Genomic DNA, 144,179 nt, shown 5'->3' with positions numbered 1-144,179 from the left:
TCTGCATTTCGGACTTTTACCTTGCCCTTTATCTTGTTGGTTGCTGACCGGATTGATCTTTTTATAGTGGATTAGCCCTAATCATTATTATTGCATTCAGCTTCTTGGACTGATGCGTCTTATTTTTCGAGATTCTTTCCTGATTATTGTCAATATATTAATGTTTCCTTTCCAGTAGATGGGGATGTTTTTGTGGAGTACAGTTGTCGGGGGGGGGGGGGGGGTGTTAGAGCTGTAATGGCGGTCATACTGCGAATATCCAGCTTTTCCTCCACCAGATAAAGCGGATGAAAATGTCGATAACTTAATAAAAGAGGACGAGGACTGATATTTATAGGAATTCTTGGTTTTGGGAGTTAATCGCTCTGTTATCCGGCTGATTAGATATCGCACAAGACCAAGGTCTCCGCTGCTGGAAACTTCGCCTGTGAATTATTATTTTTTTTCAATATAAACAAAAAAGGGTTTTTATTGTTTTTTTTTTTTTACGCTGAAGAATAAAATAAATCCCAATGCAGATATCACTGAACGCTGCAGTCTGTGGACACCGACGATTGTTACGTGATGGATCTCCAATTATCGCGTTCATTTGCAGATACCGATCATGTTTTTTTTCCGCAGATGATCAGAGTCCATGGAGGAATGAGCTGGACACTGGGAAAGGAGCTGCACAGAGTATTAATGGCGTTACACAATTCCCCATATATCAGCGAAGGGTTAATCAAAGGTTAAAGTTCCAAAATTCTAAAAATAAAATTCCAGTTCCGTGTGTAAATTACATCTAATTTCCATCAGCAAAATTCTTAAAACCGTTTTTCTAGGTGTTGGTATTGATGGTTATCCCTAGGACGGGTAATCAAGATTAGATTTGCAAGGGTCCGACAAGACCACCATCAGCCGTGCAGGAAACCGCTGCTGTCTCCTTTCTAAAATTCAGACTGTTTAATCAGGGGGGACTCGGGGGGCCATCATTACTGGAGGAGGGCACTCTGGGGGCCATCATTACTGGAAGGGGGCACTCTGGGGGCCATCATTACTGGAAGGGGGCACTCTGGGGGCCATCATTACTGGAAGGGGGCACTCTGGGGGCCATCGTTACTGGAAGGGGGCACTCTGGGGGCCATCGTTACTGGAAGGGGGCACTCTGGGGGCCATCGTTACTGGAAGGGGGCACTCTGGGGGCCATCATTACTGGAAGGGGGCACTCTGGGGGCCATCATTACTGGAAGGGGGCACTCTGGGGGGCCATCATTACTGGAAGGGGGCACTCTGGGGGGCCATCATTACTGGAAGGGGGCACTCTGGGGGGCCATCATTACTGGAAGGGGGCACTCTGGGGGGGCCATTCTTACTGGACTGGAAATTATGGGACTACTATTTATTACTGGAGTAGAGCACGCTGGTGCCACTGTTACTGGAGGGGGACATTCTTGGGGGCATTATTACTGGAGGTGGCACTGGCAGCATTATTACTGTAGGCACTCTAGGGGCCACTGTCGCCGTAGGGGGGCACTCTGGGAGTTATTGTTACTGGAGGGGGGCACTTTTGGGGACATTGTTACTGGAGGGGGGCACTCTGGGAGTCATTGTTACTGGAGGGGGGCACTTTTGGGGACATTGTTACTGGAGGGGGGCACTCTGGGAGTCAGTTACTGGAGGGGAGCACTCTGGGAGTCATAGTTACTGGAGGGGGGCACTCTGGGAGTCATAGTTACTGGAGGGGGGCACTCTTGGGGCCAGTTTTTTTTTACTAAAAAATGTTTGTGCCATTAGGAGTTATAATGATGGGTCTAGCAGGGTCCACTGTACCCCGAACAATAGGTGCAGGACTTGCCTGGACCCTGCAGAACATCTTAGTCTTTATAGAAGGGGTGGACTGGTGTCTAGCAGCTCTGTTCCTTCTATGGTGGAGGGGGATATGGAATATCTTACACATGGGATGGGCAGTAGACGTCACGGATCCTCCTGGGTGATGTAGTGTAACCACAGACCTTTGCCTCAATATGTCACAATGTCTATATTTAGCGGTGACCCCGGCTCCGTTCTCTAGGGGGGCCGTGTTGAGTGTTGCAGCCTCGGCTGTCATCGGTCACGTCTGTCCTGATTTCCTCATTTCTTTGTTCATATATTGAATGCTCAGTTTTATGCCAAAATGTCTACCAGACAGCGATCCCTTCCACGGCGGGGCAGTGCCAGCGTGGTGACGGACGGTTCAGCCCGAGGACAGCGCCCGGCCATGATACCGGGACGGCCATCACCACGTCTGACCCTGGTGACTGTCGGCACAACCTGCAGCGTCACCCCAGATCACAGGTCTGAAAATGATGTAGCAGAGCCGACTGACCGTATTCCTGGTACAAGACTGAATGGTAACTCCAGACTACTCATGTGTGTATAAAACAGATGAGTGCAATGCGATAATGAAATATAATATTATTACTGTGATTGGCCGACTGCATCACATGATCGGGTCTTATATGAGACGGAGGGGGGGGCGCAACGCTCGGCACACTGTCCTCTGAAAGCAGGATATAGGAGGGAGAGCTTAGATTATAGCAGGGTTTGCACACTTGCGCCCTTAGTGCCTTTCATGTGACACTAAAGGGTGTCTTTAGCCTGGATTAACCTAAAAAATAACTGTAAAAACCGCCCTATTTTCGATACCCAGAAAAGGTAAAGCAGACAGCTGGGGGCTGGTATAATCAGCTTGGGGAAGTTCCATGTGTATTTGGCCCCTCCCACCTAAAAATAGTAGCCCACAGCCGCCCCAGAAGTGGTACATCTCATTAGATGCTTCAATTCTGTTGCTTTGCCCGACTCTTTCCGATTGATGTTGCAAGTGTTGGCAATATTTTTGGGGTTGATGTCAGCAGTGTAATGTCAGCTGGCATCAAGCCCAGGGGATTAGTACTGGAGAGGAATCTATCAGATACCCCCATTACTTACCTTGTAAAACTATTTTTTCATTTTTGTTTTATTATTACTGGGTTAGTAATGGGGGTGTCTGATAGATGCCTGTCCTTTATTAACCCCTCAGGTCAACGCGGCCTAACACTGCACAGTTTACATCAACCCCCAAAATATTACCCAGATTGCCACCGCGCCGAGCCTGGCAAAGCGCCAGAATTGGAGTATCTAATGGATGCACCACTTCTGGGGCAGCTGCGGGCTGTTATTTTTAGGCTAAGAAGGGCAAAATAACCATAGACATTCCCACCTTGACAATACCAGCCTCCAGCTGTCTGCTTTACATTGGTTAGTTATCAAAAATAGGGGGACTCCACATTGTTTGTTTTAAATTATTTAGTTCCCAGCAGAGATGTGGCCAGACATCTTCCCCATGCTGTTCCTATTCCATTTGAGCGGTGTTTATCCATTTCAGTGATTTTCCTGCCCCTGAGACCTCTTTGGGAGCTGGTTCCCAAAAACTGCCCAAGTTTCCCCGTTGACTGCTCAATTTCAGTAATGATCATTACAGTAATTTTACAGTAATTTTGACCACCCCTTACCAAACCTTTGCATGCCACTGTATGTTCTAGCATCAAAGCGTAGCTCACCCAGAGACTCTCTGCCCCCGGCCAGATGTTTGGGGCATGTGCACTGGCCAGATCTTTTACATTAGCAGCGCCCCTGCTTAGGGTTATTTATCATTTTTTAAAGTTTTGCACCTTTAAGAATCTTACACCCCTGGGAAATCGCCCCTGTGCCCACCGCACCACCACGGCTTCAAGTGTTTTAAATCTTAACCTACATACAAACTTACAAAGGTCGATAGAAGACCTGGGTCCATCTAGTTCAACCTTCCCCGACCAATTATATATTTTGTATTTACCTTTACCTTTGAGTACATTTTTGTACTCGGTGCAGAGGAGAATGGACAGCGAGAGAACTTTTGAGCCCTTCCTTGGTGGAGATGGCCGCTGGTACGTGTTATGTTCCATAGGTGGGAGGACTGGGTCGCCTAGTTGGCCATGGAAGCCAAAGAGCGGGTGACCTGGGGGTCTACAGATGAGAGGTCCTTCGAGGACTGGGACCGATGGCAGTACCTGGCGGCTGCAGTGGACCTGGCCATACCAGCCAAGGCAACGGCTGTGGTGGCTCCTAAACCCCCCTGCAGCTGAAGGGAACGTCTCCGGCAACTACAGGAGTCGTGGGCGGCCAAAGAACCCAAAGCCCAAGAAACAGCACCAGTCCCAGATCTACCCCTGGAAGCGCGGTCAGCACCGGCCATGGCGACACTGAGTAGACCACCAGCGAAGAAACTCCAGCCCTGGATCCCACCGAAGCCTGGATGATCCAAGGGACAAACAAGCGGGAGGCTTGAGCCCGCACCCATTTAGTGCTCCTGGCAGTCGGCACCCACGTTACCTATGGGGAGATCCGCCACCTAGACCAAGAGCAAAGCTACGGTTTTATCCAGGAGGAGGGGACCGGCGCCAAGGTCTATGTTAATCCCAAATTGGTGTGCGAAGGCTGACCTGGTGAGATCGTGTCCTTCGTAAAGGAGAATGAGGGGGCCTTCTGGGAGGTGATGCGGCCTAAGGAAGGATGGCCGGCCGAGCAATGGCCTTCCGGTGTCGCTAACCCTGTGCACTCGCCATCCCAGTGGTGAGATAGAGGCCAGCTTCCCAGGAGCTACATTGGATCCCTGAACCGGGATAGCAGAGGCGTTCAGGTATCTGTAAAGGTGGCTGAATCGAAGACCACCTGCGTCTGAGGACACCCCACACCACACAAAGTCATACACACATACTGACGCAAAGGAGTGCAGAGCCCGAATGACACCGGTGTCCATACCATCCTTCACAGGTGTCGGCACGGACCACTCTTCATGTCCCTGCACTGACCCCCCTCCAAATCCCTGCACTGATTCCCCCCGTCCAGGTGCCGCCACACTGACCCCCACCATCCAGGTGCCGCCACACTGACCCCCACCATCCAGGTGCCGCCACACTGACCCCCACCATCCAGGTGCCGCCACACTGACCCCCACCATCCAGGTGCCGCCACACTGACCCCCACCATCCAGGTGCCGCCACACTGACCCCCACCATCCAGGTGCCGCCACACTGACCCCCACCATCCAGGTGCCGCCACACTGACCCCCCCCCATCCAGGTGCCGCCACACTGACCCCCCCACCATCCAGGTGCCGACACACTGACCCCCACCATCCAGGAGCCAGCACTGCAACCCCCCATTCAGGTGCCAGCACTGAAACCCCCCCATCCAGGTACCAGCACTGCGACCCCCCCCATGCAGGTGCCGCCACACTGACCCCCCCCCCCATCCAGGTGCCGCCACACTGACCCCCCCACCATCCAGGTGCCGCCACACTGACCACCCCACCATCCAGGTGCCGCCACACTGACCCCCCCACCATCCAGGTGCCGCCACACTGACCTCCCACCATCCAGGTGCCGCCACACTGACCTCCCACCATCCAGGTGCCGCCACACTGACCCCCCCCCCATCCAGGTGCCGCCACACTGACCCCCACCATCCAGGAGCCAGCACTGCAACCCCCCATTCAGGTGCCAGCACTGAAACCCCCCCATCCAGGTGCCAGCACTGAAACCCCCCCATCCAGGTGCCAGCACTGAAACCCCCCCATCCAGGTGCCAGCACACTAACCCACCCCACCCAGGTGCCGCCACAGTGACCCCCCCCATCCAGGAGCCAGCACTGCAACCCCCCCATTCAGGTGCCAGCACTGAAACCCCCCCATCCAGGTACCAGCACTGTGACCCCCCCCATGCAGGTGCCAGCACACTGACCCACCCCATCCAGTGCCGCCACAGTGACCCACCCCATCCAGATGCCGACACTGTGACCCCACCCCATCCAGGTGCCAGCACTGCGACCCACCCCCATCCAGGTGCCGCCACACTGACCCACCCCCATCCAGGTGCCGGCACACTGACCCACCCCCATCCAGGTGCCGCCACACTGACCCACCCCCATCCAGGTGCCGGCACTGCGACCCCCCATCCAGGTGCCGGCACTGCGACCCCCCCCATCCAGGTGCCGGCACTGTGACCCCACCCCCTCCCATCCAGGTGCAGGCACTGTGAGCCCCCCCCCATCCAGGTGCCAACACACTGACCCACCCCATCCATGTGCCAGCACACTGACCCACCCCATCCAGGTGCCAGCACACTGACCCACCCCATCCAGGTGCCAGCACACTGACCCACCCCATCCAGGTGCCGACACAGTGACCCATCCCCATCCAGGTGCCGGCACTGCGACCCCCCCCATCCAGGTGCCGGTACACTGACCCACCCCCATACAGGTGCCGGCACTGTGACCCCACCCCCTCCCATCCAGGTGCCAGCACACTGACCCACCCCTATACAGGTGCCGGCACTGTGACCCCACCCCCTCCCGTCCAGGTGCAGGCATTGTGAGCCCCCCCCATCCAGGTGCCAGCACACTGACTCTCCCATCCAGGTGCACTGACCCACTGCATCCAGGTGCAGGCACTGTGACCCCCCCAATCCAGGTGCCGGCACACTTACCCCCTCCCCACCAGGCACTGGCACTGCTCTCTCCCCGGCTGCCGGCACTATGACCCCCTTTTCCTCCCCTCTCACTCCCCTCTCCAGGTGCCGCTTCAGCCGCTGGCACCTCTGCAGCCATCACTCCTCCCCCCGGAGCCGCCGCTTGGTTGCGTCCTCCCCGCTCTATATATAGCTGCGCAGCGCCCGGCCGCCAGTACCGTGCAGAGTCCGGGGGTGTGAGGACCGCAGACTGCGCCATGAAGACGATCATCGCTGCGTACTCCGGGCTGCTGCGGGGTGAGGAGGCTGCCGGCCCTTTCTTTCTATGCTGCCGGCCCTTTCTTTCTATGCTGCCGGCCCTTTCTTTCTATGCTGCCGGCCCTTTCTTTCTATGCTGCCGGCCCTTTCTTTCTATGCTGCCGGCCCTTTCTTTCTATGCTGCCGGCCCTTTCTTTCTATGCTGCCGGCCCTTTCTTTCTATGCTGCCGGCCCTTTCTTTCTATGCTGCCGGCCCTTTCTTTCTATGCTGCCGGCCCTTTCTTGCTATGCTGCCGGCCCTTTCTTTCTATGCTGCCGGCCCTTTCTTTCTATGCTGCCGGCCCTTTCTTTCTATGCTGCCGGCCCTTTCTTTCTATGCTGCCGGCCCTTTCTTTCTATGCTGCCGGCCCTTTCTTTCTATGCTGCCGGCCCTTTCTTTCTATGCTGCCGGCCCTTTCTTTCTATGCTGCCGGCCCTTTCTTGCTATGCTGCCGGCCCTTTCTTGCTATGCTGCCGGCCCTTTCTTGCTATGCTGCCGGCCCTTTCTTGCTATGCTGCCGGCCCTTTCTTTCTATGCTGCCGGCCCTTTCTTTCTATGCTGCCGGCCCTTTCTTTCTATGCTGCCGGCCCTTTCTTTCTATGCTGCCGGCCCTTTCTTTCTATGCTGCCGGCCCTTTCTTTCTATGCTGCCGGCCCTTTCTTTCTATGCTGCCGGCCCTTTCTTTCTATGCTGCCGGCCCTTTCTTGCTATGCTGCCGGCCCTTTCTTTCTATGCTGCCGGCCCTTTCTTTCTATGCTGCCGGCCCTTTCTTTCTATGCTGCCGGCCCTTTCTTTCTATGCTGCCGGCCCTTTCTTTCTATGCTGCCGGCCCTTTCTTTCTATGCTGCCGGCCCTTTCTTGCTATGCTGCCGGCCCTTTCTTGCTATGCTGCCGGCCCTTTCTTGCTATGCTGCCGGCCCTTTCTTGCTATGCTGCCGGCCCTTTCTTTCTATGCTGCCGGCCCTTTCTTTCTATGCTGCCGGCCCTTTCTTTCTATGCTGCCGGCCCTTTCTTTCTATGCTGCCGGCCCTTTCTTTCTATGCTGCCGGCCCTTTCTTGCAATTCTATTTGTTGGTTAAGTCATTGAGCTGCTGATTAGTGATTTGGGGGAGGTTATATAATGATTATCACATACAGACAGATCTCTAGTATTGCCCGATGCCTGGAGAATAGGCCTGATGGCACAACCTGGGCTTCAGAGCTTGCACTCTAATGTGGGTGCAGGTGTCTATGGGACAGATGTAGCAGAGCTGGATGTCCTGGTATTGATGCATTTTTGCTGCATTCTGGTAGTATTGACAATAATGCAGAAACTTGCAGTCCTATGTAATTCTACATATAGGTAATTATTGACAAACTCGGCTCTGCTACATCAGTCTGCAACCTGTGGCTCTCTGCTTGGGGTTGATCTACAATGCCCAGATAGACCTCACCTGAAGGATGTAGATGAGGAGGTAATTAGGAGATAAGCTATTTACTCTACAATGCACAAAGGTAGCAGAGCTGGATTTGTCATGTCAAGGATGCATTTGCCTTCTGCAGACAATGTATGCAGGACATGACAAATCCAGCTCTGCTACATCTGCCTAGATTGCACAGAGCAGTAGTTTATTAGATCAATTGCTAAATGCCTCCATGGTCTACACATGGATCAGACAATCGCTGAGGCCAATACAGGAATGTAGCAGAGCTGAGTTAGTCAATAGGCTACAGAATTGCTTATGTCGTATTACACAGGACTACAGGCATCTGAATTACCAGTGCTCATTCATCAGACCCCTGCAGTCCTGTGTAAGTGTTTATATATAATTATTGAGCACAATGACTGGCTCAGCTCTGCTACATATAATAAAATGTGTCAGTCTGCAACCTATGACTGTCTATTAGCACTACAACCCTCAGCATGCTGCTGTCCCTGCTGGGAGTTGTAGTGTCACCAGCTGGAGGGTCACAGGTTTGGTCTGTGGCTATGGCTCATTATGCCAGGCTCTGCGGACCCCCGTGCCATAGAGGACGGGCAGAGGAGGGAGCCTTCCTTGGAGAGGAAGGAAGATAAACTTTTCTGCAATAGTGGGAACATTCCTGTAAAAATGTATCGAGGTTCTAGATCCACAGATTTATATTCATGGTGTAGAGTTTAGGCTGATACATTGTAACGAGACAAGCAGGAGGAGTGTGCGGACTGGATGCATAGTAACAAACCCTCAGCTGTGCATTCACCAGGTTATCAGCCTCAGGATTAACACTAGAATGGAACAAGGCAAGAAAATGTCAGAATTGGTGATAAAGAATTCACAAGGTTCTGAAGACAATCGGCGCTGATCCGGGTCCACAGGAGAAATCTGTGCCAAAATCAATGAGATGGTGAGCCCCCATCTGAATGTCCTCTACTCATGAGCAGGGGTGCACTTAAAGCAACCCCCAGAGAGGTACAATTAATGCAGGATCCCTGCCCCTAGTAATATACGTACAGCCATCGCCATCTTCTTCTTCTGTTCACCTTCTTTAGTTTGTGACCTAACGGATCACTCCGGTGTTTACTGAACAAGCTGGCGGTAACTTCTCAATATAAGTCTATATGAGGCTTGACAAAGGCTCTCATAGACTTGCATTGAGTGCTCTCATAGACTTGCACTGAGAGCTTGGCTGTGACTTCCGGTCGGCCAGAACAAAGCTGGAGGTCGCTTCTCAATGTAAGTCTATGTGAGGATTGAGCGAGGCTCTCATAGACTTACCTTAAGAGCTTAGCTAGGACTTCCGTCACTAGATGGCAGAACAGGTCTGGAGCGGCACTGGGAAGAGCAGAAGACGGCGGCTGGTAAATATTACTAGGGGGAGGGAATATATATTGGTGATACCACTCCAGAGGGGCTAATAAAACAAAAACATAATGCCTGAGTGGTATTTTGCCACTTTTGTGGCTTTAATCACAGTTTTGGACATCGCTCGTCCACCCCTCATAGAAGTTTCATCCATTTTTACAAGCGGCTGGTGGCGTTACCATAAGAATACAAGCTGCAGAATGTGAACACCGTTATAAGTGGTGCAATTAGGATCCATACAGGATCAGTAATGTAATGTGTATATACACAGTGACTGCACCAGCAGAATAGTGAGTGCAGCTCTGGAGTATAATACAGGAGGTAACTCAGGATCCGTAATGTAATGTGTATATACACAGTGACTGCACCAGCAGAATAGTGAGTGCAGCTCTGGAGTATAATACAGGAGGTAATTCAGGATCAGTAATGTAATGTATGTACACAGTGACTGCACCAGCAGAATAGTGAGTGCAGCTCTGGAGTATAATACAGGAGGTAACTCAGGATCAGTAATGTAATGTAATGTATGTACACAGTGACTGCACCAGCAGAATAGTGAGTGCAGCTCTGGAGTATAATACAGGAGGTAATTCAGGATCAGTAATGTAATGTATGTACACAGTGACTGCACCAGCAGAATAGTGAGTGCAGCTCTGGAGTATAATACAGGAGGTAACTCAGGATCAGTAATGTAATGTAATGTATGTACACAGTGACTGCACCAGCAGAATAGTGAGTGCAGCTCTGGGGTATAATACAGGAGGTAACTCAGGATCAGTAATGTAATGTATGTACACAGTGACTGCACCAGCAGAATAGTGAGTGCAGCTCTGGAGTATAATACAGGAGGTAACTCAGGATCAGTAATGTAATGTGTGTACACAGTGACTGCACCAGCAGAATAGTGAGTGCAGCTCTGGAGTATAATACAGGAGGTAACTAAGGATCAGTAATGTAATGTATGTACACAGTGACTGCACCAGCAGAATAGTGAGTGCAGCTCTGGAGTATAATACAGGAGGTAACTCAGGATCAGTAATGTAATGTGTGTACACAGTGACTGCACCAGCAGAATAGTGAGTGCAGCTCTGGAGTATAATACAGGAGGTAACTCAGGATCAGTAATGTAATGTATGTACACAGTGACTGCACCAGCAGAATAGTGAGTGCAGCTCTGGAGTATAATACAGGAGGTAACTCAGGATCAGTAATGTAATGTGTGTACACAGTGACTGCACCAGCAGAATAGTGAGTGCAGCTCTGGAGTATAATACAGGAGGTAACTCAGGATCAGTAATGTAATGTATGTACACAGTGACTGCACCAGCAGAATAGTGAGTGCAGCTCTGGAGTATAATACAGGAGGTAACTCAGGATCAGTAATGTAATGTATGTACACAGTGACTGCACCAGCAGAATAGTGAGTGCAGCTCTGGAGTATAATACAGGAGGTAACTCAGGATCAGTAATGTAATGTATGTACACAGTGACTGCACCAGCAGAATAGTGAGTGCAGCTCTGGAGTATAATACAGGAGGTAATTTAGGATCAGTTCAGGATCAGTGATGTAAAATATGCATTGGTTGGTTGTTTTATCTGGGAGACATGCCCTTGAACAATCTTACATTTCTGTATCTTGGGATTGTTACCCCCTCTGTTTCTCCTGCACCTGATCTCGTCTTTAGAACCTGACACTATAAATATTTACACTCTGTTCCGTCCTCATGAAATAACCAGTGACTTCTCGGTTACGTTTCGGCCCAGTGATCGGCTGTGAGGTCTGACTGTAGGATTTCATGGGCATTTACTATTTATAAGTGTCATGGACCAGATCCTATTGTTGGGCAGGTGGGAAGGCAGAGGTGTGTGTGTGTGTGTGTGTGTGTGTGTGTGTGTGTGTGTGTGTGTGTGTGTGTGTGTGTGTGTGTGTGTGTGTGTGTGTGTGTGTGTGTGTGTGTGTGTGTGTGTGTGTGTGTGTGTGTGTGTGTGTGTGTGTGTGTGTGTGTGTGTGTGTGTGTGTTATTTCATCCTATATTTTTCTATATTCAGTAAATCTTCTTTAATCTAGAGTGCAATGATTTACCCAATCCAGTGCCTCAATCTTCTGCAATGCATCTAATTGAAATTATTGCTTTTCTTTTCTTTAAAGCTGTTTGATCTCAAAATTAAATTTTTGGGTGGTTTTTTACTGACTAATCCAAAGAAATGTGTCTGCTGACCTCTAAGGGTACTTAGTCACTATATACTGTACATCTGTATATTCATCCTGCAGAGCTCCCTCTAGTGGTGGCTGCTGGTAGCTAGAACTTTCTATTTGTGGAGTTTTGAATTCTGTATCCAAATACTGAACTCTGAAATGACAGAAATAATTCCTTTATAAATGTATCAAGCTGTGTAAGTTAAGTAGATCCTTGATCTATTGACTTCTATGGGCACAGGGAGGTTTATATTTGGCAAATCCTAGTACACATCGTGGACATGCTGGGCGTTGTAGTCCCTCAGGTCTTCTTAAAAGTAAGACTTTAATATAATCTATATATTAGTTTCTTCTAATACATTAATTTCCGGTGCTGGTGTTTTGCATGATAAACGTTTGGCGCAGCTCCGTGCACCTCCGGCAGTGAAATGGTCCTGGTAAAATATGCAGCGGATAAGCTGATCATGAAGATTTGTGGAGGCAGAGTCCAATGTGTCGGGTCTGGAGCTGTGACCCATTGGTTTATGAGCCGTGTCCGGAGTTAACTCTTCCGGGCACAGCAGGGGAGATCAAGGAATTGGGCATATCGCAGTGCATTCATATTGGGAGCTGCACTCCAGATCTGTTCTGTTTTCCAAATTGACACATTTACTATAAAATTCAGATCTTCTCTAGTTACATCCAAAGCTGCATTCAAAAATCTGGTTCTCAGTGGAGCTCCAGCGTCTGTACATAGAGGATGGCAAAACTTGTAAAAATTTAGCATTTTAGTGCATTATAGATTATATAATGCTCCAGTCACATCCAGAGCTGCAATCCTATTTCGTCTTTTTCTTCTTGGAATCTGCAGATTCACTGGAGTTTTCTCCATACAGAACCTGGGATTCTGACTGCAGCTCTGGCTGTGACTAGAGCATAATGTAAATTCTATTATATTCATGATGGCGCAGAAATAAAAACCTTGTCCTGAAAATGTGCCCCAGTCTTGCAGGTGGTGACTGAATCTTGTTTATTGGCTACTGGTAATATTAATTTGCAATGGGGGGGGAGAGGAAAATAAACTGAGGGGTCTGTATCTCTTTAGGGACTGGATCCAGCATCCTCTCCACCGTCCATGATCTGCCCTCCATCCCCTGGTTCTCCAAGTCTCGAGTGGAAAGACATCTGCAGATTATCTCGGTCTTACAATGGGTGCTCAGCTTCCTTGCTTTGGGTAAGAACGTAGGCACCCTCCATTTACGGCAGGTGCTGCAAAGCTGCCAGGCTTCAATGTGTTCAAAATCTGTCTATACAAAGTAATATATAATGTCTTTGTGCATCACAGGGGTGGCCTGCACCATCATCCTCCTCTACATCTTCTGCACGGACTGCTGGCTCATCGCTGCTTTATATCTAGCCTGGCTGGTGTTTGACTGGAATACCCCCAACAAAGGTAAGATTACGCACACGCACTGTCACATGGCATCAATCAACAGTAAAAGGGAATATGAGCAGCTTTGTAATAATCTGATCAGAGATGTCTGCTTCTTTCTGCACTTATGAGCCCCTTCCTGCCTTCCTTTTTTTCTTTCCCTGTCTTCCTTTTCTTTTCTTTACCTGCCTTCCCCTTTTCTTTTCTTTCCCTGCCTTCCCCTTTTTTTTTCTTTCCCTGTCTTCCTTTTCTTTTCTTTCCCTGCCTTCCCCTTTTCTTTTCTTTCCCTGCCTTCCCCTTTTCTTTTCTTTCCCTGCCTTCCCCTTTTCTTTTCTTTCCCTGCCTTCCCCTTTTCTTTTCTTTCCCTGCCTTCCCCTTTTCTTTTCTTTCCCTGCCTTCCCCTTTTCTTTTCTTTCCCTGCCTTCCTTTTTTCTTTTCTTTCCCTGCCTTCCTTTTTTCTTTTCTTTCCCTGCCTTCCTTTTTTCTTTTCTTTCCCTGCCTTCCTTTTTTCTTTTCTTTCCCTGCCTTCCTTTTTTCTTTTCTTTCCCTGCCTTCCTTTTTTCTTTTCTTTCCCTGCCTTCCTTTTTTCTTTTCTTTCCCTGCCTTCCTTTTTTCTTTTCTTTCCCTGCCTTCCTTTTTTCTTTTCTTTCCCTGCCTTCCTTTTTTCTTTTCTTTCCCTGCCTTCCTTTTTTCTTTTCTTTCCCTGCCTTCCTTTTTTCTTTTCTTTCCCTGCCTTCCTTTTTTCTTTTCTTTCCCTGCCTTCCTTTTTTCTTTTCTTTCCCTGCCTTCCTTTTTTCTTTTCTTTCCCTGCCTTCCTTTTTCCTTTTCTTTCCCTGCCTTCCTTTTTCCTTTTCTTTCCCTGCCTTCTCCCTATGAATGTTCACCTCTTTGAGGGATCAGATATCAGCTACCTATTGAAGTCTATGGAGTAGGGAGAGTCAGACACACAGATGGTACTGCTGCTCTCTAGTGTTTCTTGCCCCAGGGCTGGATTCACAGTTAGGCTATGTGCCCACAGGACTCTGTAATCGCGGAATTTGCCGCGGAAAACCTGCGGATTTTCTGGATATATCCGCAGGTTTTAGCATGTACAGACACTCCCCATGTTATCCTATGGGACATGGGGAGTGCTGTGTCCACGCTGCGGAATGTGCAGCTGCAGAATATGCTGCGGATGTCCCGCAGCCGCACATAACTGCATGTCAATTATTTCTGCGGAAATCCCACCCCTCCACTATGGAGATAGAGGCTGGGACTTCCGCAGGTTTACCGCAGATGTTTTGCTGGAATTCCGCAGCAATGGATAGCTGCGGATTCCGGGGAGCTGCTGCGGGAAACCTGCAGGTACATGGCCTAACACTGCTCAGTACTGTTGTATAATGTCCGCGCTGCTGCTTCTGATCGTGTGCTCATAGATTGGCGAGATCTGTGCATTCAGCAGTTTCTGTAGAATGTATCTCTTTAGATTTGTTGCACAAGCTTCTATATAAATGGATCTGTTAGTAATCATTGAAGCAATGTACTTTATAATATTTACAACCAGATCACCGTCTTCTGTAAGACTTGAACTGAGCGAATCTTCTTGAATGTTAATTTGCCAGTCCGGGTTCATGCCCCCCTCGGCTGATGCCGGCTTGTCTTTTGGTGATGGACATCTTTATAGAAGCGCAAAGTGTTCAAATTTAGTCTAAATAAAAAACAATATGGCTCAATTATAATTCACATCAAATCAAATCGCTGATCTCCAGTAACGACAGTTCCATGCGCTGATAATTCAGCAACACTTGTTACAATCTGTGCAAACCTACCACTGATTGACCACTGAAAACAAAACCTGTTCATTATTGGATTGTCTGTGGCGCTAAAATTACTGTTTCCAGCACATCACCCATGTAAATGGAGAATGTGCTCGCTACAGCATGCTCAATGTATTTAGATACAATGGTGCAGTCACTGTGTACATGCATTTATATTACTGATCCTGAGTTACCTCCTGTATTATACTCCAGAGCTGCACTCACTATTCTGCTGGTGCAGTCACTGTGCACATACATTACATTGCTGATCCTGAGTTACCTCTTGTATTCTACTCCAGAGCTGCACTCACTATTCTGCTGGTGCAGTCACTGTGTACATACATTACATTGCTGATCCTGAGTTACCTCTTGTATTCTACTCCAGAGCTGCACTCACTATTCTGCTGGTGCAGTCACTGTGCACATACATTACATTACTGATCCTGAGTTACCTCCTGTATTATACTCCAGAGCTGCACTCACTATTCTGCTGGTGCAGTCACTGTGTACATACATTACATTGCTGATCCTGAGTTACCTCTTGTATTCTACTCCAGGAGCTGCACTCACTATTCTGCTGGTGCAGTCACTGTGTACATACATTACATTACTGATCCTGTACTGATCCTGAGTTACCTCCTGTATTATATTCCAGAGCTGCACTCACTATTCTGCTGGTGCAGTCACTGTGTACATACATTACATTACTGATCCTGAGTTACCTCCTATATTATACCCCAGAGCTGCACTCACTATTCTGCTGGTGCAGTCACTGTGTACATACATTACTGATCCTGAGTTACCTCCTGTATTATACTCCAGAGCTGCACTCACTATTCTGCTGGTGCAGTCACTGTGTACATACATTACTGATCCTGAGTTACCTCCTGTATTATACTCCAGAGCTGCACTCACTATTCTGCTGGTGCAGTCACTGTGTACATACATTACTGATCCTGAGTTACCTCCTGTATTATACTCCAGAGCTGCACTCACTATTCTGCTGGTGCAGTCACTGTGTACATACATTACATTACTGATCCTGAGTTACCTCCTGTATTATACTCCAGAGCTGCACTCACTATTCTGCTGGTGCAGTCACTGTGTACATACATTACATTACTGATCCTGAGTTACCTCCTGTATTATACCCCAGATGCTGCACTCACTATTCTGCTGGTGCAGTCACTGTGTACATACATTACTGATCCTGAGTTACCTCCTGTATTATACTCCAGAGCTGCACTCACTATTCTGCTGGTGTAGTCAGTGTACACACATTACTTATCTTTTACTGATTAGTTTTTGAGCATGGTGCTTTACATATATACAAATTTATATTATGACTACTAATGTGGGGTACAGAGGGGAGAGGGTCCTGCCCTTGCGGCTCACACTCTACAGGATAATATGGAGGTGACAGTAGGTCGGGGGGCTTCGCGGCAGCTCCGGTGGTGGTGCGGAGGCAGTGTGGTCATTGCAGGCTGTAGCTTTTTCTGCAGGAGATGAGTTTTCAGGTTCGGTCTACCGGTTCCGAATGTTGGAGACAATTGGACGTGTAGACCCCATCATTTCTGAGGAGTGGGGGGACGCTTGTAGATTCATGGAGGCGATTAGGTGAGGATGGTAGAGAGTGGAGGCGGAGGTCTTGTGAGGACCAAAAGATTACGTGTCGGAAGATATCGGAAGATTAGTTCGGAGATAGATGGAGGGGCAGATTATGGACGGCCTTGTAGGTCATTAATAGTTTAAACTGGATTCGTTGGAAGTCAATGAAGAGATTTGCAGAGTGGAGGGGAGGAGACGTCGCGAGGAGAGAGGTGGAGGGATCGGGCAGGAATGGTCCGACATGAACATCTCTGAAATTCTAAATCTTCAATGTCCTAATTGAATATACTTTAGGAAGTCCTCATCCTTCCCCCCCCCCCCTCCCCCATTACATGAGCTGCTTTATTTTCCTGCTTCTTGAGTGATGATGATTTCTTGGAGAATCCCAGTACATGTTGAGATACTCAACTGAGCCGATCTCAAGGGGCAGAGGCCACAGCCTCTACCCACTGCCCGGAATTGAGGTGATGAGTGACCTCTGTTTTAGAGGCTGCGCTTGTCCCTGCCCTTCTACGCATGCGTCAGTTGTCACTTCCGATGTACACTTGGTAGGAGGTCACTGTGCCATTCTTCTCTGTGCACACTGACAGTGCACTCCATCACCATCTGAGAAGTAACGAGCAGGCAAGAGTTGCACTGTCAGTGTGCAATTGAAAGAGACCATGACCAGTGGGAGGACAGCCCTACCCCTGATGTCATTTATTATGATGGATAGATCGGGTAGTGAAGTTAGGGGGAGATGGAGGAAACATTAGGAGTTTGGCTTTCTCCAGATTAAGCTTTAGGAAACGAGAGGAGGATATGTCTGATAGACTCTGGACAGCAGAGAAGTGACGTCTAGTCCAGAGAGGTAGATCTGAGGCTCAGCCGCCTATAGGTGGGACTTTGAGTTGTACCAGGCCAAAGATGTAGATGGAGAATAGTAAGGGTCCTAGGACAGAGCCTTGAGGGCTCTGATCAAGAGAGGGTGGGATGAGGAGGTAGTATTTGGGAGGGGGATTTATTGAGGTATGAGGAGATCCAGGAGAGAGCAAGGTCTCTGACATTAAGGGACTAGAGGATCTATAGTAGGAAGGAGAGGTCAGCCATGCCAAAGGCAGAGGACAGGTCTAGGAGGAGCACAGAGTAATGTAGAAGGCAGAGGACAGGTCCAGGAGGAGGAGCGCAGGGTAATGTAGAAGGCAGAGGACAGGTCCAGGAGGAGAAGCACAGGGTAATGTAGAAGGCAGAGGACAGGTCCAGGAGGAGGAGCACAGGGTAATGTAGAAGGCAGAGGACAGGTCCAGGAGGAGGAGCACAGGGTAATGTAGAAGGCAGAGGACAGGTCTAGGAGGAGGAGTGCAGGGTAATGTAGAAGGCAGAGGACAGGTCCAGGAGGAGGAGCGCAGGGTAATGTAGAAGGCAGAGGACAGGTCCAGGAGGAGGAGCGCAGGGTAATGTAGAAGTTCCGATCCTGTATTATGCTCCAGAGCTGCACTCACTATTCTGCTGGTGCAGTCACTGTGTACATACATTACTGATCCTGAGTTACCTCCTGTATTATACTCCAGAGCTGCACTCACTATTCTGCTGGTGCAGTCACTGTGTACATACATTACATTACTGATCCTGAGTTACCTCCTGTATTATACTCCAGAGCTGCACTCACTATTCTGCTGGTGCAGTCACTGTGTACATACATTACATTACATTACTGATCCTGAGGTACCTCCTGTATTATATTCTAGAGCTGCATTCGTTATTCTGCTGGTGGAGTCACTGTATTATTGGGTATCTGTACCATATTCTACATGTACATGACGCTGTCCTCATCCATCGTCTCCTTCACAGGTGGCAGACGCTCCTCATGGGTGCGGAACTGGGCCATGTGGCGCTACTTCAGGGACTACTTCCCTGTACGGGTGAGTGTGTGTGGACTGTGTGGCTACTGTGGTCACTGGTTTTCCAGCGTCCGTGAGGTTTTTCCACCTTTTTTATATAGTTGTGTGGTTGTGGACTCCCTCCCAATTGCCAAAATAATGGATCAGAACCCCTTAGTGTTAGAGATGGCTACAGACCAGTTACTGGAGAGTCTGTCCTCTCGGTCTGGTGTTCGGGGGGGGGGGGGGGGTGGGGGGCTCCTCCACTTGGACCTCCTCAGTCCAAACTTATGGTCTACAAGTTTATTGAAGTTCTGTGACTTTTCGGCTCTGGTTGAGGTGGCTCTCCCCCATCCTCCTGGGGTTGAGGTGGCTCTCCCCCATCCTCCTGGGGTTGAGGTGGCTCTCCCCCCATCCTCCTGGGGTTGAGGTGGCTCTCCCCCCATCCTCCTGGGGTTGAGGTGGCTCTCCCCCCATCCTCCTGGGGTTGAGGTGGCTCTCCCCCCATCCTCCTGGGGTTGAGGTGGCTCTCCCCCCATCCTCCTGGGGTTGAGGTGGCTCTCCCCCCATCCTCCTGGGGTTGAGGTGGCTCTCCCCCCATCCTCCTGGGGTTGAGGTGGCTCTCCCCCCATCCTCCTGGGGTTGAGGTGGCTCTCCCCCCATCCTCCTGGGGTTGAGGTGGCTCTCCCCCCATCCTCCTGGGGTTGAGGTGGCTCTCCCCCCATCCTCCTGGGGTTGAGGTGGCTCTCCCCCCCATCCTCCTGGGGTTGAGGTGGCTCTCCCCCCCCATCCTCCTGGGGTTGAGGTGGCTCTCCCCCCCCATCCTCCTGGGGTTGAGGTGGCTCTCCCCCCCCATCCTCCTGGGGTTGAGGTGGCTCTCCCCCCCCATCCTCCTGGGGTTGAGGTGGCTCTCCCCCCCATCCTCCTGGGGTTGAGGTGGCTCTCCCCCCCCATCCTCCTGGGGTTGAGGTGGCTCTCCCCCCATCCTCCTGGGGTTGAGGTGGCTCTCCCCCCATCCTCCCTATTTCCCATATGACCCTTTCCCTACTCCCCTACTGACCCTTCGTTGACTCATTGGGGGCCGGCTGTGACTTTGTTTATTAGGACTTTGACTGTGGGGAACTTCCCAGGCTGAGGAGTCACTTTCTTATCTTTTTATATTCCGGCGTTGACCTTTGTCACTGATAATACTCCACAAGTGCAGAATGCCGGGAGCCGGCTGATGGTGGCCTCACGTGCCACCTTGTGGATCAGTAGGCCCCGGGTGGGAGATGCCCGCCGTTGCTGAGGGTGCGGACTTCGATCTGTTGAGTAATGGTGGCTCCTGACCGAGTGTTTTCTTATCTTCCAGCTGGTGAAGACTCACAACCTGCTCCCCAGCCGCAACTACATCTTCGGCTACCACCCGCACGGGATCATGTGCCTGGGGGCCTTCTGCAACTTTGGCACCGAAGCCACCGGCTTCTCCAAAAAGTTCCCTGGTATTAAGCCTTACCTTGCCACGCTGGCGGGGAACTTCAGGATGCCAGTGCTGAGGGACTACTTAATGTCTGGAGGTAAGTCCTGACCCCCACGGTAAATCCAACCTTTGTGCCATGTCTTCTAGGCACGGGGAATTGTACTTTAAGCAATTGTCCGGCATCAGATTTCCAATCCTTATGCATGCTGATGGTTCTTATTATCCGTCTTTGGGGTAACTACTTGCCCACTTTTTCCCCTAGGGCACAGGCAGTGGACAGAGGGTGTTTCTGGCTCAGACCTCACACTAACATTAGATGCCTTTTTATAGGAACAGGATCCCCCTTTTTTGATCCCCCTTTTTTGATCCCCCTTTTTTGATCCCCCTTTTTTGATCCCCCTTTTTTGATCCCCCTTTTTTGATCCCCCTTTTTTGATCCCCCTTTTTTGATCCCCCTTTTTTGATCCCCCTTTTTTGATCCCCCTTTTTTGATCCCCCTTTTTTGATCCCCCTTTTTTGATCCCCCTTTTTTGATCCCCCTTTTTTGATCCCCCTTTTTTGATCCCCCTTTTTTGATCCCCCTTTTTTGATCCCCCTTTTTTGATCCCCCTTTTTTGATCCCCCTTTTTTGATCCCCCTTTTTTGATCCCCCTTTTTTGATCCCCCTTTTTTGATCCCCCTTTTTTGATCCCCCTTTTTTGATCCCCCTTTTTTGATCCCCCTTTTTTGATCCCCCTTTTTTGATCCCCCTTTTTTGATCCCCCTTTTTTGATCCCCCTTTTTTGATCCCCCTTTTTTGATCCCCCTTTTTTGATCCCCCTTTTTTGATCCCCCTTTTTTGATCCCCCTTTTTTGATCCCCCTTTTTTGATCCCCCTTTTTTGATCCCCCTTTTTTGATCCCCCTTTTTTGATCCCCCTTTTTTGATCCCCCTTTTTTGATCCCCCTTTTTTGATCCCCCTTTTTTGATCCCCCTTTTTTGATCCCCCTTTTTTGATCCCCCTTTTTTGATCCCCCTTTTTTGATCCCCCTTTTTTGATCCCCCTTTTTTGATCCCCCTTTTTTGATCCCCCTTTTTTGATCCCCCTTTTTTTTTTTGATCCCCCTTTTTTTTGGAATTCCAAGCCACCAGTCGCATAGCCTAAATGATCCACCCCCCCCACCAAAAAAAAATAGAAAAATGGCTACAAAGATAATCTGTTAATCAGTAGAACCCAAAACATTCAAGTATTTAGACAAGTGGCCAGCCCAGTCCAATGAGAACTGTGTAATGCCGATCTTCGCCTGCAGATGGCGCTGCAGAGGAGTTGAGCACCTGCTGGTACAGCTGATTGCTGCCGATTTCAGCTAAAGGAAACCTATTTTAACTCAAAGGATCATCCAAAAATATCGGATTCCCATACAGGGAATGTCCTCAGAGAATCCGCTATGGTTGAAATCCTGTTCTTGTGTTTTGTAGAAGGGGAAAAAAATATCCATCTCACAATTTTTGATAAAAACATAAGACCTCTTGCAATTCTCACACCAGCCACTAGGGTTATTTTGTACTTTAACTTCCTGCTTCAATAAATGCGCATGCACATTAGCAGCAATGAACAGACTGACTCTATCTACGATATTGACACTAATGAGCGTGTGCAAAGGTGATCTGAAAATTGTCAATTGTGAATGGGGAGTCCTGTGTATACAGGTGTTATCAGTTATTGTACAGGAGGGGAAGGCAGTGAGCTGTGATATATATTGTGAATGGTGGATCCTGTTATCCACTGTATATAGAGCTGTTTCAGTCATTGTACAGGAGGAGGAGGTGAGCTGTGATATATATATTGTGAATGGTGGATCCTGTTATCCACTGTATATAGAGGTGTCCAGTCATTGTACAGGAGGAGGAGGTGAGCTGTACAATCACCTTCTGTGAAAGGTGGATGCTATGTTATCAGTCACTGTAAGCCTGCCTTTGCTGATAAGGGCACTGCTGAAAAGTTTTCCTGAAAAGACAGGATTTAAAAGTGCAAAACAGTCCCAGTGAATTTATTTATTTTATTTATTTTTTTAATAGAAACTGTGATATGAAGAAAACCTTACCCCCCAAAAAATGCAAAAAATACACTTCACTTAAAAACCTGATATAAATAGGTATTTTTGCTATTTTTTCTAACGCATCCGTTTTCAAGGGTCTTGTCGATGGTTGAAAAAACAAAAAAAAAAAATGACCACTTTCTTAGAGCACCTCACCCCCCTATCCACTGCTCGCTTCCTTTCACTTGAATCGCACTACGTTGCAATACTATGAGCGGCCACTGGTCGGGTGCGGCGCTGTTTTTGGAAAAGAATATAGCCACACACCCCCCCCCCCCCCCCCCGCCCAAAATTTGGAATAATTACTTTTCTCCCATCCTAATATATTGGTCGCAGGACAACTACACCCTCCCCCCCCACCTTGTAGGTGACCTCGATCTCCTGCGTGCTCTGTTCTGATCATGAAAATGAAGCATTTGTCATAGGTGACTAAAATAGCCGCTGGGTAACTCTCCGGCCGTGGCTTTATTCCAAAGTGGCGGCTTCTTGCCAGATTTTGTAGCGTTGACGACAATCTGACTCAAGGTCAGGGAGAGAACGGTCGCGATCTACAGAACAGAGCGATGATTGACCGCAGCGCACAGGCCGCACATTCAGCGCGGGGAATGTTGTATTGTATTCTGCTTGTTTATCTGGAATTTTTGGGGAGGGGAGAATATGGCAGTGTGTGTGCGAGTTTTTACGGGGGAAACGACTGTATCCATAAGTTATACCAATGTAACCCGCTAGTGGCTTTGAATTCTCAGCAATTCCATTAATCTACAAATGGAGAGAGAATTATCGCCCTCTGCTGGCAAAAATAAAGAATGCAAAAAAAATAAATTGCCATTCATAGAAGTGGAATTACATATGTACCCAATGGATTCTTTATTTTCACAGGAATCTGTCCAGTAAACCGAGACACTATAGATTATATACTGTCCAAAAACGGCACTGGGAACGCTGTGGTGATCGTGGTGGGAGGCGCAGCAGAATCTCTGCTCTCCAGACCGGGAAAGAACGCGGTGACCCTGAAAGCGAGGAAAGGATTTGTGAAGATTGCACTACAGCATGGGTAAGAGGGATCACTGGTAGTAATATCTTGTCATTCTTATACATAGGGGCAGTATTATAGTAGTTATATTCTTGTACATAGGGGCAGTATTATAGTAATTATATTCTTGTACATAAAGGGCAGTATTATAGTAGTTATATTCTTGTACATAGGGGGCAGTATTATAGTAGTTTATATTCTTGTACATAGGGGGCAGTATTATAGTAGTTATATTCTTGTACATAGGGGCAGTATTATAGTAGTTATATTCTTGTACATAGGGGGCAGTATTATAGTAGTTATATTCTTGTGCATAGGGGCAGTATTATAGTAGTTATATTCTTGTACATAGGGGGCAGTATTATAGTAGTTATATTCTTGTACATAGGGGGCAGTATTATAGTAGTTATATTCTTGTACATAAGGGGCAGTATTATAGCAGTTATATTCTTGTATATAGGGAGCAGTATTATAGTAGTTATATTCTTGTACATAGGGGGCAGTATTATAGTAGTTATATTCTTGTATATAGGGGACAGTATTATAGTAGTTATATTCTAGTACATAGGGGTCAGTATTATAGTAGTTATATTCTTGTACATAGGGGGCAGTATTATAGTAGTTATATTCTTGTACATAAGGGGCAGTATTATAGCAGTTATATTCTTGTATATAGGGAGCAGTACTATAGTAGTTATATTCTTGTACATAGGGGGCAGTATTATAGTAGTTATATTCTTGTATATAGGGGACAGTATTATAGTAGTTATATTCTTGTATATAGGGGACAGTATTATAGTAGTTATATTCTAGTACATAGGGGTCAGTATTATAGTAGTTATATTCTTGTACATAGGGGGCAGTATTATAGTAGTTATATTCTTGTACATAAGGGGCAGTATTATAGCAGTTATATTCTTGTATATAGGGAGCAGTACTATAGTAGTTATATTCTTGTACATAGGGGGCAGTATTATAGTAGTTATATTCTAGTACATAGGGGTCAGTATTATAGTAGTTATATTCTTGTACATAGGGGGCAGTATTATAGTAGTTATATTCTTGTACATAGGGGGCAGTATTATAGCAGTTATATTCTTGTATATAGGGAGCAGTATTATAGTAGTTGTACATAGAGGGCAGCATTATAGTAGTTATATTCTTGCTGGAGAACATGTTGGTGACTCTTCCCTTCTAGCAGCCCATAGACTTATTTCTATATATTTTTCCTACAGAGCTGATCTTGTCCCGGTCTATTCCTTTGGGGAGAATGAGGCCTACAAGCAGGTGGTGTTTGAAGAAGGTTCTTGGGGTCGGTGGATACAGAGAAAATTCCAGAAATATGTGGGTTTCGCCCCCTGTGTCTTCCATGGCTGCGGGTTCTTCTCTGCGGAGAGCTGGGGTTTGGTGCCCTACGCCCATCCGATCAACACTGTGGGTGAGTAGAGATACTTTGCCCCGACTAGACCATAAATACCTTACATACAAAGTTATTGATGGTAGAATGTTTCTTTTTTTCCTGCCCCATCAGAGAAATGGTGGCAAGTGGGCAAAATGTGATGTGAAAAGCAATTTTTAGGGGTAACGTTCTGTCTACCAATTGGCGCCCAACAAGCAGATCATGGCTTCTTGGCCACCTCCTAATGTAGACACAATGGCTCCGGTAACACATAAGTCTACTGTCGGAGTGTAGGAAGGAGAATTCGGGCAAAAAGCCTTTAAGTTTCCAACCATGATAGTGATTGTACAATTTTATTTTTACTCCAGTTGGAGAACCCATCACTGTCCCCAAGATGGAGCAGCCGAGCCAGAAGGACATTGACCTCTTCCATGGCATGTACCTGACCTCCCTGCAGAAGCTCTTCGACAAATACAAAACCAAGTTTGGATTGTTGGAGTCCGACATGTTGGAAATCAACTGAATCCGCTGCGGACAGAGCAAATGCCGTATCTGAAGGAGCTTATCTTGAATCCAAGGACACACATTTGTGACGCATCTGGAGGAGCTTTGTCAGCGCTCGAGCTCTCTCGTTCTTATTTTAGATCTGATAAAACGATTTCTTGATTCCTGGTAATGACTGAATCTGCTCCAGTGATTTGTCTCTGCACTTAATGTTGGTTCCTGAATGTGAGATTGAACAATCTATATCTAAGGACCTTCTGGCCTTCATGATGCCACAATCTGTTGTAGTCCCCAGTGACGGACTCTGCTGGTGACCTGGACATTGGGCACCATCTGGTAACCTCCTCGTTAGGAAGCGAGATGTCCATACCCTTAAGACTATTCCAAGCTCTAGTTTTGGTTTCTGTTGGAGAAGGTCCATCATGGAAGAACCAGGAAGCTGGTTGACCTGTGGACATCTAGCTACATGTGACCAATTTAAACTGCGCGCGAATGGTATTACCTGAGAGTAGTAGAAGATGCATCCGTTAGATTGTAGCCATTATTACATTCAGTATTGTGTTTAGTATGTGCCCAACTCTTGTATCTTCGTGTCTGACCCAATCCAGATATTGATGCCCAATGGTAGGTTCTCTGCGAAGGAGATGTTGGCCAGAATGACTGGTTTCGGCAAGGCTAGATGCTTAAGTTGTGATATCTCCTTATGTATGGTGATGTCACGAGTACTTGGCCCAATCTATCCTCTGACTTGGAGACCACACTAGGCATGGAGAAGCGTCCATTGTACTGACGCTCTTTGCACTAAAAAAGATTTTGGGTTCTTGTTAAACCTTTACAGTATGGCTGCCGGTAGCATCCATATCCTGGTGGGGCTGTGGTCTTGGAACTTCTTTGCCTCCCTTGAGAGAGAAAATTATGACTAGAACCAATGGCTCATTCCCTCCCAAATTCGGCACTAACGCTAACCCATTCAATGCCAATGAAACCTTGATGTGGGGACCTAACCCAATGTCTACAATCCCGTGAAACCCGCATGTCATTGGGTTACAACAGCTGGTTGGAATCAGTTGACAGCTCATGGCAAAATAAAAGGGTAAGGTCATCCATCGTTGGCACAAAAGCTAAATTGTCTGCCCAATGTCAGTCAGTTGCTTTACGTAGAACAGCCCAAAGAAAGTCTACAGCAGGTCTACTTGCTTGAAGACATTACATTTCCTACACGATGGAAGTGGCCACTTGAGGCCTTCTTCATCCTGCTGGTCCCTGGTTATTACTTTTATGGGTTTTGTGTGTGTGGTTTTTTTTTTTTTTTTTTTTTTTTTTATTCATGGTGAACTCTAAAGTCCGCGCTCTTCTCATCGTAATAAACCCTTCCTATGACTGGCACCAATATTTTTCTGTAACCCTCGGTGTGAGTTGGCACGTTCTAAACCTCGTCTCTCCGCACAAGGAGTTTTCTTGACTCCCTCCTTTCTCATGGCACAAGCAATGCAAGTTGGTAGTGACCCCTATTTTCTGAGGGTAAAAACCAAAAATATTTTTTTTTTTTTTAATTTTTTACGGTATAAATGGCGTTGGGTTCCTACCGGGCCAAAATGAATTTGCACTGTTAGGTCATTGGAATGGCCTGATGATAACCGGGCGGTGGTCTCTAATCAGTGACCACCCGGCTGTTGCAAAAATGGAACTTTACGCATCTTTTTTGTATGACTGGACTCGTTGCTTTTCCCATTCTCCTCAGTGTTGCGCCATTTTAATACCCTAAACAGTGGGTGCCATTTTTGGCACCGGTGTGGACCATGCCATACCCATTTCCTGCCCACCATTCAGCTCTACGAATGTCTTTTATAATCTGTTCGAGGACACAAATTGGAAAGTACTTTTTTTTTTTTTTTTTTTTTTTAATGAACGATTGACGGCTAATTATCGCGTTCCCCGTTGAAAGCGTTTCCACAACATTTTCTTCCCGGGGCGTATTGTGTGGACATCGGACGCGTCTGTAAATAATTACCGTGCCTTGATCTGTTCTGTGGTACTTTTTATGACGTGTTTACTCATCGGTCTGCTGTAATATATATGCATTATTTTTGTACAAGTAGATACTAATAAATATATGATCTGATCTTACAAATTCTAGAACTTTCTTGGCTTATTTGTATATTTTACTGCATTATCGAAGACTTAACAAGCTGTCTCATGATATTGAGATGACTCTGCTCATTCTGTCTTAGTCTACACTGAAAAGCAAAGTGGCGGGGAATACTGGAAACATCAAACTAGTATCTGCTCGAAATAGAATCTTCATTAATCCTAAGCAGGTATTACACATATCTAAGACTTAACGAGAGGTCCCATGATATTTACAGGACTCTGCTTTGCAGTGTAGACTAAGACAGAATGAGCAGAGTCCTGTAAATATCATGTGACCGCTCGTTAAATCTTAAGTATAACATCTGCTTAGGATTAATGAAGATTCCATTTCAAGAAGATACTAGTCTGACGTTTTCAGTTATTCGCGACACTTTGCTTTGCAGTGTAGACTAAGACAGAATGAGCAAAGTGTTGAGAATAACTGAAAACGTCAGACTAGTATCTTCTTGAAATAGAATCTTCATTAATCCTAAGCAGGTATTACACATATCTAAGACTTAACGAGCGGTCCCATGATATTTACAGGACTCTGCTCATTCTGTCTTAGTCTACATTGCAAAGCAAAGTGGCGAGAATAACTGGAAACATCAGACTAGTATCTGCTCGAAATGGAATCTTCATTAATCCTAAGCAGATGTTATACTTAAGACTTAACGAGCGGTCCCATGATATTAATATGACTCTGCTTTGCAGTGTAGACTAAGACAGAATGAGCAAAGTGGCCGAAAACTGGAAGCATCAGACTTGTGTCTGGTCTAAAGAGATTATTCACTAATCATAAGCTGATATTGCACTTGGCAATTCTCTAGTCACATCCACACCACACAATTACAATTCCCCCCCCCCCCCATGGACACCATTATCTAAACCACCCAATTCAATAACTTGATCAATGTGCTGTCAGATTTTTATGGAACAGTACACGTCCATATAATGGACTACTCTGAACAAGCCTTAAAACTCTGACACCAGAACCCTTTGTGCACGGTCTTATTTTGGATGAATTCCTCCAGAAAAAGTCCTGCAAAATTGGTCTAAAACAATGCACTGCAATATTAAAACCAGACTGCTGTGCACAGGTTTGTTCTTGTCACAATCTGTAACAATGAAATATTTAAAAAGAAAAGATCGTCTTGTTTGTCCAGAGGCTTAGCTAAAATTAGCGTAAAAACATTTTGCATTGGAGCAGCAGCAAGAACGGCAGCAGTACCGCCTGCATAGATGCTAAAGGACTATCAGCAACTACTAGCACAAATCCTTAAGGCCTGACGTGTAAAAAAAAAAACAAACCAAAACTTATGTCCCTCCATGTGCCGTGATTCATGGCACACGTGGGTTGTCCATGTGCAATCCATTATCTGTGATTGCACATGGAAATAAACTCGCCTGTCCCCGCTCCTACTGTCCGTGGTGCTCAACTCTTCGGCTCTGCTGTGTTTCTGCACCCGCTGCAGCTACGTCTGGGTCTGCTGTGACACGCCCACCAGGGCTGTGGGGCTACTCTGAACCGGGCTGGTTCTTGTGTCAAGGAGGTCACGGCGGCAGGGTCCGACTCCGTGGTCCTGGCGATGTCGTGTAAATGAGTGGGGGATATTTACTTGGGATGAGTCGTGATGCCACCTGTGGTATTCGGCAATTTATGGCTGACGCTGCTGGATGGGACCGCAGGGGCGGATGGTGATGCAGCAATGATGGTACAGCTCCCCACAGGTTGGAGCAGGGCCCCAGAGCAACCGGTATAGTCTATGATGTTGGAATTAACATTGGGGTGCAGGACCGAAGACGCAGGGAATAGCTGGACAACACATGGGCCATAGTTCCCTTTACTCCACAGGCCCGAGAGACAGGTCTATATGGTAATGGAGGTCCGGGCAGCCTGGAAGTAATTGAGGGGATCCACCTAGCCGGGTGGATTCTGAGGCCTTCCTTCTGCGCTGTATCGTGTGGGTCCCTGCTGCTTGAAGCTCTGCTGCGGCCCTCTTCCTGGTGTTGGTACTGGTGCTCACCTGTATACAGGTGCCGCTCCTCTGGTCATGGCTTCGGGCTCTAATATGCTGCTGTGCCCCGGGCGTTCTGTGAAGCCAGAAGACATGCAGTCTCCTGCCCTCCGGATTCAGCTGCCGGGACTGCAGTACCTGAACAGCCTAGGACTCCGGTGTCTGGTCCTCTGTGCTCTGCTCTGAGGGAGCTTTGTCACAGCTGTTCCTCAGGCTATCTCCCCAGAGACTCTCCTCGATTTCACCTTTCAGTTTTACTTCTGTGTCACAGGGAAGTTCCCCATGAACTGGGTTTCAGTCACTTATGTGTGCGCAGACAGACCCATTGATTATAATTGGCCTGCGTATGTCAGTGTAGCGCCCCTGAACCCATCAAGGCACTACAACGTACTGCATCCTGTCAAAGATGCAGGGCCTACCCCCAGGGACCTGGAAGACCAGTGCCGGTAACACCAACACACATAAATTTCCCCAGTTTCCCTCTCCAATCATGGGTGACTGACTAGAGTGGGACCCAATGGATGGAGCCGATCCAGTCCACTAGTGAACAGCCAGGTTGGACGGGGGGGGAGACAAGACAGTAGAGAGTCCATTGTGGCAGTGAAAGGGAATGGATGTGTCTGACTACTGGGTCATTTAACGGTGGCCTGATTGGTATAGGAGAGTGGTTGCCAGGGAGGGTACAGCCAAGTACCCCTGGAACCATAGTGTGACGCCCTGGGCAAGCCAGGGGTCACAGGTCATTGCACCACCACACCCTACACCCCAGTTAGGAACATCAAAGCTACCAAAATCCTTGTTGCCTTCCTCCCAGAGGCTGATGTTCACACCAGGGGGTGGGCCAGGTGGTTGGCTCCGCCCACCGAGGAGTTCACAGCTCTGGAGGCGGGAAAACCAGGCAGTCCAGCTAGGGACGGAAAGGAGTAAACAAGCAGAACAGTTTAGTTCAGGAGGGAAAAGTGGAAGGAAGCAAAGTGAAGTGGCAAAGGAGGCCGGAAAAGTGACAGTTGTAAAGCCTGAAGTTGGTCCGGGTGTGTGCCCCGGGCTGAGAGACAGCAAGGTCAGCAGACGGCGGTGATAGTCCGCAGGGGTGACTGCTCGGGAGTTCCTGGAAGGACCGCGGACGGGTGGTGACCCGGCGGTCTGGAGCAGTGGACAAAGGACAGTCAGCACCAGGGCAGGGGCCTCTCGGACCCCGGCAAGGCTAGGAGTCGCCATAATTTGCCAAATCCGTCAGTGAAGGGGACGTAGATCCCCCAACAACCAAGTCCCGATTTGAAGGCAACAGCTCAACCATTACAGTAGAGACACCGCCACCGCCAGGGCACCAGTTTCTAAGGGCCAGCGCCTGCGGGCAAAGTAGGGCTCCTCCGGTCCAGCTTGAAGCCGGGGAGCGGGTTACCGGTGGGAACCCATCGAAACCAACAAGAACATTAGGTGCAGGAAAAGGGACATCACCGTCACCTACTGGGGAAAGCAAGTGCAGCCGTCCATGGGAACAGTCTTTCCAGCCGTGTGGTTTACCGAGAACTGTCATCGTCTCAGGCTGAGTGAGTACCACAGCGCGGTCCCTGCGCCCACCAGGCCCTGCATCTCACACCTCATCACTGGGCCCCGGGATCACCAACCCCTACCCACGGAGGGGCAACACAACAACTCTCTGCTATACACCATCACTCCCGGGATCCCCATATAGAGCAGCGGTGGTGAAATCACCACAACCGTGGGTGGCGTCACGGACAATAGACAATATCCCCACACCCAAATACCCCTTTCACTCACGGGCGAGGAGCGCCGCTCGAGAACCCCCGGGATCCGGCCCACAGCTCGAGCCACCACTGAGCAGCAGCCGCCAGACCCGAGCAGAGGGGTGAGCGCAGTGCTGACACCCTCCTCCCTGCCCGCGACAATAGCACTGACTGGGCACAGGGCCCTAGGTTGGGTGAACGCTTCAAGCTGCCTGACAAATACCTGCACAGTGAGGGGACCTTCACGGACCTCACTGACCCAAGAACCCGGGGGCACCAGCAGTAACGAGAACCAGGGACTGGAAACAGATCACCAACCCTATAGGGTTTACACTGCTCACCGTACGGAACAGATACTGAGCAACTCCGAAGGGAACCCCCAGATGCTCCAAGGTCCCACAAACCAGCAGAGGAGCAGGGGAGAGAAGCCACCAGGTTACCACCGCCACTGGGACTAAGGGGACCAGAAGTGAACTATAGCCATCCTCCGGGTACCGGTTAAAACATCTGAAGTGAGTAAAGATAACCAGCTAGGCTGGGGCCACACGGGGCTTACTATGATCCCCTGGCATGACACTCGGCTCACGCTGGCAGTACAGCAGAGCCGAGCGTCATGCGAGAGTCCCTGCGACTGAGGTCCGACTGTGCGAGTGGACCTCAGCTGCAGGGGACGGGCCGGCACTGAGGAGGGGCGGGCCGGTGTTGGGGAGGGAGGGATTTATCTCACTCTCTCCTCCGTAGCCGGCTATTGCCATTCTCGCCCTGCACTCGCGGTACACCAGTGTACCGCAAGTGCAGTGTGAGAATGGCAATAGCCGACTACGGAGGAGAGAGGGAGAGAAAGTCTCGCATTGTTTTCTCGGTCCGATTAGGGCTGAGAAAATAATAGCTCATGGTTGCTGACACAAGCTAATATTTGTCCGAGTGGAATGCGATTTTTTTTTTTTTTTTTTTTTTTTTTTTATCGCACTCCACTCGCACCGATTTTCATGCCGTGTGGCTTAGGCCTTATACCATAACCCCTCTTGTGGCCTCACTTACTTTCCACGCCTGACTCAATCATGCATTCCCCTGGGGACTGGCCCTACTTGCGGAGGGCCCAACATCCAGGCTGCCACCACCGTCCGCCCCAGAGGCCCGAGACTGGCAGCGGCGGTTCTACTCCCGTACCCGCAAGTGGCGTCACGACAAACTTTAATTACAGAATCCCTGTACATATTCCCCTTTTAAAAGCGACCCCCAGGGTTACGGAACCGGGCATCGGCCAGTACACACCCGTCACACAGCATCCCCGTATGTGTACGGCCCGGGACCGAGTACCCCATAGCCCTGGGGCAGCACATCAGTGATTCTGGTATGTATAGAAACTAGCACATACGCACCAGAATCACTGACGCCTGAAAGAGGCCTAAAGGGAAGATTCCCCGGTGTAAACCTGCAACCGACGACTCGATAATTCTGTGTCTTCAAAATGGGAGGAAAACAAACACTAAATCAGGGATCGCTTTTCCCACATACCAGTAGTAATTCATTTAATGTCCCATAAATCTAGTACTCAATGTGCAGTTCCGGCAGCAAAATAGTGAGCGCAGCTCTGGAGAATAATACTGGATGTAACTTGGGAACTGTACAAGATCGGTAAAGGAATACAAAGGGTACGGAAAGTATTCAGACCCCTTTAAATGTTTCAGTCTTTGTTTCATTGCAGCCATTTGGTAAATTCAAAAAAGTTCATTTTTTTTCCTCAATGTACACTCTGCCCCCATCCCCCATCTTGACATAAAAAAACAGAAATGTGAAATTTTTTACAACTTTATTAAGAAAAACTGAAATATCACATGGTCATAAGTATTCAGCCCCTTTGCTCAGACACTCATATTTAAAGGTAAGGTTTTGCGTTTTTTATTTTTGTATTAATAATAATGATTATGAAATCAAGTATTTTTAATACAAAATTAAACTCCCTGTTTATTTAGTTTTTATTTAATTCTAGGTTTACTGAAGCACTGGGGGCTGCCATCTTGGATTTGCAGTGGATTTGCACCTCATTTATGGCAGCCCCCTGTTTTAGAAGACTGTTGTCGGACTCTGACCCTATACTTAACACAGGAGATCTCCTCGCTGTGAAATGGACACGCCCCCTGGGCTGTCCAGAGCAGAGGGAGGAGATCGCCGCCATCTTTGTGGAGCTCACAGAGTATGCTGTGTGCTGCACTTTCCCCCTGTCACCCGCCGGGATGGATGAGGGCAGTACCGGTGCCGGCAGTGGTGATTGCAGTGTAACTGATCCTGGCATGCTGCCCCCCCCCACTCTGCCGCACATACCCCCCCTCCGCTCGCTCCTCCCCTCCCCACGTGTGCTCACCCCCCCTCCCTGCATGTGCTCACCTCAGGCCTCCGCTGCTCGCTGCTATGTCCTGTGGACAGGCTGCCGGGGGCGCAGGTCTGAGGTGAGTACATGCGGCTGGGGCATTGGGATACAGTGGAGCACTATGAAGCTGGCCTTAGCGACACTTTAGACATTAGGATCACTTTACGGCCACCAACAAAATGGCTCCGCACTGTGATCCTAAACTTCATCTTCCCTTATCCTTTTGGAAACACCCAGAAGTGGAGGGGGAGCTGTGACATCACACACAGGAGAGCAGATTCCACCCACTTTTACTGCAGCTGTAATGTGAGCTAGGTCTACAGTCAGATTTCAGCAGCTGCTCCCCCTGGTGTTTAAGAGTGGAAAATATCAAACTTTTATTTTTTTTTATATTTTTATTAATTAAAAACAATATTATTCAAACAAAACAGTACAACTTTAATACTTTATATTTTTTCAGTTATTAAAATTTTAGGTTTTTTTTTACAACACCTTCCCTTTAAGTCCCATGCTGTCCATTTCCTTGTGATCCTCCTTGAGATGGTTCTCCTCCTTCATTGGAGTCCAGCTGTGTGTAATTAAACTGATAGGACGTGATTTGGAAAGGCGCACACCTGTCTATATAAGACCTCACAGCTCACACTGCATGTCACACCAAATGAGGATCATGAGGTTAAAGGAACTGCCCAAGGAGCTCAGAGACAGAATTGTGGCAAGGCACAGATCTGGCCAAGGTTACAAAAGAATTTATGCAATGCTCAAGGTTCCTAAGAGCACAGTGGCCTCCATAATCCTTAAATGGAAGAAGTTTGGGACCAGCAGAACTCTTCTTAGACCTGGCCGTCCAACCAAACTGAGCAATCGGGGGAGAAGAGCCTTGGTGAGAGAGGTAAAGAAGAACCCCAAGATCACTGTGGCTGAGCTGCATAGATGCAGGAGGGAGATGGGAGAAAGTTCCACAAAGTCAACCATCACTGCAGCCCTCCACCAGTCGGGCCTTTATGGCTGAGTGGCCCTACGGAAGCCTCTCCTCAGTGCAAGACATATGCAGAAAGCTGCATAGAGTTTGCAAAAAAACACATGAAGGACTCCCAGACTATGAGAAATGAGATTCTCTGGTCTTATGAGACGAAGATAGAACTGTTTGGTGATTATTCTAAGTGGTATGTGTGGAGAAAACCAGGCACCGCTCATCACCTGCCCAATACAATCCCCACAGTGAAACATGGTGGTGGCAGTATTATGCTATGGGGGAAGGACAGGACGACTGGTTACAATTGAAGGAAAGGTGAATGTGGCCAAGTACAGAGATGTCCTGGAAGAAAACCTCTCCCAGAGTGCTCTGGACATCAGACTTGGCTGAAGGTTCACCTTCCAACAAGACAATGACCCTAAGCACACAGCTAAAATAACAAAGGAGCGGCTTCAGAACAACTCTGTGACCATTCTTGACCGGCCCAGCCAGAACCCTGACCTAAACCCAACTGAGCATCTCTGGAGAGACCTGAAAATGGCGTCCACCAACTTTCACCATCCAACCTGATGGAACTGGAAAGGATCTGCAAGGAAGAATGGCAGAGGATCCCCAAATCCAGGATCCCAAGAAGACTCATGGCTGTACTAGCTCAAAAGGGAGGGGCTTCAGAACAACTCTGTGACCATTCTTGACTGGCCCAGCCAGAGCCCTGACCTAAACCCAACTGAGCATCTCTGGAGAGACCTGAAAATGGCGTCCACCAACTTTCACCATCCAACCTGACGGAACTGGAAAGGATCTGGGAGGAAGAATGGCCGAGGATCCCCAAATCCAGGATCCCAAGAAGACTCATGGCTGTACTAGCTGAAAAGGGAGGGGCTTGAGAACAACTCTGTGACCATTCTTGACTGGCCCAGCCAGAGCCCGGACCTAAACCCGATTTGAGCAGAATAGTGAGTGCAGCTCTGGAGTATAATATAGGAAGTAACTCAGGATAAGTACATATATAATAATGTACACAGTGACTCCTAGCAAATTTTTCAATGTTTTGGTTTTGTTTTTTTCTCATGGAATTTTGAGATCACTTTCCCCTTGTTTTCCAGTTATTCCTATTTTACTCTATTTAATAAATATTGAAGGCATTGGTTTTTGTTTTTTTGGTGGTCAAAGAGAATGTGTTTTCTAGTGGAGAGCACTGCAGGAAACAATCCAGCTTTGGGATTTTTTTTTTTTTGGAACAGTTTAGTTTCTTATAAAAACAAAACACTGTTCACATCCAGTATTTACTCAGCATTTGTTATCCTGCTTTCAGTAGTAAAAATGCATCCCCTTTTTTTTTTTTTTTGCTATCTCTCAGCGTTTTTTGCGGCATCTTTTGGGTGCGGATTCAATGTTTTTGCTTTCTTTATATAGTACATATTCTATAAAGTTAAGGCTCTTGGAAGAAAAGAACAAAATAAAAGCACAGACCAAAACTGTCTGCGGTCATAAAGGTAAAAGAGAACAAGTCACGTCCCAAGACTCTACGGTAGGTTATTACTGCTCCAATCTTGCCCAGATTCCTTACAGGCTGTGGCTACAGGGGAAAAAACAACAACTTTATTTCCTCCCAGGAGCTGCCGGCTTTTAGTCATGAGGTGGGGGGTGCACAGGAGCAGCTACCGTCAATACTCACAAAGTGAGACTGACCGCTTGTGGTGCAGGTGAGCTGTCAATTAAAGTACCGGGCGTGCTTGCAACCGCCGCTGACAATGCTATACAGAGACTGTAAACGGTCCATGCACCACCGCCATGACTGAAAGCCAGCAGCGCTCTGGAGGTATAAAGTACTTGTTCTTCCATACTACTGACATTATATCTGTATGTTAATGGTGTTTGTACATCGCAGGTTCCCTTTGAGGCTGCTTTCACACATCCGGTTTGAGCAGTGCGGCTCAATCCGGCTGTGAAGCCTATGCAACGGATGCGGCGAAAACACCGCATCCTTTGCATAAGTTTTTTACATGCGGTTGGTCCGGTTTTTGCCGCTTGCGGCATGCTACTGAGCAAGCGCAGTGGCAAAAACCGCATGCGGCGGCCGGATGCGGTTTTTGCCGCATCGCGCCGCATCCGGCATCCATAGGGATGCATTGGGAAAAGCGCCGCATCGGCCGGATGCGGCGCGATGCGTTTTTTTTTTTGCCGGAGCAAAAACCGTGCCAGGGAACGTTCCATCCGGCCGCCGCATCGGCTAAATCTGCCGCATGCGGCAAAACCCGGACCGAACGCAAGCCCATGCGGCACAATGCGGCACTAATTAAAGTCTATGCAGGAAAAACGCAACCGGCAGCAAAAAAAACCGGTTGCGGTTTTCCTGCAAAGTGCCGGATTGTGCCGCACAGGAAAAAACGGAGGTGTGAAAGCAGCCTGAGAAGGCCAAGTACTGCAATACTACAGACAGACTACTGCTTTGCATATATCATGGTGCTGGCACCATCTAGTGGTCAAATAGAATATTACATCAAGTCTGTTTTATTTTGATATGCAGGTGAATGCATGGCAGGATTGGACTCTGTTCAGATTGCAGATTCTGACACTCCGCCTGAAGGTTTCTCTGGTTTCTGGGATCAACACAGACAGACTTGGGTATCGACCTGCTGTGTGCTGATTCATAGGCAGGCTAGCAAGGGTTAATCTCTGCTGGACTGCTTGCTCCTTTAATCACATGTTGTGGGGAGACCTATCAGTGCAAAGGAATTTATTTTTGGTACCTTCTTTCAGGGACAATTCAGACACGGAGTCCAGTTTCTCCACAAACAGGTCTTTACATGTAATATAAGGTATCACTTGCAGAGCAGGAATATTAGGGGCGCTCGCCTTCTTCTGTAACATTACAGGGGCCGCGCAGGTCACAGTACGCGGACTGCTTCACTGGCTCCGGTGTTTCCACTCTTACTTTGAGGTTCCTTATTCTACCACTTAACTTTTCCGTGCGAACAAATGAACTTATCATATTTTTCGGTTTATAAGACGCACTGGCTTATAAGACGCACCTCAAATTTAGAGGGAAAATAAGGTAAAAATAAAAATGGGGTCCGTCTTATACTCCGGTGGTGTCTTTTCAAGAGGGGGGGTTGGCAGCAGTGGTGGAGCGGGGTCACAGGACACAGGGGCGGTGGTGGAGCAGGGTTGTGCTGCAGGTGTACCAGATGCTTACAGGCAAGCAAGATCCAAAAACTGCTGCGGGCAGTGAGGTGAGGCACAGGCCATTCTTATGTCGGCGGTGCGGGCTGCAAAGAAATGGCGCTCAGAGTCGCAGTGTGCGCAGATTGAGATATCGGCTTAATGACAAGCTGAGATCTCATCTGAGTATGCACCACTGCCGGGCACCATTTTTCTTTAGTCCGCTGCCGGGCTGGAGGTGGTGCGTGCGCAGATGAGATCTTGAGCCAAAAGCTTCATCTGCGCATGTGCCGACTTCGGGCGCCATTATTTAAAGCCACACCGCAGACCTAAGGATGGTCCCTACCTCACCGCTCCCAGCACAGCTCTAGCGGTGGCCCCAAACAAAGGTCCAGCGGCGGCCCCAAACAAAGGTCCAGCGGCGGGCGGCCCCAAGCAAAGTTCCAGCGGCGGCCCCAAACACAGCTCCAGCGGCGGCCCCAAGCAAAGCTCCAGTGGCGGCCCCAAACAAATCTCCAGCCCCAAGCAAAGCTCCAGTGGCGGCCCCAAACACAGCTCCAGCGGCGGCCCCAAGCAAAGCTCCAGCGGTGGCCACAAACACAGCTCCAGCGGCGGCCCCAAGCAAAGCTCCAGCGGCGGCCCCAAGCAAAGCTCCAGCGGCGGCCACAAGCAAAGCTCCAGCGGCGGCCCCAAACACAGCTCCAGCGGCGGCCCCAAGCAAAGCTCCAGTGGTGGCCACAAACACAGCTCCAGCGGCGGCCCCAAGCAAAGCTCCAGCGGCGGCCACAAGCAAAGCTCCAGCGGCGGCCCCAAACACAGCTCCAGCGGCGGCCCCAAGCAAAGCTCCAGTGGTGGCCACAAACACAGCTCCAGCGGCGGCCCCAAGCAAAGCTCCAGCAGTGGCCACAAGCAAAGCTCCAGCGGCGGCCCCAAGCAAAGCTCCAGTGGTGGCCACAAACACAGCTCCAGCGGCGGCCCCAAGCAAAGCTCCAGCAGTGGCCACAAGCAAAGCTCCAGCGGCGGCCCCCAGCACAGCGACAGCAGCCCACAGCATTACCTCTGCCTCCTACTATATATATATAATAAGACAAACCCCTCATTTTCTTCCCATATTTTAAGGAAAATTGCGTCTTATAATCTGAAAAATACGGTAACTAGTCCTTGCAGCGTTGTCCCGTCCCACCCACAGGGATTTAGCTTCTAGAAACCATTGGGACAGCTGTGGGACGGAGCTCGTTCACTATTGCGCTTTGTGCCCTCAGTTAATGGGGTCTTGACAGGGGACTCCAGGATATGGCAGTTGCTAACCCGGGGATGTTCTCTGTAGAGTCTTGGCCTGGTAACACGTGGCTGACGGGCCACTTTTCCTTTGTGTCCAGGACCTGGGACTGGTCCAGCGAGTCCTTCTGAATTTGATTTTGTCCACTACTCTCGTCACACCTCCCACAGATGCAGATTTACTGCTTTCCTCCTCCTTCACTACTACTGACTCAAAATGGCTGCGGCCTATGTATTAAACACTAGACTCCACCCTCCAGAGGGTGTCTACCTAAGGCCTTAACCCTCTCCCTACCCGGTGAAAACCAGGGAGCGTCATTTACACACCCGGCCACTGCATGGCCACAGTGTACACTAGATCACCATATCTTGTTTACTTTACAGAACAGTGGATTATAGGGTAGGGGCGGCAGAGCCCTATGCCCCCTTACTCTTACAATGGCACATGGCCCCAGCCGGGTATCTACACTAGAGATCAAAATTAGAGAATACACAATTTCCTAAATGTTGCGGTCATTGTGTCGTCCTATGTGATTATATCCTAACATGAGGAAACTCGAAGGATTTTCCACCTATTTCATAAACTGAATTTATTGTAATGCAAATAATAAAAATGTAAATGAGATAAATGTAAAAGAACACGGATCAGAATTAGAGAACACTTTCAGATCCCTGCAGGCTATTGGTGTTAATCTGCACCTGGGGCTAATTTCCTTAAAGGGGTTATCCGGCTTCTTTGACATTTTTTTTTTTTTTATTTCCCTATTGGGCTACATTGGGGCAGGTAAGTAGATAGAGAGCACTTACCTGCCCTGCTGTCAGCCCCTCTCCCCCCGGCTCAGAGCGGTCATGTGACCGCTCCTGCCGCGATTTTGCTGCTTCCGGTCATTTCATGTCAACATGGGCAGGGCCATGTTGACATGCAAATGTGGAAACAGCATGTCGCCTCCCTGCTGGGTGTCTACAGTGTGATGAGCCCCGCCCCCTTCCCTGCACCCTCCCACACATTCCCCCGCACCTCCAGTAACCTCCCCTTGCACTGCTGTGGGGTCCGTGACCTGGGGGCGGGGCCTGGCGGCGGCTGACGTGGTGTCAGCGCCAGCACCGGGCCCCCTGCCCAGGATCGCACATTCAAATGTACCGGCATCACAGATCACAGATCACCGATCACCGATCACAGATCACCGATGCCGGTACATTTGAAAGTGCTGATGAGAAGCAGCGCAGCGCAGCTTCTCATCACTGTCCCTCCCGCTGTCTGTGCTCTCTTCAGCACAGCGGTGACGTCACTACTGTGCTGAAGAGCACAGACAGCGTGCGAACGTGCAGGAGCGGCGGGGACCGAGGACGGGTGAGTATGTACTCCACATGTGTTCCCGATGGGGATGGGGATGGGGGGGGGTTGCAGAGCCATATGTGTGCGTGTGCAGAGCCATATGTGTGCGTGTGAGGTGCAGAGCCATATGTGTGCATATGCAGAGCCATGTGTGTGCGTGTACGGTGCAGAGCCATGTGTGTGCCTGTGCAGAGCCATATGTGTGCGTGTGCGGTGCAGAGCCATATGTGTGCGTGTGCGGTGCAGAGCCATATGTGTGCGGTGCAGAGCCATATGTGTGCGGGTGCGGTGCAGAGCCATATTATTATTATTATTATTATTATTTATTATTATAGCACCATTTATTCCATGGCGCTTTACAAGTGAAAAAGGGTATACGTACAACAATCATTAACAGTACAAGACAGACTGGTATAGGAGGAGAGAGGACCCTGCCCACGAGGGCTCATAGTCTACAGGAGGAGAGAGGACCCTGCCCACGAGGGCTCATAGTCTACAGGAGGAGAGAGGACCCTGCCCACGAGGGCTCATAGTCTACAGGAGGAGAGAGGACCCTGCCCGCGAGGGCTCATAGTCTACAGGAGGAGAGAGGACCCTGCCCGCGAGGGCTCACAGTCTACAGGGAATGGGTGATGATACAATAGGTGAGGACAGAGCTGGTTGCGCAGTGGACTCAGGGCTATTGTAGGTTGTAGGCTATGTGTGCGTGTGCGGTACAGAGCCATATATGTGCGGTGCAGAGCCATATGTGTGCGTGTGCGGTGCAGAGCCATATGTGTGTGTGTGCGGTACAGAGCCATATGTGTGCGGGTGCGGTACAGAGCCATATGTGTGCGTGTGCAGATCCATATGTGTGCGTGTGCGGTGCAGAGCCATATGTGTGCGGGTGCGGTACAGAGCCATATGTGTGCGTGTGCGGTACAGAGCCATATGTGTGCGTGTGCAGAGCCATATGTGTGCGTGTGCGGTACAGAGCCATATGTGTGCGTGTGCGGTACAGAGCCATATGTGTGCGTGTGCGGTACAGAGCCATATGTGTGCGTGTGCGGTACAGAGCCATATGTGTGCGTGTGCAGAGCCATATGTCTGCGTGTGCAGAGCCATATGTGTGCGTGTGCGGTACAGAGCCATATGTGTATGTGTGCAGAGCCATATGTGTGCGGTGCAGAGCCATATGTGTGCGTGTGCGGTACAGAGCCATATGTGTGCGTGTGCGGTGCAGAGCCCGATGTGGGGCTGTTATTTGCAATGCTGTAGTGATACCAGGTCAGGTGCTGGGGAAGAATACTGACAGGGAATGTGTGTGCAGGGGGCGGGCAGAGGGTGAGGCTGGACACTGAGGCCGGGCGGGCAGAGGGTGAGGCTGGACACTGGGGTGGGGCTGGACACTGGGGTGGGGCTGGACACTGGGGTGGGGCGGGCAGAGGGTGAGGCTGGACACTGAGGCCGGGCGGTGACAGCTTTGACTGAGGTTTTGCACAGGAAGTGGTCAGTTTGCTGGATCTGAATGTAAACAAGAAGCTGCGGAGAATAAAGGGATAATTCAAGAGGAACAAAAGTTAGAAAACAAAAAACAATGTAGGTGTGATTTATATGACAATACAGCACAGATAAACTCAAAAAGTTTTGTTAAGCTAATGTCGGACAACTCCTTTAATTATCTGACAAACCCGATGTAACTGGCAGCCCAACTCTCCAGTTTGAACTGAGTTTGCCATTCCAAAGTGACTGAAAGCCTCCAGCAGCAGGTTGTCCCGATGAAGGCCAAAGGTGTGACCCCATCAGCCATAGCAAGAGAAGTTGGTTGTTTCAAGTCTATGATTTTGAGAATATTGCACCTTTACAACATCACAAACTCTTTCAAGTCCCCCAAGAAGGCTGGTCGCCCTCGAAAGACAAATGTAAGAGAAGACAGGATAATGTGGAAACTCTCTATGGGTAATAATTTCAGAGCTACAGCTGTAATTGCTGTCAGGTCAGCACTGAACAGGGTAAGGATCTGGCTCGTCATACAGTGTCACGACGTGTAAGAGCATTTGGACTGAAAGCTGACTCTGCAGTGACCAAACCTCTCATTAGCAGAAAGAATCACAAGGCTAGACTCGCCTTTGGTAGGAGCATGTTGTGGGGACAGAGGAGAAGTGTCCACAGGTCATTTTAGTGATGAAAGCAAGTTTCATTTATTTGGGTCATTTATTTGGCAACAAACATGGGAAAGACTGAACCCAAAGTGTGTTAAGAAGTCAGTGAAAGGCAGTGGAGGAAGGGTCATGGTTTCGGGAATGTTTATCTGCAGCAGGAGTTGGACGTCTCATACAGCTACATGGCAGAGTGATTGCAAGTGTGGATCAGAACCTTCTTCACAACACGTGGCTCCTTACTTGTGTTCATCACTCAATCAGCAGCAATTTTCATGCAGGACAATGCCCCCTGTCACACAGCAAAATGTTGAAAGCAGATCCTGGAAACAATGAAATGGCCACAGCCCAGAGTCCTGATCTAAACCCAATAGAAAACCTCTGGAAAATCTTTGGTGACAAAGTTATGGCCAAGAAACCCACAACAATCAAAGAACTGTGGAAGAGACTGGAAGAAGAGTGGACCAAAATCCCCCCAGAGCAGTGTGAGAGACTATTGATGTCCTGTGGAAGAGAGTGGAAGAAGAGTGGACCAAAATCCCCCCAGAGCAGTGCGAGAGACTAGTGATGTCCTGTGGAAGAGACTGGAAGAAGAGTGGACCTAAATCCCACCAGAGCAGTGTGAGAGACAAGTGATGTCCTGTGGAAGAGAGTGGAAGAAGAGTGGACCAAAATCCCCCCAGAGCAGTGTGAAAGACTAGTGATGTCCTGTGGAAGAGAGTGGAAGAAGAGTGGACCCAAATCCCCCCAGAGCAGTGTGAGGGCCTAGTGATGTCCTGTGGAAGAGACTGGAAGAAGAGTCGACCAAAATCCCACCAGAGCAGTGTGAAAGACTAGTGATGTCCTGTGGAAGAGACTGGAAGAAGAGTGGGCCAAAATCCCCCCAGAGCAGTGTGAGGGACTAGTGATGTCCTGTGGAAGAGACTGGAAGAAGAGTGGGCCAAAATCCCCCCAGAGCAGTGTGAGAGACGAGTGATGTCCTGTGGAAGAGACTGGAAGAAAAGTGGGCCAAAATCCCCCCAGAGCAGTGCGAGAGACTAGTGATGTCCTGTGGAAGAGACTGGAAGAAAAGTGGGCCAAAATCCCCCCAGAGCAGTGCGAGAGACTAGTGATGTCCTGTGGAAGAGACTGGAAGAAGAGTGGACCTAAATCCCACCAGAGCAGTGCGAGAGACTAGTGATGTCCTGTGGAAGAGACTGGAAGAAGAGTGGACCTAAATCCCACCAGAGCAGTGCGAGAGACTAGTGATGTCCTGTGGAAGAGAGTGGAAGAAGAGTGGACCAAAATCCCACCAGAGCAGTGTGAGAGACTGGTGATGTCATGTAGCTGCAGATGTGCTGCAGTCATTCACAGCGACAGCCGCTGTACGTCCTACTGATTGTGACTGTTGTTACCTGCAGAACATTTACTGACCATCTCTCTACAGTCATTGCTGCTCTCTAATTATGATCATCACGTTTTGGGGAAAATAAAGGTTTTATGTTGATAAACTTTGGATCTTTTGTAAAACCCTGTTCTAGTGGCATGGTGCACCCCTTACAAAACAAATTTCAAATGCTGATCAATGGAGATTTCTGGAAAAGGTAAGTGATCATACATTGTGCTCTCATTTTGATCTCCTTTGTATGATCCCCTTCCTGGTACATGCCCCCCATCCTGGTATATGGCCCAAATCACGCTGTACATTTTAAAAAAAAACTATTATACTCACCCTCCCTCTGATCCCCCGCAGTGTGGCGTCCTCATCTTATGCAGTCAGCTGATCAGCGCATGAGAGTGTGTAAGTGGATGACCTATGGTCATTACTGCACTGAAGTGCAGGTGACCTGAAAGTGGTGAAAGAAATCAAGAACAGTGCCCTCGTGGCAAGCAGGCTGAAGAGAAGAGTGCAATTTTTGTACGGGCCTCAGTCTGACCGGCAATAAGGTTGCTCAAATCTTTTTGGACTGACCCCTCGGAGAAGCTGAACCACCCTTGCATCCAACGGAAGAGGTCGATCGAATGGTAAACATCAGCGCCCCGTGGAGGTGGAGACAGCCCCTGTCACTTCACTCCTATGAAGTCTGGAGGAGGAGAATCGAGGCTAAAAATAAGACTACCTAAAGATTTGAAGGAGTCTCTCCTTGAAAACCTAGTTGGCCAACGGCCTTGTTGTGGGGACCCTTGGTTGGGCAGGAGTCCCTATTGGCAAGAAGAGGCCTGTGTGTGTGTCTATTGAAAAGATGTAGGGATGACTAGAAATCTCTTGTGGCCGTAAAGGCCTGGATTTTATTTTTGGACTTTATGTGTTTCTTTTTGCCCCTCTGCTAGAATTGGGACAAATTTGGGCCCTATGTGCTGGAGGAGGAAACCCCGCTCAGTCATGGACTTGCCCCCTTACACATCTTAGGGACTTGGCCCCGTCCTATTTATGGACTTTGCCCCATGGACTCCATCCTGAACAGCGCCTGAAAGACTGTGCCCAACCCTGTGTAGTGAGAAGGGGAAAGAGAAACGGATGACCCGATGTGCTAGCATGGTCAGCAAACAGGACAGTGTTGTAATCCTTGTGCCTCCAGAACTTTGTGGATGAGTTTTTCTTAAAGGAATGTGCCCCCACCTTTGCAGCCGGTGGGAGATAAGGACAAAACCACTTTGTTGTTCCTTGTGGTCCCAAACAAAGAGACTGGAAGACCATTTTTAAACGTCTTCCATTCTCTTTGAGACGCTGGATCCCTCCTTTTAAACAAAGAGATTGTGCCCTTGGACTGAGAGGGGCACTATTGTTGGCTACTGGCCTGTTGTTTTATGGTATACAGAACTGTCGTGAGCCTCCGAGCATAGAGGAAAGAGGATGTTGGGATGCCTGTGAAGAACAGAGTTGCTGATAATAAATGTAGTGTTTCATTGGTAGGATGTTTGCATGCTATTATGCCTTCCAGGTGTTTGCTTGGTCAGGGACGACCAAGATTTAAGAGGGGAGGAATGTAAGAGGGTGACCTATGGTCAGTATGCCCCTGAAGACATCACGGGGTCGCGTTGCAAATGTGTATTTATTGTGTAGAGTAATATGTAAGTTTTCATGTGTGTTACGTCGTGGTCCTGCCAGCTCCCACTAGATGGCACCTGACTGTAACTGCTAGGAGGGAGTCTCAGATAGAAGGTACAGTGGCAGGACTGAAAGGGTTAGTGTGAAAGGCCCGGCCCAGTGAAGAAGATAAAGTATGTAGGAATTCCTGGTTGCAGTTCTTTAGAGATAGGGATGGAGTAAAGCAATGTAGTGGAGTTATGTAGAGAGAACAGGCAGAAGTTTGGGCAGGAGGAAGAGAAACACTGGTGACCAGAAACAGAATGTAGCAGAGCAGTGTCCTGGAAGTGGTCAGAGTAACCAAGAACAGCGCCCCCATGGCAAGCAGGCTAAAGAGAAGAGTGCAGTTATTGTAAGAGCCTTAGTCTTCGGACAGTTACCGTCACTACGGGATTGGGATCCTTGGATGCAACCCGGTGTAGAATAGCCTCTCAGGGAACAGCGAAGTGTCTATACCTGAAGTAGAGAACCTCTCATGCTCCATGGTAGCCGGTGGGACTCTGTGTGAAGCTGTTAAGGAAGAACCGTAGTGTATTGGGGAAAAATGCCTGCAAAGAACTTGTGCTTCTCTGCTGGAGAGGTATGACGGTATGTGGAAACTGTTTCCAGTAAAGTTCAAGTGTTTTACAGCTGGCCCAAGTGTGCCTTTTATTCCTATGGAAGAAAACCTGCAGAACGTGCCCTGGACCAGCAGCAGCGGACTGACAGTCCAGTCGTACCGGGGCCCTCAGACAACCACATCAACTCCACCGCACACTGCATCCCCTGTTTATGTACCGTGTCTGACGGGTGCTGGACTACGTCCCTCGCCCCCGAGTACCACCCAGCTTCACCCTACAAGTGCAGCGATGCTGATCAGATGACAACTCACACGCCGATCAGCTGATTGCGTGAGATGAGGAGGCCGCCTACGGGGGATCGGAGGGACGGTAAGTATAAGCTGCTCGTAACTCACATTTATCATCATGAAGCAAAAATGATACAGAGCGACAGCTTGTATCTTGAAAAATGCATAAGTTGGTGCGCTCTCATAATGTATTATTGTAATGTATAAATGTGGCCATCTAGTGGCTGGTTTAGGTACTGCTCCCTGGCAAATATGTTAACTGTTGCCTAGCAACAGGGAAGGTGAGACAGTTAATAGTTAAAGGGAACCTGTCACCTACTCACCTGCTGGGCGGTCGTTGCATTTTGGTCCTATCGGCATCGTTGATCTTGACCCGGCGCCTCCTCTATCCTTGCGATCGCCGTCCTCCTTCCTGCTTCGTGTGGCGCACGCGTCCTACGTCAACCACACAGTGCCTTCCATTGCGCTCCTACAAACTTATTTGTGCAATGCTGAGGGCAAAGTATTGTAGTGCGCATGCACCGGCGGTCTGTCACCTTTCCCCATGGCTGTGCCCTCAGCATGGCAGAAAGAAGAGCGCAGGAGCACAATGCAAGACAATGCGTGGATAACGTAGGAGGCATCATCCGCACGAAGCAAGAAGGACGGTGATCGCAAGGATAGAGGAAGCGCCGGGTCAAGATTAGAGATACCCATCGGACCACCCCACAGGTGAGTATGTTCTCTTTAAGTGCTATGAGAACTCAGGTACATTCTGGAGTTCGGAACCTGGCATTGTGTTAGTGCAGTGGAGCACAGACACCTGATATGGCCAGACAGCCCCTTCATGGAGGGCATTCAGGTGGTGTTCCTGAAGATAGATTGCCCCCAGGGGTTGTATGTGGCCAGTGTCATGGGAAGAGTCTTTACATTTGCTGACCACGTTTATTACTTTCTTAGTAGCGGAATACTGCAGATGCAACTGGAGGAAGATTAAGGAGGTCGAGTGGCCGCAAAATGGTGCAGATTCCCCTGTTGATGAGTGTGTGTTGAGTGCCTCGGTTGTCTGACTCCACTGAACAGGCCACAAATGGCCAAAGAGGTTTAAGTGTGGCCGTAACCGTGATGTGGCGAGCCGTACCCACAGAACCCATATTGTGCTTGTTGCACTGATGGTATCGCGTCTGTTCGGTGTCCTAAAAAGGGGGAGGTGGGTCAGCACTTTCACTATGGACTATGCTCTGTTCTCCCATGGATTCTGCCCCTGGCTCTTGGGACTGTGGTACTGCTGTCGGGCAGGTTGGGTCACTTACAGGGACTGCTGTTCACAAAGCGGGAGGAGGGAAAAGCTCAAGGACCCATGGGCTTTTCAGGTCCTGTGTTGGTAATGTTTTAAGGAATCTGACCAGGGAGAGGACTCAAATGAAACCTGAGCTCTCTGTGATGTGTCTGCAACATTTAAGGACTGCAGCCACATCTTTTCGGTAGATGGGTGTTATGGACAAAACCACTCCATAATCTTCATTGTGGCGTCTAATGAAGGGACTGTACCCTTGGACTTGAAAGGTCACTGATGTTAGCCTACGGGCCCTGTGTGAGTGTTGGCCCAAGGGACATGTGTTTATGAACTGAACTCTGTTTCGAGGTCTTAACCGAGTGGGACCGGGGTCAGGATGACCCATTCAGAAACTGAGCACCTGATGCTGGGGCAAGAATAATGTTTAAGTATTTATGATAATATTATTGTTTTATGCCATGTGGTGTATTTGTGTTGTGTCTTGCTGGATGTCTGGTTGGGGACAACCAGAATGCAAGAGGGGAGGAGTGTAAGAGGGTGCAAGGCTCATGTGCCTCGCCCTGAAAACACCGGTCATGATTGTGTTATAATAATGTGTACTGTGAAAGGTGTTAGGTGTTGCCTAGTGACAGGGAAGGTGAGACAGTAAATAGTTTAGTGCTGTGGGAAGCCCACAGTGGCAGAGGCCAGCTGTAGGGTACAGCCGGGCTCAATCCAAGTTTAGGAAGAGTAAAAGTGAGAGTAAAAAGAAGCGGAAGCTGTATCTGTGAGAGGAATAGTGAGAAGTATGCAAGCCAGCTAGATACCTGAGGCCGAAGCAAGTGAGTGTCTGTGGCAAACTTAATTCAACCGGACACTCAGATTAATCCTAGGGAATCTGTAGCACAGGGGAAGGACTCCAGTGTAAGATGGAACAACGGATCACTCCATTCCTCAGTAGCGAATACCAGGCCCGAACCTAAGTTCCTCGGGTAGCAACTGACTCCAGAAGGAGGACTGAGCAGAAGCAGAAGAAACCCCTCACCCGCGACTACAGCCCCGCACCCTCCACTCCTCTATAGATGCAGTTTCTGTCATTTATACAGTCCTTACCTCGCTGCTCACTTCCGCTGCAATAGATGTGATTATTTCTGTGTATGGGAGTGATTATTCAAAAAAAGTTGGATTTCTGTACATACCGTAAAATCCTTTTGTTGTTGAGAACATTGGAGGATACATGAGCGTGGGTACACTCCCTGCCACTAGGAGGCTCGACACAAGGTAGAAAAAAGTGGTAACTCCGCCTGGTTGGCTATTTTGTCTTCTCAGACATGAGGCAGCTGAATTTAGTGCCCCAAAAGAGAAGCAGAGCAACCAGAAAACAACCAAGAACCAACGTGACCTGAACCCAGGGAAGAACAATCCATAGGCCTCAGGCAACGAGAAATGATCCCAAGGCAGTAACGCCAGGAATAGGGTGGATGTTGTGTCTCCCAATGTATTCAATAGAAAAGTGTAAGCGTAAAAATCCAATTTTCTTGTTAATAGCGTTGTGACATAATGACCATGGAAAGTCCTAAAGCAGACCTGTAGGTGGGAAAAAACAAGAGGTGACTTGTGGATAACCTAACAGACAGAGGCCTGCAGTACCCTATGTCCCAAACTAGCATTGGTAGAAGCCATAAAGTAAAATTTATAAACCTGAGGAAGGGCGTGGATAGAGTTCCAAGGGGCAGCCTTGCAGGCCTGGGACATAAAAGCTTTATTACTGACTGCCCAGGAGACCCAGACCTCTCTTGAGGAACAGTGACCCGAAGGGTGGAGATTTGTCCTTGGCTCTGTAGGCTTCCATAGTAGACCTGATCCATTTGGAAATGGTAGTCTTGGTAGATGACAGGCCATTTTGTGGGGCTGTTAGTGACAATAAAAAGATAATAGTAACAGATAGGCCCTAACCAGATCCAGACAGTGGAATGATTACGTACAGGGATGAGCTGGAGATGAGCAGAATTAAGAGGAAGATGATGTCTTCATTAATATGGATGGCAGAGACCACCTCTGGGGGAAAAAAACATACGGAGCAAGACCACCTTGTCCTAAGAAGAACAAACACAAGAGCCCGGCTTAGACACCCAACATGTGAGGGTTATGGCCACCGGAATTGTCATTGTCCATGAAAACCACTTTAGGGAGATGCTGTGGAGAAGCTCAAGACACACTTCTGGAGCGCAGACAGGGCAAGGTTAAGATCCCAAGGCACTTCCGGATACACAACAAGAGGTGGAATGGAGCAACTCCCTGAAGGAAAGTCTGAACTAATTTTTGAGGTACCAGCATAAACTAAAAAAGTATGGAAGTCAGAAAAATGTCCTTTCGAGGAGGCTAGGCTGAGGCCGGACAGAGAATGGAAGAATCCTAGGAATGAAGCATAAAATAGAGGTTCCTTGTTCACACCATCCAACGTAAGACCTCCAAGTACGGTGTTAAACCTTGGATGACTGTGGCTTACAAGCCTTCATCATGGTCCTAATAAAGGAGTCACACAAGCCCCATGGGATCTCCAGACCTCGGTATCAACAGGTGCACCATAAAATGCAGCTGAAGTGAATGGAGATGGTAACGGGGTCCGAAGGCATCTGGTAAGAAAAAACACTTCTCCAAGTATGGATTTTCTTGGTTCAGAAAGTTTGCAGCAAGTTTATATGTTCTTACCGTGTTTGCGTGAGTTTCCTTTGAGTTTTCTGGTTTCTACCCACTCTCGAAAAACATACTGGTAGGGAATTTAGATTGTGAGCCCCAATGGGGAAAGTGATAAAGATGTCTGTAAAACGCTGCGTTATAGGAAGGTGCTAGATAACCATAATAAATTATAGAGTTAGAAAGTGGAACTCTGTCCAGAGAAAAATCCTGGTGAATTCTGACCATGCGGAGCAGCTCCTGGTGTCTTCTGATGGTTCAGGTAGGTTATGCAGAAGAGATGTCTGTCTATAGCCACAATATGTATCTGTAACGCCTGCCTGGATCCACAGACTCAGATGGGCTGTAATGGGGAGGCTAGAGGGAAGCCACTCACCAAGCAGGACCCCCAGAAACCTGAAACCCTTTAACTCCTATACAGGGATTTGGAATTACACAGGGCCCTGGAGATCACTACCTGTGGAAGGCTGCAGTCCGATGAGAGTAGTAGTCAGGCAGGGTCAAACCAGGAATAGCAGAACAGGGACAGAATCGGCAGGCAAAGACGTAATCAGAAAACGTAGCAGAGGTCAGATCCGGGTCGGGCAGCGAGGTACAAAAACAGCAGGCAGCAGGGTAGTCAGAAAACACGCAGAAGTCAGCACACAGGAATCACCAACAGAATAGGGCAGATCAGGAGCCAGGAAATGAGAACTATCTCTGGCAGAGGTCAGCAGAGAGGAGGGGAACTAAGAAGGGTGTGGTGTCTTCCCATTGGCTGTAGCTGAACGCTGGCAACTTCAGCTGGAAGACACATGCCACCCACAGTCAGCCAGCAGTACTGCAGAACCCAAGCTAACCCAGCCCGGTGGATGATCGGAGCCTGCGCCCACCACTGGTGTGGCGCCCTGGACAAGCCAGGACGTCACAGGTACTGCAACAACACACCCCACACCCCGGTTAGGCACACCAGCCACACACACACAAATCCTTGTTGCCTCCCTCCAGGGGCTGATGTCCACACCAGGTGGGGCGGAGCCAGGCGGTTGGCTGCTCCCACTGAGGAGTTCACAGTCCTGGAGGCGGGAAAGAAGGTCAGACAGATAGTGACAGAGAGAGAGAGAGAATGAGGGGAAATAGTAGTGGAGGATCAGACTGACCGTGTCCGGGTACGTGGCCCGGGCACATACAGCAAGGTTGGCAGACGGTGGTGACCGTCTGCAGGAGAGGCAGATTGACGCACAACCGTAAGGACCGGGGACGGGCGGTGGCCCGCCGGTACCGGACCGGGGAGCGAAGAGAAGCCAGCACCATCCGGCAGGGCCTACGGACCCCGACCAGGCTAGGAGTCGCCGTTAAACCGGTCAAATCCGTCAGCGACGGGAACCTCCGGGGTTTCCCAGCAATAAAGACCCGACTGAAGGCAACCGTCCAAACCGTGAGGGAGATAAAGCTACCGCCAGAGCTAGAGCTCCCAGGGCCAGAGCCTGCGGGCAACAAAAGGGGCCCCCTTAGCCAACACACCGCTGGGGAGCGGGCTACCGGTGGGAAGCCATCGGGGCCAAGAACATAACACCGGTGCAGGGAGAGACCGTTACCGCCAACCGACCGGGAGTGACCGCCACAGCTGTCTGTGGGACTCGTCCATCCAGCCGTTTGTTTTACAAGAGACTCCGTGTGCGTTACTGGCTGAGTAAGTACCACTGTGCCGTCTGGCACTGCGCTGCCCCGCGACCCTGCACCTGGCCAGGCCCCGCAATCCACCAAACAGACAATAACTCCGGGTCCCGGGACTACCAAAATCCCCCTACCCACGGAGGGGAGAGAAACATCCCAGCTGCTCCCTGTCATCGCTCCCAGGATCCCCGTACAGAGCAGCGGTGGTGCCCCAACCTCACCACACACCATGGGTGGCGTCACGAACCGACATCCCAAACCCCAACAAACCACCCTTTTCACTCACGGGCGAGGAGCGCCGCTCGAGTCCCCGGATCCGGCCCACCGCTCGAGCCACCGAGCAGTAGCAGCAGCGCCGGACCCAAGCGTGGTGAGCGCAGCGTCCCCTCCCCGCCCGCAACACTGGCATCGACTCCTCTCCCATCACCAGCACCATCCGCGGCAGGAATACGGCGTCGCCTGGCGATCGGAGCAGAAGTCGCTGGAGCAGACTCCGGCGGTGACGTAACAGTATCCCTGAGGAGGGAGGACCAGTGAGTGACAGAAGATGGTTCTCAGATTCAGTAGGTTGAGCTGTAGGTGGACTTTCTCCAGAAAATCATGACCCTAAATGTTGAACATCTCTGCCTAGTGCACAAGACTCAAATTGATCAACACTATCAACCAGAAGCAGAGCAAGAGCTGAAAACCACCAAGGTAGGTCTCTGTAGCGATGAGCAGGGGACAGGTGCGATGAGCCAAAGAGTCCACTGAATTGTTTCTGAGAGACACAATGCAAGTAGATGTCTGTGAACCTGGGATAACGGCACCGTCTCAAAAACATAAGACCACCCTGCTAAAACCTTTTACACAAAATATGGATGAAAAATGAAGACAGCATTCGTAAACAGACACCGAATATTGGAAAAAGAGGAGCTTTTTTGGTGGGGGACGAAAGTTCCGTTGCTGGAGGGAATCACATTCAGGTGTCGAAATTTATGTCCCTAAAATTCAAGACACTTGGGTGTCAGACATGACATGTTATGGTTGATTGTCCAAACTAGGAGTATAAACCTGAAGATTCTTGCTTCTGAACAAGGTGAAAATCACAAGGGATAATTGCCACCCATCCTGCTCAAAACCTTATGAGAGCAGGGTATGACTGCCACCTCTCTGGTGGAATGGAGGAGCACCATTAGGGGACCGAGCACCTTCATGAAGACCCTGGATCTGTTGCTAGTCTGTCAAACTGGAAATAAGTAGCACCAAGAGTGAAGAAAGCGTTGTTGGAACTCGTCAATGGGCATATCAGGATACATGACAAGTATGATTGTTGCGGGCGGCGGGGTGCTGCGCTGACCACGCTCGGGTCTGGCGCTGCTGCTGCTGCTCGGTGGCTCGAGCGGTGGGCTGGATCCGGGGACTCGAGCGGCGCTCCTCGCCTGTGAGTGAAAGGGGTACTTTGGTTTGGGGATTTGGTCCGTGACGCCACCCACAGGTTGTGGTGAGGTTGGGCACCACCGCTGCTGGTGACGGGGATCCCGGGAGCGATGGCAGGGAGCATCTGGGATGTTGTTTTCCCTTCCGTGGGTAGGGGTAGGTGGTCTCGGGGCCCGGTGAGATGACGGGGAGGCAGGGTCGGCAAAGTGCAGGGTCGCTTGGACTGCGCAGCGCGGTGCTGGACGGCACGGTAGTACTCACTCAGCCACAAATGAATGCAAAGTCTCTAGTAAACCAAACGGCTGGATGGACGGGTCCCGCAGCCGGCTGCTGTGGTTTCTCCCGGACGGTTGGTGATGGCTGCCTTTCCCTGCACCTGTGTGTATGTTCGGTCCCGATGGATTCCCACCGGTAACTCGCTCCCCAGCGTGTATATGTGCCAGAGGAGCCCTTTTGCCCGCAGGCTCTGGCTCTTGGAACTCTAGCTGTGGCGGTAGCTGTATTTCCTCTTGCTGATTGTATGGTTGCCTTCAATCGGGTCTTGGCTGTTAGGAAACCCCTGGGGTTCCGGTCACTGACGGATTTGACCTATTTAACGGCGACTCCAAGCCTGGTCGGGGTCCGCAGGCCCTGCCTGTGTGTGCTGGCTTCACTTCGCTCCCCGGTTTGGTACCGGCGGGCCACCACCCGTCCCCGGTCCTACGGTTCCGCGTCGATCTGCCTCTCCTGCAGACGGCCACCACCGTCTGTCAACCTTTCTCTCGGTGCCCGGGCCACGTACCCGGACACAGTCAGTTTGCTCCTCTACTGCTACTTCACTCCTTTCACTTGCACTTCCCTAACTCAACTCTCTCTGATCTCAACTGACTTCCTTCTCCCGCCTCCAGGACTGTGAACTCCTCAGTGGGTGGGGCCAACCACCTGGCTCCACCCCACCTGGTGTGGACATCAGCCCCTGGAGGGAGGCAACAAGGATTTTGTGTCTGGCTGATGTGCCTATCTCGGGGTGGGGGTGCATGTTGTAGTACCAGTGACGACCTGGCTAGTCCAGGGCGCCACATGATTACTGAGGAAAGGAATTCCACTAGTCCCAGGGACGCAAACACAAACTGGGAAACCCATGTGAGGTCTTCACACCCATATAAATTTGTCTCCGGTCAGACCAAGAAGTCCTTCTCGGGTACTGTGAACAGACTGCAATGTTATCTCTGGAAACGTTACGAATTCGAAACTGGGATGATACCTCTGTAGCTTATTGCGTAGAAGAAAAATGAGTGTGTGGCGCTTCTACGGCCTCAGGTGCCATAGGGTACTGCACCTCACCCGAGGTGCAGTAATCATCTCGGATACTGAGGAGGTTGACGCCGGTAACCATCACTAACACACTCATCCAACACATAAACACGGGAGCTCTTCCACTGGGACTGGGCTAGGGTAGGTGCTGGGTTGGCCATCATTAGGTATGGGACCTCTTGCCTACTAGTTCAGGAACCTGGGAGGCGAGGCACCAACAGGAGAAGTTAGGAGCTATCCCACACACAATTCAGTCAGAAGTTAGCTCTGGGCGCAGCAAGCTTCAGGAGGGACTCAGGAACAGACAAGCATGCAAAGACACAGATAGTTCGAGACCCATGGCCTGGAGCTGGAGGCTCGACCCGGATTCTTAGGAAAGAAGAGGGATCCCAGGGTTAGCGGGGCGTGCAGAAGGCACCCGTGACTCGTTCCACGGCCCAGGAGCTGGGGTGGAGGGAAAACGTCAAAAGGTGACGCACAGAAGGAAACACCGGCCTTAAACTTCGAAGTATCTGAGATCGGCTGAGGCCCATCACAGCGTAGCCCAACACTCCACGGGCAGAGTGACTTCAGTGAGTAAAAGAACTTGAACTGCACCCTCTGTGTTGTCCCATCACTGCCGGCGCTTTCACCATCGTGCCCCTGCGCCATGGGCAACTACTACAGCCATCATCCTCCCTGGGGCCTAGCTCTACCTGTGGAGAGCTGAAACACCCGAGCTACGTCACCATCTGCCCCAGAAGAGAGAGACGTCCCGCAGCGGCGGCTAATAACTGGCCTCACACCACAGGTGGCGTCACAAACAACTACTCCCATTATACCCATTCCCAGCTTTATTGACACCGCTAAGGTCACGGAACCAGTCAAGGCCACCGCGGCGACCCATGAGAAGAACCGAGGCCTGATAACGAGTAGCACCCGACCCCGTGGGCGCATCAAGTGCAGAATGCTAAACTTTCAGAAAGGACGAAATAAAGTATCATGGCCTGATGTAATCTCGGGGGATCTGAAATCAGAAGGTTACAACGTATTGTTGATCGCAGATAAGCTGGAGCTTATTTAATTCCATCCGGTACTGAAGGTACATTTCTATCCTGCAGTGATCTAACAGGCAGGTGTAATCTCGGCTGCAGCCACTCCCTTCTGCAATAAATATCCGCTCCTCACTCCTCCATATGTCGGCTATAGCTCATTCCTATGTTGTCCATGATAAAGGAGCTCGGATCTGCATAGCTGTGGTGTTTTCTCTATTGCAGCTGCAAAGTTTTCTGTTGAAGAAACCTAGAAGTGTTTTTTGTTGTGTCTTTCCCCACCCATTTGTTTTACCTTCCTCATGTTGTATTGTTTCAGTGGCGAGACTAGCATCTTCCTGGCCTTTACTAGTAAGGGTGTGTTTAGGGCTAGCGAGGGCCTAGGCATGTAACAGGGGGAAGTACCTGTCTATGAACGTTAGGAAGTGCAGGGTACAGCCTCAGGTGTTAGTAGGTGACCCCACTCCCCTCTCCCTAGAGCCAGGGACAACCATTGTTTTGGTTCCCTGGTCTACCCTTTGTGTTGCGTCACTCACCGGGGGTCCTCCCTTCCCCGGTGTGACAGAAAGGACATGTTTGACATTCTCATCACTAAGAAATACCACCTCTTTGACCCAGGCTTTGTTCACGTGAGCCATCCAAATCTCTCTGAAGGAGAGAAGACTTCCCCCCACCCGAAAAGATGAAGCAAGAGGTGGTACGTGGTCCTGGAGCTGGCCCATCAGGAAGGTTAAGGCCCGAATGAGGTCAGCCTGGAGTTGGAAGATCGGGATAACCTCTTGTCGCCTCTGTGGAAGGAGTAATAAAAGGAGTGCATAAGATGGCTGACAGCGCTGATTACTCTCGTCCCCCAGTAACACCGTTGATGGTGTCATGTTGGCGCTTTACGAAATGCCAGTCTCCTGTAACGGGAGGTCCGCTAAGGGCCTTTTTGGACACTAAGTCGGCGGACCAGGATCTGAGCCAAGTGAAAAGCTATGGGATTGGCTTCAGCGCCGGCCCCGACAGTGCTGGCACCAGAGAAGTCCTTCAAGAGGACCTTGAAGTCTACAAGAAGAGAGGTGGTGAAGATCCTCCTGAGGGAATGTTCTTGTTTGAGGTTGTACAGACCTCGCTGACCCAGGATGTCACAGAGGCGGAATATACGGGAGAGAGTCTCCGTGTGTTGGGGGTTTCGATGGAGCAAGAATGAAAAAAAACTGGATATTGGGTCAAATAGGTCATCAGAGGCTTCTCACCTCTAGTGACCTGGACGAGCGCAGGGTAAAGCCATAGCCTAAACGGAAGAGACATAAGGCCCTGTTCACACATTGTTACATTTCCTCTGCAGATTTGGTCTCCGACCCATAACAAATCCTCTTTCTAATGTCTCCTGATTCTTCTGCTTTTTTCCGTTTTGTGCTGCGTCGCGCCATTGCAAAGATATTCAGGGTTCTTCTGTGAAATCTCTGCTTCAAGTGCAACTGGGCGTTTCTTTAGTCTTTGGGGGCGTGGCTTTCAATCATTCCTGTCAGATTCTGCCCAATCACAGCTCAGCACTGACAACAACTGGGAGGGAGGGGTAAAAGCCACGCCCCCAAATACTCTGAGGAACCGCCCAGTTGCACTAGAAGAGGAGATTTCACATATTGCGCCCCAGAATGGAAACAAATGGGATATCTCTGTAATGTGGTACAATATCAAGTCATTTTTATCACACAATGAACGACAACGTAAGAACAAAGCCCAAAAAATAATGTACGGTAATGTGGACGGAAAAGTTAAGTTCTGTCTCCTGAGAGAGGAGGTGCAGCAGCCGCGCCGCCGTCACGTGATACAGAGTAATGACAGCCGAGACGTCAGACAGCGCCGGTGACAGAAACACGCCTCTTATTCTGATTGACGGCAGGAACGTCCAATAGAGGCACGCCCCCACAGTCTTGATTGACGTAAATGAAGATCAATGACAATTTCAGATGCGATTGGCTTTAACCAATGAAAGAGTAGGATTTGTGTTTGGAGGCGGGGCGGAGCTCAGTGTTTGTGTTTGGGCGCGCCGCCGTGACAGGGAGCGCGCACCTCGTGACCGCAGGATGGGGGCGCGCCTGAGACCCGGAAGGAAGCGGCGTCATCCAGTCAGTGAGTGAGGGAGCGCGCAGCACCGCCGCCGTCATGAGCCTCCCGGGGCCGGCGAGAGGCAGCGGCAGGGACGGCATGTCTATCCCCCCCGGGGTCGGAATGGTGGCCGCGCCTCGGGCCCTGCATGTGGAGCTGCACACCCAGCAGGTGAGCGACAGCGGCGCCCCCCCGGCACCGGGCATTGTGGGTAAGGTCCCCCCCGGCACCAGGCATTGTGGGTAATGCCCCCCCCCGGCACTAGGCATTGTGGGTAATGCCCCCCCCCCGGCACTAGGCATTGCGGGTAATGTCCCCCCCCCCCCCCCCCGGCACTAGGCATTGCGGGTAATGTCCCCCCCCCGGCACTAGGCATTGCGGGTAATGTCCCCCCCCCCGGCACTAGGCATTGCGGGTAATGTCCCCCCCCCGGCACTAGGCATTGCGGGTAATGTCCCCCCCCCCGGCACTAGGCATTGCGGGTAATGTCCCCCCCCCGGCTCTAGGCATTGCGGGTAATGTCCCCCCCCCCCCCCCCGGCTCTAGGCATTGCGGGTAATGTCCCCCCCCCCCCCCCCCGGCTCTAGGCATTGCGGGTAATGTCCCCCCCCCCCGGCTCTAGGCATTGCGGGTAATGTCCCGTCCCCCCCCCCGGCTCTAGGCATTGCGGGTAATGTCCCCCCCCCCCCCGGCTCTAGGCATTGCGGGTAATGTCCCCCCCCCCCGGCTCTAGGCATTGCGGGTAATGTCCCCCCCCCCCGGCTCTAGGCATTGCGGGTAATGTCCCCCCCCCCCCGGCTCTAGGCATTGCGGGTAATGTCCCCCCCCCCCCGGCTCTAGGCATTGCGGGTAATGTCCCGTCCCCCCCCCCGGCTCTAGGCATTGCGGGTAATGTCCCCCCCCCCGGCTCTAGGCATTGCGGGTAATGTCCCCCCCCGGCTCTAGGCATTGCGGGTAATGCCCCCCCCCCCCCGGCTCTAGGCATTGCGGGTAATGTCCCCCCCCCCCCCCCCCCGGCTCTAGGCATTGCGGGTAATGTCCCCCCCCCCCCCCCCCCGGCTCTAGGCATTGCGGGTAATGTCCCCCCCCCCCCCCCGGCTCTAGGCATTGCGGGTAATGTCCCCCCCCCCCGGCTCTAGGCATTGCGGGTAATGTCCCCCCCCCCCCGGCTCTAGGCATTGCGGGTAATGTGTCACACCCCCCCCCCCCTCCCCCGGCATCTCGGGCATTGTGGGTAATGTGCCCCCCGGCATCTCGGGCATTGTGGGTAATGTGCCCCCCCCCTGGCATCTCGGGCATTGTGGGTAATGTGACACCCCCCCCCCGGCATCTCGGGCATTGTGGGTAATGTGACACCCCCCCCCCGGCATCTCGGGCATTGTGGGTAATGTGCCCCCCCCCCGGCATCTCGGCCATTGTGGGTAATGACCCCCTTCTCCGTCATGGTGGGGTGGCATTGTGTTTACTAAACCCCTCCCTGCCATGGGGGAGGGGGGGCATTGTGGGTAATGAACCCCCCTCTCACTGGCATCGGGCATTGCGGGGGACTGGTCTCAGTGTGTTGATGGCGCTGTGTGTGTTCCATGTTCAACAATTTTCTATCCTTACTGTGTTGCATTCCACACGTTTACTTCTATACCTCTTCTTGCTGTAAGCGGATGGAAACCGAATATTCTGCTATATATAAATATCAGTATAACATGTATTTTGGTTTTCTGCACCCGTCTTAACAGATCAGCAGGTTTCCGCCTCTGGATAGAGACCGTTCCTGTCCACTGAGCACAAGAGCTTTTGTTAAGAGGTTCTGCAGCAGAGTTGTCACGTGCGATTCTGATAGGTTCTTCATTCTGTAGACAGAGGGGTTGTTACACTGTATCAGTGCAGATCTGCCAACAGCTGCATTCTCCTCTTCCACATACACTGTAACAGGCCGCAGATGTGAGAGCGAGGGCAGGTGTATAATGGGCATTAGCAGGTCTGTCTCCATTCACTGACCGCCAGCAGAGATCTTGCAACTGGGAGGGAATGGAAACACGGTCTGTTTCTATGTAATGAGCAGCACAGACCCCTATCCACGCCCCCTCCTCTTACAGGACCTTCATCTCTGGACCTGTGCCCCCAGTGGCTGGGGTCTCCACCTCCTGGCACCTGCACTTATCGGGCTCTCTTGGCATACCCTTAGGGGGCATCGCTGTCCCTGCATTGCTTGCCTGGGTTGTCCCGCTGAGGTCCTTGAGCCGGTGCAGCTGCAGTGCCTAGCTGGCGATGCTGTTTGCCTGGTACCGTCCGCAGCGCAGGCATTGACCTCATCGAGCAGCGGCTGGCATGTGGGCGCCTTGTTTGTGTTGTTGCGGTGCGGGCACCACGCTGCTGACTGCACATCTCCTCCTTGTACCTATTAGCAGAGATACTGACATTACAAGGAATCAGATTAATAATGGATGAGCTCTGTGAGCGGCCGGCACCCCGGGGGGCTCTGAACACGAGCGGTGACACGATATTAAAGAGGTCCCCCGGATTTATGTTGCTAAAACTTTCTACCTCTAATCTCAGATGATTTCTATGTTTTAAGAGCTCTGCTTGCTGTCAGTACATAGAAAACTGCAGCTGATAATGTACCTGTGCTCAGCGTGTTACAATGTATCAGTGTCGCTGGGCTTTGCATCAGGATTGCAGCATAGACACAATGTAACCGCAGAGTGTTTGTAGCAGTTCATGTTGCGTCACGTTACATAATGTTTGTGAAGTTCTTCCCACTGTTTATATTCGGAGATTAGTGGGGCGAGAGCTTCCCCCATTGGTTTTCTCAGCGCAGTATTAATGTACTGATAATAAAGGGCTGTGAGTTACTTGTCTGCTGCGCGCCTGGAATTTTTCCTTTTCCCGATATCTAAAGTTGTCCTGCCTGCTCTGTGCTTCAGTATCCGGCGATCGGGTCTCTGCCCCCCTGTGACATCCTTTCAGAGGGTTTTTTATGGGGCCCGGCGCTTTTGGATACATTATGGGGGCTGTTAAGATTCTTCTGCTACATGTAATGGGGAGAACACAAGTGTCAGGTGTGAGTCTCCGCCTCCTGGACTCCACCACATTGGAGTCCTTCCTGTGGCTGCACTTAGGCTACTTTCACACATCCGGTTTGAGCAGTGCGGCTCAATCCGGCTGTGAAACCTATGCAACGGATGCGGCGAAAACACCACATCCTTTGCATAAGTTTTTACATGTGGCCCGTCCGTTTTTTTTACGGTCGCGGCACGCTACTGAGCATGCGCAGTGGAAAAAACCGCATGCGGCGGCCGGATGCGTTTTTTGCCGCATCCATAGGCATGCATTGAAAAATGCGCCGCAGCGGCGGGATGCGTTTTTTTTGCCGGACAAAAAAACGTTGCAAGCTACGTTGCCTCCGGCCACCGCTTTAATTTTGCCGCATCCGGAAAAAATGGATGCAACGCAAAGCCATCAGGCACAATCTGGTAACAATGCAAATCTATGGGGATTAAACGGATGCGGTACCGCATCCGTTTTACCCGTTTTTTTTTCCGCATTGTGCCTGATGGAAAAAACCTGATGTGTGAAAGTAGCCTTAATTAGATACAAAACTGACCAGCGGCTCCTAAGGCTACTTTCACACATCAGGTTTTTTCCATCAGGCACAATCCGGAAAAAAACGGGTAAAACTGATCCGGTACCGCATCCGTTTTATCCCCATAGATTTGCATTGTTACCGGATTGTGCCTGATTGCTTTGCGTTGCATCCGTTTTTTCCGGATACAGCAAAAGTAATTAAAGCAGCGGCCGGAGGCAACGTATTTTGCAACGTTTTTTTGTCCGGCAAAAAAGCCGCATCTGTTGCATAGGTTTCACAGCCGGATTGAGCCGCACTGCTCAAACCGGATGTGTGAAAGCAGCCTAAGGCTATGTGTCCACGGGAGAATGTAGCTGCGGATTTTTCTGCATCAAAATCCGCAGCTTTCCCGCAAAATCCGCACCTTTTCAAAGGTCCGGAATTGCCGCGGATTTGATGCAGATTTTGGTGCGGATTTTTTTCCCCCCCCCCCCCAATTTTAAAGCCAAACTCCGGATGAAAATCCACAACAATAATTGACATGTTGCAGATTTTTCCGGATCAAAATCCGCACGAAATCCGCTGCGGAAAAATCCGCAGCGTGGACACAGCAATTCCAAAATGCCATAGAAATGGCTGGGGAGTGCCTGAGCTGCAGATTTTGGGGAAATCCGCGCATTTTCCGCAGCGTGAGCACATAGCCTAAGAGTGAACGATTTGGCTTTCATATTGATCCTCCTGCTCTGGTATTTCCTTACGCGAAAGGTTTTCAGGTTCTGCGTCATTGGGGCATTGTTTGTGCCTGGAAAAGTTGAGCTTTGTCAATAGTATGTGCCAGGATTCATTACCTGAACTTAGCCTGTTATGTCAGCTTTACATTATTAAATAGAACCAGTGCACCCAGTACCTCACGTGGGTTATTACCAGAAAGAGAGCAGTGCATTGGCAGCTTTAGCAGGCGTTACAGTGTGTGGTTCCTGGGAGATTCTCCATCAGCAGAATAAAGAGTGCAGCTCTGGAGTGTAATACAGGATCAGTAATGTATGTACACAGTGACTGCACCAGCAGAATAGTGAGTGCAGCTCTGGAGTATAATACAGGAGGTAACTCAGGATCAGTAATGTAATGTATGTACACAGTGACTGCAGCAGCAGAATAGTGAGTGCCGCTCTGGAGTATAATACAGGAGGTAACTCAGGATCAGTAATGTATGTACATAGTGACTGCCCCAGCAGAATAGTGAGTGCAGCTGTGGAGTATGATACAGGAGGTAACTCAGGATCAGTAATGTATGTACACAGTGACTGCCCCAGCAGAATAGTGAGTGCAGCTCTGGAGTATAATACAGGAGGTAACTCAGGATCAGTAATGTATGTACATAGTGACTGCCCCAGCAGAATAGTGAGTGCAGCTGTGGAGTATGATACAGGAGGTAACTCAGGATCAGTAATGTATGTACACAGTGACTGCCCCAGCAGAATAGTGAGTGCAGCTCTGGAGTATAATACAGGAGGTAACTCAGGATCAGTAATGTATGTACATAGTGACTGCCCCAGCAGAATAGTGAGTGCAGCTGTGGAGTATGATACAGGAGGTAACTCAGGATCAGTAATGTATGTACATAGTGACTGCCCCAGCAGAATAGTGAGTGCAGCTCTGGAGTATAATACAGGAGGTAACTCAGGATCAGTAATGTATGTACACAGTGACTGCCCCAGCAGAATAGTGAGTGCAGCTCTGGAGTATAATACAGGAGGTAACTCAGGATCAGTAATGTATGTACACAGTGACTGCACCAGCAGAATAGTGTGTGCAGCTCTGGAGTATAATACAGGAGGTAACTCAGGATCAGTAATGTAATGTATGTACACAGTGACTGCACCAGCAGAATAGTGAGTGCAGCTCTGGAGTATAATACAGGAGGTAACTCAGGATCAGTAATGTATGTACACAGTGACTGCACCAGCAGAATAGTGAGTGCAGCTCTGGAGTATAATACAGGAGGTAACTCAGGATCAGTAATGTAATGTATGTACACAGTGACTGCCCCAGCAGAATAGTGAGTGCAGCTCTGGAGTATAATACAGGAGGTAACTCAGGATCAGTAATGTATGTACACAGTGACTGCCCCAGCAGAATAGTGAGTGCAGCTCTGGAGTATAATACAGGAGGTAACTCAGGATCAGTAATGTAATGTATGTACACAGTGACTGCCCCAGCAGAATAGTGAGTGCAGCTCTGGAGTATAATACAGGAGGTAACTCAGGATCAGTAATGTATGTACACAGTGACTGCCCCAGCAGAATAGTGAGTGCAGCTCTGGAGTATAATACAGGAGGTAACTCAGGATCAGTAATGTAATGTATGTACACAGTGACTGCACCAGCAGAATAGTGAGTGCAGCTCTGGAGTATAATACAGGAGGTAACTCAGGATCAGTAATGTATGTACACAGTGACTGCCCCAGCAGAATAGTGAGTGCAGCTCTGGAGTATAATACAGGAGGTAACTCAGGATCAGTAATGTATGTACACAGTGACTGCACCAGCAGAATAGTGAGTGCAGCTCTGGAGTATAATACAGGAGGTAACTCAGGATCAGTAATGTATGTACACAGTGACTGCCCCAGCAGAATAGTGTGTGCAGCTCTGGAGTATAATACAGGAGGTAACTCAGGATCAGTAATGTATGTACACAGTGACTGCACCAGCAGAATAGTGTGTGCAGCTCTGGAGTATAATACAGGAGGTAACTCAGGATCAGTAATGTATGTACACAGTGACTGCACCAGCAGAATAGTGAGTGCAGCTCTGGAGTATAATACAGGAGGTAACTCAGGATCAGTAATGTATGTACACAGTGACTGCCCCAGCAGAATAGTGAGTGCAGCTCTGGAGTATAATACAGGAGGTAACTCAGGATCAGTAATGTATGTACACAGGGACTGCACCAGCAGAATAGTGAGTGCAGCTCTGGAGTATAATACAGGAGGTAACTCAGGATCAGTAATGTATGTACACAGGGACTGCACCAGCAGAATAGTGAGTGCAGCTCTGGAGTATAATACAGGAGGTAACTCAGGATCAGTAATGTAATGTATGTACACAGTGACTGCACAAGGAAGTATAAGCACAAGACCAGACTGCGGCGTTATGTTACCATGTAGCTGTAGTTTTGCTCCTGTAAATGTTTTAAAGACAATGTATAAAACGTCAGACGTTTTTTAGTCTTTGTAACCATCTGGATTTAGGGGAACATAACCTCTAACGACAACACACGTCTCTTGTCCTGGTCCCCAGTCTGACTCCTTTGGCTACACTGATACATTGTAACAATCTGCTGCTGTGGGGGCAAGACTAGCTCAGGACAGAGCTGCTTGATCTAAACAAGAATGTTTTCTATTTGCTGAGTATAAAAGTAGAGGAATGCACAACTATAGAAGAAAGTTGTAACACTTTTTTTTTTTCTTTTTGCGTTTTAATGGTGTTGTAATGCACCTAGGACGGAGTAATCCTATAGCTGCGTATACATTAAATGGAAGTAAACTCGGGACTACAGAACAGGAGAAGGACTTGGGTATTCTCATTACAAATAAGCTGAGCAGCAGCACTCAATGTCAGGCAGCAGCTGCTAAAGCAAACAAGATTTTAGGGTGTATAAAAAGAGAGATTAGATCCCGTGATCCCAACGTATTGTTACCCCTCTATAAATCACTTGTAAGGCCACATCTGGAATACGGGATCCAGTTTTGGGCTCCACATTTTAAAAAGGACATTCAGAAGTTAGAGTCAGTGCAAAGGCGGGCAACTAGACTATTACAAGGAATGGAGGCCTCCCATATGATGACAGGTTGAAAAAGTTAGATATGTTTAGCTTAGAAAAAAGACGTCTCAGAGGAGATCTCATTTATATGTATAAATACATGTGTGGTCAATATAAAGGACTGGCACATGACTTATTCCTTCCAAAGACAGTACTAAGGGCCAGGGGGCACTCACTGCGAGTGGAAGAAAAGCGATTCCGACAGCTAAATAGGAAGGGTTCTTTACAGTTAGAGCGGTCAGACTGTGGAATACACTACCACAAGAGGTAGTAATGGCAGATACTATAACAGCTTTTATATCAGGGCTGGATGATTTCCTCAGTACACAAAACATTGTTGGTTATAAATGACTTAGTGACTAAATGTAGAACTGGTGGAGGAAGGTTGAACTAGATGGACCTAGGTCTTTTTTCAACCTAAGTAACTATGTAACTATGTAACTATGTAACTATGTAACTTGTCTGTGCATCGGTATAGATGTATCCAGATTGGTGGGGTTCAACGCTCAGCACCCCTTCAACTGCTGATTGCTCTGTCAGTGGCCAGGTGTGAAGACTTTGACTGGAGCTGCTCCGCTGTGTTCGGCAAGTAGCTGCCGACTCCTGATTATTGAGAATGGAGTCTGTGCCGCAGGATTTGGAGCGGCTACTACACTTTGGGAAGGGGTTAAAATGGTTTTTTTTATTTTTTTTTTATTTTTTGCATCACAAATGATGGCTTTCTGATACTTTCTACCCCAGAAGATTGAGAGCGCCCCTTTAAGAAATTGGGATTATCCTGGTGACCCTTTTGGAGGAAGTTACTGTCATGAAGAAAGAGTGCATAGGAAATCTGCCATGTAATATCCTATTTCCCGTGCTGACTGCGCATCTCCTGTGTGCAAAAGCCGTAGACCTGCAGCCCTACAACTCTGTTATCAGCCATTTCAAGCTGGATGGCGCAAGGGTTTCATCTCTACTGCAGGATTATTATGAGTGATCATTTCACTATAATCTTGTGTAAACAGGCTGTCGAACAACCACCGAGCAAAATGCTGCACAAAAAAAACAAAAATCGTTGTTGTCGGCAGCACATTGTCCTGTGTAAATGTGACCCGTGCTGCCGAGGATCTCCGTGCGGCCTAAGGGGTGCTTCACACACAGCGAGCTCGCTGCCGAGATCGCTGCTGAGTCACGCTTTTTGTGACGCAGCAGTGACCTCATTAGCGATCTCGCTGTGTGTGACACTGAGCAGTGATCTGGCCCCTGCTACGAGATCGCTGCTCGTTACACACAGCCCTGGTTCGTTTTCTTCAAAGGCGCTCTCCCGCTGTGACACACAGATCGCTGTGTGTGACAGCGAGAGAGCGACGAAATGAAGCGAGCAGGGAGCAGGAGCCGGCATCTGGCAGCTGTGGTAAGCTGTAACCAGGGTAAACATCGGGTAACCAAGGTGGTTACCCGATATTTACCTTAGTTACCAGCCTCCGCAGCTCTCACGCTGCCTGTGCTGCCGGCTCCGGCTCTCTGCACATGTAGCTGCTGTACACATCGGGTTAATTAACCTGATGTGTACTGTAGCTAGGAGAGCAAGGAGCCAGCGCTAAGCATTGTGCGCGGCTCCCTGCTCTCTGCACATGTAGCTGCATTACACATCGGGTTAATTAACCCGATGTGTACTGTAGCTAGGAGAGCAAGGAGCCAGCGCTAAGCATTGTGCGCGGCTCCCTGCTCTCTGCACATGTAGCTGCATTACACATCGGGTTAATTAACCCGATGTGTACTGTAGCTAGGATAGCAAGGAGCCAGCGCTAAGCATTGTGCGCGGCTCCCTGCTCTCTGCACATGTAGCTGCATTACACATCGGGTTAATTAACCCGATATGTACTGTAGCTAGGAGAGCAAGGAGCCAGCACTAAGCTAAGCGGTGTGCGCTGGTAACTAATGTAAACATCGGGTAACCATACCCGATGTTCACCTTAGTTACCAGTGTCCGCAGCTTCCAGACGGCGGCTCCGTGCAAGCGCAGCGTCGCTTGCACGTCGCTGCTGACTGGGGGCTGTTCACTGGTCGCTGGTGAGATCTGCCTGTTTGACAGCTCACCAGCGACCATGTAGCGATGCAGCAGCGATCCTGACCAGGTCAGATCGCTGGTCGGATCGCTGCTGCATCGCTAAGTGTGAAGGCACCCTAAACTGACTATTACAGCATACGACTGTTGATTGGTAAATATTTACTGGTCTTTAATTAAACAAGTCAGTTGATGTAACCCCACCTCAAGGCTGACGAATGCAAGCTGCTGTTCTCTGTTCTCAGGTGATCAGTAAGAGGATGGGTTAATTTGCGGATGGGGCATTTGGGGGGGGGGCTACATGTAGAAAGCACATATGTGGCCGGAGTCTATAGACGGAGCGGCGTTGTGCAGACTTTGGTCTCTGTAGTCGTCTTATCTCCGCACACATCTCAGCATATTCCCAGGAATTGCATCAATGTGGACTTTCTGCCACTTGTGTCCCCACTAACGATAAGGAATTAAAGGGGGGAGGAGAGGGACGTCCAAGGCGAGGAGCTGCTGCACGCCTGACCTGACTAGGGTGGAGATGTAATCAGCAGTGAGGAGATCCTGGTTATTCCCAGGCCGGTCTCTACATTGTAGCGCCTCTTCTCTCCTGTAGTCGGTGTTACAGGCCGGTCTCTACATTGTAGCAGCTCTTCTCTCCTGTAGTCAGTGTTACAGGCCGGCATTGTAGCTGCTCTTCTTTCCTGTAGTTGGTGTTACAGGCCGGTCTCTACATTGTAGCGCCTCTTCTCTCCTGTAGTCAGTGTTACAGGCCGGCATTGTAGCTGCTCTTCTTTCCTGTAGTTGGTGTTACAGGCCGGTCTCTACATTGTAGCGCCTCTTCTCTCCTGTAGTCGGTGTTACAGGCCGGTCTCTACATTGTAGCAGCTCTTCTCTCCTATAGTCAGTGTTACAGGCCGGCATTGTAGCTGCTCTTCTTTCCTGTAGTTGGTGTTACAGGCCGGTCTCTACATTGTAGCTGCTCTTCTTTCCTGTAGTTGGTGTTACAGGCCGGTCTCTACATTGTAGTGGCTCTTCTTTCCTGTAGTCCGTGTTACAGGCCGGTCTCTACATTGTAGCAGCTCTTCTCTCCTATAGTCAGTGTTACAGGCCGGCATTGTAGCTGCTCTTCTTTCCTGTAGTTGGTGTTACAGGCCGGTCTCTACATTGTAGCTGCTCTTCTTTCCTGTAGTTGGTGTTACAGGCCGGTCTCTACATTGTAGCGCCTCTTCTCTCCTGTAGTCGGTGTTACAGGCCGGTCTCTACATTGTAGCAGCTCTTCTCTCCTGTAGTCAGTGTTACAGGCCGGCATTGTAGCTGCTCTTCTTTCCTGTAGTTGGTGTTACAGGCCGGTCTCTACATTGTAGCGCCTCTTCTCTCCTGTAGTCAGTGTTACAGGCCGGCATTGTAGCTGCTCTTCTTTCCTGTAGTTGGTGTTACAGGCCGGTCTCTACATTGTAGCGCCTCTTCTCTCCTGTAGTCGGTGTTACAGGCCGGTCTCTACATTGTAGCAGCTCTTCTCTCCTATAGTCAGTGTTACAGGCCGGCATTGTAGCTGCTCTTCTTTCCTGTAGTTGGTGTTACAGGCCGGTCTCTACATTGTAGCTGCTCTTCTTTCCTGTAGTTGGTGTTACAGGCCGGTCTCTACATTGTAGTGGCTCTTCTTTCCTGTAGTCCGTGTTACAGGCCGGTCTCTACATTGAAGCGTCTCTTCTCTCCTGTAGTTGGTGTTACAGGCCGGTCTCTACAATGTAGCTGCTCTTCTCCCCTGTAGTTGGTGTTACAGGCCGGTCTCTACAATGTAGCTGCTCTTCTTTCCTGTAGTTGGTGTTACAGGCCGGTCTCTACATTGTAGCGGCTCTTCTCTCCTGTAGTTGGTGTTACAGGCCGTTCTCTACATTGCAGCGTCTCTTCTCTCCTGTAGTCGGTGTTACAGGCTGGTCTCTACATTGTAGCGGCTCTTCTCTCCTGTAATTGGTGTTACAGGCCGGTCTCTACATTGTAGCGGCTCTTCACTCCTGTAGTTGGTGTTACAGGCCGGTCTCTACATTGTAGCGGCTCTTCTCTCCTGTAGTCGGTGTTACAGGCCGGTCTCTACATTGTAGCGGCTCTTCTCTCCTGTAGTCGGTGTTACAGGCCGGTCTCTACATTGTAGCGGCTCTTCTCTCCTGTAGTCGGTATTACAAGCCGGTCTCTACATTGTAGCGGCTCTTCTCTCCTGTAGTCGGTGTTACAGGCCGGTCTCTACATTGTAGCCGCTCTTCTCTCCTGTAGTCGGTGTTACAGGCCGGTCTCTACATTGTAGCGGCTCTTCTCTCCTGTAGTCGGTGTTACAGGCTGGTTTCTACAATGTAGCGGCTCTTCTCTCCTGTAGTCGGTGTTACAGGCTGGTTTCTACAATGTAGCGGCTCTTCTCTCCTGTAGTCGGTGTTACAGGCCGGTCTCTACATTGTAGCGGCTCTTCTCTCCTGTAGTCGGTGTTACAGGCCGGTCTCTACATTGTAGCGGCTCTTCTCTCCTGTAGTCGGTGTTACAGGCTGGTTTCTACAATGTAGCGGCTCTTCTCTCCTGTAGTCGGTGTTACAGGCCGGTCTCTACATTGTAGCTGCTCTTCTCTCCTGTAGTCGGTGTTACAGGCCGGTCTCTACATTGTAGCCGCTCTTCTCTCCTGTAGTCGGTGTTACAGGCCGGTCTCTACATTGTAGCGGCTCTTCTCTCCTGTAGTCGGTGTTACAGGCCGGTCTCTACATTGTAGCGGCTTTTTTTTTTTTCCCCTGTAGTGGGTTTTACCTTCTCTGAGTTGTTTTTCAGCTTTTGGCCGGTGTTTCCCTGTGATAGTGGGGTATGAGGGATGAATGGCGGTCTCTGTCAGCTGTAATCTTCGTTCTTTCATCCTAATTTAATAGTGAGTTTCTCTAACAGATCGTTACTTTGTGTGATATCACATGGTGTGAGCCCGGCGCGGGTCACATGCCGCGGAGAACGCGTCTGATGATATTAATACCGCATGATCCGTCCATGTGACGGGAGGTGAGGACGTGCGTCCCTTACGTGGCTGGTGGGAAGCAAGTTTAGGGCACTGGCAAGCAGTGTTGTCATAGGGACACAAGATTAGAGGATCAATAGCTCCTGCACAAGATGAGTTTTATCACATGTCCTGTAAGATTTCTGATATATCCCATCATACTTACGGGATCTGTTTTCATTATCTTTAAGCGGCGGCTCCGTCACCTGCGCAGCATCGCAGCACGCAACGTAACGAACAAGATCGGCCACTGCCTGCTGGACACCTACTTCACACTGTACATGCTGGATGGCGACAAAATCTACAAAGGTGCGTATGGCAATATAAGTCACAGTGTATGGGGAGAGGGGAGGCGCCGACGCACTTCTAATGAACAGAGTGATGGGGCATGTGGAAATACAACTGCCCCATCTGCTGATATATACACATCAGAGCAAGGAGCCCTGACAAAAATATGGGGTCCAGCTTTGTTCTAATAACTGTGGCCAGATCACAGGCAATCTATCAGAATGATCCACCTCCCAAACTGTTCACACGGTCGTGTAGATCTGTGAAAGATAATGTCTTACATATCTTTTACTTAAGTAATCTGTTGCTCGCAGACTAAAAACTTGTTTACATTCATATACAAAGAGGAGCTCTGGGTGTGATCAGAGCACTCCCCAAACCTCTGCCACCCATAGTCACTGCCCAGCTCACCTTCTTCTGCTTTACTATAATACTGCCCGCTATATACAAGAATATAACTACTATAATACTGCCCTCTATGTACAAGAATATAACTACTATAATACTGCCCCTATGTACAAGAATATAACTACTATAATACTACCCCTATGTACAAGAATATAACTACTATAATACTGCCCCCTATATACAAGAATATAACTACTATAATACTGCCCCTATATACAAGAATATAACTACTATAATACTGCCCCCTATGTATAAGACTATAACTACTATAATACTGCCCCCTATATACAAGAATATAACTACTATAATACTGCCCCCTATGTATAAGACTATAACTACTATAATACTGCCCCTATATACAAGAATATAACTACTATAATACTGCCCCTATATACAAGAATATAACTACTATAATACTGCCCCTATGTACAAGGATATAACTACTATAATACTGCCCCCTATTGACAAGAATATAACTACTATAATACTGCCCCTATGTACAAGAATATATCTACTATAATACTGCTCCTATGTACAAGAATATATCTACTATAATACTGCCCCTATGTACAAGAATATAACTACTATAATACTGCCGCTATGTACAAGAATATAACTACTATAATACTGCTCCTATGTACAAGAATATAACTACTATAATACTGCCCCTATGTACAAGGATATAACTACTATAATACTGCCCCCTATGTACAAGAATATAACTACTATAATACTGCCCCTATGTACAAGAATAATACTGCCCCTATGTACAAGAATATAACTACTATAATACTGCTCCTATGTACAAGAATATAACTACTATAATACTGCCCCCTATGTACAAGAATATAACTACTATAATACTGCCCCCTATGTACAAGAATATAACTACTATAATACTGCCCCTATGTACAAGAATATAACTACTATAATACTGCCCCTATGTACAAGAATATAACTACTATAATACTGCCCCTATGTACAAGGATATAACTACTATAATACTGCTCCTATGTACAAGAATATAACTACTATAATACTGCCCCCTATGTACAAGAATATAACTACTATAATACTGCTCCTATGTACAAGAATATAACTACTATAATACTGCTCCTATGTACAAGAATATAACTACTATAATACTGCTCCCTATATACAAGAATATAACTACTATAATACTGCTCCTATGCACAAGAATATAACTACTATAATACTGCTTATATGTACAGGAATATAACTGCTAATTTCTCTTTTCTGCCTTGTACTTTGGTTATTTTCCTGATGGTTTTTCTAGATTATAATTTTTTTTATTTTTACTTTCCAGAGTTCTACAAAAGTGAGGTGGTGAAGGACTCTCTGGTAAGATGATCTTTTTGCATCTGCACCTCGTATATTGATATCTTGTCTGGTAGATTTTACCGATATTATTCTCTGCTGTTAATGTGCATCGATCTTAAAGGAGAATCTGCCCTCCCGAGCCGTCTATGGGCATCTAGGTCATATGAAGCTGATAAAAATGATACCTTGCTATGAGATCTGATATCCACATTTTCTTCATCTGTAAATTTGCTTTTAAGCTCTATGGGCCGGACGTGGATCTTGCTGAGAATTTGGTTCCAGAGATTATTGTAAATGAAAGGGGGCATTACTAGTGTGAGATATGTCGATCAGGAGAGTCGACTGTCAGACATTACATGTCTCACACTAGTAATGCAGCCTCTTAGCTAGACAGATTTTCAGGGAGATCTATGTCCGGCCCATAGATCTTAATACCTCATTTACATATTAGGAAAATGTGGATTTCTCTGGAATAAGAGCTCAGGTCGCTGATAGCCGGGGTCTGGAGTATACTTTATACAGGGGTCCTCAGAAAATGCTGACCCCTAACTTCTGCTGCTGGGTTCAGCATTTATTATCTCCTCTTTGAAACCACCAGGAATTCATTCTTAGCATTTACTTGTGTTTTTTTCTCTCTGCAGAATCCTACATGGAGAAGCCTGGATTTCGGGCTGATGCCGGACCGGCTGGATACGTCGGTGTCCTGCTTCATCGTCAGGATATGGGGCGGCAAAAATGACACCTATCGCCTGTTAATTGAGTGGAACGTGAATCTGGATGGACTGAAGTATCTCGGCCCCCAGGTGAGAGATCGCAAGGATGTGACCGCTGTCCTCACCCTGCGCATTATTGTGCCGGACCGCTGCAATCCAGCGTCTTATTACATCGCTACATTTTTGTACAGAATTCTGCTGTTCACATCTTGTTATACAATGTATCCAAATTGTTTAACTACTTCAAGAATTATGATGTACCCTTACGTAATAGTTGGGAAAGGGTTCCTGACTTGTGATGTGTGGGTACATCATGGCGATCGTGCGGGGCACAGGGGCTGTTCCTGTACGATGGCAATGTAAGCAGAGACTAGGCTCTCACTGCCAGGAGCGGCGCCTGCTCAACCCCTTATATGCCGCGATCGATATTGAGCACAACACATGGGCGGCACAGTGGCTCAGTGGTTAGCACTGCGGTCTTGTGGTGGCTCGGTGGTTAGCACTGCGGTCTTGTGGTGGCTCGGTGGTTAGCACTGCGGTCTTATGGTGGCTCGGTGGTTAGCACTGCGGTCTTGTGGTGGCTCGGTGGTTAGCACTGCGGTCTTGTGGTGGCTCGTTGGTTAGCACTGCGGTCTTGTGGTGGCTCGTTGGTTAGCACTGCGGTCTTGTGGTGGCTCGGTGGTTAGCACTGCGGTCTTGTGGTGGCTCGGTGGTTAGCACTGCGGTCTTGCAGTGCTGGGGTCATGGGTTCTATTCCCACCAAGGACAACATCTGCAAGGAGTTTGTATGTTCTCCCCGTGTTTGCGTGGGTTTCCTCCGGGTTCTCCAGTTTCCTCCCACACTCCAAAGACATACAGATAGGGAATTTAGATTGTGAGCCCCAATGGGCACAGTGTTCCTGATGTATGTAAAGTGTTGCAGAATGTTAGTGCCATAGAAAAAAAAAACAAAAAAAACTTAGGGCCTTTTTTTTTTTTTTTTTTTAAGCTCTCCAAGCTTGACTTCAATGGGGGGGGGAAAAAGCACCAAAACCGCATGTGTGTTTTGGTGCTTGTTTTCTGCCAGAAGGTGTGTCCCTGCAGCCCTGTGCTCTGGTGACTGCACAGTATAATTATTTTCCACCGGTGGATGTATCGGTGTCTTCCCTGGTAACTATAGACGCCCTGAGCACCGGAGACTGCGGAGCGGTGGAAAGCCTGTAAATAATGTAGAAGGTTTTCGCTATTAGAGAGCGGCAGCATTACAGGGGGGCCTCGCTGCTGCAGGGAGGAGGGCGGCTGGTCTATGAATGGGCACCGGAGCGTGTGTATACCGCCGTCCGTATCTTCAAGCCCTAGTTACATGGAAGTCTCCAATCCCCGAGCAAAGGTGCTGCCAGTGTAGATTAAGAAAACCCCCGGCCCCGGGCAGTATAGAAGGCGGGGCCCCCCCCTCACCTAGCGTCCCGTGTGCCGCCGGGGCCCCCCCTCACCTAGCGTCCCGTGTGCCGCCGGGGCCCCCCCCCTCACCTAGCGTCCCGTGTGCCGCCGGGGCCCCCCCTCACCTAGCGTCCCGTGTGCCGCCGGGGCCCCCCCCTCACCTAGCGTCCCGTGTGCCGCCGGGGCCCCCCCCCTCACCTAGCGTCCCGTGTGCCGCCGGGGCCCCCCCCTCACCTAGCGTCCCGTGTGCGCCGGGGCCCCCCCCTCACCTAGCGTCCCGTGTGCGCCGGGGCCCCCCCCTCACCTAGCGTCCCGTGTGCGCCGGGGCCCCTCCCTCACCTAGCGTCCCGTGTGCCGCGGGGGCCCCCCACATAGCATGATTTGTTTATTTTTAAACACTCTCGCCTCGCTTCCGTTTTCCCGAGGCTTCGCTTCTTCTTGTTGCTGGTGAGTATATGGTGGCGTCGGCTGATAACAGTGGTGTGATGACGCCCTGTTTCTTCAGCGCTCTATTGGGAGACCCAGACGATTGGGGTATAGCTACTGCCCTCCGGAGGCCACACAAAGCACTACACTAAAAAGTGCAAGGCCCCTCCCCTTCTGGCTATACCCCCCCGTGGTATCACGGGTTCTCCAGTTTTCAAGCTTTGTGCGAAGGAGGTCAGACATCCACGTATAGCTCCACAGATTTTAGTCAGCAGTAGCTGCTGACTATTTCGGATGGAAGAAAAGAGGACACATATAGTGTCCCCAGCATGCTCCCTTCTCACCCGTGGATGGTGTTGTAAGGTTGAGGTACCTATTGCTGGTACAGGGGCTGGAGCCCCACATGCTGTTTTCCTTCCACATCCCCTTGTAGGGCTCTGTGGAAGTGGGATCCTGCCGGCCTCTCAGCTCTGACGCCGGGCTCCATCCACAGACCCATAGCACCTGATGGATACGGAGCAGGAGTACAATCAGGGACAAGGCCCTGCATCATACAGGTACTCTGTGTCCCCGGCAGGCACAGACACACTCCGGGCTGGCTGGGTGTTGTAGTGCGCCGGGGACCGTAACGTTGGAGTTAGTGTTCCTACAGTTTACTGGGGGACTTTGTGTTGTGGGAACGCAGCGCCGACCCCCACTGGACCGGCGGCGCTGCTGTGACTTGTGGTGCGCCGGGAACACGCCGACCGCGCTTTTACGGCGGCGGCGTTTATAAATCCAGTCCCCGGCTTTTGCGGCCTAGCTCCGCTTCGTTCCCGCCCCCACCCTGTCAATCAGGGTAGGGGAGAGACGCTGTTTCGCAGCAGCGACGAGGGCTGGAGCCTGATTTACATGCTCCAGCCCTCTCACTAGGCACAGAGGGAAGCAGGCTTCCCGCTCTTAGCCAGGAACGCCCAGGGCCCGCCTCCCCTCCTCTCCCAGGACGCCGGCAGCCATTACATGCAGTCTGGCTGGAGGAAGGACGCAAGGCTCTGGGAGACCTGGACTAGGGGGCTTTTGGAGACCACACACCCGCTCTTAAGCGGGCGGTAAGCGGCATTTCAGCTGGCCCCTCTAGTGCCTCAGTGTGTATTGGTGTACTGTGTCACCAGATATATATATTTATTTATTTCTTGCACTGTGAGGTCGCTTCCTGGCTGGATACCCCAGATCGCTCTGAGGAGGCAGCAACATGTCATCCACAAAACGCAAGGCTGCCAAGGCTAGGGCTGTGTACACTGCGTGTGCTGCATGTGGGGCTGCTCTACCAGCAGGTTCCAAAGACCCCCATTGTGTGCAATGCTCAGATCCGGTGCTGCTTCGCCAGCCGGAGTCCGGAGGGGTAGTGACCCAGGCTGAGACGCTTGTAAGTCCTGCCCCGGTGTCAGGGACAGACTTTGCAGTTTTTGCTGATGGAATGTCTGTGACTATGGCAAAAATCCTTGAAACTTTGCAATCCATGACTGGGGCTCAGTCTATGGACACGGCGAGGTCTCTGTCCTCTAATCCCCCTCAGTTGGAATTAATCCAGACTACAAGGGGGTCCCCGGCTTCTCAGGCTGAGTATTATGACTCAGATGATAGCCCCAGCCACCCTAAGCGGGCTCGCTGGGAAAGACCCTCAACGTCATCACACTGCTCAGGGCCTCAGCGCAATCAGTCGCCCTGTGATGCGTCTGAAGAGAGTGATCAGGAGTCTTATCCTGGAACCCCTCTCAATCTGGATACCCCGGATGGGGACGCCATGGTAAACGATCTTATCTCAGCCATCAATAGACTGTTGGATATTTCTCCCCCAGCTCCTTCTGCAGAGGAGGCAGCTGCAGAGCAGGAGAAGTTTCGTTTCCTCTATCCCAAGCGTAAATTGAGTGCTTTCTTGGATCACTCTGACTTCAGAGAGTCAATCCAGAAACACGACGCTCATCCAGAAAGGCGTTTCTCTAAACGTTCTAAGGATACACGTTTTTCCTTTCCCCCCTGATGTGGTCAAGCGCTGGACCCAGTGTCCAAAAGTAGACCCCCCGATTTCCAAACTTGCAGCTAGATCCATAGTTGCAGTGGAGGATGGCGCTTCACTTAAGGATGCCAATGACAGACAGATGGACCTTTGGTTAAAATCTGTCTATGAAGCTATCGGCGCGTCGTTTGCTCCAGCATTCGCAGCCGTATGGGCACTCCAAGCTATTTCAGCAGGGTTAGCAAAAGTGGATGCTATCTTACATCCAGCGGCGCCGCAAGTGGCGTTCCTTACCTCGCAGATGTCTGCGTTTGCGTCTTACGCTATCAATGCGGTCCTAGAATCTACCAGCCGCACCTCAATGGCGTCCGCCAATTCGGTAGTTTTGCGCAGAGCCTTGTGGTTAAAGGACTGGAAAGCAGATGCTGGTTCCAAAAAATGTTTAACCAGCTTGCCTTTATCTAGAGATAGACTGTTTGGCGAGCCATTGGCTGACATCATTAAACAGTCCAAGGGTAAAGACTCTTCCTTACCCCAGCCCAGATCAAGCAAACCTCAGCAGAAAAAATGGCAGCAGAGGTTTCAGTCCTTTCGAGGTTCGGGCAAGACACAATTCTCCTCGTCCAAAGGGACTCAGAGGACGCAAAGAGTCTCAAATCCCAAGAAAGCAAATGGAGGAACCGCTTCCAAAGCGGCTACCTCATGACTTCCAGCCCCCCCCCTCCGCATCTCCGGTTGGGGGCAGGCTCTCCCGCTTTTCCGACATTTGGATGTCACAGGTCAAAGACCGGTGGGTGACAAACATTTTGTCTCGCGGGTACAGAATCGAGTTCAGTTCTCGTCCTCCAGCTCGGTTCTTCAGAACCTCCCCACATCCAGACCGAGCAGATGCCCTGCTGCAGGCGGTGGACTCCCTAAGAGCGGAAGGAGTAGTGGTTCCTGTACCGCCTCAGGAACAAGGGCGAGGGTTTTACTCCAATCTCTTTGTGGTTCCAAAAAAGGACGGCTCGTTCCGTCCTGTTCTGGATCTAAAGCTGCTCAACAAACATGTGCACGCCAGACGGTTCCGGATGGAAACCCTCCGCTCTGTCGTTGCCTCAATGTCTCAAGGAGACTTCCTTGCCTCAATAGACATCAAAGATGCTTATCTCCACGTGCCAGTTGCTACAGAACATCAACGTTTTCTACGTTTTGTGATAGGAAACGATCATCTTCAGTTCGTAGCTCTGCCATTCGGTCTGGCGACAGCCCCCCGGGTCTTCACCAAGGTCATGGCGGCGGTGGTAGCAGTCTTGCACTCTCAGGGACACTCGGTGATCCCTTACCTAGACGATCTACTTGTCAAGGCACCCTCTCAAGAGGCATGCCAACTCAGTCTACATGCTACGCTGGAGACTCTACAGACGTTCGGATGGATCATCAACTTTCCAAAGTCGAATCTGTCACCGTCACAGTCGCTAACGTATCTTGGCATGGAGTTTCATACTCGAGCAGCGAGAGTGAAGCTTCCGCTGAACAAGCAGCGGTCCCTACAGACAGGGGTGCAATCCCTCCTTCAAGGCCAGTCGCACCCCTTACGGCGCCTCATGCACTTCCTCGGGAAGATGGTGGCAGCCATGGAAGCAGTTCCCTTTGCGCAGTTTCATCTGCGCCCACTTCAATGGGACATTCTCCGCCAATGGGACGGGAAGTCAACGGCCCTGGACAGGAAAGTCTCTCTTTCCCAGACGGCCAAGGACTCTCTACAATGGTGGCTCCTTCCCACCTCATTGTCTCAGGGAAGATCCTTCCTGCCCCCATCCTGGGCAGTGGTCACGACAGATGCGAGTCTGTCAGGGTGGGGAGCAGTGTTTCTCCACCACAGGGCCCAGGGGACGTGGACTCCGCAGGAGTCCACCCTTCAGATCAATGTTCTGGAAATCAGAGCAGTGTATCTTGCCCTACTAGCCTTCCAACAGTGGCTGGAAGGAAAGCAGATCCGAATCCAGTCGGACAACTCCACAGCGGTGGCATACATCAACCACCAAGGAGGGACGCGCAGTCGGCAAGCATTCCAAGAAGTCCGGCGCATTCTAATGTGGGTGGAGGACACAGCATCCACCATATCCGCGGTTCACATCCCAGGCGTAGAAAATTGGGAAGCAGACTTCCTCAGTCGCCAGGGCATGGACGCAGGGGAGTGGTCCCTTCACCCGGACGTGTTTCAGGAAATCTGTCGCCGATGGGGAAGGCCGGACGTCGACCTAATGGCGTCCCGGCACAACAACAAGGTCCCGGCATTCATGGCGAGGTCGCGCGATCAAAGAGCTCTGGCGGCAGACGCATTAGTTCAAGATTGGTCGCAGTTCCGGCTCCCATACGTCTTCCCACCTCTGGCACTCTTGCCCAGAGTGTTACGCAAGATCAGATCCGATTGCAGCCGCGTCATACTCGTCGCCCCAGACTGGCCGAGGAGATCGTGGTATCCGGATCTGTGGCATCTCACGGTCGGTCGACCGTGGTCACTGCCAGACCGACCAGACTTACTGTCCCAAGGGCCGTTTTTCCATCAGAATTCTGCGGCCCTGAACCTGACTGTGTGGCCATTGAGTCCTGGATCCTAGCCTCCGCAGGATTATCTCAAGGAGTCGTAGCCACAATGAGACAAGCTAGGAAGTCAACGTCTGCTAAGATCTACCACAGAACGTGGAAGATTTTCTTATCCTGGTGCTCTGCACAGAGAGTATCCCCTTGGCCATTTGCATTGCCCACCTTTCTTTCCTTCCTGCAATCGGGGTTGGAAAAGGGTTTGTCGCTCGGCTCCCTTAAAGGGCAAGTCTCGGCACTATCTGTGTTTTTTCAGAAGCGTCTAGCACGTCTTCCTAAGGTGCGCACGTTCCTACAGGGGGTCTGTCATATTGTGCCCCCGTACAAGCGGCCGTTAGATCCATGGGATCTGAACAGAGTACTAGTTGCTCTGCAAAAGCCGCCCTTCGAGCCTCTAAAGGACGTTTCCTTTTCTCGCCTGTCACAGAAAGTGGTGTTTCTCGTAGCGATCACATCGCTTCGGCGTGTGTCTGAGCTGGCAGCTCTGTCATCCAAGGCTCCCTTCCTGGTGTTCCACCAGGACAAGGTAGTGCTGCGCCCCATTCCGGAGTTTCTCCCTAAGGTCGTATCCTCGTTTCATCTTAATCAGGATATATCCTTGCCTTCCTTTTGTCCTCAGCCGGTTCACCGGTATGAGAAAGACTTACGTTTGCTAGATCTGGTGAGAGCACTCAGAATCTATATTTCTCGCACGGCGCCTATCCGCCGTTCAGATGCACTTTTTGTCCTTGTCGCTGGCCAGCGCAAGGGGTCGCAGGCTTCTAAAGCCACCCTGGCTCGATGGATCAAAGAACCAATTCTGGAAGCCTACCGTTCTGCTGGGCTTCCGGTTCCTTCAGGGCTGAAAGCCCACTCAACCAGAGCCGTGGGTGCGTCCTGGGCACTACGACACCAGGCTTCGGCTCAACAGGTGTGCCAGGCAGCTACCTGGTCGAGTCTGCACACTTTCACCAAACATTATCAGGTGCATACCTATGCTTCGGCGGATGCCAGCTTAGGTAGAAGAGTCCTGCAGGCGGCAGTGACACCCCCGTAGGGGAGGGCTGTTTTGCAGCTCTAACATGAGGTATCTCTTTACCCACCCAGGGACAGCTTTTGGACGTCCCAATCGTCTGGGTCTCCCAATGGAGCGCCGAAGAAGAAGGGAATTCTGTTACTTACCGTAAATTCCTTTTCTTCTAGCTCTTATTGGGAGACCCAGCACCCGCCCTGTTTCCTTCGGGATTTTTTTGTTGTTTGCGGGTACACATGTTGTTCATGTTGAACGGTTTTTTCAGTTCTCCGACGTTATTCGGAGTTAATTTGTTTAAACCAGTTATTGGCTTCCTCCTTCTTGCTTTGGCACTAAAACTGGAGAACCCGTGATACCACGGGGGGGGTATAGCCAGAAGGGGAGGGGCCTTGCACTTTTTAGTGTAGTGCTTTGTGTGGCCTCCGGAGGGCAGTAGCTATACCCCAATCGTCTGGGTCTCCCAATAAGAGCTAGAAGAAAAGGAATTTACGGTAAGTAACAAAATTCCCTTCATTGCCACGGTGTACTTCTAGGAAACAGATATCTGCACCGGGGGAACTGGAGAGAGGAGTATGTGCCGCACAAAGCATTATAGTGAGGGCACTCGGTACATGGGCCTCCTGGAGCTACGGGCCCCGGGCGTTAGCCCAGATTGCCCTCATTATACTCCACCTATGGGTGCAGCCTTCCCTTATGAATCCATTGGGGAGGGGCTTTACATGGGAACCAATCAGGATGCTGCTTATGTTTCTTACATCCCTGATTGCTGCGTTGTGATTGGCTGACCGCTCCTATACGTTCCCTCTGATCAGTCTCTTCTTTGTCTCTGCAGATCCACGCCCGGAATCCTAATGAGATCATTTTCGGGCTCAATGACGGATACTACGGCGCCTCTTTTGAGAGTAAGGTGCGTGCATCCATCACTCCCTGCACATTGGCCATACTGAGGTGTTATACTGTATACTTCGTTCTATACGCAGACATTCTAGCAGCGCAGTATCGGGGGGGGCCGGGGTTTTCTCCGCGTCGCCCTCCTCAGCGAGTGCAGTGTATGGGATCGAGCCAAGAACAGAATATCCGCACTTAACCTTTATAGTCCTGAATGTATCCGCTCTCTCTGCAGGATAACACGGAGTCACGCAGGAACAGCCACCTGCAGGTGGAGCAGAATGCGGTGCGAAACTCCTACGGAGTCTTCTCCTTGCTGCGGTAGGTGCACTTACTTCTCTGGTATTTGTATATCTGCTGATAGATGAATGATTGCAGGGGTTCCCAACAGATTAAAGTAAAAGGTCCTGTGTCTCCCCCCAAACCCAGCCTTAAAGTGGAGCTGTGGTCTCAAGGGTGGCTCCATTCAGAGACCGGTGGGCTTATGGGGCAATGATCGGACGGGGGGCTGGATAAGTAGCGTTTGTAGGCGACACCCTGGAAGGAGGAATGAGTCCATATCCTGACTGGTCTGTGTGGTCTTAAGTGGAGAAGATTTGGGGGGTGAGGACCCCCTTATTCATCAGTGGTAATATGTTATGGATGTCCCTCCTGATCTCCAGAGCTGAACTCCTCACTTCAGCAGATGATAAACATCAGGACAACCAGCAAAACCTCTCCTCGTCCTGCGGCTGTGTCCTGTGGTGATGGGACGTTTCCAGTAAAAATACTTATTTTTTTGGCAGACCTGCCAGCGTTCCTCTTCTTTTTCTGGGTTGTCAAATCTGCCAAGTTTTGCATTGCTACATCACATCCACAGCTCAGCGCGCACCACAGGAGCGCCTCTGGGGGCACGCACCCCCGCTCTCTGCTTAAGGGGTTAAAGACATTTTTGCACTTTAGCTCTTTTCCTTCCCTCCTTCCAAGAGCCACAACTGGTTTGTTTTTCCGTGGATGTCGCCTTATAATGTACTGCAAAATGGGAAAAAATAAGATAGAATGGCAAAAAAAAAACCCCTGCCGTTCCACTGTTTTTTTGGGGGTTTGTTATTATGGTAAAAAAAATGTTTATTTTTATATAGCGCTAACCTATTCCGCAGCGCTTCACATACATCAGGAACACTGTCCCCATCGGGGCTCAAAATCTAAATTCCCTATCTGTATGTCTTTGGAGTGTGGGAGGAAGCCGGAGTACCCGGAGGAAACCCACACAAACACGGGGAGAACATACTAACTCCTTGCAGATGGTGTCCTTGGTGGGATTCGAACCCAGGACCCCAGCGCTGCAAGACTGCAGTGCTAACCACTGAGCCACCGCAAGACTGCAGTGCTAACCACTGAGCCACCACAAGACTGCAGTGCTAACCACTGAGCCACCACAAGACTGCAGTGCTAACCACTGAGCCACCACAAGACTGCAGTGCTAACCACTGAGCCACCACAAGACTGCAGTGCTAACCACTGAGCCACCACAAGACTGCAGTGCTAACCACTGAGCCACCACAAGACTGCAGTGCTAACCACTGAGCCACCACAAGACTGCAGTGCTAACCACTGAGCCACCACAAGACTGCAGTGCTAACCACTGAGCCACCACAAGACTGCAGTGCTAACCACTGAGCCACCACAAGACTGCAGTGCTAACCACTGAGCCACCGTGCCGCCCATGGTATTATTTGTGCAGTAAACCCCCTCCCTCCAGGATACTTGAACAGTGATATTCTCATACAGTGGGTGAAATAAATATTGAACACATCACCCTTTTGCTAAGTAACTATATTTTTAAAAATGCTATTTCTCACCAGAATCAACACATGCAGTCCCCACAGGCAATGAAATCCAACCATAGATGTCCATATATGTAGTGATGTGTAATAATGAGAAATGACACAGGGAGAAAATATTAAACGCTTGAAAAAAAGAGGTGCAAAAAGCCCTGGAAAGTCCTGACACCAGATAAGATGTATCCGTAATTAGCAATCCTGCCACTTAGTGAAAAATATCAGATGGCCAATAAAAAGGTGTCTCGACACACAAGAAACATCTCATGATGGGTAAAACCAGCGAGCTGTCTCGAGACCTTCACAACCTTACTGTTGTAAAACATACTGATGGCATTGGCTACAGAAGAGTTTCTAAGAAGATTCCAGTGACTGTTGGAGCCACAATCTGTAAGTGGAAAGAACATATTTTCACGATAAACCGAAAACGACCGGGTGCTCTCCACAAGTCAGAGGAGTGAAAAGAATTATCAGGAGCTATCAAAGAGCCAATAATCACATGTGGAGAAAGACCTGGAATCAGCATGTACCAATTGTTTCAAAGAAAACTATAAGTAATGCACTCCTCCCTCCATGGCCTGTGTGCGGGCTCCTGTGTGCGGGCTCCTGTGTGCGGGCTCCTGTGTGCGGGCTCCTGTGTGCGGGCTCCTGTGTGCGGGCTCCTGTGTGCGGGCTCCTGTGTGCGGGCTCCTGTGTGCGCGCTCACCAATAAAGACTATTGCTGGAAAAAAAAAAAAGCAGGTGCAAGTTCAATTTAAAGTTTGGGCTCAACAACATTTAAATAAGACTGTGAAATACTGGGAGAATATAATCTGGTCAGAGGAGACTCCTTGGATGCCATAATACACACCATGTTTGGAGGCCAAAAGGCAAATCTCCCCCATAAACACCAAAAATGGTGACGTGAGGAAGTGGGAACATCATGGTGTGCGGGCGTTTGTCAGCAGTTGGCACTGGCAAACTTCATATAATTGAAGGAAGGATGAATGGAGAAATGTACCAAGATATTCTGGATACAAATCTGCTGCCATCTACCAGGATGATGATGAAAAGAGGGAGGACATTTCAGGAAGACAATGACCCCAAACACACGGCCAAGGAAACTATCTGGTCCTAGAGAAGAAAAATAAATCTGCTAAAACGGCCGAGCCGATCACCGGAGCTGAATCCACTAGAAAATATATGGCAGGAACCAAAGCTCAGAGCTCATAGGAGCCTGGACCTGCAGGATGTGGTGTCTCTGTGTGTGTGTGTGTGTGTCTCTGTGTGTGTGTGTGTGTGTGTGTGTGTCTCTGTGTGTGTGTGTGTCTGTGTGTGTGTGTCTGTGTGTGTCTCTGTGTGTCTGTGTCTGTGTGTGTCTCTGTGTGTCTGTGTCTGTGTGTGTCTCTGTGTGTCTGTGTGTGTCTCTGTGTGTCTGTGTGTGTCTCTGTGTGTGTGTGTGTGTCTCTGTGTGTGTGTCTCTGTGTGTGTGTCTCTGTGTGTGTGTCTCTGTGTGTGTGTGTCTCTGTGTGTGTGTGTGTCTCTGTGTGTGTGTGTGTCTCTGTGTGTGTGTGTCTCTGTGTGTGTGTGTCTCTGTGTGTGTGTGTCTCTGTGTGTGTGTGTGTCTCTGTGTGTGTGTGTCTCTGTGTGTGTGTGTCTCTGTGTGTGTGTGTGTCTCTGTGTGTGTGTGTGTCTCTGTGTGTGTGTGTGTGTGTCTCTGTGTGTGTGTCTCTGTGTGTGTGTGTGTCTCTGTGTGTGTGTGTGTCTCTGTGTGTGTGTGTCTCTGTGTGTGTGTGTGTCTCTGTGTGTGTGTGTCTCTGTGTGTGTGTGTCTCTGTGTGTGTGTGTCTCTGTGTGTGTGTGTCTCTGTGTGTGTGTGTGTCTCTGTGTGTGTGTGTGTCTCTGTGTGTGTGTGTCTCTGTGTGTGTGTGTCTCTGTGTGTGTGTGTCTCTGTGTGTGTGTGTGTGTCTCTGTGTGTGTGTGTGTGTCTCTGTGTGTGTGTGTGTGTGTCTGTGTGTGTGTCTGTGTGTGTGTGTGTCTCTGTGTGTGTGTCTCTGTGTGTGTGTGTGTCTCTGTGTGTGTGTGTGTGTCTCTGTGTGTGTGTGTCTCTGTGTGTGTGTGTCTCTGTGTGTGTGTGTCTCTGTGTGTGTGTGTCTCTGTGTGTGTGTGTGTGTGTGTGTCTCTGTGTGTGTGTGTGTGTCTCTGTGTGTGTGTGTGTGTCTCTGTGTGTGTGTGTGTGTCTCTGTGTGTGTGTGTCTCTGTGTGTGTGTGTGTGTGTGTGTGTGTCTGGACCAAAATCACACCTGAGCAATGCAGGTGACTAGTGTCTCCATACAGGAGGCGTCTGGAAGCTTCGTCACCAACAAAGGCTTTTGTATGACGGCCGGGATCCGATCCCAAACTGCGACTATGCAAGAGACAGCGTTTTATGTTGTAAAGTATGAGAAGTGTATATCAATTGTTACCGCGGAGACAGTATGAAAGTGACCCACCTGTCACCACAGCATTCTGCGGGGTATCGAAAATGTAAGGACACAGGATACAGCCCCAGACAACCGAGTGTTCGAGGCAAAGCGAGGAGAGGGTCCGAGAGGCCGTTGCACGTAGCGCACAGATTCCACACATCGCACACGTCCTGATCTTGGCATTCCGCAGCCGAGTGGAAGATTGTGTGATGGCGACTGCTCGAGAAACCAGATCACATACAGCTATTGCGATGTCTACGGCCGAGCGAGCGAGCGAGCACGGCATCCATTACCAATTCTACGCAACTCTAATGACCAGCAACGGGGGTGTGGGCAGAGTGTTTGGGTCAAGTGTTTTGTGGTCTTCACAACAGTGTCTTCAATAAAACGGCGCTGGAGATCGCGGTACGCGCATGTGCAGACTCCAGCGCCATTTTAATGAGGACAATACTGTGGCAATGTGCAAATGCCACGCGATATTTAACTGAAGAAAAGGGGGCCATGTCATAGAGGACGATTGAGGAGGAATAAGCACAGAGGACCCGACACCCGCAGACCCGCACCGCTGGACCCGACACCCGCAGACCCGCACCGCTGGACCCGACACCCGCAGACCCGCACCGCTGGACCCGACACCCGCAGACCCGCACCTCTGGACCCGACACCCGCAGACCCGCACCGCTGGACCCGACACCCGCAGACCCGCACCGCTGGACCCGACACCCGCAGACCCGCACCGCTGGACCCGACACCCGCAGACCCGCACCGCTGGACCCGACACCCGCAGACCCGCACCGCTGGACCCGACACCCGCAGACCCGCACCGCTGGACCCGACACCCGCAGACCCGCACCGTTGCACCCTTCAATCAAAGTGCAGGCCATTTCTGGAACTTTGATTACAAATATTCCAGCAACCGAGCATCCGATCTTACTACAACAGCTATGCCTGGATCCAGCACCTGAGTGCCACCATGGCACCGCCGTTACTGCATACAGCAAACTCCTGGGGGTGGTTCCCTTTAATATGGACAAGTACAATCCAATAAACATCAGCTCGCACTCGCAGCAGTGTTATACAATAAGGCAGTGTCCAGATGCAAGTATAAAGAATTGCTTAATGCTGCAGTGTCAGTGTCTGGGATCACACGCTCCCATACAAGTCTATGGGTGAGTGACACTTCGGGCTGCACTCCGATGACCACAGTCTGATACACGCACAGACAGGCAATGCAGAAAGTAATCAGTACTCACATGCAGGAGAATCAGTGACTGACACTCTGCTCATGAAAATGTAAAATGTTTCCATCTGTGGTGTTACTGTGAGATGATCTGTGTATCCACCAGATGGCGCTGTGTTACTGTCAGGTGATCTGTGTATCCACCAGATGGCGCTGTGTTACTGTCAGGTGATCTGTGTATCCTCCAGATGGCGCTGTGTTACTGTGAGATGATCTGTGTATCCACCAGATGGCGCTGTGTTACTGTCAGGTGATCTGTGTATCCACCAGATGGCGCTGTGTTACTGTGAGATGATCTGTGTATCCTCCAGATGGCGCTGTGTTACTGTGAGATGATCTGTGTATCCACCAGATGGTGCTGTGTTACTGTGAGATGATCTGTGTATCCACCAGATGGCGCTGTGTTACTGTGAGATGATCTGTGTATCCACCAGATGGCGCTGTGTTACTGTGAGATGATCTGTGTATCCTCCAGATGGCGCTGTGTTACTGTGAGATGATCTGTGTATCCTCCAGATGGCGCTGTTACTGTGAGATGATCTGTGTATCCACCAGATGGCGCTGTGTTACTGTGAGATGATCTGTGTATCCACCAGATGGCGCTGTGTTACTGTGAGATGATCTGTGTATCCACCAGATGGCGCTGTGTTACTGTCAGGTGATCTGTGTATCCACCAGATGGCGCTGTGTTACTGTGAGATGATCTGTGTATCCTCCAGATGGCGCTGTGTTACTGTGAGATGATCTGTGTATCCACCAGATGGTGCTGTGTTACGGTCAGGTGATCTTTGTAGCCACCAGATGGTGCTGTGTTACGGTCAGGTGATCTTTGTAGCCACCAGATGGCGCTGTGTTACTGTCAGGTCATTGTGTGTCCACCAGATGGCGCTGTTACTGTCAGGTCATTGTGTGTCCACCAGATAGCGCTGTTACTAGCAGGTGGTGCTGTACTACTAGCATTTGATGTTCTGTGTATCTACCAGATGGCGCTGTGTTACGGTCAGGTGATCTAATTTGTATCCATCAGATGGCGCTGTGTTACTGTCAGGTGATCTTTGTAGCCACCAGATGGCGCTGTTACGGTCAGGTGATCTTTGTAGCCACCAGATGGCGCTGTGTTACGGTCAGGTGATCTTTGTAGCCACCAGATGGCGCTGTGTTACGGTCAGGGGATCTTTATCCACCAGATGGCGCTGTGTTACGGTCAGGGGATCTTTATCCACCAGATGGCGCTGTGTTACTGTGAGATGATCTGTGTATCCTCCAGATGGCGCTGTGTTACTGTGAGATGATCTGTGTATCCTCCAGATGGCGCTGTGTTACTGTGAGATGATCTGTGTATCCACCAGATGGTGCTGTGTTACGGTCAGGTGATCTTTGTAGCCACCAGATGGCGCTGTGTTACTGTCAGGTCATTGTGTGTCCACCAGATGGCGCTGTGTTACTGTCAGGTCATTGTGTGTCCACCAGATAGCGCTGTTACTAGCAGGTGGTGCTGTACTACTAGCATTTGATGTTCTGTGTATCTACCAGATGGCGCTGTGTTACGGTCAGGTGATCTAATTTGTATCCATCAGATGGCGCTGTGTTACTGTCAGGTGATCTTTGTAGCCACCAGATGGCGCTGTTACGGTCAGGTGATCTTTGTAGCCACCAGATGGCGCTGTGTTACGGTCAGGTGATCTTTGTAGCCACCAGATGGCGCTGTGATACGGTCAGGGGATCTTTATCCACCAGATGGCGCTGTGTTACGGTCAGGTGATCTTTGTAGCCACCAGATGGCGCTGTGATACGGTCAGGGGATCTTTATCCACCAGATGGCGCTGTGTTACGGTCAGGGGATCTTTATCCACCAGATGGCGCTGTGTTACGGTCAGGGGATCTTTATCCACCAGATGGCGCTGTGTTACGGTCAGGGGATCTTTATCCACCAGATGGCGCTGTGTTACGGTCAGGTGATCTAATTTGTATCCATCAGATGGCGCTGTGTTACTGTCAGGTGATCTTTGTAGCCACCAGATGGCGCTGTTACGGTCAGGTGATCTTTGTAGCCACCAGATGGCGCTGTGTTACGGTCAGGTGATCTTTGTAGCCACCAGATGGCGCTGTGTTACGGTCAGGGGATCTTTATCCACCAGATGGCGCTGTGTTACGGTCAGGGGATCTTTATCCACCAGATGGCGCTGTTACGGTCAGGGGATCTTTATCCACCAGATGGCGCTGTGTTACTGTGAGATGATCTGTGTATCCTCCAGATGGCGCTGTGTTACTGTGAGATGATCTGTGTATCCACCAGATGGTGCTGTGTTACGGTCAGGTGATCTTTGTAGCCACCAGATGGCGCTGTTACTGTCAGGTCATTGTGTGTCCACCAGATAGCGCTGTTACTAGCAGGTGGTGCTGTACTACTAGCATTTGATGTTCTGTGTATCTACCAGATGGCGCTGTGTTACGGTCAGGTGATCTAATTTGTATCCATCAGATGGTGCTGTGTTACTGTCAGGTGATCTTTGTAGCCACCAGATGGCGCTGTTACGGTCAGGTGATCTTTGTAGCCACCAGATGGCGCTGTGATACGGTCAGGGGATCTTTATCTACCAGATGGCGCTGTGTTACGGTCAGGGGATCTTTATCCACCAGATGGCGCTGTGTTACGGTCAGGGGATCTTTATCCACCAGATGGCGCTGTGTTACGGTCAGGAGATCTTTATCCACCAGATGGCGCTGTGTTGCGGTCAGGTGATCTTTGTAGCCACCAGATGGCGCTGTTACGGTCAGGTGATCTTTGTAGCCAGCAGATGGCGCTGTGTTACGGTCAGGGGATCTTTGTAGCCACCAGATGGCGCTGTGTTACGGTCAGGGGATCTTTATCCACCAGATGGCGCTGTGTTACGGTCAGGGGATCTTTATCCACCAGATGGCGCTGTGTTACGGTCAGGGGATCTTTATCCACCAGATGGCGCTGTGTTACGGTCAGGGGATCTTTATCCACCAGATGGCGCTGTTACGGTCAGGGGATCTTTATCCACCAGATGGCGCTGTTACGGTCAGGTGATCTTTATCCACCAGATGGCGCTGTTACGGTCAGGTGATCTTTATCCACCAGATGGCGCTGTTACGGTCAGGTGATCTTTATCCACCAGATGGCGCTGTTACGGTCAGGGGATCTTTATCCACCAGATGGCGCTGTGTTACGGTCAGGTGATCTTTGTAGCCACCAGATGGCGCTGTTACGGTCAGGGGATCTTTATCCACCAGATGGCGCTGTTACGGTCAGGTGATCTTTATCCACCAGATGGCGCTGTTACGGTCAGGGGATCTTTATCCACCAGATGGCGCTGTGTTACGGTCAGGTGATCTTTGTAGCCACCAGATGGCGCTGTTACGGTCAGGGGATCTTTATCCACCAGATGGCGCTGTGTTACGGTCAGGAGATCTTTGTAGCCACCAGTTGGCGCTGTTCCTAGGAGATGATCTTCTTAGCCTAACAGCGCCATGTGATGTATGTAAAGTTCACATTTCCGTTGTTATGCATCAGTCACATGCGTTGCTTGACGCTTGTGACTGATGCGTTGTACAACGGATGACAAAGAACAGAAATTTCTTTGTCGGATTCCGTTGTGTGCGAGGGGGCGGAGTTCGGGGTGGGTGGAGCCGAGCGAGGCCGTGGCACTGAGGATGTCAGTGCCACGGGGACTGCAGGGCTGGGGACAGGTGTGTGTGTGTGTGTGTGTGTGTGTGTGTATACATGCTGAGTGCGGGAGGGGGTGGAGCCAAGCGGGGAAGTGTCAGGCTCCATTCACATGTAGCCAGGGTAAATATCGGGTAAAAGCAAAGCACTTTTCTTTGTCGCTCTATTGGGAGACCCAGACAATTGGGTGTATAGGCTATGCCTCCGGAGGCTGCACAAAGTATTACACTTAAAAGTGTTAAGCCCCTCCCCTTCTGCCTATACACCCCCCGTGCTCTCATGGGATCCTCAGTTTTTTGCTTTTTGCGAAGGAGGAAGACACGCACGCACAGCTCCACAGATTAGTCAGCAGCAGCTGCTGACTAGGTTGGATGGAAGAAAAGTGGGCCCATATAGGGCCCCCAGCATGCTCCCTTCTCACCCCACTTTTGTCGGCGGTGTTGTTAAGGTTGAGGTATCCATTGCGGGTACGGCGGCTGGAGCCCACATGCTGTTTTTCCTTCCCCATCCCCCTTAGGGCTCTGGGTGAAGTGGGATCTTATCGGTCTCCAGGCACTGAGACCGGGCTTCATCCACAACTCCTGTGGAGCCTGATGGATAGGAGCCGATACCGTTCAGGGACATGGCCCTGCATCTTAAAGGTACTCTGTATCCCTATGGGGACCGCGCACGGCATCACCTCAGCTTTGCTGGGTGTGCTAGTGCACCGGGGACCGCGGCGCTGACCGGGTCTATATGTGCCATTACACACTCAGCGTCGCTGAGTGTGTTTATATGTAAGGGCTACCGCACTGACCGCCGTTGCCACGGGACACTGCGGCGCGGCTGGGACTTGTAGTTCGCCGGGGGCTTTCACGCGACCGCGCTTTTACGGCGGCCGCGTTTATTACTACAGTCCCCGGCTTCATTGCGGCCTAGTTTCCCTTTTTTTCTCCCGCCCTCAGCCCTGACAGGCAGGGGAAGGGCGGGACGCTGCACGGAGCGAGCAGCTCTGAGGGCTGGAGTATGATTTACATGCTCCACTCCCCTCACTGTGCACAGTATGAGCGCCCGTTTCGCGCTCTTTCTAGGCCACGCCCACAGCTTCCTCAGCTCGTCAGGACGCCGCAGCCATTCCTGTCAGCTCCACCGACGCTGCAGAGAGGGACATATTCATGGGAGACCCAGACACGGTCTCTGGTGGCCTCACAACCGCTTAGGCGGCTGGTAAACAGCACATGTGGTGCTAGCCCCATGGTGCTGTATTGTATGGGTACATTATTTGTGTACTGTATATAATTTACACTGTATGAGCACAGTTCTTTCTGGCTATATACCCTATTGTGTTACTCAGGGAAGATAATAGCATGGCGCCCACAAAAGGCAGGGGTGCCAAAACACAGGCTTATTATGCTGCCTGCGCCGCATGTAAGACCCAGCTACCGGCAGGTTCCACTGACCCTCATTGTGTACAGTGTTCGACCCCTGTGACACTTCCTCAGCCGGATCCTCTGCTAAGAGGGGCCCAGGGGGAGCCACCTGTTGACACTGTCCAGGTGACGGGGACTGAGTTTGCAGCCTTTAAGGATCAACTCTCTGAGACTATGGCTAAGATACTAGAAGCCTTGCAGTCCAGACCGGTATCTCAGCAAAGGGACTCTGTTGAATCATTGTTCCCTGACCCCCCCTCAGTTGGACCAACAATGTCCTCACGGGGTATCTCATACACCCAGACGGAGGGTTCGGACTTAGAACCTAGCCCCAGATCGTCTAAGCGGGCCCGCTTAGAATTCCCTCGACATCATATTGTTTAGGGTCTCAGCGGGGGGATTCTCTGGTTGATGATGCGGAAACAGCTGATCAGGATTCTGATCCTGGGAGCGCTCTCAATCTTAATTCTCCAGACGGGGACGCCATAGTGAATGATCTTATTGCATCCATTCATCAGTTGCTGGATATTCTTCCCTCAGCCCCTCCGGCGGAGGAGTCTGATTCTCAGCAGGAGAAATTTCGCTTCAGGTTCCCCAAGCGTACACAGAGTATGTTTCTAGACCACTCAGATTTCAGAGAGGCAATCCAGAATCACCATGCTTGTCCGGATAAGCGTTTCTCTAAGCGCCTTAAGGATACACGTTATCCTTTTCCCCCGGAAGTGGTTAAAGGTTGGATTCAATGTCCCAAAGTGGATCCTCCAATCTCCAGACTGGCGGCTAGATCCATACTTGCAGTGGAAGATGGGGCCTCGCTTAAACATGCCATGACAGGCAGATGGAGCTCTGGATGAAATCCATCTATGAAGCTATCGGAGCTTCTTTTGCCCCAGCATTCGCAGCCGTATGGGCGCTACAAGCTATATCAGCAGGTCAAGCGAAAATTGAAGCGGCCGCGCCACAAGTGGCTTCCATTACCTCCCAGACCTCGGCAATTGCGTCTTACGCTATGAATGCTGTCCTGGACTCTGTGAGCCGTACGGCAGTTGCGACCGCCAATTCGGTAGTAGTCCGCAGGGCCTTGTGGCTACGGGAGTGAAAGGCAGATTCCGCTTCCAAAAAAGCGTTTAACCGGTTTGCCAATTTCTGGCGACAGGCTCTTTGGCGAGCGCCTGGATGAAATCATCAAACAATCCAAGGGAAAGGATACATCCTTACCCCAGCCCAAGCAGAACCTCTCCCAACAGAGGAGAGGGCAGTCGAGGTTTCGGTCCTTTCGGGGCGCGGGCAGGTCCCAATTCTCCTCGTCCAAAAGGTCTCAGAAAGAGCAAAGGAACTCTGATGCATGGCGGTCTAAGTCACGTCCTAAAAAGGCCATTGGGAGCACCGCTAACAAAGCGGCTGCCTCATGACTTTCTACCTCCTCTAGTAGCATCCTCGGTCGGTGGCAGGCTCTCCCGCTTTTGCGACACCTGGCTGCCACAAATAAAAGACCGCTGGGTGAGAGACATTCTCTCTCACGGTTACAAGATAGAGTTCATCTCTCGTCCCCCGACTCGATTCTTCCGGTCCTCTCCGCCTCCCGAGCGAGCCGAGGCTCTTCGGCAGGCGCTGGGCACCCTGAAGGCAGAAGGAGTGGTGGTCCCTGTTCCTCTTCAGCAACAGGGCCACGGTTTTTACTCCAACTTGTTTGTGGTCCCAAAGAAGGACGGGTCCTTCCGTCCTGTCCTGGACCTGAAACTTCTCAACAAACACGTAAAGACCAGGCGGTTCCGGATGGAATCCCTCCGTTCCGTCATCGCCTCAATGTCCCAGGGAGATTTCCTTGCATCGATCGATATCAAAGATGCTTATCTCCACGTTCCGATTGCCCCAGAGCACCAACGCTTCTTGCGCTTCGCCATGGAAAACGAACACCTACAGTTCGTGGCACTACCATTCGGCCTGGCAACAGCCCCACGGGTTTTCACCAAGGTTATGGCTACTGTAGTAGCGGTCCTCCATTCTCAGGGTCATTCTGTGATCCCGTACTTGGACGATCTGTTGATCAAGGCACCCTCTCAAGAGGCATGCCAACACAGCCTCGACGTTACCCTGGAGACTCTCCAGAGTTTCGGGTGGATCATCAATTTTCCAAAGTCAAATCTGACACCGGCCCAATCGCTGACGTACCTTGGCATGGAGTTTCATACCCTCTCAGCGATAGTGAAGCTTCCGCTGATCAAACAGCAGTCACTACAGAAAGGGGTACAGTCTCTCCTTCAAGGCCAGTCACACCCCTTGAGGCGCCTCATGCACTTCTTGGGGAAGATGGTGGCAGCAATGGAAGCAGTCCCTTTCGCGCAGTTTCACCTGCGTCCCCTTCAATGGGACATCCTACGCAAATGGGACAGGAAGTCCCTCGACAGGTCCGTCTCCCTCTCTCAGGCGACCAAAGCCTCCCTTCGGTGGTGGCTTCTTCCCACTTCATTATCGAAGGGGAAATCCTTCCTTCCCCCATCCTGGGAAGTAGTCACGACAGACGCGAGTCTGTCAGGATGGGGAGCGGTTTTTTCTCCACCACAGGACTCAGGGTACGTGGACCCGGCAAGAGTCCTCGCTTCAGATCAATGTTCTGGAAATTCGGGCAGTGTATCTTGCCCTGAAAGCGTTCCAGCAGTGGCTGGCAGGCAAGCAGATCCGAATTCAGTCGGACAATTCCACAGCGGTGGCATACATCAATCACCAAGGCGGCACACGCAGTCGTCAAGCCTTTCAGGAAGTCCGGCGGATCTTGATGTGGGTGGAAGCCACGTCCTCCACCATATCCGCAGTTCACATCCCAGGCGTGGAAAACTGGGGAGCAGATTATCTCAGTCGCCAGGGCATGGACGCAGGGGAATGGTCCCTTCACCCGGACGTGTTTCAGGAGATCTGTTGCCGCTGGGGGGTGCCGGACGTCGACCTCATGGCGTCCCGGCACAACAACAAGGTACCAATGTTCATGGCACGGTCTCAAGACCCCAGAGCTCTGGCGGCAGACGCCTTAGTTCAGGATTGGTCGCAGTTTCAGCTCCCGTATGTGTTTCCTCCGCTGGCACTGTTGCCCAGAGTGTTACGCAAGATCAGGGCCGACTGCCGCCGCGCCATCCTCGTCGCTCCAGACTGGCCGAGGAGGTCGGGGTACCCGGATCTGTGGCATCTCACGGTGGGTCAACCGTGGGCACTACCAGACCGAACAGACTTGCTGTCTCAAGGGCCGTTTTTCCATCTGAATTCTGCGGCCCTCAACCTGACTGTGTGGCCATTGAGTCCTGGATCCTAGCGTCTTCAGGATTATCTCAAGAGGTCATTGCCACTATGAGACAGGCTAGGAAACCAACGTCCGCCAAGATCTATCACAGGACGTGGAAAATTTTTCTGTCATGGTGCTCTGCTCAGGGTTTTTCTCCCTGGCCATTTGCATTACCTACTTTTCTGTCCTTCCTTCAATCCGGATTGGAAAAGGGTTTGTCGCTAGGCTCCCTTAAGGGACAAGTTTCTGCGCTCTCGGTGTTTTTCCAGAAGCGCCTAGCCAGGCTTCCACAGGTACGCACGTTCCTGCAGGGAGTTTGTCACATCGTTCCACCTTACAAGCGGCCGTTAGAACCCTGGGATCTGATCAGGGTGCTGATGGTTCTTCAGAAACCACCATTCGAGCCAATGAGAGATATCTCTCTCTCACGCCTTTCGCAGAAGGTGGTCTTCCTAGTAGCAGTCACCTCTCTTCGGAGAGTGTCTGAGCTAGCAGCGTTGTCATGCAAAGCTCCTTTTCTGGTGTTTCACCAGGACAAGGTAGTTCTACGTCCGGTTCCGGAATTTCTCCCTAAGGTGGTATCCCCCTTTCATCTCAATCAGGATATCTCCTTACCTTCTTTTTGTCCTCATCCAGTTCACCAATGTGAAAAGGATTTGCACTTGTTAGATCTGGTGAGAGCACTCAGACTCTACAATTCTCGTACGGCGCCTCGGCGCCGCTCGGATGCACTCTTTGTCCATGTCGCTGGCCAGCGTAAAGGGTCACAGGCTTCCAAATCAACCTTGACTCGGTGGATCAAAGAGCCAATTTTCGAAGCTTACCGTTCGGCTGGGCTTCCGGTTCTCTCAGGGCTGAAGGCCCATTCTACCAGAGCCGTGGACGCGTCCTGGGCTTTGAGGCACCAGGCTACGGCTCAGCAGGTGTGTCAGGCGGCTACCTGGTCGAGCCTGCACACTTTCACGAAACACTATCAGGTTCATACCTATGCTTCGGCGGATGCCAGCATAGGCAGATGAGTCCTTCAGGCGGCGGTTGCCCACCTGTAGGAAGGGGCCGTTTTTTTCGGCTCTATTACGAGGTATTATTTTACCCACCCAGGGACTGCTTTTGGACATCCCAATTGTCTGGGTCTCCCAATAGAGCGACAAAGAAGGGAATTTTGTTTACTTACCGTAAATTCCTTTTCTTCTAGCTCTAATTGGGAGACCCAGCACCCGCCCCTGTTTTTTGTGTACACATGTTGTTCATGTTGAATGGTTTCAGTTCTCCGATATTCCTTCGGATTGAATCTACTTTAAACCAGTTTATAATTTTTTCCTCCTTCTTGCTTTTGCACCAAAACTGAGGATCCCGTGAGAGCACGGGGGGTGTATAGGCAGAAGGGGAGGGGCTTAACACTTTTAAGTGTAATACTTTGTGCAGCCTCCGGAGGCATAGCCTATACACCCAATTGTCTGGGTCTCCCAATTAGAGCTAGAAGAAAAGGAATTTACGGTAAGTAAACAAAATTCCCTTCTTTGCTTGGTGACCCGATATTTATCTTGGATACCAGAGTACACTGCTTAGCGCGTGCTCCCTGCACACTTAACCAGTGTAAGGCTATGTGCGCACATGTGCGCTCTGCACTGCACCTAAAAGGTGCGCTTCAGAGCGCAGCTGAAATCTCCGTTCTGAAGCGCATGGTGCCGGCAGAGAACGTGTGCTCTGCCTGCAGCTCCTGCCATAGACAGAGCAGGGGCTGCCGGCAAAGCACACGGAAGAAGTGACATGTCACTTCTTAGAACGCAGCGATTCGGGCAGCAGCCGAAGCGCTGCGCTCTAAGATGCCACGTGCGCACAGCCCCTGCACAATCTCCATAGACTGTGCAGGGGACGCAGGACGCATGCAGTTACGCTGCGCTACAAAGCGCAGCGTAACTGCATGAATTACGCACACGTGCGCACATAGCCTAAATATCGGGTAACTAACCAAAGCGCATTGCTTGGTTACCCGATGTTTATCCTGGTTACGGGGGCAGGGAGCCAGAGAGAGCGCATGCGCAGCAAAATCCTACGGACTGCGCTGCTCAAAAAACGTTACATGCTGCGTTGCTCCCGCCCGGCGGTCAGTTAAAAAACGACTGACCGCGACGCAGCGGATGCAACGCAGCATCAGTCACAATCCGTCACTAATAGAAGCCTATGGGGAAAAACAGGATTCCTGCAAAATATTTTGCAGGATACCGTAATTCCTCAAGGCAATGGATTGTGACTGATGCAAAACAACGGAAGTGTGAACTTAGCCTTACTGTTATGTGATCTTTCTGTATACACCAGATACTGCTGTTACTGTCAGGTGATCTTATTTGTAGCATCCAGATGGCGCGGTGTTACTGTCAGATCTTCTTTGTAGCCACCAGATGGCGCTGTGTTACTGTCAGATCTTAGGCTACTTTCACACATCCGGCTTGAGCCCTGCGGCTCAATCCGGCTGTGCAAGCTATGCAACGGATGCGGTGAAAACACCGCATCCTTTGCATAAGTTTTTCCCATGCGGCCCGCCCGGTTTTTGCCGCTTGCGGCATGCTACTGAGCATGCGCAGTGGCAAAAACCGCATGCGGCGGCCGGATGCGGTATTTGCCGCATTGCGCCGCATCCGGCCGCCATAGGCATGCATTGAGAGATGCGCCGCATCGGCCGAATGCGGCGCGATGCGGTTTTTTTTTGCCGCACGAAAAAACGTGCCAGGCAACGTTCCATCCGGCCGCTGCATCGGCTAAATCTGCCGCATGCGGCAAAAAACGGATGGAACGCAAGGCCATGCGGCACAATGCGGCACTAATTAAAGTCTATGCAGGAAAATCGCAACCGGCAGCAAAAAAAACCGGTTGCGATTTTCCTGCAAAGTGCCGGATTGTGCCGCAGAAGAAAAACCGGAGGTGTGAAAGTAGCCTTATTTGTAGCATCCAGATGGCGCGGTGTTACTGTCAGATCTTCTTTGTAGCCACCAGATGGCGCTGTGTTACTGTCAGGTGATATTCTGTGTCCACTAGATGGCGCTGTTACAGTTAATTTTTTTTTTGTGTCCACCGGATGGCGCAGTGACACTGTCCAGTTTGCGTGTATTTGTCGATCTCCGTGCTGTCGCCTTCTTGTACCGCTGCCTCAATCACATGTCATTATGACATCAGCTGACCTCTCGTGAGTAGTTAGGGGGAGGCTCAGATCTAGGAAAGAGGCTGTGACTTTATCTCCCCCTTCATAGGGGCTGTGGGCTATACAGTTTGAACCTGGGTGACGTCTCGGTACATGCAGCACGGAGGTACGAGCCCCCTCCTCACCCAAATCCAGACTGTCTACATAGGGCTTCGCGCATCCAGAAAAAACAAAGCTGCAGTATAAAGCATGGGACAGTGAAAAAGCCGGAGCCTCTGAGGCAGGTATTGGATTTCAGATTGCCTCAGACCCCAATAGACCATACAGGTTTGCTGTGTTCCTTAATTGAGCAGCGCTGCAGTGTAAAGCATGAGCAATGGACAGAACCAAGCAAAAGAGCTGAAAAAAGAGGTAAAAGCTAAAGAAAATAAATTGGGGCTCATGATCGTCATTTAGTCATGGATCCTTGTATAGTCTGTTGGTTGCACGCTGCCTTTTTCAAATGATTGCGCGGTCAGTCATTTCTGATAATGGGCCGACTTGTGAAGAAAGGGGAGGCCGAACTCACAAATGTGACCTCTCCGTCCTCTGCAGGCTTCACCGGGCCCAGTGCGCCATTAAACAAACCCAGGTGACCGTCCAGAAAATCGGGAAGGAGATCGAGGAGAAGCTACGTCTGTCCTCACTGAACAATAAGCTGGTAAGAAACTCGTCCTACGTAACTGCCAGCAGCCACCACTAGGGGGAGCTCATAGCAGACTGTATTATGCAAATAACTGCCAGCAGCCACCACTAGGGGGAGCTCATAGCAGACTGTATTATGCAAATAACTGCCAGCAGCCACCACTAGGGGGAGCTCATAGCAGACTGTATTATGCAAATAACTGCCAGCAGCCACCACTAGGGGGAGCTCATAGCAGACTGTATTATGCAAATAACTGCCAGCAGCCACCACTAGGGGGAGCTCAGAGCATACTATATTATGCAAATAACTGCCAGCAGCCACCACTAGGGGGAGCTCATAGCATACTATATTATGCAAATAACTGCCAGCAGCCACCACTAGGGGGAGCTCATAGCAGACTGTATTATGCAAATAACTGCCAGCATCCACCACTAGGGGGAGCTTAGAGCATACTGTATTATGCAAATAACTGCCAGCAGCCACCACTAGGGGGAGCTCATAGCATACTGTATTATGCTAATAACTGCCAGCAGCCACCACTAGGGGGAGCTCATAGCAGACTGTATTATGCAAATAACTGCCAGCAGCCACCACTAAGGGGAGCTCATAGCATACTATATTATGCAAATAACTGCCAGCAGCCACCACTAGGGGGAGCTCATAGCAGACTGTATTATGCAAATAACTGCCAGCAGCCACCACTAGGGGGAGCTCATAGCATTCTGTATTATGCAAATAACTGCCAGCAGCCACCACTAGAGGAGCTCATAGCAGACTGTATTATGCAAATAACTGCCAGCAGCCACCACTAGGGGGAGCTCATAGCAGACTGTATTATGCAAATAACTGCCAGCAGCCACCACTAGGGGGAGCTCATAGCAGACTGTATTATGCTAATAACTGCCAGCAGCCACCACTAGGGGGAGCTCAGAGCATACTGTATTATGCAAATAACTGCCAGCAGCCACCACTAGGGGGAGCTCATAGCATACTATATTATGCAAATAACTGCCAGCAGCCACCACTAGGGGGAGCTCATAGCATACTGTATTATGCTAATAACTGCCAGCAGCCACCACTAGGGGGAGCTCATAGCATACTGTATTATGTTAATAACTGCCAGCAGCCACCACTAGGGGGAGCTCATAGCATACTGTATTATGCTAATAACTGCCAGCAGCCACCACTAGGGGGAGCTCAGAGCATACTGTATTATGCAAATAACTGCCAGCAGCCACCACTAGGGGGAGCTCATAGCAAACTGTATTATGCTAATAACTGCCAGCAGCCACCACTAGGGGGAGCTCATAGCAGACTGTATTATGCAAATAACTGCCAGCAGCCACCACTAGAGGAGCTCATAGCAGACTGTATTATGCAAATAACTGCCAGCAGCCACCACTAGGGGGAGCTCAGAGCATACTGTATTATGCAAATAACTGCCAGCAGCCACCACTAGGGGGAGCTCATAGCAAACTGTATTATGCTAATAACTGCCAGCAGCCACCACTAGGGGGAGCTCATAGCAGACTGTATTATGCAAATAACTGCCAGCAGCCACCACTAGAGGAGCTCATAGCAGACTGTATTATGCAAATAACTGCCAGCAGCCACCACTAGAGGGAGCTCAGAGCAGACTGTATTATGCAAATAACTGCCAGCAGCCACCACTAGGGGGAGCTCATAGCAGACTGTATTATGCAAATAACTGCCAGCAGCCACCACTAGGGGGAGCTCATAGCAGACTGTATCATGCAAATAACTGCCAGCAGCCACCACTAGAGGAGCTCATAGCAGACTGTATTATGCAAATAACTGCCAGCAGCCACCACTAGAGGGAGCTCAGAGCAGACTGTATTATGCAAATAACTGCCAGCAGCCACCACTAGAGGGAGCTCAGAGCAGACTGTATTATGCAAATAACTGCTAGCGGCCACCACTAGGGGGAGCTCATAGCTGACTGTATTATACAAATAACTGCCAGCAGCCACCACTAGGGGGAGCTCATAGCAGACTGTATTATGCAAATAACTGCCAGCAGCCACCAGTAGAGGGAGCTCATAGCATACTGTATTATGCAAATAACTGCCAGCAGCCACCACTAGGGGGAGCTCATAGCATACTGTATTATGCAAATAACTGCCAGCAGCCACCACTAGGGGGAGCTCATAGCATACTGTATTATGCAAATAACTGCCAGCAGCCACCACTAGGGGGAGCTCATGGCATACTGTTATGGGGAGTAGCGCCTTCTAGTGGAGGATGGTGATGATCCTCCGTGGCTTTTTGCCTCTATTTCATGTATGTCATGGCAATCACGCAAGCACAGGGGCTGTTTCCGCATGATTGCTGCCGAGAGCTCGGTGCACATTATAGCCGGGGTCGGTCCCCGGACCACCATTGGCTGTTTAACCCCCTAAATGCCACGATCAATAGCGATCACAACATTTTGGAGGCGGAGGGAGAGAGTGTACAGCAAAACATTGGAAAAAAAAAAAGACATGAATGATCACCGCTGCGTCCTCACTACTGATACAGGTCCCTCCATGGTGGGCGCAGGGACGCTAAGTGGAGACATCTCCATTCAGCCGCCTGACCGCTGCGGCCTGTGATTGGCTGCAGTGGTCAGGTGAGTTGGAGCAGCGCGTCGTCGGATGATACATGTAGCGACGTATTTCTCGATATGGACTGCGCAGCTGTGACCGTTTTGCCCTTTTTTTTTCTTATGCAGAAGAAGGAGAGCGAGTGTTTACGGCTGAAGATCCTGGTGCTGCAGGACGAGCTGAAGAGGCAGAAGAGGGCTCTGGGCCGCGAGGTGGAGCTGCTGCATAAGGAACGCAACGCCATGAACGCCAAACGTAAGTGACGCCGGAACCTTTCCCAAAGAGAATCCCACCAAATATACCCAGATCAGCCAGGAAGACGCCGCCCCGGGAGCCGCACCGCACTGCAGAGGCCATTACACCACTCCTTATTTGTCTTTCCCCCAATATTAAAAAGTATCTGAAGAGCCTAATAATGCTGCGCACCTTTATTCTGGGGCATTTTGCTTTGGAAATATCTCCCAAACTTCAAATACTACTGTCAGATCAGCGGTAATATCCCAAACTGGGGTCAATTCTGTGCCCCCAGATTCGGGAGCCGCCTGCCTTATGTATTAGGACTGCTCTATAGTATATAGATCCCACAAAAGACATGGGGGAGGCATAGGTCCACACTAGAAAAGGGGAGCGTGTCGGCTTGGACTGTGTATTTGTTTTTTTGTTGGTTTTTCTTTTCTTCTTTTTTTTCCTTTTTGTTTTGTTTGTATTATTTATTATTATTATTATTATTATTATTATTATTATTATTATTTCTTGTATATTTGCCTTTTTTATTTTTAGAATTTCTTTTTTACATTATTTGTACTTCAGTTCTTTTGCTTAGTTTTTAGTATCTTTTTACATTTTTTCTGCTCATGCTTTTTTTTTTTCCTTTTTTTTTTTTTTATGAACCTCATTTGCATATGTGTTCACACATTGCTTGTTCTGTTCCCCCCCCGCCCCCCCCCACCCCCTGAGTTTTATGTAAACCAGCAAAACACCTATGTGATTGTAGAAATCTCATGTGAGTGCAGCTCTGGAGTATAATACAGAAGGTAACTCAGTAACTCAGGATCAGTAATGTATGTACACAGTGACTGCACCAGCAGAATAGTGAGTGCAGCTCTGGAGTATAATACAAGAGGTAACTCAGGATCAGCAATGTAATGTATATACACAGTGACTGCACCAGCAGAATAGTGAGTGCAGCTCTGGAGTATAATACAGGAGGTAACTCAGTATCAGTAATGTATGTACACAGTGACTGTACCAGCAGAATAGTGAGTGCAGCTCTGGAGTATAATACAGGAGGTAACTCAGTATCAGTAATGTATGTACACAGTGACTGGACCAGCAGAATAGTGAGTGCAGCTCTGGAGTATAATACAGGAGGTAACTCAGTATCAGTAATGTATGTACACAGTGACTGTACCAGCAGAATAGTGAGTGCAGCTCTGGAGTATAATACTACTTAGTAATATGTCTTGTCCTGCTATTTCTCGCTTTTCCTTGTTGTGTATTTGTTTCTCTCCGGCAGTGCAGGGGTTAATATTTACCATATGTTTCCCTGTCTCTGTGCTGGACCCCATTACATAAAGCTGAGCGCTGCTCTTGGGTTTGCATTGTGTTAATGTTCCTGTGGCTTGTAGCTGTTCCCATGGTGTGATAGTTCAGCGCATTTTTCCATGGTTTGTGCAGAGCAGACATCTGACACTTTCTGCAGAGCGGCTGAAGACTTTTCACAAAGGGAAAAATTAAAAATAAAACAATCCTGTGTAACCCTTTATAGCCCGGTGTGCACCGCGGCCGCTCTGTGCCGGGCTCCGCTGCTGTGTAACCGAGTCTGTGTGATTGTCTCGCAGGTAATAAATTCACCTCTCAACGTGAGAAGCTGCAGAAGAAAAGCGAGTCCCTGAGCGAGCTGCGGAAGGAGTGCACGGCCAAGAGGTGAGCGCGGGGATCCGGCGTGCCGACATCGAGGCCGTGCTGCCGCCGGCAGGGGAGGCGACCGGGGCAGTGTGTAATATGGGGCTATGAAGACACTGCCCACAGGAGCAACTGCACAGTCCCATCAATGCCCTCCTTAGGATGGCTGATAAATGTCTCAGCGCTTGGGGTCCCCCTTCTATAGATGACTAAAGACTGGTCCAGCCGTTGCCGCCGCCGCCGGGGTCCAGCCGTTGCCGCCGGGGTCCAGCCGTTGCCGCCGGGGTCCAGCCGTTGCCGCCGGGGTCCAGCCGTTGCCGCCGGGGTCCAGCCGTTGCCGCCGGGGTCCAGCCGTTGCCGCCATTATTTTGTGCATTGTGTATATGTAGTAGCATGTTGACGCTTTAGGAGTGTTCTTGCATGGTGTGGGAGTATTACTTAAATACCGTGTGGCAGTACTTTCTGGGTAATATATAGCGGTGCTATTATAGGGGAACTGTTTGGCAGCATTATTTTGTTTTGTATGGAATAAATAATTTATGTAGCCTAAAAGAATTAAGAAAAAAATGTTTAAAAAATATATCTATAGGGGTGAAGCTGTAACCCTGACAGTGTGTGACTGATGCCGCGTTCCTGGTGGATAATCTGCGCTCTCCGCTCGCCAGGATCCGCTGCTGAATGAGGAAACCCCGATTATAAATCCTCTTTCTGTTTGTTTTTTTTTTCTTTTTTTCTTTCTTTCAGGGAGTCGTTTCTGAAGACCAACGCCCAGCTGACCATCCGCTGTCGGCAGCTTCTCTCCGAGCTCTCCTATATCTATCCCATAGATGCGGTGAGTGGTCGCAGCAGGGCGCGACGCTCTGCAAGAAAAACAATCAACCACCCACAAGTTATCACAGTCCGCACTAGCCAAGTTTTGTTAATACTCCTTAGCCCAAGTCGCGGCCATTTTTCGGCAATTCTTCGTTAATCGGGGTGTAGACTATTACATTTTTGTTGGGTCCAATGATAATAAGTTTAATCACAATTTCCCGGCTACACGGCCCTGACCTCCGCTGTCATATCCAGAAAAAGCCGACAGCAAGTGTTCATTTCTCCCTACAGCTCCCCCGCAGGAACAGTGGGGTATTGCAGTTTACATTGGAGTAAATGGTTCAGGTTCCCCCAAAAAAAAGATGTCTGTAGCTTTTCTCCTCTGACTGATTTATGAGGGGTCTTAGCAGGGAATTCGGTTTACACTTGACACAACTGAGTCCTATCACTTTCTTCTCTCCGCAGCTTGACCAAAAGGATTACTTCATATGTGGGGTGAAATTACCAAATTCAGAGGATTTCCAAGGTACTGTATTACATTTATACTGAAGGATAACTCAGGATCAGTAATGTCTTGTGGAGGTGGCCTAAGCTATAACATTCACAGATATTTTATTAAGGGGGGACTGTGGAGGTGGCCTAAGCTATAGCTTGTTTGTTTAAAGATAATAAGAATATCGGTGTATGTAAATAATCAAAATCTAGATGTAGTAGCAAAATTATCTGTGTATGTAAATAATCAAAATATAGATGTAGTAGCACAATTATCTGTGTCTATGTGGCAATTGCACAGATCTATAATATAATTCTAAGCTGTATAGTCATGAAGCTGTTACCAAGGATAATTGAACAGATATATAAACAATGAACAGAGAAAGTATTTATGCTTATCAGTAGTTCCACACAAAGAAGAAATGTGCCATCTATGGGATGAAATGTGTGTACCTACAGTCCCCAACCCTCCCTATGCAGCGTCGATGTGTGAGACAAGACAGATTGATACTTTCTTCAGCGCTCTATTGGGAGACCCAGACGATTGGGGTATAGCTACTGCCCTCTGGAGGCCACACAAAGCACTACATTAAAAGTGCAAGGCCCCTCCCCCTCTGGCTATACCCCCCCGTGGTATCACGGGTTCTCCAGTTTTAGCTTTGTGTGCGAAGGAGGTCAGACATTCCATGCATAGCTCCACAGATTTTAGTCAGCAGTAGCTGCTGACTATTTCGGATGGAAGAAAAGAGGACACATATAGTGTCCCCAGCATGCTCCCTTCTCACCCCTGGATGGTGTTGTAAGGTTGAGGTACCTATTGCTGGTACAGGGCTGGAGCCTGACATGCTGTTTTCCTTCCACATCCCCTTGTAGGGCTCTGTGGAAGTGGGATCCTGCCGGCCTCTCAGCTCTGACGCCGGGCTCCATCCACAGACCCATAGCACCTGATGGATTCGGAGCAGGAGTACGATCAGGGACAGGCCCTGCATCATACAGGTACTCTGTGTCCCCGGCAGGCACAGACACACTCCGGGCTGGCTGGGTGTTGTAGTGCGCCGGGGACCGCAACGTGGAGTTGGTGTCCCTACAGATTACTGGGGGACTTTTTTGTGTATGGGAACGCAGCGCCGACCCCCTCTGGACCGGGCGGCGCTGCTGTGACTTGTGGTGCGCCGGGGATCCGCCGTCCGCGCTTTTACGGCGGCGGCGGTTATAAATTTAGTCCCCGGCTTTTTGGGCCTAGGACGCCGGCAGCTCCGATTCGTTCCCGCCCCCACCCTGTCATTCAGGGTAGGGGAGAGACGCTGTTCGCTAGCAGCGACGAGGGCTGGAGCCTGATTTACATGCTCCAGCCCTCTCACTTGGCACAGAGGGAAGCAGGCTTCCCGCTCTTGGCCAGGAACGCCCAGGGCCCGCCCCCCTTCCTCTCTCGAGACGCCGGCAGCCATTACATGCATGCCTGGCTGGAGGAAGGACGCAAGGCTCTGGGAGACCTGGACTAGGGGCTATCTGGCGACCACACACCCGCTTTTTTAAGCGGGCGGTAAGCGATTTTTCTGTGCTGGTCCCTCTAGTGCCTCACGGTGTATCGGTGTACTGGGTACAGATATATAGATATTGTATTTCTTGCACTGTGAGGTCGCTTCTGGCTGCATATCCCAGATCGCTCTGTGGAAGCAGCAACATGTCATCCTCAAAACGCAAGGCGGCCAAGGCAAAAAGGGCTGTGTATACTGCGTGTGCTGCATGTGGGGCTAATCTACCAGCAGGCTCCGATGACCCCCATTGTGTGCAATGCTCCGACCCGGTGCTGCTTCGCCAGCCGGAGTCAGGAGAGGTAGCGACTCAGGCTGAGACGCTTGTAAGTTCTGCCCCGGTGACAGGGACAGACTTTGCAGTTTTTGCAGATAATATGTCTGTGTCTATGGCAAAAATCCTTGAAACCTTGCAATCTATGCATGGGGCTCAGTCTCTGGGCACGGCGAGGCCTCTGTCCTCAGGTCCCCCTTACTTGGAATGTATCCAGCCCACAGGGGGGTCCCCGGCTTCACAGGCCGAGGATTATGACTCAGATGATAGCCCCAGCCACCCTAAGCGGCTCGCTGGGAAAGACCCTCAACGTCATCACACTGCTCAGGGTCTCAGCGCAATCAGTCTCCCTGTGATGTGTCTGATGAGAGTGATCAGGAATCCACTCCTGGAACCCCTCTCAACCTGGATACCCCGGATGGGGATGCCATGGTAAACGACCTTATCTCAGCCATCAATAGGCTGTTGGATATTTCTCCCCCAGCCCCTTCAGCAGAAGAGGCGGCTGCGGAGCAGGAGAAGTTTCGTTTCCTTTATCCCAAGCGTAAATTGAGTGCTTTGTTAGATCACTCTGACTTCAGAGAATCAATCCAGAAGCACGACGCTCACCCAGAAAGGCGTTTCTCTAAACGATCTAAAGATACGCGTTTCCCTTTCCCCCCTGAGGTGGTCAAGCGCTGGACACAGTGTCCAAAGGTAGACCCCCCGATTTCCAAACTTGCAGCTAGATCCATAGTTGCAGTGGAGGATGGCGCTTCACTTAAAGATGCCAATGACAGACAGATGGACCTTTGGTTAAAATCTGTCTATGAAGCTATCGGCGCGTCGTTTGCTCCGGCATTCGCAGCCGTATGGGCACTCCAGGCTATTTCAGCTGGCTTAGCAAAAGTGGATGCTATCATGCATCCAGCAGTGCCGCAAGTGGCGCACCTTACCACGCAGATGTCGGCGTTTGCGTCTTACGCTATCAATGCGGTCCTAGAATCTACCAGTCGCACCTCAATGGCGTCCGCCAATTCGGTAGTTTTGCGCAGAGCCTTGTGGTTAAAGGACTGGAAAGCAGATGCTGGTTCCAAAAAATGTTTAACCAGTTTGCCTTTGTCTAGAGATAGACTGTTTGGCGAGCCATTGGCTGACATCATTAAGCAGTCCAAGGGTAAAGACTCCTCTTTACCACAACCCAGAACATCCAAACCTCAGCAGAAAAAGTGGCAGCAGAGGTTTCAGTCCTTTCGAGGTTCGGGCAAGACACCATTTACCTCGTCCAAAGGGACTCAGAGGACGCAAAGAAACTCAGATTCGTGGCGGACTCACACACGCCCCAAGAAAGCAAATGGAGGTACCGCTTCCAAAGCGGCTACCTCATGACTTCCAGCCCCCCCCCTCCGCATCGCCGGTCGGGGGCAGGCTCTCCCGCTTTTCCGGCATTTGGATGTCACAGGTCAAAGACCGGTGGGTGACGGACATTTTGTCTCGCGGGTACAGAATCGAGTTCAATTCTCGTCCTCCAGCTCGGTTCTTCAGAACCTCCCCACATCCAGACCGAGCAGATGCTCTGCTGCAGGCGGTGGATTCCCTAAAAGCGGAAGGAGTGGTGATCCCAGTCCCTCCTCAGGAACAAGGGCAAGGGTTTTACTCCAATCTCTTTGTGGTTCCAAAAAAGGACGGCTCGTTCCGTCCTGTTCTGGACCTAAAACGGCTCAACAAACATGTGCACGCCAGGAGGTTCCGGATGGAAACCCTCCGCTCTGTCATTGCCTCAATGTCCGGAGGAGACTTCCTTGCCTCAATAGACATCAAAGATGCTTATCTCCACGTGCCAATTGCTACAGAACATCAACGTTTTCTACGTTTTGTGATAGGAGACGACCATTTTCAGTTCGTAGCTCTTCCATTTGGTCTGGCGACAGCCCCACGGGTCTTCACCAAGGTCATGGCGGCGGTGGTAGCAGTCTTGCACTCTCAGGGACACTCGGTGATCCCTTACCTAGACGACTTATTGGTCAAAGCTCCCTCTCAGGAGGCATGTCAGCACAGCCTGAATGCTACGCTGGAGACTCTACAGTCTTTCGGATGGATCATCAACTTTCCAAAGTCGATCCTATCACCGACTCAGTCACTAACGTATCTTGGCATGGAGTTTCATACTCTAGCAGCGATAGTGAAGCTGCCGCTGAACAAGCAGCGGTCACTACAGACAGGGGTGCAATCTCTCCTGCAGGGCCAGTTGCATCCCTTGCGGCGTCTCATGCATTTCCTAGGGAAGATGGTGGCAGCCATGGAAGCAGTTCCCTTTGCGCAGTTTCATCTGCGCCCACTTCAATGGGACATTCTCCGCCAATGGGACGGGAAGTCAACGTCCCTGGACAGGAAAGTCTCGCTTTCCCAGACGGCCAAGGACTCTCTACAATGGTGGCTCCTTCCCACCTCATTATCTCAGGGAAGATCCTTCCTGCCCCCATCCTGGGCAGTAGTCACGACAGATGCGAGTCTGTCGGGGTGGGGAGCAGTGTTTCTCCACCACAGGGCTCAGGGGACGTGGACTCCGCAGGAGTCCACCCTTCAGATCAATGTTCTGGAAATCAGAGCAGTGTATCTTGCCCTACTAGCCTTCCAGCAGTGGCTGGAAGGAAAGCAGATCCGAATCCAATCGGACAACTCCACAGCGGTGGCATACATCAACCACCAAGGAGGGACGCGCAGTCGGCAAGCCTTCCAAGAAGTCCGGCGCATTCTAATGTGGGTGGAGGACAGAGCATCCACCATATCCGCGGTTCACATCCCAGGCGTAGAAAACTGGGAAGCAGACTTCCTCAGTCGCCAGGGCATGGACGCAGGGGAATGGTCCCTTCACCCGGACGTGTTTCAGGAAATCTGTCGCCGCTGGGGAGTGCCGGACGTCGACCTAATGGCATCCCGGCACAACAACAAGGTCCCGGCATTCATGGCGAGGTCGCGCGATCAAAGAGCTCTGGCGGCAGACGCCTTGGTTCAAGATTGGTCGCAGTTTCAGCTCCCTTACGTGTTTCCGCCTCTGGCGCTCTTGCCCAGAGTGCTACGCAAGATCAGATCCGAGTGCAGCCGCATCATACTCGTCGCTCCAAACTGGCCGAGGAGGTCGTGGTATCCGGATCTGTGGCATCTCACGATCGGTCGACCGTGGTCACTGCCAGACCGACCAGACTTACTGTCCCAAGGGCCGTTTTTCCATCAGAATTCTGCGGCCCTGAACCTGACTGTGTGGCCATTGAGTCCTGGATCCTAGCATCTGCAGGATTATCTCAAGGAGTGGTTGCCACAATGAGACAAGCTAGAAAGTCGAATTCTGCTAAGATCTACCACAGAACGTGGAAGATTTTCTTATCCTGGTGCTCGGCCCAGGGAGTGTCTCCCTGGCCATTTGCATTACCCAAGTTTCTTTCCTTCCTGCAATCGGGGTTAGAAAAGGGCTTGTCGCTCAGCTCCCTTAAAGGGCAAGTTTCGGCACTATCCGTGTTTTTTCAGAAGCGTCTAGCACGTCTTCCTAAGGTGCGCACGTTCCTGCAGGGGGTCTGTCATATTGTGCCCCCGTACAAGCGACCGTTAGATCCATGGGATCTGAACAGGGTACTAGTTGCTCTCCAGAAGCCGCCCTTCGAGCCTCTGAAGGAAGTTTCCTTTTCTCGGCTGTCGCAGAAAGTGGCGTTTCTTGTTGCGATCACATCGCTTCGGCGAGTGTCTGAGCTGGCAGCTCTGTCATCCAAGGCTCCCTTCCTGGTGTTCCACCAGGACAAGGTTGTGCTGCGCCCCATTCCGGAGTTTCTTCCTAAGGTCGTATCCTCTTTTCATCTTAATCAGGATATTTCCTTGCCTTCTTTTTTGCCCTCATCCGGTTCACCGGTATGAAAAGGACTTACGTTTGCTAGATCTGGTGAGAGCACTCAGAATCTACATTTCCCGCACGGCGCCCATACGCCGTGCCGATGCACTTTTCGTCCTTGTCGCTGGTCCGCGCAAGGGGTTGCAGGCTTCTAAAGCCACCCTGGCTCGATGGATCAAAGAACCAATTCTAGAGGCCTACCGTTCTGCTGGGCTTCCGGTTCCTTCAGGGCTAAAAGCCCACTCAACCAGAGCCGTGGGTGCGTCCTGGGCATTACGTCACCAGGCTTCGGCTCCACAGGTGTGCCAGGCAGCTACCTGTCCAGTCTGCACACTTTCACCAAGCATTATCAGGTGCATACCTATGCTTCGGCGGATGCCAGCTTAGGTAGAAGAGTCCTGCAGGCGGCAGTGACACCCCCGTAGGGGAGGGCTGTTTTGCAGCTCTAACATGAGGTATTTATTTACCCACCCAGGGACAGCTTTTGGACGTCCCAATCGTCTGGGTCTCCCAATAGAGCGCTGAAGAAGAAGGGAATTTTGTTACTTACCGTAAATTCCTTTTCTTCTAGCTCTTATTGGGAGACCCAGCACCCGCCCTGTTGTCCTTCGGGATGTTTTTTTGTTGTTTGCGGGTACACATGTTGTTCATGTTGAACGGTTTTTCAGTTCTCCGATGTTATTCGGAGTTAATTTGTTTAAACCAGTTATTGGCTTCCTCCTTCTTGCTTTGGCACTAAAACTGGAGAACCCGTGATACCACGGGGGGGTATAGCCAGAGGGGGAGGGGCCTTGCACTTTTAATGTAGTGCTTTGTGTGGCCTCCAGAGGGCAGTAGCTATACCCCAATCGTCTGGGTCTCCCAATAAGAGCTAGAAGAAAAGGAATTTACGGTAAGTAACAAAATTCCCTTCTTTTGTACATGTCTGAAGGTTGGAATGTAATACTAAAATCTGAGCTATAGATTACACGAGTTCAGTTGGTGACGCTGGCTCAAGGAGAGCATGTCTGTGTGGTCATTGTCTGATTCATTAATATCGGCACTGATATACAGCTAATACGGCACAGTCTCTGGATACCCTGTATGAAGATACCATTAGCAGTCTTCACCCAAAATCCTCCCTTAACAGTCTGTACACAGTGACTGCACCAGCAGAATAGTGAGTGCAGCTCTGGAGGATTATATAGTAACTATTCATGAATTGTTTTGCAGCTAAGGATGACGGCAGTGTGGCTGTGGCGCTGGGCTACACGGCTCATCTGGTATCTATGATTTCCTTCTTCCTCCAAGTCCCTCTGCGGTATCCTATCCTCCACAAGGGCTCCCGATCCGCCATCAAAGACAATATCAACGACAAACTTACAGAGAAGGAGAGAGAGTAAGTCGGACTGATAAACCAAACCTGAGATTACGAGGTCCCGGCGATCGATGCTGCAGGTGACGGGCGACGCTGCATCCGGGGGCTGTTTACTGGAAATGGCAAAATAGCATCACTTTAATTCAGATGTTAGTGCAGAGCTGTCACTTCCCTTCCCCCAGAATAATAATCATAATTGTGTAAAACCTTTTTTTGTGTGTGAACGTTTGTGTTTCTGCCAAACTATGAAAATTTCCTCAGTGCTGGGATAATGGCTTTAATATGTCGGGGCTGAGCGACGTCCGCTGCGAAACGAGCAGCTGCAGGTACGAGAGCGCGGAGTTAACCTCACAGCCTGAGCCGCTGCAACCTCATGTTATAGGGGGTTTAGCTTTTGGGGATGTTTATTTTTGTAAAATTATAGATTTGGTCACGTGTTGTAGCATGCATGATATAAAAAATAATACCGCCATATCATGAGCAGCTAATACTGCCCTATGGAAGGCAGGTAAATTCAGAAACGAGCATCGAGTAACAGATACCACACCCTTTGTTGCCCCTCACCCACAAGACCCCCCATAACAGAGCATTACTGGCGTACAAGCGGTTGTATTCCTATAGTCCAGGAAATACGGTAAATTGCACAAATCTCCCTTATCCACTCAATTTGCCACTGCCTGGCTGCAGCTTTCCCCTTCTCCCGCCTGCAGCTTTCCCCTTCCCCCTTCTCCCGCCTGCAGCTTTCCCCTTCCCCCTTCTCCCGCCTGCAGCTTTCCCCTTCTCCCGCCTGCAGCTTTCCCCTTCCCCCTTCTCCCGCCTGCAGCTTTCCCCTTCCCCCTTCTCCCGCCTGCAGCTCTTTCCCCTCCCCCCTTCTCCCGCCTGCAGCTCTTTCCCCTTCCCCCTTCTCCCGCCTGCAGCTCTTTCCCCTTCCCCCTTCTCCCGCCTGCAGCTCTTTCCCCTTCCCCCTTCCCCGGCTGCGGCTTTTCCCCCTCCCCCCCCCCCTCCTCCTCCCCCCCCCCTCCTCCTCCCCCCCCTCCCTCCCGGCTGCGGCTTTTCCCCCTCTTCCCTCCCGGCTGCGGCCTTTCCCCCTCTTCCCTCCCGGCTGCGGCCTTTCCCCCTCTTCCCTCCCGGCTGCGGCCTTTCCCCCTCTTCCCTCCCGGCTGCGGCCTTTCCCCCTCTTCCCTCCCGGCTGCGGCCTTTCCCCCTCTTCCCTCCCGGCTGTGGCCTTTCCCCCTCTTCCCTCCCGGCTGCGGCCTTTCCCCCTCTTCCCTCCCGGCTGCGGCCTTTCCCCCTCTTCCCTCCCGGCTGCGGCCTTTCCCCCTCTTCCCTCCCGGCTGCGGCCTTTCCCCCTCTTCCCTCCCGGCTGCGGCCTTTCCCCCTCTTCCCTCCCGGCTGCGGCCTTTCCCCCTCTTCCCTCCCGGCTGCGGCCTTTCCCCCTCTTCCCTCCCGGCTGCGGCCTTTCCCCCTCTTCCCTCCCGGCTGCGGCCTTTCCCCCTCTTCCCTCCCGGCTGCGGCCTTTCCCCCTCTTCCCTCCCGGCTGCGGCCTTTCCCCCTCTTCCCTCCCGGCTGCGGCCTTTCCCCCTCTTCCCTCCCGGCTGCGGCCTTTCCCCCTCTTCCCTCCCGGCTGCGGCCTTTCCCCCTCTTCCCTCCCGGCTGCGGCCTTTCCCCCTCTTCCCTCCCGGCTGCGGCCTTTCCCCCTCTTCCCTCCCGGCTGCGGCCTTTCCCCCTCTTCCCTCCCGGCTGCGGCCTTTCCCCCTCTTCCCTCCCGGCTGCGGCCTTTCCCCCTCTTCCCTCCCGGCTGCGGCCTTTCCCCCTCTTCCCTCCCGGCTGCGGCCTTTCCCCCTCTTCCCTCCCGGCTGCGGCCTTTCCCCCTCTTCCCTCCCGGCTGCGGCCTTTCCCCCTCTTCCCTCCCGGCTGCGGCCTTTCCCCCTCTTCCCTCCCGGCTGCGGCCTTTCCCCCTCTTCCCTCCCGGCTGCGGCCTTTCCCCCTCTTCCCTCCCGGCTGCGGCCTTTCCCCCTCTTCCCTCCCGGCTGCGGCCTTTCCCCCTCTTCCCTCCCGGCTGCGGCCTTTCCCCCTTTTCCCTCCCGGCTACGGCCTTTCCCCCTTTTCCCTCCCGGCTGCGGCCTTTCCCCCTCTTCCCTCCCGGCTGCGGCCTTTCCCCCTCTTCCCTCCCGGCTGCGGCCTTTCCCCCTCTTCCCTCCCGGCTGCGGCCTTTCCCCCTCTTCCCTCCCGGCTGCGGCCTTTCCCCCTCTTCCCTCCCGGCTGCGGCCTTTCCCCCTCTTCCCTCCCGGCTGCGGCCTTTCCCCCTCTTCCCTCCCGGCTGCGGCCTTTCCCCCTCTTCCCTCCCGGCTGCGGCCTTTCCCCCTCTTCCCTCCCGGCTGCGGCCTTTCCCCCTCTTCCCTCCCGGCTGCGGCCTTTCCCCCTCTTCCCTCCCGGCTGCGGCCTTTCCCCCTCTTACCTCCCGGCTGCGGCCTTTCCCCCTCTTACCTCCTGGCTGTGGCCTTTCCCCCTCTCCCCCCACCGGCTGCGGCTTCCCCTCCCTGGCTGAACTCTTCACACGAGGCATCTATCATCATCATAATCATCATTTCTAATACTTGTGCGCCTGGTAACATTTATATGTATTTACTGCGGGTTTTATCTGGAATTTTTGTTTTTCTTCTTTATAACAAAAAAATAAAATATTGATTTGATGACAAAATTACTGATTACTGGAGAAATCGGGGATTCAGGCCACAAGTTACACCCAGAGATAAAATTAACTCCAGCAGTGTCTGAAAAACAGAAAACTATTGTCTGGTCTCCAGCCAAGCCGATTGGAAAGACAGGTGGAGGCGGAAAACATGGAGCTCTTCAGTGCAGGATTAGTGTCTACCGCAGAACAACCGCCATGTACACCAGACTATAAATCATCCGACCTCACTGCCCAGAGACAAGGGGCGGACGACACACCCAAACCTCCGAACTGACAGCGAGCACTGTACAAGAATATATCTACTATAATACTGCCCCTATGTACAAGAATATAACTACTATAATACTGCCCCCTATGTACAAGAATATAACTACTATAATACTGCCCCCTATGTACAAGAATATAACTACTATAATACTGCCCCCTATGTACAAGAATATAACTACTATAATACTGCCCCTATATACAAAAATATAACTACTATAATACTGCTCCTATATACAAGAATATAACTACTATAATACTGCTCCTATATACAAGAATATAACTACTATAATACTGCCCCCTATGTACAAGAATATAACTACTATAATACTGCTCCTATGTACAAGAATATAACTACTATAATACTGCTCCTATATACAAGAATATAACTACTATAATACTGCCGCTATGTACAAGAATATAACTACTATAATACCGCCACTATGTACAAGAATATAACTACTATAATACCGCCCCTATGTACAAGAATAGAACTACTATAATACTGCCCCCTATGTACAAGAATATAACTACTATAATACTGCTCCCTATGTACAAGAATATAACTACTATAATACTGCCCCCTATGTACAAGAATATAACTACTATAATACTGCCGCTATGTACAAGAATATAACTACTATAATACTGCCCCTATGTACAAGAATATAACTACTATAATACTGCCCCTATGTACAAGAATAGAACTACTATAATACTGCCCCCTATGTACAAGAATATAACTACTATAATACTGCTCCTATATACAAGAATATAACTACTATAATACTGCTCCTATATACAAGAATATAACTACTATAATACTGCCCCCTATGTACAAGAATAGAACTACTATAATGCTGCCCCCTATGTACAAGAATATAACTACTATAATACTGCCCCCTATGTACAAGAATATAACTACTATAATACTGCCCCTATGTACAAGAATATAACTACTATAATACTGCCCCCTATATACAAGAATATAACTACTATAATACTGCTCCCTATGTACAAGAATATAACTGCACTTTAATAATTTGTCTTGCAGATTTCCTTTGTATCCAAAAGGAGGTGAAAAGCTTCAGTTTGATTACGGTGTTTACCTTCTCAACAAGAACATAGCTCAGGTTTGTCACTTCTATTATTACCCGATGTCTGCGATTTGCGTTTTCATCCTAATATTTAAATGAGCCATAATATGTTTAATATATATTTTTTTTTTTTTAGCGGTTAAAGCTCATTATTTCTGATTTCAAAGTGCTAAATCTACTGCATAGACTGAAATTTAGATTCTCGCTACTGTCAGCCACCACTAGAGGGAGCTCGGTGCATAAGGAATTATACAGTGTGGATTGAATATGGTGAAAGCTCCTGATCGCCCCCTGGTGGTGGCTGCAGATATATAAATCTATCCTTATACAGAGGGTTTGGTTTTCGATATCAGATTAAGTTATGACTTTTTATACAAATATAATAATAATAATAATAATAATTTTATTCATTTATATAGCGCTATTAATTCCATAGCACTTTACATACATTGGCAACACTGTCCCCATTGGGGCTCACAATCTAGAGTCCCTATCTGTATGTCTTTGGAATGTGGGAGGAAACCGGAGTACCCGGAGGAAACCCACGCAAACACGGGGAGAACATACAAACTCCTTGCAGATGGTGTCCTTGGTGGGATTTGAACCCAGGACCCCAGCGCTGCAAGACTGCAGTGCTAGCCACTGAGCCACCGTGCCGCCCTAATATATTACAACCTCATTATAACTGATTATTTTTTATTTATTAAATTATTATTTATTTTTTTTTTCCCTTTTTGGACATTCTCCTTTTAATTGCTGCGATATATACAATATTCACCTCTCTCCATCCTCGGTGTCTTCGGCGTCTGTAGTGACGGTTTTCTTTTGCACACAGCTCTGGTGAGAGGTTTTATAGAGCCGCGCTCTCGCACCTCGTGTTTGCTTTGGACACTTTCTGTCCGGACACTTTCCGATACTTTACAATTAGAGGTGGAAAATGTAAAGCCAAAAAACCCCAAAGCTGTGGATTCAGACAGTTCAAACCCCTCCTCCTCCCCCCCCCCCCCCATCCCCCCCGTCAGTCACCGGGTTCATTGCAGTGGTAATGGGATCTGCTCACCTGTAAAGCGGCTGCAGCAGACGGCCCGGAGTCGCCTTTCCATGAACCCGTGAAGGTGGAATCTGGAGATGGAGGATCCAGGGACGTTATTGTCCCCTCACCTCTGTTTTCCGGAGCCGTGCAGTTTGCATAATTAATAGCACTTTTATAGCGCTATGGACCACGTCGTTGCATCGTGACCGCACAGGCTATAACTGTCCACGAGCGATGGAGCAGACATGTTTGGTGCCAGCGGCCGATGTCTGACTGTTTCCACTGGGGCCCCGTATATAAAATGAAAAGTTTACTTTGTTTTTTTTTTCTGTTCTCAGATACAAAGCAGGTTCAAATATTGTCAGAAGTTAGCTACTTCCTGCACAAAAATAACAGAATAAGAAGCAAAAAACACGAATTTAATAATATAATTTGGCTACTACCTGTATATAGAGATTAGAGGGAGGTGTAATAACTGGAAATTGCGTACGTAAGAGGAGTAGGATCAATAATTGCAAATTCCATTAGGTGGGGAAGTTAGCTACTTCCTGCACAAAAATAGCACAATGAGAAACAAAAATACAAATTTAATGGTATAATTTGGCTACTACCTGTATATAGAGATTAGAGAGAGGAATAATAACTGGAAACTTAACTGGCAGGTGAAGAGTAGGATCAATAATTGCAAATTCCATTAGGTAGGGAAGTTAGCTACTTCCTTTCAGTATTGAAACTAGTTAGCTACTTGAAACTTGCGTAGCAAAAGACGGAAACTAGTTTCTTCAAATAAGTAATCAAAGAAGGAATCAAATCTATCAGATGAGAAGTTAGCTACTTTCTGCATAGCAATAATAGAATAAGAAGCAAAAAATATTAATTTATTAGTATAACTTTGCTACTACCTGTATATAGGGATTAGAGGGAGGTGTAATAACTGGAAACTTAATTTGTAGGAGAAATTGGCTACGTAATTTGCGTAGGATAACTAATTTCAAATTCCATTAGGTGGGGAAGTTAGCTACTTCCTTTCCATCTTGAAACTAGCTAGCTTCTTCCTTTCCATCTTGAACTAGTTAGCTACTACCTTTCAATCTTGACACTTTCGTGGCAAAAGACTGAAACTAGTTTCTACAAATTAGTAATCAAAGAAGAATTAAAATCTTTCACATGAGAAGTTAGCTACTTCCTGCATAGCAATAATTGAATGGGAAGCAAAAAAACCACATGAATTTAATAGTATAATTTGGATACTACCTGTATATAAAGATTAGAGGGAAGCTTAATTAGTAGGAGAAATTAGCTACGTAACTTGTGTAGGATTAATAATTTGCAAATTCCATTAGGTGGGGAAGTTGGCTACTTCCTTTCTATCTTGAATCTCGTTAGCTACTTCCTTTCAATCTTTAAACCTACGTGGCAAATTAAGTTAACTAGTTTCTTCAAATAGATTTTATTCCTCCTTCAATTATTTATCACATGAGAAGTTGGCTACTTCCTTCTGTTATGGGAAGACTCAAAGCCTATAGTGGAAGTTAGCTCCTTTTATTGAAAGGAAAAAATAAGTTAGCTCCTTCCTACATCTATAGAGTAGAGCAGGGCATGAAAGCTTAAAACTTTGAGTAGCAAGAAAAAAAAATTAGCTTTTTTCTATATAAATGAATAGCTATAGGAGAAGTTAGCTACTTCCTCCAAGGTATTAAGGAGCAAAAACTTGGAAACCTAGTAGAATTTTGCCATTTTTAAAATCCTATAAAGAATAAAGAGAGGAGCAAAACTTGTATAAAATTCTACGTGTCTACTTCCTTCCCCCATTAAGGAGCAAAAATGCAAAACTCTGGCAGAAGTTAGCTACTTTAATAGGAAGGGAAGTTTCCTATGACTTTCATGTATTAGAGCAAGGAACCTAAGCTTGAAATCTGATTCGAACAGAAGTTAGCTAAGTTCTTCCTGTAAGGAATAAGTAGAAGAGCAAAAACTTGAAATGTAGCAAAGGAAGTTAGCTACTTCCTTTATACAAGGAATAGAGGGAGGAGCAAAAACTCAAACAAAAAGTTAATTACTTTCTCCTTTATAAGATATAGAAGCAAAACGTTGAGTAGGAGGATAAGGTAACTTCCTTAATCATATGAGGAATACTTAAAGGAACAAAAAACCGTGAAATTCTGCAAGAAGTTAGCTACTTCCACAATATAAGGAATAGATGTAGGATAAAAAGGGAGGAGGAGACGTTGGCTGCTACTTTCCTATAGGGAATAGATTGAGGTGCAAAAACTGAAACCTGGAGTAGAAGTTAGCTACTTCCTCAATATAAGGAATAGATGTAGAATAAAAAGGCGTGGAGGAGACGTTAACTACTACCTTATAGGGAATAAAGGGAGGTACAAAAAAATGAAACCTCGAGAAAGAGAAGTTAGCTACTTCCTCTATTATTGTCACCTCTAACACATTCTAGTTTTTCTGGTCTTCGCAAGCAGGGAAAACAAAAGCAGCAAGATGGTTTGGAAAGAGCGGGTGTGATTGGCTGCCAGGGAGAAAGTCCTCTTTGTGGCCAGGTGACAGAGAAACTACTAACATGGCAGCCATCGATGGTTGTAACTCTCCTGTCTCACAGTAAATGCCTTGTCTGGAGCACAGGACGGTTCACATTTTTGGCCGGGGGTTCACGCTACACAAGCTCCCTTGCAGCCTCGGATTGTAAGAGACCTGCCCTCGGCGGCAGTGTCCTATAGGTGCACATTATCCTATATTATCCTATATGCGGCTGTAATGGTCTGCCGTTCTTGTCCTTGTGTCCCCCGCACTTATCTTTATAAAACACATTGGACGGATCATTTTCAGGAACATAAACTCTGGATTCGGGCGTCTGGATTTTATGGGCTGGGGCTGATGCAGTAAAGCTCAGGATATTTTGGCCGGAGCTGACGAACATTTACTTTTTCTATTTCTCCCCAAAGAAAAATGAAGTATAAGACTATAGAGTACAGGCGGCGAGCCGAGCAAGGGAGAGTCAGCGAGCTGTAAAGACCGCCGTCTGCTTCCCACAGATGAGAATAATCAAGTCTGGAGCGCCGAGTATCACCGCCAAATAATAAGGGAAAGTGATCACAAATCATGGGAGCGGACTTCGCATTCACAATAATGGCCGCAGTCACTGCCATACAGGTTCTATTCGCACCGGAGTCCTGTTCTTATAGGAGTCCTGGAGGCGGAGCATCCATTTATCAGAAAAAAGCAGCTCCAGTGATATGCATCACCATCTCTTTGCGATATACTTTATTTAAGGGGGTATTGCTGTTTTGGTAAGTGATGGGTTCACTGGGGGTCCTGCCCCTTTCTTGCTTAGTGATGGGTTCACTGGGGGTCCCATCAATTCTTGCTTAGTCATGGGTTCACTGGGGGTCCCACCAATTCTTGCTTAGTGATGGGTTCACTGGGCGTCCCACCCATTCTTGCTTAGTGATGGGTTCACTGGGGGTCCCACCCATTCTTGCTAAGTCCTAAGTATTTTTGGAATGTGCAGGATTCCTGTAACTTCTGCTGAGACCGGGCGGCCCCACGAGACCGGGCGGCCCCACGAGACCGGGCGGCCCCACGAGACCGGGCGGCCCCACGAGACCGGGCGGCCCCACGAGACCGGGCGGCCCCACGAGACCGGGCGGCCCCACGAGACCGGGCGGCCCCACGAGACCGGGCGGCCCCACGAGACCGGGCGGCCCCACGAGACCGGGCGGCCCCACGAGACCGGGCGGCCCCACGAGACCGGGCGGCCCCACGAGACCGGGCGGCCCCACGAGACCGGGCGGCCCCACGAGACCGGGCGGCCCCACGAGACCGGGCGGCCCCACGAGACCGGGCGGCCCCACGAGACCGGGCGGCCCCACGAGACCGGGCGGCCCCACGAGACCGGGCGGCCCCACGAGACCGGGCGGCCCCACGAGACCGGGCGGCCCCACGAGACCGGGCGGCCCCACGAGACCGGGCGGCCCCACGAGACCGGGCGGCCCCACGAGACCGGGCGGCCCCACGAGACCGGGCGGCCCCACGAGACCGGGCGGCCCCACGAGACCGGGCGGCCCCACGAGACCGGGCGGCCCCACGAGACCGGGCGGCCCCACGAGACCGGGCGGCCCCACGAGACCGGGCGGCCCCACGAGACCGGGCGGCCCCACGAGACCGGGCGGCCCCACGAGACCGGGCGGCCCCACGAGACCGGGCGGCCCCACGAGACCGGGCGGCCCCACGAGACCGGGCGGCCCCACGAGACCGGGCGGCCCCACGAGACCGGGCGGCCCCACGAGACCGGGCGGCCCCACGAGACCGGGCGGCCCCACGAGACCGGGCGGCCCCACGAGACCGGGCGGCCCCACGAGACCGGGCCCCATTCTCATTAAGTCAAATTTGTCCTTAATGGCCACCTTGTTTCTCCTGCAATGCCTAGTGCCCCGGTGCTCCAGCAATGTGCGGAGGTCGGCCATGTGCTCGGAGGATTTGACCTGTATCCCGCCTTCTACGTTTTTGTGCACGAGGAGCCATGATTGTGGGGCTGTTACATTGGTTTTCCCCATTGGCCGCAGACACAACACGTCTCATTCTTAGGGTTTTGATCAAACATGGACCTGACGGTATGTGCCGGCGGCGTGTTACCGGTGACAGGGTAGCGCTCATTCCATCCTCCGTGTCTTCTAGAATATTTTATTGGCTCTAAGATGATTTGTAGCCGACTGTAATAAAGGAAGCCTTCCCCCATGAGCCCCGGCGGCTTGGAGACGTCATATAACCCGAGCTGTGCCGAGAAAACCGCCTAATGCTGCACACAGACTCCGCGCAGGAGCGTCTTCCTCTGCAGGAGCATGATTTTACCTGCGGACGGAGCCGTTGAGTTTATACTTGGACGTCGCAGGTTACATTATCCGGACATCTTTACTTTATGCTGGAATTTTACAATTGCCAGATTTATTTTCTTAGAGATAGATATCGAGGGTGTGAACGATGTGCAATATTCTTAGCATGTGCGAATCCCAGAAGCGCTCGACCTGCCTTATGGGAAGACGCCGAAACACAGAGCCCCATTTTTTTACCATATGCACTGTCACATGCAACCCCCCCCCCCCCCCCTCTCACCACCAAATCGTGGCACATGAAATTTCCCCAAATCCCTGTGTGAAGAGGCCTATTCCCCCTTCCTTTATATTCTCTCTGCCGCAAAATACGGCCAGCGACTTTGGTTTCTGGCTTCCAAATCGAAGGAGGAAGCCCCCGACATCGGCTGCTCCGTGGCTCATTGGGATCTGTCCACACCAGTGTGTCCTGTGTCACGTTTTGTTCTTCTGCACTTCGAGGTCTTTTGCAGCTTTTGGGGTGAAACACGATCTGGTGAAATTTTGTAACATGTACATGTGGCGGCATTCTACAGCCCTCGGGGGGGGTGGGGGGGGGGGGGGGGCACATGTGGCAGATCTAAAAGGTGTAATTTTGCAGAACTTTGAGCACTTGACAGCACTCTATATGGAGGCATTGTGCAGGACATGTCAGTACTCTATATAGGGGTATTGTACAGAGCTTGGTAGCACATATGGCGGCACTCCTATATGGGAGCATTATGCGGCACTTGGAAGCACATGTATCAGCACTCTCTATGAGGGCATTGTGCAGTGCTTGGGGGAACATGTGGCAGCACTATATATGGGGGCATTGTGAAGTGTTTAGGGGCACATGTGGCAGCACTGTATATGGGGGAATTGTGCCCCAAGCGCTGCACATGTGGCAGCACTATATATGGGGGCATTGTGCAGCGCTTGGGGCACATGTGGCAGCACTATATATGGGGGCATTGTGCAGCGCTTGGGGCACATGTGGCAGCACTATATGGCTGCATTGTGCAGCATGTGTCCGACAATCTATATGGGGGCTTTGTGCAGCGCTTGATGGCACATGTGGCTGCACTCTACACAGGGGCAATGTGCAGTGATTTGGAGGGCACTTGTGGCGGCACTTTATTTGCGGGTGTTGTCGCACTTCAGTCAAACACAATTTGCCCAAGGGGTAATAGATTGAGGTTTTGTGTGTGTAGCACTTGGGGGCACATGTGGCGACACTCATATGGGGGCATTGTGCAGCGCTTTGAGACATATGTTGCAGCACTCTATATAGTGGCGTTGTGCAGCACTTGAGGGCACATGTGGCGGCACTATATGACGGCATTGTGGAGCAATAGGAAGCATATGGGGGCATTGAGGGCACATGTCGTGTCATTCTTTTGCGCTTAGTCTTGCACCATTTCCAATTCTATTTTATGATGCTGAAAGGAGACCACCGGTGAGAGACCACCAAACTGGTGTGCATGCCCTATGGGTAATCTAGCACCTCCTCTTCAGACCCCCATGATGTGTGGCTGACCCTGCTGCTCTGCGGATCATCAGAGGGTGACACCGGTGATCACATTGGGGGATTGCTGGTCTCCAATCTGTGGACTGCAGCGCGTGCCGTGTACAGAGACGTCCTCTCCAGCCTCGGATCTCCGGTGTCCTCCACGTTACCAATCGTCACAAAAAGATCCGCCCCATGTGCTATAAAGTGATCCCAAAAAGTGCTTCTCCTGGTCCAGAAATGGGTAAAACGCTTATTACTGGATGAACATCAGCTTTAATCCTTGGAAATGGAGAAGGGTCCGGTGTTCAACTCCCCCCCGAGTCGCTAGATCCATAGTTTGGTCCTGAAAATGCGATTAGATTGTGAGCTCTTGGGGGCGAGGACTGAGACTCAGTAGAGTTCCTGCTAGGACCATGTGCTGATTTATGATGTATGTTTCCTAGGATGGCGCTCCACCCGTACACGCCGTACGTTATAAATATCCCGCGTGCAGTTCACTAATCTACTTTTTAGCACCGGCTGTGAATGTTTCATCGCTCCAGAACATTTTATCAGTTCCATATGAATGCCATCAACCATTGCCAGTGCCTCGGGGCGAAACGAATGCGCCATACCCGGAATAACCATGGTACAGCCATGAAACACCGTCTCATACTAACTTAAAGAGACAGTAACCCAAAAATGCTCAGAAACCGTGCAAATACTTAGGTGGGATCTAGAGATGTGATATGTAGTAGGGATCAGTGTTCTGAACTTCCTGCAATCATCCCATTACAGGATAGTAAGATCGGCCGCTCCACAGGGCTGTTAAAAGGGAGCAATGGATCCATCACCTCGTGCTGAGAAGGGAATTGCCCTTCCTTTTGAGAACCTTTCCGCTTAGAGGACTTGTCACTCTCCAGTATTTTGTTACCCGGTGTAAATGCTGCTGTTCTCCTGAATCCGGCGTCGTTTTCATTTTGTTCCTGCTCCTTTCGGTTCCTGAGATATGGCCCCATCTTCCTTCCATATAAATCTAGCTGTTTTCAGCCAAGGGGGCGTGATCCACAAAGAAACAGTTGCGGACTGCACTCACTTAAGGGATGGATTACAGTGGGGAAAAGTCATTATTCAGCCCCCAATTGTGCAAGTTCTCCCCCTTATAAACATGAGATTTGCCTGTAATTGACATCACAGGTGACCACAACTATGAGAGACAAAATGAGAAAACAAATCCAGAAAATCACCGCGTCTGATTTGGAAAAGAAGTATTCGGTCAATAACAAAAGTTCATCTCAATATTTTGTTCTATATTCTTTGTTGGCAATGACAGAGGTGAAACGTTTTCTGTGAGTTTACACAAGGTTGGCACACACTGTTAGTGGTATGTTGGCCCATTCCTCCATGCAGATCTCCTCTAGAGCAGTGATGTTTTGGGCCTATCACTGGGCAACACAGACTTTCAACTTCCTCCACAGGTTTCCTATGGGGTTCAGGTCTGGAGACTGGCGAGGCCACTCCATGACCTTCATGTGCGTCTTACAAAATCACTCCTTTGTTGCCCTGGCGGTGTGCTTGGAATCATTCTTATGCTGAAAGACCCAGCCACGTTTCATCTTCAATGCCCTTGCTGATAGAAGGAGGTTTGCACTCAAAATCTCACAATACATGGCCCCATTCATTCTTTGATGTACACGGATCAGTCGTCGTGATCCCTTTGTAGAGAAACAGCCCCAAAGCATGATGTTGCCTCCCCCATGCTTCACAGTAGGTATGGTGTTCTTTGGATGCAACTCTGCATTCTGTCTCCAAACACGACTAGTTGTGTTTCTACCAAACAGTTCTCCTTTGGTTTCATCAGACCATATGACCTTCTCCCAGTACTCCTTCTGGATAATCCAAATGCTCTCTAGCAAATTTCATACTGGCCCAGACATGTACTGGCTTAAGCAGAGGAACATGTCTGGCACTGCAGGATCTGAGTCCCTGGCAGTGTACTGTTATTGATGGTAGTCTTTGTTACGGTGCTCCCAGCTCTATGCAGGTCATTCACTAGGTCCCCCTGTGTGGTTCTGGGATTTCTGCTGCTATTGATCAATTTGACCTCACGGGGAGAGATCTTGACTGGAGCCCCAGATCACGCGAGGTTATCAGTGGTCTTGTATGTCTTCCATTTTCTTATTGTTCCCACAGTTTATTTCATCACACCAAGCTGCTTGCCTATTGCAGATTCAGTCTTCCCAGCCTGGTGCAGGGCTGCAATTTTGTTTCTGGTGTCCTTTGACAGCTCTTTGGTTTTCACCATAGTGGAGTTTGGAGTGGGACTGTTCAAGGTTGTGGACAGGTGTCTTTTATACTGATAAGTTCAAACAGGAGCCATTACTACAGGTAATGAGTGGTGGACAGAGGAGCCTCTTATAGAAGAAGTTACAGCTCTGTGAGAGCCAGAAATCTTGAATGTTTTTTGGTGACTAAACACTTATTTTCCACCATAATTGGCAAAACAAAATCTTGCCAAATCAGACGCGGTGATTTTCTGGATTTGTTTTCTCATAGTTGGTTGCTCCTTCCTTGCTCCATAGAGTTTGTACATCTGTAATCACTGATACATTAATTTTCTATTTTTATCATCATTTGGTCCTTGACATAAATGTGGTCTTTTTTCTCTTCTAGTTACGATATCAGCACTCCCTGGGGACCCCCGATCTACGGCAGACACTCCCTAACCTGAAGACTTTTCTGGAGCACGGCCTCATGGTCCGATGGTAAGTTGCAATAACCAGAGTTAGGACGGACAAGTCTACTGCACGGTCACCCTTAACCCCTGGTGACATGCACATGTCAACAGATGCTAGTGAGTATCGACCAGCAACTTTACACGCCTTATACTGTGATGATCGGGCACATAATCACCCACCGGGAGGATGGCCACAACAATAGAGATCGGAGCCAACGCTGATCCCGGTTGTATAACCCCCGCGGACGCCACATCCTTTTTTCACCGCGGCATCAAACCGGTTAGAAGGAAGAAGACAAAACCTGAACTAAAGTGTCACACTAGGGAAAGCCGTATAGAAGAAGAAACAAACCAGCGTCACGGCAGCCGTTTTCTGTTCTCTCCCATCCCCCGCGACAAAAAAAGGATAAAAAGTGATTCCTATGTATCGCAAAAGTAAAGCAATATTAAAGCTCTATTGACCAAAATATATAACAAGTTACGTCTCTCTAGATGCAGAAATGTGTGATGGTTTGGATCAGGATCGCTCGTATTGATGGTTCTCGGGCTCTTAGCGTGAAGAATGGTGGGAGGGGCCTGGAAACGGTTAATGACGGGCGCGACGACCAAGATTGGAGAGGACTCTGATCTCGGCTGTATAAAGCTCATACATGCCATGGTCGCGATTCATTGCAGCATCACAATAGTTAAACAGATGGCAAGTCTCGGTGAGGATCGCTCCGTACATTGAGCTTGTCCAGAGTCACATTGCCATGCCTTCTGGGCACAATTACTCATGATTACTTACCCTATTTTTTTCATTTTATAAGATGCACCCCAAATTTAGAGATAGTAAAGGTAAGAGAAAAAAAAAAGGGTCCGTCTTATACTCTGGTGGGGTCTTACCGGAGAGGTGGTGGAGCGAGGTCACAGGAGGCAGGGGTGATGCTGGAGTAGGGTGAGTCTACAGCCACTGATGAAGGGGCTGTGCTGGCTGCGGAGGAGGGGGGGGGGGGGCTGTGCTGGCTGCGGAGGAGGGGGGGGGGCTGTGCTTGCTGCGGAGGAGGGGGGGGGGGCTGTGCTTGCTGCAGAGGAGGGGGGGGGCGCTGTGCTGGCTGCAGAGGAGGGGGGGGGCGCTGTGCTGGCTGCAGAGGAGGGGGGGGGCGCTGTGCTGGCTGCGGAGAAGGTGGGCGGCTGTGCTGGCTGCGGAGGAGGGGGGGCGGCTGTGCTGGCTGCGGAGGAGGGGGGGGCGGCTGTGCTGGCTGCGGAGGGGGGGGGGGGCGGCTGTGCTGGCTGCGGAGGAGGGGGGGGGCGGCTGTGCTGGCTGCGGAGGAGGGGGGGGGCGGCTGTGCTGGCTGCGGAGGAGGGGGGGGGGGCGGCTGTGCTGGCTGCGGAGGAGGGGGGGGGCGGCTGTGCTGGCTGCGGAGGAGGGGGGGGGGCGGCTGTGCTGGCTGCGGAGGGGGGGGGCGGCTGTGCTGGCTGCGGAGGAGGGGGGGGCGGCTGTGCTGGCTGCGGAGGAGGGGGGGGCGGCTGTGCTGGCTGCGGAGGAGGGGGGGGGCGGCTGTGCTGGCTGCGGAGGGGGGGGGGGGGCGGCTGTGCTGGCTGCGGAGGAGGGGGGGGGGCGGCTGTGCTGGCTGCGGAGGAGGGGGGGGCGGCTGTGCTGGCTGCGGAGGAGGGGGGGGGCTGTGGGGGCTGTGCTGGCTGCGGAGGAGGGGGGGGGCGGCTGTGCTGGCTGCGGAGGAGGGTGGGGGGGCTGTGGGGGCTGTGCTGGCTGCGGAGGAGGGTGGGGCGGCTGTGCTGGCTGCGGAGGGGGGCTGTGCGGCGAGTGTCACAGATGCCATTTTTCTTAAGTCTACTGCTGGGCTGGAGGTGGTGCATGCACAGATGAGATCTCGAGCCGAGAGCTTCATCTGCGCACACGCCGACTCCGTACACCATTATTTGAATCCCCCTCCGCTGACAGCATTTGGGCACCCTCTGCACCTCCCTGCTCCACTCAGCGCCCACCATGGCCGCCAGCACAGCCCCCCCCCCCCCTGCAGCCGCCAGCACAGCGCCCCCCCGATTCTCCACCTCCTGGTGAGCTACATTCGCATTAGAAGACGCACCCTTCAATTTCCTCCCAAATTTTTGGGAGGAAAGGTGCGTCTTTACAATCCAAAAAATACGGTATTTCTTATACATAGATTTATGAAAGCGGGAATGAATGTCCGTTTTCATGAGGTTTGGCAAGACACAACACAAGACTGTAGACTTTCATACGGCCGAAGTTCAGCATCGGACATTTCTACCTCTCGTCGCTGTGATGTCTGGAGCAGTGAAGAGCGGCTCCTGCAGAGGGGGTTCTCAGGCCGTGCCCCGTCCCTGCCGCTGTGTTTGGACCTCGTCCAGACCATGAAGAGTTACTGGACCCGGAGCAGATGTAGAATAATCTGCCGCAAGAAGCATTTATCCAAAGCCTGATAGGGCGATAATGCAGCTCCTCTGTGTCCGGAGGCCGGCAACACCAACAATGTACTAATGACACGATAACAATGTGATTAACACCGAGGGATAATGGTGGGAATATGCTGTATTATTACAGATGTGGGGGCGGCATCGCAGAGAGCAGGAGCAGACACAGGGGTCGCTGCAGTGTGTGATGTTACACATTGTGAGTTTCAGTTCTACAATACCTGAAAGGCCACAAGTTGTGATCCATAGGTTTTTGTTTTTTTTTCCCTTTATGCTAAATTTTGTTCTGTATTCTACTCCAGAGCTGCACTCACTATTCTGCTGGTGCAGTCCCTGTGTACATACATTACATTACTGATCCTGGGTTACCTCCTGTATTATATTCCAGAGCTGCACTCACTATTCTGCTGGTGCAGTCACTGTGTACATACATTACATTACTGATCCTGGGTTACCTCCTGTATTATACTCCAGAGCTGCACTCACTATTCTGCTGGTGCAGTCACTGTGTACATACATTACTTATCCTGTATTATACTCCAGAGCTGCACTCACTATCCTGCTGGTGCAGTCACTGTGTACATACATTACTTATCCTGTATTATACTCCAGAGCTGCACTCACTATTCTGCTGGTGCAGTCACTGTGTACATACATTACATTAGTGATCCTGAGTTACCTCCTGTATTATACTCCAGAGCTGCACTCACTATTCTGCTGGTGCAGTCACTGTGTACATACATTACTTATCCTGTATTATACTCCAGAGCTGCACTCACTATTCTGCTGGTGCAGTCACTGTGTACATACATTACTTATCCTGTATTATACTCCAGAGCTGCACTCACTATTCTGCTGGTGCAGTCACTGTGTACATGCATTACTTATCCTGTATTATACTCCCAGAGCTGCACTCACTGTGTACATAGATTACTTATCCTGTATTATACTCCAGAGCTGCACTCACTATTCTGCTGGTGGAAGACGTCCCGCTCTGATCTCCTATTTCCCTCAGCTGCTTATACCCTGCCTTTTATATACAGTCTGCAGAAATCCTATGGAGATGAAATAATTCTGGACTATAGACAGGTGTAAAATGAATGGTTGCGGATTCTGACATAAAGCAGGGATCTTGCTATTGATGACTTCTGATGACTTTCTGCCCTTCTCCCTCCGATCATTGTTTCTTTTGTTTCTCTCCACCAGTGACAGACATCACACTTCCAGTGCAATCCCAGTTCCAAAGAGGCCGGCCAGTTCCACGTTTGGAAGCCACGACTTTGGGTTTGCCAGTCGGACTCCAACACCGGAAAAGGGAACTCGAAAGCGCGCCAGCTCGGAGAACGAAAAAATGCAATACAGAACCCCTCCACCAAGCTACAAGGCGTCCGTGGCGGAGCCCATTGCAATACTGGTCCCAGCGACGCCGTCGGACCAGGGGCATCTCGCCTACTCTCTGGACGCCAGCATCGGCACGTCCTCGGAAAACACTCGCAAGGACTTTTGCGAGAGCCTTAATGGCGACAGTGTAGCGACCACAGATAGCCACGAGCGCGGCCAGGCCGGACATTTCTCAGACTCCTGCGCCGTCAACGGAACGTTTTTGCAGAATGAAAGCATGGAGTTCTGTAGTGATGGCGTTCTCGGTGCCGCACTCCCTTCCGTCAGCGGCGACCTGCACTGCGCCGTGGAACAGGCCGAGGAGATTCTCGGCACCGAAGCCTCGGACTTCACCCCCGGAGATCAATTAGGAGCCTTTAGCAGTATTCCCGTGGACCGCGCCGTGGCCGTAGAGTGCGACGATCAAGTCCTGGGCGAGTTCGAGGAATTCTCCCGGAGGATTTACGCACTGAACGAGAACATGGGCAGTTTCCGAAGACCGCGGAAGAGCTCCGATAAATAACCAGAGAACATCTCTGTGCACATCATCATCACTTCTGTCCGGCAAAGAACACCACTGAATTATTTTAATGGTCCCAACAATGTTGTCCTCACACTGCCCACGGGGATTTAAAAAAAAAAATTCTTTTTTTTTTTTTTTTTTAAGCCTTTTCTTATTATTTTTAAAGGGGCTGTATTTTTTTTTTTTTTTTTTATTTTTAAAGGGGCTGTGCGCAATGTAATTTCTGAAGCAGCAGCACTCTGGACTATGGTCTGGTGTTCACTTCAATGGCGGCAATACCAGACACAGCCTATGGACCTGAGTGGCGCTGTTTCCATATATAAAAAAAAAAAAACAAAACTTGTGTACATCCACTTCGAGGGGGATTCTGAAGTTTGTAGGTTTGTAGGCTTCTGGGATCTCAAACGATCCCAAGAATTGGGGCACTAGTCCATCAGGTGTGTATATCGGCTGGTCTTCAGCACTCCCATAGGAATGAATATGGGCATGACCAACCACTCCTCCAGTCACACGGGGGGCTCTAGAGCCCTGGTTCTTGGCATCAGTGGGGGTCTCCGCAGCGATCAAAGCTTCAGTGCCCCTTTAAGGTCATGTACATCTTCAAAGTTTTTTTTCTTTTTGAAATCTTTTGGAATTTAAAAATGAAGCAACTTTTCAAATGACTGCATTTGTGTTTCTACGGTAACAGACCACAAACAAAATCCCTGTGTGGTCAGATTCCGCAGCCACGCTTTCTTCCACCTGAGTGTGCGGGATAAGACTACACAGGGATTGTTTGAAGTCTGTCACCATAGCAACTGTATAAACAGAACCGTTGGAAGGTTTAGAACACGGAATGTTTGAAAAGTTGTTTCCTTTTTAGAACCAAACAAAAACAGGTTGTGCAGATGGACATTTCCTTTAAATTCAGTCCTTTTACATCTGCACAACCTTTTGAGTAATGTCTGTACGCAGCTATATTGGGTCTGGCCCATCTCTTCCTAGAAGGAACGTTCTCTATAGATGATATATAGGTAGATAATTTTTTTTTATTTTAAATAGGAAACTCTTGATTGTCACACGAGCCCCCGGATTGGTTACTTCCGCATGCATGTTCATACAGAGACTTTTCTTTCTATCCTATGTAGCATGTAGCTAGAAATTCATAAGCCAGGGATTATCATAGTGGCTGTTTTTGTTTTTCTCCAAAAACTTTCTCGTTTTTTTTAAATATTTTTTTTTTCTTCCCATTTCCCCCCCCCCCAAAAAAACTTAAACTCTTAGTTAATACAAATCATTTTAGGGGAAAACTGGGTGACTACCAATATTGCTGTTTTTGGTTTTTTTTTTTAGTCTTTTCCAGATTCCTAAATTGCAAGACTGCTTAATATTTTTATTCTGTTGCGTCCCAACATTTCAGAAGCAGGGGTGACCAGCCTTGGAGAAGCTGAAATTGCCGGCTGTAGTGATTGTAATTCAGCTTTCCCAGAAACCGCTATGCATTTCTACAAAAAAAACAAAAAAAAACACAATTGTTGTTTGTTATATGTATAAGAAAAAATAATGGATACTCCCAAAAAAATAAAAAAATAAATAAAATTATCAAAAATAATAAAAAAAATAAATAAATAAATATATATATATATATATATATATATAATATATTTTATTATTTTTGATAATGTTTATTTATTTTTTTATTTTTTTGGGAGTGTCCATTATTTTTTCTTATACATATAACAAACAAAAATTTGTTTGTTTTTTTTTAAAGTACCACTATAGTTCAATTTTTAAGCGAAGTAAATGCAATGGACATCCCCTTTAAGGCTGGCTTCACATGTCTGCCTTTCATGGTGTGTACTGACCATGATTTCTGGGCTGCTCACTGCTCTTCTGAGCCAAAGTAACAGCCTCATGGGCATAAACTGGGTTCAGGAGACCTGCAACTGATGTAGAAACTGCAGTCAGTACACGGTCCCTAAAATGTGGACATAAGTGTCTGGATAAAGGAATCTTCACCTTTCCGGCCAAATATTATTTTTTTTATTATCCCGAAGCATTTAAAGATTAAGCAACTTGTGTCACCAATAGTATTGATTTAAAAATCTACAGTTTTGTGCATACAGCTCCCATGCTGACCCATGTGTTTCCATCGTTACAGACTGTATAGTCTGATCCTGCAGTCCTATCTCCTTCCATCTTTTCTCCACTTTTGGCAAACCTACGTAAAATGTAGGCTAATAAGCAAGGGACAAAAAAAATGGATATTTGACTGCAGGATCAGACTACACTTTGGTTTGTAGTCTGTTGCCATGGAGATACATGGTTCTGCATAGGAGCTGGCTGTGTATAAAAAAACAAATTGCAAAGTAGCTTTATTTGTAGTTTCTTTGGATCAGTACAAGTTGACGGCTGTTTTCGGGAAGCGCTGGGTGTCTCTTCATAAAATATTTCTTTTGTTTTAAATTCCTATTTTGACACACAATGCTTACTGTTTTGTTTTTTTTTCCCTCCACATTGATATTTTGATGCACAGTATTAATATGTATATGGAAAACTTATTTATGTTAACGGAAAATATTCTGTTTATACGTGGGGGGTTTATTTTCCTATGAATATACAGTAAAGCATTCATCATTCTGCGTGCTGGCTGCCACTTGTTTCTTGCCGACGTGAGTAAATGATCGCTAGAACACAAATCTGCATAAAAATCAAGACTTTACGGAAATTCTGCATTTCTAACCACCTGATGAATGAATCAGAGCTTTGAAAAGGCTTGCAAAAGTTTACACACCCCCTTTAATATATTTGGAATGTGCAGGGAGGGCAAGTTACATTTGCTTAGGTTTTTTTTGGAGTTCCAAATCCTGGTCCTTCTACATTATTTTGAACAACATGCCACTAATGGACAATTTTCCTTTTAAACCCCCTGAAACTTGGTGTAGTCCGCAATTGTTTCCTCATGGGTATTCAAAGGGTGAAAATCCTAATGTTTTCTGGAGTTGCGCTCCTTATCTGATCAAGCAACACAATTTATCATTTTATATTAATTTTTTTTTTTATATATATTTTATTTGTATATTTTATATTTTATTTTATATTATATTATTTTATATTTTTTATTTATTTTAATAATAATTATTTAAATTATTATTTTAATTTATATATTTTCTTTTATATTTTATATTAATATTTTATATTTAAATGAATATTATTTTGTTATTTAAATTAATATTTTATCTTTTATATTTTTTAAATTTTGTTATCTTTTATCTTGTGTATTTTAGAGTAATATTTTATATTTAAATTTTATTTCATATTTTAGATATTTTAATATTTTTATATTTCAGATTATATATATATATATATATATATATATATATATATATATATATATATATATATATATATATATATATATAATAATTTTTTTTTTTTTTTTTTTTACTCGAGCTGAAATCATAATTCTGCTGCTAGAAATAACATTCTCAGCTATAGCTGTGAGGTTCTATAAGAACCGTACTGGGTTCAATGCAAAGATGAATGGCAATTGCCAGATCAAGCTGTGTGCTGGCTATAAACAAGCATGGGGGTGGGAGATTTCAGCTCTGCAGTATGCAGATTTTTTTTTTTTTGTTTGATACATTATAAGGAGATGTATCTATAATAGAGCAGATCGTATGCTCGAATGCTCGGCCTGCTTGCTACCATTCACCTCCTCTTCCCACGCCGCACCCACAGTTGTCTTTTTTGCGGCCGTCGTCCTAAATACAATTGTGATTTACTCAATAAATCTCAGGTTTCATTCCCCCCCTTTAAAAAAAAAATGAATAAAAAAAAATTCCCTTTCATTAATCTCGCCCCTCCTCCTCCTCCCTGACTATTCACAGCAGCGGTGTTGGACCTAAATCACAATCCCTGTCATCCACACAATGCGCTATAGTGCGGCTTTCATAAAGGGGTCTCGGAGGGGCTGTCTCTGACCCCAGACAAAGGCTTGGGATAATTTTGGCTCTCTTCAATCGTTTCATCTTCTCTAAATTAAAAAAAAAAATCTTAGAATTCATTTTTAAGGACTTTCTTGTCCAAAGGATAATTTTACTAAAACGCCAGAAGTAGTATCTATACCGACCTATAGTGCATGTCACATGTTCAAAAATACCTTTCTTAAAGGGCTGTTCTCATCCCAAGTCCATCCGTCTCTGTTGTGGCTCCAGCACTCTCCACGCTCCATTCACTTCTATAGGAGTATAAGGTTGCTCTGCTCTTTTGATGCCGCACAAAAACAGATGGTTGCTGTCACTTTAGCTCAATTTTGCAAAAAACAATATAAGAAACTTTTCAGTTGATCTAATCTGCAAAAGTGAAATCCGCAACGTTCTCCACTCGTAAACCACATTTTCAGCTGCCTACTGAATTCATCATTCACTCTGAAAAACAATGGCTGCCAGCGCACCGAGGGAACAGGTCACACCTGCCTATAAACAGAGCAGGAGCAAAGTGACAACTGCTACTATGTGTATGCGTCAATGCAGTGTTAGTCACAACTACACTGCTTAGTACTGCTGTGTAATGTCTTCTGTTTCTTTACTAGTCAGCCTTTTATCTCACGTCAGAGCTGAATTCACAGCTTTATTGCGAAGTACTGCTGCTGTCTTCTAGTGTTTTATCTCTGTTCTAAGCTGGATTCACAGCTGCACTGCTCAGTACTGCTGTATAATAAGTATCTCAGTTCTGAGCTGCAATCGTAGCCACACTGTCCAGTAGTGCTGTATACTCTGATGAGCAAAAGGGTAACAATGTTGTGAACTTTTGACTTTCAGTCTCCATATTTCACCATTCTCTGCAGCTTTGAGGGTGACAAGATCTTCATTTTATAGACAATCTAAATGTGACTTGCAGCTATTTTTAGCAGATGATTAGTTATGTAGATTCTTGTCATGTCTGCATTGTTAGTTTTGCTCCTAAATATCTAAATTTTAATTTTTTATTTTGTTAGTATTTTGTAAATCCACCTTTTGGCTTTCAGCACTGCCTGAATCCATCTGGGCTTTCGTTCAAATTCCAGCATGTCTCCACCGAAATCTGATCCCACGTCTCTTCTCCATGTTCCCAGTGTTGGTGTATACTGGTCAGGTCTCTTCTCCATGTTCTCAGTGTTGGTGTATACTGGTCAGGTCTCTTCTCCATGTTCTCAGTGTTGGTGTATACTGGTCAGGTCTCTTCTCCATGTTCCCAGTGTAGGTGTATACTGGTCAGGTCTCTTCTCCATGTTCTCAGTGTTGGTGTATACTGGTCAGGTCTGTTCTCCACGTTCCCAGTGTTGGTGTATACTGGTCAGGTCTCTTCTCCACGTTCCCAGTGTTGGTGTATACTGGTCAGGTCTCTTCTCCACGTTCCCAGTGTCGGTGTATACTGGTCAGGTCTCTTCTCCACATTCCCAGTGTCGGTGTATACTGGTCAGGTCTCTTCTCCACGTTCCCAGTGTTGGTGTATACTGGTCAGGTCTCTTCTCCACGTTCCCAGTGTTGGTGTATACTGGTCAGGTCTCTTCTCCACGTTCCCAGTGTCGGTGTATACTGGTCAGGTCTCTTCTCCACGTTCCCAGTGTTGGTGTATACTGGTCAGGTCTCTTCTCCACGTTCCCAGTGTTGGTGTATACTGGTCAGGTCTCTTCTCCACGTTCCCAGTGTCGGTGTATACTGGTCAGGTCTCTTCTCCACGTTTGCAGTGTCGGTGTATACTGGTCAGGTCTCTTCTCCACGTTCCCAGTGTTGGTGTATACTGGTCAGGTCTCTTCTCCACGTTCCCAGTGTCGGTGTATACTGGTCAGGTCTCTTCTCCACGTTCCCAGTGTTGGTGTATACTGCTCAGGTCTCTTCTCCACGTTCCCAGTGTTGGTGTATACTGGTCAGGTCTCTTCTCCACGTTCCCAGTGTTGGTGTATACTGGTCAGGTCTCTTCTCCACGTTCCCAGTGTTGGTGTATACTGGTCAGGTCTCTTCTCCACGTTCCCAGTGTTGGTGTATACTGGTCAGGTCTCTTCTACATGTTCCCAGTGTTGGTGTATACTGGTCAGGTCTCTTCTCCACGTTCCCTGTGTTGGTGTATACAGGTCAGGTCTCTTCTCCACGTTCCCAGTGTTGGTGTATACTGGTCAGGTCTCTTCTCCACGTTCCCAGTGTTGGTGTATACTGGTCAGGTCTCTTCTCCATGTTCCCAGTGTCGGTGTATACTGGTCAGGTCTCTTCTCCTTGTTCCCAGTGTTGGTGTTTATTGGTCAGGTCTCTTCTCCACGTTCCCAGTGTTGGTGTATACTGGTCAGGTCTCTTCGCCACGTTCCCAGTGTTGGTGTATACTGGTCAGGTCTCTTCGCCACGTTCCCAGTGTTGGTGTATACTGGTCAGGTCTCTTCTCCTTGTTCCCAGTGTTGGTGTTTATTGGTCAGGTCTCTTCTCCACGTTCCCAGTGTTGGTGTATACTGGTCAGGTCTCTTCGCCACGTTCCCAGTGTTGGTGTATACTGGTCAGGTCTCTTCGCCACGTTCCCAGTGTTGGTGTATACTGGTCAGGTCTCTTCTCCATGTTCCCAGTGTTGGTATTTATTGGTCGGGTCTCTTCTCCATGTTCCCAGTGTTGATGTATACTGGTCTCACTTGAGGATGTATACAGCTTTTTCTTCACCCACAAGTGTTGTATTGGGTTGAGGTCTGGGGACCGTGGGGACAATCCAGCTCCTCTACTTCATTGTCATTGAACCATCTCTTTCCCGTATCTCTCTGTATGCTTCGGGTCGTTGTCCTGCTGGAACACTCGTCCTTTTCATACCCATAGTACTCGAGTGTACGAAGTAACTCATCTTGTAGGATCCTCACATATAGCTCAGCATTGAGACCACCATCCATCCTGGTCAAGTATCCAGCGCCTTTGGCTGTAAACACCCCCATATCATCAGGCTTCCTCCACCGAAGCCATCAGTTCCTTCAATCTTTCGATCCGTTCGCCCCTTTTTTCCTTGTTTCTTCCAAATCCATTTCTCCCATCAGAGCCATCTATTGACTTTCTTCTCATCGCTTGTTTCCAATCTTCCACTTTTCGTTCTTCTTTGTAATCTCGAGTCGATGCTTCTTATGATATGATATTGAGGCTTCTTCACCTTTTTTCGGGCCTCCATTCCAGACTTGTGTAACGCGCGTCGCTCGGTGCTTCATGGACGTCTGTGATGTCACTATTATGGAGCAGACGAGCTGCCGCCACTGCCGGGGGTCACCACAACTGATAGACCTTGTGGTGAGAGACTTGTTGACTCCGATATTTTCCCTGGATGTCACCTCTTGCCTTTGGAATGAATGGACGGCATTTCTTATTCTTCCTCCTGTCATGGCCGCACATGGTGCACTTTGGCAATTTTGTTGGCCAAGAGATAGACATCGATGACCTGGAGAATGCTGCTTCACTTTTTCTTTGGAAATCTTCAGGGCGGTTCCTCGATTTGAACCAGTGACCTTTCACTTGGGAATTAGCCTAATAACACACTGAGCTATTAAGGGATGTGAGAACAGGTTCTTATTTGTAGTATACAGGAAGAAAGAGCAAAACGGTAACAATGAAACGACATAAGAATCTGCAGAACTAGTCATGTGCTAAATAGCTGCAAGTCTCATTTATGTATGAGAAGCCAAGATGATTGTCTATAAAATGAATGTCGTCTCACGCTCAGCGCTGTAGAGGATGGGGAGATATGGAGACTGAAAGTCAAAACTTTTTCCCCTTTTTCTTGTTACTGTAATGTCCTCCATGCTGCTCCATCCTGAGCTGCAATCACAGCTATACTGCTCAGTACTGCTTTACTTTGTTCTCCATGCTGCTGCTACTCTCTACCCACTAGCTCAGAGACTGCTAAAAATTAGAAATCATGGGGGGGGGGGGGGGGTTGGGAGAAAAGATGAAAAAAAATACCCCAAATAAAAGTTGACTCTTTTTTACAAGGACACATATATCTCCACATTACACAATACCGATACTTTGTTGCGCAAAACTTTTATGACTTCAGCAAAAACCAAACTCGTCCTAAATTTCTCTCCGGCACCTCGGAGGATTTATTTTAAAGTCGAGCCGAAGCTCTGGAAAATAATAAAGCTTCTCTCAGCGTCAGCGGCACAAGGTCAGCCGGGGTCTGCAGGCGGCTGCTGTAACCCTTCTTCGCTGCTGACATTTTCATTGCTGTCATTTTGGGATTTTTTTTTTATATTGAGACTGTCCAACGGCCGATGAATGTATCCCGAGCCACAAGAAAGGTTTCCATCAACGTCCAAAAGGCCGTAAGCGAGAATCACAGGACGCGGCTGTTTACCCCTCGTGTCAGAGGCGATTTAGAAAACCAGAGAATAAAGTTCAGCTCTAGAGGAGCCACGAGACCCCAAGGATGAAAGACTTCCCTCGCTGCCTTCAAAATCAGCGAATACTCACTGGTGTTGTTTCAGGACGATGAACATAGACCTCGCTGTGTTTGGGTTGGAGAAGGGGAGACGTGTCGGGAAGTCTTACCTCAGATCCCGATGTGCTGAGGGCCGGCCAACAACTGCTTCTAGAAAAGCCGATGTTATCCAACCATGTATATTATATTCTAGTATAGCAGTATTATAGTAGTTCTATTCTTATACATAGGGGGCAGTATTATAGTAGTTATAATACTGCCTCCTATGTACGAGAATATAACTACTATAATACTGCCCCTATGTACAAGCATATAACTACTATAATACTACCCCTATATACAAGAATACTAACCCTATATACAAGAATATAACTACTATAATACTGCTCCTATGTACAAGAATATAACTACTATAATACTGCCCCCTATGTACAAGCATATAACTACTATAATACTACCCCTATATACAAGAATATAACTACTATAATACTGCCCCTATGTACAAGAATATATTAGTTATATTCTTGTACATAGGGGCAGTATTATAGTTTTATTCTTGTATATAGAGGGCAGTATTATAGTAGTTATATTCTTGTATATAGGGGCAGTATTATAGTAGCTATATTCCTGTACATAGGGGGCAGTATTATAGTAGTTATATTCTTGTACATAGGGAGCAGTATTATAGTAATATTCTTTGTATATAGGGGCAGTATTATAGTAGTTATATTCTTGTCCATATGGGCAGTATTATAGTAGTTATATTCCTGTATATAGGGGCAGCATTATAGTAGTTATATTCTTGTACATAGGGGGCAGTATTATAGTAGTTATATTCTTGTACATAGGGGCAGTATTATAGTAGTTATATTCTTGTACATAGGGGCAGTATTATAGTAGTTATATTCTTGTACATAGGGGGCAGTATTATAGTAGTTATATTCTTGTGCATAGGGGGCAGTATTAAAGTAGTTATATTCTTGTGCATAGGGGCAGTATTATAGCAGTTATATTCTTGTACATAGGGAGCAGTATTATAGCAGTTATATTCTTGTACATAGGGGGCAGTATTATAGCAGTTATATTCTTGTACATAGGGGCAGTATTATAGTAGTTATATTCTTGTACATAGGGGCAGTATTATAGTAGTTATATTCTTGTGCATAGGGGGCAGTATTAAAGTAGTTATATTCTTGTGCATAGGGGCAGTATTATAGCAGTTATATTCTTGCACATAGGGAGCAGTATTATAGCAGTTATATTCTTGTACATAGGGGGCAGTATTATAGTAGTTATATTCTTGTACATAGGGGGCAGTATTATAGCAGTTATATTCTTGTATATAGGGGCAGTATTATAGTAGTTATATTCTTGTACATAGGGGGCTGTATTATCGTAGTTGTATTCTTGTACATAGGGAGCAGTATTATCGTAGTTACAGTCATGGCTGAAAGTATTAGCATCCTTGAACCTGTTCCAGAAATTGAGGCATTTCCCCCAGAAAATTATTGCAATTACACATTTTGTTATCCACGTGTTTATTTCAATTTTGTATTGGAACAACACACAAAAACTGAGGGAAAAAACTGCAAATTGGACATAATTTCACAAAACCCCGAAAATGGGCCTGAAACCGTTGTGGGCATATTTACAAAATAGTGGGTAAACAACTTTTGTTTCAAGCATGTGATGCTCATTCACACTCACTTTTGGCAAGTAACAGGTGCGGGCAATATGAAACTCACACCTGAAACCAGATAAAAAGGGGAGAAGTTGGCTCATTCTTTCTATGTGTGTCTGTGTGTGCCACACTAAGCACAGAGGACAGAAAGAGGAGAAGAGAACTGTTGAACGTCTTGAAAACCAATATTGCTGCAAATATCAACAGTCTCAAGGTTACAAGTCCATCTCCAGAGATCGTGATATTCCTTTGTCCACAGTGTGCAACATAATCAAGAAGTTTACATCTCATGGTTATGTAGCTAATCTCCCTGGATGTGGATGGCAGAGAAAAATAGATGAAAGTTTCTAACACAGGATAGTCTGGATGGTGGATAAGCCTCAATCAAGCTCCAAAGAGACTGATGCACCCTAAGACTACAGGACAGCATGAGTGTCAGCGCTAACTCTGTTGACATTTGAATGAAATGAAACGCTATGGAGGAGACTCAGTAGGCTCCCTTTGTTGACACAGAGACAGAAAAGCCAAATTCTACCTGAGCAACCAAAATCTTTCTTGGAAAGCATCTTGTGGACCGATGAGACCAAGATGGAGGTTTTTGGTAAAGTGCAGCATTCTACTGTTTACCGAAAACAAAATGAGGCCTACAAAGTAAAGACCACAGCACCTACAGGCACACATGGTGGAGGTCAGAGATGTTTGGGGCTGTTTTGTTGCCTCTGGCACTGGGGGGTCTTGCCTGTGTGCAAGACATCAGGAAATCTGGGGATTAGCAAAAGATTTTGGGAGGCAATGTAGAGCCCAATGTCAGAAAGCTGAGTATAGTCCTAGGTCAGGGGTCTCCAGCAGGACAGTGACCTCAAACACTTCAAGAAGCCCCAGAAATGGATGGTAACAAAGCGCTGGAGAGATCTGAAGAGGCCGCAATGAGTCCGGATGTAAATCCATTGACACTTGTGGAGAGATCTGAAAATGGAGAGGAGGAGGAGATGGAGATCATTTTCTGGAGCAGTTTTCTGGGTGTGGACACTTTTGGGCATGACTGTCATGATGTATGTGCTTTTCTCCATCCCATATTTTTTGTATAAGATGCCATGTGATTTATTTTTACCTTCTCACTGTATTTGCTGTAATACTATGTCAGGATGTGATGTAACTTTCCTTTGGTTGTACTTACTGAACACTTTGAAATGTCTTGGGATGTAAGTAACCATACCTTCCCCCAATCTCCTGTGTCTCTGGGCCCATAATGCAATTATCTCTTGTCCACACTGCCAGGGGAACTTCCCATTGTTTCGTAAGCAGTGGATAACGCCAACTACACAAACCTGTAGACATCTCGGAGCCAACCTTCTAGAATCTTCTAGTGGGCCCAACCATTGCCTAGATCCCTACCCTTGAGGGGCGGTCCCACGAGCTCAGACAATACACTCCTGTTTCTAAGTGCAGTTGGGAGCTGAGTTTTGAAGAGGAAGGGAGCGAGATCTGATTCGGCAGACAGATCTCGCCGTCCAGTGGATTGTGTGGGATTTCTGGGACTCTGAAAAGGACTATTACGTCGTGATCTGGCACTTTGGATTATCGGGAGGTGCCCCCAAATCTGTTTTTTTTGGACTTGTCATGTGCTGTTCCTGTATTCCTGTTAGTAAACCTGTTGGATCATCCTCGGCCTGTTGTCTCTCCTTGCTCTGCTGTACTCCCCGTCACAAACTGGTTGGCAGCGGTGGGATCAGAGCAGAAGGAATGGAGGACAACGGCCCATCAACAGCTGGAACTAGAACCTCAGAGTACAAGAACTGGACTGCGGTGAACCTACAAACAAAGGCCCGTGAACTGGGAGTCAGCTACAAGGGACTCTCCAAGGAGCAGCTGATTGAGGTGTTGGAAGGAGTTTGCTCACAAAATGACGCTGAGGAAGGATCCTCCCAGCAAATGGAAGAAAGATGGCAGCCGGAAGTAAATACCCAAAAAAGTCAGTGGGTTGTGTGGTACGAGGAGGAGATGGCCTTGCTGGGAGAGGAGACCACCATAGAATATAAGCTGGAGGTCATGCGTGGCGCTAAAGAGAAGGAGCGCAGGATGGAGGAGATGGCATTGCTGGATAAGCAGCTCACTGTGGAAGCCGCGAGAGGTTCCAGACAGACTGTAACCCCAGCACCCACCATGAGGGAACTTCCCAGAGTGTCCCGCAAAGACTTCAAGCAGTTTAATGAGGCTGCTGGTGACATTGAGGGCTTCTTCCAGGACTTTGAGCATCAGTGTCGATTACTGGAAGTCCCAGAAAGGGAGCGCATCCGGCATCTGGTTGGGCTCTTAGAGGGTGGAGCTGCCGCAGCCTATAGAGCTATGGACCCTCGGTGGAACTGTGAGTATGCGGATATTAAACAGACTATTCTAGAACATTAACATCAACCTACAATAGCCCTCAGCCCAGTAGACCACTGCGCAACCAGCTCTGTCCTCACCTATTGTACCATCACCCATTCCCTGTAGACTGTGAGCCCTCGCGGGCAGGGTCCTCTCTCCTCCTATACCAGTCTGTCTTGTACTGTTAATGATTGTTGTACGTATACCCTCTTTCACTTGTAAAGCGCCATGGAATAAATGGCGCTATAATAATAAATAATAATAATAATAATAATAACATTATGCTGTAACACCAGACACTTACAGGACTCAGTTCCGTACTTTAGCATGTGATGAGGAAGTGTCTTTCAAGATGTATGCCCACAAACTCAAACATCTGTGGCATCGTTGGCTGGAGGCAGAGGAGGCCTTAACCTTGGAGACCGTCCTCCAGGTCCTCCTAAAAGAGCAGTTTTACTTCAAGTGCCCCGCTGTAAACGGGAATGGGTGCGTGAAAGGAGACCAGCCACTGTGGAGGAAGCTGCAGCTCTAGCTGATGAGGCTCTCACCATCAAGCCACAGTGGAAAAAACTACTACTCAGTAAGAAAAAAACCACCAGCTCCCAACGCTGGCGGCCCCTGGTCCTTCTGGCCCCAATGTTCACCATCACCCTAGACCATCAACTCATGGGGACCTTCGTGTGACACTGCCTCGCATTACTCCTGCTCCACCTTTGGGAATACGACATGGAGGAAGAATCCCAGAGCGCAGATGTTATGGATGTGGGCAGCCTGGGCACATGCAATTCCAATGTCCAGGTGTTCGGAGGCAGAACAGCTGCAGACCGCCTTTGCCTGTTCATTATCTACAGACACCTTCACCAGGAGAAAAGCTGGATTCTGTGCCTGATGTGGGCAATCTTCATTGCCACTTTGTCGGTGCGGTAACCAGAAGTCAAACCAAGAGAGCAGCCTATGTGGACGTGTACAACCCATCCATGGAAATGAACTGCCATTACAGCCGGTGAGTGATTCTTCTTGTGGGGATAATATGAATGTTACTTGGGATAAAGTTCAGTTCAGACAAGAAGTAGAGACTGACCCCACCCTTGCTAGTTTTAGAGCTCGAGCTGAAATAGGTCAGCTAGGGGAGAACGGAGAAAGAATCATCAGAAAAAATGGACTTCTGTATCGGGTTGCCAATGCCGACTCCCTACATAAGCCCTGGACTTATAGCAAACAGCTGATTGTTCCTCAGAAATACAGAATTCCCCTATTACACCTGGCTCATGACATTCCTACGGCTGACCATCAAGGCAAAACCCGCACCGAGAGACGATTGACTCAAACTTTTTATTGGCCGGGGATTTCCCAAGCAGTGGCGCATTTCTGCCGAACTTGTGACATATGTCAGCGTAGAGGGCGACCCGGACATCACCCAAAGGCACCCCTGCAACCGCTCCCTATAATACAAGAACCCTTTCAAAGAGTAGCTGTTGATATCATTGGACCTCTGGCTAAACCAAGTAAATCTGGAAAGCAGTACATTCTCACTGTTGTGGACTATGCCACCCGATATCCAGAAGCCGTGGCCTTGTCAAGTATTTCTGCAGCCAAGGTGGCCGAGGCCTTGGTTATTATTTTTACCAGAGTAGGATTCCCCAGTGAGATCTTGTCAAACC

The 144,179-nt window shown here is 49.4% G+C and overlaps 2 protein-coding genes across 3 annotated transcripts; both read left to right on the top strand.

Moving 5' to 3' along the window:
• Positions 1-6,666: 6,666 nt before the first annotated feature.
• DGAT2 (diacylglycerol O-acyltransferase 2) lies at positions 6,667-27,097 on the top strand. Its single transcript, XM_075337596.1, has 8 exons — positions 6,667-6,799; positions 12,904-13,032; positions 13,144-13,251; positions 18,465-18,535; positions 19,845-20,049; positions 22,910-23,084; positions 24,299-24,501; positions 24,831-27,097. The coding sequence occupies exons 1-8, from the start codon at positions 6,760-6,762 to the stop codon at positions 24,983-24,985; spliced, it is 1,086 nt and encodes a 361-aa protein (XP_075193711.1). The 5' UTR covers positions 6,667-6,759; the 3' UTR covers positions 24,986-27,097.
• A 30,347-nt stretch (positions 27,098-57,444) lies between these two features.
• On the top strand, positions 57,445-131,605 carry UVRAG (UV radiation resistance associated). Of its 2 annotated transcripts, none has more exons than XM_075337594.1 (15): positions 57,445-57,653; positions 70,121-70,238; positions 71,953-71,987; positions 72,608-72,769; positions 80,951-81,025; positions 81,242-81,327; positions 98,617-98,722; positions 101,439-101,565; positions 103,152-103,236; positions 103,960-104,047; positions 104,494-104,554; positions 111,401-111,566; positions 115,559-115,637; positions 125,656-125,747; positions 129,359-131,605. In XM_075337594.1, exons 1-15 carry the CDS (start codon positions 57,540-57,542, stop codon positions 130,053-130,055), a joined length of 2,091 nt encoding a protein of 696 aa, XP_075193709.1. In that variant the 5' UTR covers positions 57,445-57,539; the 3' UTR covers positions 130,056-131,605. The 2 variants fall into 2 exon arrangements, with proteins under 2 accessions (XP_075193709.1, XP_075193710.1); XM_075337595.1 differs by lacking the exon at positions 129,359-131,605 and adding an exon at positions 125,831-126,176.
• Positions 131,606-144,179: the final 12,574 nt, after the last annotated feature.

The sequence above is a fragment of the Anomaloglossus baeobatrachus genome, chromosome 2 (assembly GCF_048569485.1).
Source record: "Anomaloglossus baeobatrachus isolate aAnoBae1 chromosome 2, aAnoBae1.hap1, whole genome shotgun sequence".
Classification (NCBI taxonomy): Eukaryota; Metazoa; Chordata; class Amphibia; order Anura; family Aromobatidae; genus Anomaloglossus; species Anomaloglossus baeobatrachus.
This window is presented reverse-complemented; position numbering and strand designations above follow the sequence as displayed.

Coding starts and splice junctions, on each gene's coding strand:
- DGAT2 (XM_075337596.1), top strand. CDS start 6,760: ATGAAGACGATCATCGCTGCGTACTCCGGGCTGCTGCGGG. Junction 13,252..18,464: donor CTGGAATACCCCCAACAAAG/GTAAGATTACGC, acceptor TCTCCTTCACAG/GTGGCAGACGCTCCTCATGG. Junction 20,050..22,909: donor GGACTACTTAATGTCTGGAG/GTAAGTCCTGAC, acceptor TTATTTTCACAG/GAATCTGTCCAGTAAACCGA.
- UVRAG (XM_075337594.1), top strand. CDS start 57,540: ATGAGCCTCCCGGGGCCGGCGAGAGGCAGCGGCAGGGACGGCATGTCT. Junction 104,048..104,493: donor ATATCTATCCCATAGATGCG/GTGAGTGGTCGC, acceptor TTCTCTCCGCAG/CTTGACCAAAAGGATTACTT. Junction 104,555..111,400: donor AAATTCAGAGGATTTCCAAG/GTACTGTATTAC, acceptor ATTGTTTTGCAG/CTAAGGATGACGGCAGTGTG.